At 42.9% G+C, this 144,179-nt stretch overlaps 2 long non-coding RNA genes and 1 pseudogene across 2 annotated transcripts; 2 read left to right on the top strand and 1 right to left on the bottom strand.

Annotated features, from left to right (window-relative positions):
- The first annotated feature begins 35,915 nt into the window (after positions 1-35,915).
- Positions 35,916-36,063, top strand: LOC148006885 (putative ribosomal protein eL39-like 5; annotated as a pseudogene).
- Positions 36,064-36,832: 769 nt separating this feature from the next.
- Positions 36,833-50,215, bottom strand: LOC108349469 (uncharacterized). The gene is made up of 4 exons (XR_015644854.1): positions 49,437-50,215; positions 48,888-48,981; positions 43,431-43,538; positions 36,833-38,723 (listed from the first exon to the last, which is right to left on the bottom strand). It is a non-coding gene; the product is annotated as an uncharacterized LOC108349469 (long non-coding RNA).
- On the top strand, positions 44,800-90,246 carry 1700020N01Rikl (RIKEN cDNA 1700020N01 gene like). Its single transcript, XR_015644855.1, has 3 exons — positions 44,800-44,922; positions 66,993-67,134; positions 88,046-90,246. It is a non-coding gene; the product is annotated as an RIKEN cDNA 1700020N01 gene like (long non-coding RNA).
- The last annotated feature ends 53,933 nt before the right edge of the window (positions 90,247-144,179 follow it).

The raw sequence follows: 144,179 nt of genomic DNA, 5'->3' as shown, positions 1-144,179 counted from the left end.
TATCTTTTTTTTTTTGGATCCAGTATTTCTAAACAAGCCATTTTCTATTTCTTTCTCTCCTAGATCAGAACCATTCAGATCATTGAATGAAAACTTGTTGAATGAATAACTAAAAATTTAATAAGAGACCTGAGATCACATCAAAAGTCATTTCCAGATTACAACTTTACCCCATAGCTATGCATAATTATAATTTGTGAATCAAAAATGAATTTGTAAATATGTACAAACATAGTCAACCTGACTGCTAGTCTTTCTTGAGAATATGTCCATAATCTTCCATAATCTTTTGTTTCCCAAAAGTCTTGAACTTCATTTCTGTGGCAAAGATTGTACAAGCCTGACCTCAGAACCATCTCACAGCTTTGCCCTTCCCTATCCTTGGCCTGAAATATGGAAAAGAGTTGAACCAACTACAGCTTTCCTCTGGAAAGTTGGACTAAGAAATGAGGAGTAAATTAACAAGAAGCAGTTTTACTGGAATTTTCAAATTGCCACAGGCATAAGTAAGCCAGAGGCGTGCAAAAGCTTACAAGCTGTTACAGAGAGGAAAGGCCAGATTGGTCAGGAGCAATGTCCTTGAGGGAGACTGCCCTAGAGGCCACACAAGACACATAAAGTAGACCAAGAAAGAAAAAAGACAAGGGGCTAAAACTGAGAAAGACCAAGGGCCTTATGACTCCCTGATCCATTTGGGTTTGTGTGACTAGTTTCAGATAATACTTCCTCACTTTCCAAAAGTAGAGTTGGTCTCTATTCCCTAGAGCTCACATGACTTTATCTAGAACAGCTTCCATAAGTCTCTGCCTACTCAGCCTCCTAAGCTTTTCAGATTCTGTGTGCTTTGCAAAAGAAACATTTTAAGTGTGGTGAGACTCTCAAATTTTTATTTTTCTGTTTCTCACAAGGTCTGTTTAGATGCAGCATAGAGAGGGTGGACCAGCTGGATGCCAGCATGGGCTAGTGTAGACAGGCGTCTGTCCCAGCTTCACCATGCTCATGAGGCATCGGTGATACTACAGCCTTCTTAAGAAATAAGAAACAAGTCCGTTTATGACTATGCAGAAACATTATCTGAGAATGTGAAAAACATAGTGCTAGATGGTGCTGTGTCATCGGCTGGGAGAGAACAGCTGACAATGTACTATCCAACTTTGAATCCTGTGAGCTACAGTGATGACCAGCCTGCCAAAACCTGCCTTTCAGTGCCATAGTAGAGTGAATGCTATGGAGGAATCAGCCACTTTCTGGTTAGACTTGAGGCCAAACCCCAGAGGACAGAACTCATGCCTGACACTCTAAACCTAGCCAAGAGAACCTACTTCTACTTTACTGAATAGGCACAGCCTCAAATTTCCTGCTAAATACCTGTCTGTGTACCATAGACTACGGCAGCCCTCAACCCTCATTAGAAAAAGCTCCCGTTTTCGCAGTAGATGGCACTTAATAAATAATCAAGAGACAGATTAATATAGCTAGACAGAGTGCTGAGAATGAGTGACTATGGAAAACTCAGCCCCAAATAGCGTGCGCGCGCACACACACACACACACACACACACACACACACACACACTCACACACACACACACACACAAATGCATGCACTCACACCCCAGAGCTCAGGGAACACTGGGGAAGAGGAAGCAGCAAGACTGTTAGAGCCAGAGGTTGGGAGGACCACAACAGTGTCATCTGGTCGTGAGAGCTGTCAAACTCCGGAACTCACAGCAGCTGCCACTCTTGTCAAACTTATGGGACTATGTAAAACCTACACAAGTTCAAGATGGTTAAAATCCAAGCATAGAATTTTAGGGGAGCAGCTCATAAAGCTCACCCCTCGCTGAGGAATTTCTAGCAGTTGAAAGCAGGAGAATGGAGAGAGTCAGTTTTCTTCAGTGATGTGGCCTCTGGTAGGTTGCCCATGCTCCAGTGGCCAGCATTATATCCCATGATTCAGTGCTTCCATGAACTGGATGGACTCACTAGGGCATAAAAAGAAAACTTGGAGTTGAGAGAAGAACAAGGCCAGGGGCTCTAGGAGGAGCCAGAGGGGGGGGGGGGGTAGTCAGGGGGAGGAACCAAACCATGCCTGAGGTAGAAAGTTCTACATAGCAGCAGAGTAATAAAACATTAATTAAATGCTGTTAGCTATTCAGACCATCAACCAAAACCATAAATATTTCAGTAATTATGCTTCCCTTGAATATAGTCTCTACTTCTCTTACATAGTAATTTGTTCCTTTCCAAGTACATTTATTGAAGCTTTCTTGAATTTAACTTTCTAATTTGAGAAATGTTTAAAAATAAGCTTATGTTTTTAAAAACATTAATTATATAGAATCTTCAATGAATTCTCTAAATAACTTCTTTTATTTTTATAGCATTTTTATTTTATGATTAGAAATAATACAGTTCTATACAGTAAATTAACAATGAATAAGTAGTCATGACAATGTAAAAACCTCACCTGGCAGGATTCTTGTCAGCATAATGACTGTGTAGATGGATATAGTTGGTTGGTCTCAGTGATCCCTCACCAACCTCAGGATATACTTTATTTTAAAAAAATCTGCTTCAGTCAGAGAAGACAGCAGCCAACCTTCCCCCGGGTGCTTTCCCATTTATGCCGTGTTACTTGCCTTTGAGAAGTATAATAAATGTTGATTGAGTTCCTGAGCTTTCGAATGTTTATTCTGCTATAAATAAAGTTTCCAGTTCATTCTGGGTAAAGAAAAACCTCAACTGTACCAAGAATGACCTGCGACTAATAAAACAGTATTCTCATATTATAAACAAACTGATTAAAATATTAGAAACTTAGAGTCTTAAAGCAAAACCAAAACATTTTAAAAGATTTCTATTTTTGTTTGATAATTTTTAAATCATTTATATTTATTAGTCTCTCTCTCTTCTCTCTCTCTCTCTCTCTCTCGTGTGTGTGTGTGTGTGTGTGTCTGTGTCTGTGTCTGTGTCTGTGTCTGTGTGTCTGTATGTCTGTGTTAAGAGCTAACATACCATGGCACACACATGGAGGTCAGACTAACATTTAGGAGTGATTTTTTTTTTCCTTCTACTGTGGATTTCTGGGTTCCAATTCTGCTCATCGGTCCTTCATGGCAAGCTGTCTTACTGCCGAGCCATCTCCTCTGCATGGTATTTGATTTTGTATTTTTAAAAGACAGGCCCCCTATGTGGCCCAGGCTGTCTTGTGACCTTTCCATCCAAACCTTCCAAATGTTAGAATAGGCCTGAGTTAACCCATGAGTTACCGGTGTTTTGTTTTGTTTGTTTGTTTGTTTAATTAAAAACATTTGATTTTGCTTGTTGATTTGTCTGATTCTGACAATTTCTGAAGATTTTATTAGGTCATATTTCTGAGGCCAATGAAATGTCAGCAAATATTGGCTAAATTTGGTCAACACGGAAATACATTTTTCAGGCCTAGCATGGGGGTGCATGTGTATAATCTTAGAATTTGAAAGGTGAAGACAGGAAGTCTAAAGCCATTCTGGACCGCAGGGTGATTCTTTGTCTCATAAATACACACTCACACACTCCCGACACGTACTTACCTACAGGAAAAGTAAAAGGATTTGTATTGCCTTTTGCTTTCTGAAGAAAACCTGATCAAAGACAAGACTATGATATAAAACGTAGTGAGAAAAGAGCAAAGACAGCGGATTGGACTGAATGTTTCATGTTGGGAAGTGAGATTTCACTAACATTTGGGACCAATTTAACATTTAACTGGAAATCTCAGCACACTGCTCTCCTCTCCCTAGGACAGCAGAGTATTGCATGTTTTCCCAGGATGACCTGTGTGCCCTGCACTGCTGAGAGGAGTTCTCACTGGACACTGAACGCAAGAGCACAGGATCAGACAAGTGGGACAGAACTGGGTGTGAACATTCGTCTAACATCAGAACCAATGGCCATGATGTATTTAATGCTTTCCCTATGTATTTAATGGTTCCTGATTGAGTGACCATGAAAACAAGCTGAGTTCTATTCCTGTGCTCCAGGAACAGGACCCACTTACAGCCTTAATGGCACTGATCCAGAGTGCCTCTGTCTATTCTTGCATTCAAACATAAAATTGGTAGATACTGCATTTTCGGGGTGAGCTAAGAATTGATTAGAGCTGCACCAGCTGTTGGGCACTGAAGCTCAAAGTGAATAGGTTCAATCCCTGGAGTTCCTCTCTTACAATATGTAATCATATTACCAAATTAGAACTGCTCTCAGCTGCTATATACACTTAACCTCTGTATTTCTAAGCATTATAATTTCTGAAACGTTTCACCCGTACTGTCTCCCTAGAAGCTGCTAGTGGGTTTGGAGCAAGTGTTCTTTCTTTGTTTCTTGGAAGCTGCTCACAGAGCAATATGAGATGTTTGCCCACGAAAATGGTTCAGCAAATACTGGCCCTCAGGAGAAACAATTGTGAGAGTCTAAGAATAACTACTTTCCTCCTTCTTTCCTCTCTCCTTCATTCACTCTCTTCCTCTCTGTCCCCATGTCTTTCCTTCCTTCTTCCTCAAATCAAGAGGTGATTTTCCCCCTCTTCCTGCTCTTTGTAAAATGCATTGTTAATGGCTCTTGAATTAAGAGCTGTTTTTCTTTTTTCAATGCTTAATTCTTCTAGCCTTCCTTCTGATCCCCCGAGTCTTAGGAAACTTTATTCTTCACACAGACATTGAACATTCCCTTCTGTCTTAGACTCTCCCATCAGAGCATATCCAAGCTACAGAAGAGAGTCATGAACACAAACCCAGAACCCCAGACGCAGCCTACAGCATAAAGCTACTCGTTAGTAAGCTGGTTCTTGGGTCTCTCCTGACTTCAACTTTGTTCTCCTGATTCCTGCCTTGTACCAATAGATGTTCACAGCTGCTCTAGCTTCCTGAATCTGCTACAGAAGCACATATGCTCCCCAGAGACACACTTTGTACCTCCAGCACCCTACAGGATTCCCTTAAGAAGCACGCTTTGGTTTGACAAGTGAGAGCTGGAAATACCCAAAGATATCAGTTATGTTAGAGAAAAGGTTACTCCACTATGACCAAAAACATTAATTGTATGTGATTTAATTATAAAAACAGAATTATCAAGTTCATGACATCCTGTAATCAAAGTCTATGGCTGAGACAAAAATGACTCATTTTCATATGTTTCACTTAAAAGTTTATTTTAGAATAAAATGAGTTGACGATATCATTGAAAATGACAGCCTGACCAAGGGTAGTCTCTGAGGCCAGGCTTTAAGCTTCCATTACCACTTATCAGCCATGTGGCCAGCCTATAATACTACATACTTCATAGGAGTAGCTATCGACTGATTAAGTAGTAAACATAATACCTACCACATACAATAAAATCAGTAGTCTTGACATTTACATATGTAAACAGAATTGAGATTGACTTATTAAGGAGTAGCATCCAGGCAGGGATAGCTTCTGAAGGTAGAATGTAGGTCCTGCCCATAACGGAGAAGTACAGAGCTGGCCTATTACTTTCTTTCTCTCCCTCCATCAAACTGTGACAACAGTTCACAGCTTGTTACTGTTCCTAACTCTCTGTCCCCAAAGATAAGCCACGAGGCCCTTGGAAAGAGTCCATCCATCATGACATCACTTGCTATAATTACCCTTTAGAAACTCACTGTGAGGCGGAAGTGTGCAGGGCCGGACCGTCAGGAAACAGCTGAGCAGGCTCTGTCTTTGTGGTGCTGTCCTGTCTCCACATCTTATTGTTTCAGGACATGTATGGATTTTTGGTTGCTGTCTGTTCCTGCATTCAGACTGGGAAACTTTAACCTTTCAAAAAGGTGATGATGATGATGATGATGATGATGATGATGATGATGATGGCTGTTGACCATGACCTCGGAGACAACCTCTCAGTGGAACCAGTACTGCCCCCATTCCCTCGATCGTATTATTTCCTAGTGACAAACTGTGTGGATATTATTCATTGTGTGAATAACCTGGTAACCAGGCGTTAAGAGCTCCTGTTTATTCTGTTCACAACAAGCCTACTTTTCAGCTGAACCTGTTCCCAATGGAGCCTGTGATACTGACTCAGAATGTAAAAGGCCTCCTTGGTTGCAGGAACGTGTAAGAGACATAGGTTTCATAAACAAAAGTAACTGTGGGGATTGTACACGGGAAAGAACAATAAGAACAAAGCTCTCAGGAATGTTTATATCAGGGAGCTCTAAAGAGAAAGCAGAAGTGTGGACATTTGGAATTCAGAGAGTCCGTTGTGCACAAGAGTGGGATTCCTGTCTGAGCAGATCATGGAAGTAATCTTCCAGCCCCTGGCTGGTCACCTACCTGACACCCGGGCACTGTTAAGTCACAGAGCCTTCTCTGGAAGCCCCTGGAACTCTTGCTCCCTTTCCAGTGGGCCCATGTGATAGAAGCATGATCTACAAAGAGAATGAATAGACGGTGGCCGGACAGTCCATCCATGGCCAGTGTGCCGTCTCTCCGCAAATGGTCTACGCTTGCTGGCATTGTCAACCATATGAGTTAATTCACAGCGTCAGCTGCTAGGCTTCTATTGTCCCAAGGTAAGGGACACTGGGGACAGTGAGAGACAAGGAGCTGTTGAAAGTAGCATTTCCTATGAGCACTTACAGAATGAAAGCAGCTGTTTCAAGCGAGGGTTTGGGGGCCAATAACCCTGAAGGGACTGTGGCAGCCCTCTCTTTAAATCCTAACTCATTATTTAGTGTGTGAGATTCTTCTGTCTGCTTCCATTCTTAGATTTATCCAGAGAAAATGAGGAGCTTCAAGCACCTATTGTTGGCTACTTGTCAAGAACCCATCATTTACTAGGTTGACAGGCTAGACTTCAAATCATCGCATTAGATTAGACCAGAAGCTTTACTAGATTAAGGCTTTCCTTCATATTTTAACCAGGGTGAACAATATCATTTCACTCACCAAAATATACTTAATGAGTGTAGCCAATAAAAATGAATTTCAACAGTATATATTATACAGAGTGTGATTTATAAGTATGCAGACTGCTGTGATTAGTGACATCAAATTATACATTTTAAATAATTGTAAACCTATTCAAAGTTAGTTAAAAAGGAAACATTTTAATTTGTTTTCCCTGGGAATTATCTTTAAATTTTCTAATTTTAATATTTATATTTTTAAAAATTCTCTCATATTTTACATCTTGACTGTAGTCTCCCCTCCCCCCAGATCCACTCGCCTTCCACTTCCTATCAGAAAAGGGATGGACTCTACAGGATATCAACTAAATACATCAAGTTGCAGTAAAATTAAGCACATCTCTAAGAAAATAGACCCAGTCATTAAAAGTCTCCCAACCAAAATAAGCCTAGGGGCAGACAGTTTTAGTGTAGAATTCTATAAGACTTTCAAAGAGCTAATAACAATACTCCTGAAATTATTCCATCAAATAGAAACATAAGGATCATAGGCAAATCCATTTTATGAGGCCATAGTCACCCTTATACCCAAACCACAAACATTTAACAAAGAGAATTACAAACCATTTCCAATGCGAGCCAATAGCCAACACCAAATTGAATGGAGAGAAACTCAAAGCAATTCCACTAAAATCAGGGACAAGTCTATCTATTCTCTCCATATCTATTCAATATAGTACTTGAAGCTCGAACTAGAGCAACAAGACAACTAAAGGAGATCAAGTGAAAGGAAAAAGTCAAAATATCAGTATTTGTAGATGATATGATAGTGTACATAAGTGACCTCCAAAACTCTACCGGAGAAGTACTTTAACTGATAAGCATCTTCAGCAAAGTGGCTGACTACAAGATTAACAACAACAACAAAATCAGTAGCCCTCCTCTATATAAGTAACAAACAGGCTGAGAAGGAAATCAGGAAAACAACACCCTGGCAGTAGCCACAAATAATAAAAATATCTTGGGGTGAATCTAACCAAGCAAGGGAAATGCATGTATGACAATAACTCAAGAAGATAACAGAAGATGGAAAGATCTCCCCTGCTCATGGATCGGTGGGATTAACCTAGTAAAAAGAGCCATCTTACCAAAAGCAATCCACAGATTAAACACAATCCCCATCAAAATCCCAGCACAATTCTTCACAGACATGGAAATAGCAATTCTCAATTTCATATGGGAAGACAAAAAATCCAGGATGACCAAAACAGTTCTGCACAATGAAAGAACTTCCGAAGATATCACTGTCCCTTATTTCAAGCTGTGTATACAGAGCCATAGGAATAAAAATTGCATGGTGTTGGTATACAAACTGACAGGTTGATCAATGGAATCAATTCAAAAACCCGACATAAATTCAAAACACCTATGGACTTTTTTTTATTAAAAAGCCAGAAATAACCAATGGAAAATTATATATATTCTTTGAGAATTTGTATGACATGGTTTAATCACATTCACCGCCCTCCCCTAACTCTTCCCAGATCCACTCTCCCTTGGGTATCTATCCAGATTTGTTTAATTTTTAACTTATCAAGACCAATATTTATGTGTGTGTGGTCGGCCAGTGGAATGTGGTTAACTTACCAGGGGCTGCACTCTCAGAGGAAACTGATTCTCTATCTTCCAGTAGTTTACCGATAGCTCTACAGCCACTGGTGGGATTTCCTGCCAGACCCCCATGTTCCCTGTGGGATTTGGTCTGGCTTGTCACAACCACTGTGAGTTTATATGCGTAGCCACCACACTGTGTTTAGAAGACACTGTTTCCTTAGACTCAACCACTGCCCCTGGCTTACAGTCTGCCAAAATGATCCCAGGGCCTTGGGGAGGACAGGTGTGTGTGTGTGTGTGTGTGTGTGTGTGTGTGTGTGTGTGTGTGTGTGTGTGTGCAGCGCCATGTTCCCTACAAGTCTCTTATTCTGTGCACCTTGCGAAGTTATGAGTCTCTGTGTCAACCATCATCAGTTGCAAACAGAACCCTCTCAGGTAAAGGTTGAGAGTGTGTTGATCTGAAAAAGGGGTTACTGGGTAGGATAAGAAATGCAGGTATGGGGCCTGTGTTCCTCAGGCAGGTAGTAGAGACAAGGATATGTTTTTAATTAGCTTCAGCCAACAAACCATTTATCATGAATTAGAACTCATTTATCTAACATCCTCTTTTCGTTATTTTATTGAGCACCAGCACCTTTAGCATAACTTTATAGCAAGCGGCGCTAAAGTAAAACTCAGATTAGCAGTTTGTCGTATTAGCTGTTTGCTTCAGAAAGTCTGTTATCAGCAGAAGAGTGCCTGGCTGGCTGATGTGGCTGTTATCTGAATTATCTGAACTAGATCCAGCACTGCTAGCCATGGGACCCACACTCACTTGTGATTGTCAAGGCAAATGTCATCACTCCTAAAAGTTTCAGGCTCTACTTAAAACCAAACAAACAAACAAAAGGTTTTCTCTCCTTGGTAAATCTACCTAACTCCTTTGCCTCCATCACGATCAGAATACAGATCACTCAAAATCCTCCAACCCTCCCACCTTCTGTGTCACTCGGGCCACTGGAGCTCCCTTAAGACGTCTCAGATTGACCAGAATCCAGCTCAGCAGGCTTTTTCTACTCCTTTCTCTGTCCTAACCCACCCCAGTGTTCTCACTTCAGGAAATACCCCAACTGTCAAACACACACACATACACCCCTTTATCATGTACAAGCCCTTATATCAACGAACAAACAAGCTGACTGGAATTTATTATTTTATTTATTTTATTATATTAAAATTAATTTTATTTCCATTGCCAATTGGTGACCCCCACAGGAGTAAGATCTTTTTTCTTCATAATGGCAGTCATTGCTTAACATTCACAAATAAAATACATTCCACAAAACAATATTTGTATATCTTCTGTCGCTTGTAATTCTTTTCTTCAATTTTTAGCAATTTTTAAAAAAAACCAGTACACTTGAAAATACTAGGAGCACACTCAGTGATAATTTTGGAAAGATATTCCATCAGAACACACAAAAAGTTATTTTGTGTGATAATTTTGGAAAGATATTCCATCAGAACACACAAAAGGTTATGTTTTATCAATAATATTATTGTGATGTTCATTTAAAAGTACTGCTTTCTCTGCATCTTTTTATACTAAGAAATGTGAAGCCCAGCAATGGCGGCACTCAGGAGGCAGAGGCGGGACAATGTCTGGGTCCTTTTTAGACCAGTCTGCTCTACAGATCGAGTTCCAAGACAGCCAAGGTTGCACAGAGAAACCCTGCCTTGAAAAACAAAAACAAACCCAGAGGCAATGTGGTACTCTTGGTAAAAACAAATAAATATGAGGCCCTGAGTCCCACCCTAGAACCCCTATTAAAAATCACAGTGGTGGGGCCTGGAGAGATGGCTCAACTAAGAACACTGACTGCTCTTTCAGAGGTCCTGAGTTCAAATCCCAGCAACCACGTGGAGACTCACAACCATCTATAATGGGACCTGGTGCCTTTTTCTGGTGTGTCTGAAGACAGCGACAGTGTACTCATAGACATAAAATAAAATAACTAAGTCTTAAAAAACAATCGGAATGGTGCATGCTTACATATGCTTATAGTCCCCATGCTAGAGAGATGGGGCTGAGCAGATTTCTGGGGTTCCATGACCCCCATGAGCTGCTTGGTAAACTGCAGTCTAGCGAGTGCCCTGTTTTTCAAATCCAGTGTGTATTCTAATCCCTTTCTTCCTGTTATAAGCTCTTCTTCCATTTGTTCTGGTATCTGTGATTCTGTTCTCATGATTCTGAGTTTTGCCCACATGAGTGACACTCACAAGCAGTCTCGCACCATTTGCACGATCCATCACTCCATATAGTAACAGCCTACGAACACAGGCTCCGGCCATCAGAGTGCGATCCATGAGTTCAGTCCCCTATCTGCAACTCACGAGTGTGACGTGATTCCGTCTTCTAATCTGTCATCTGCAGGGAGCATAATACCAATGCAGCAGAAGAGCGAGGTCCAGATGTGTCTACAGTGTTCTGCACTTTGCCACACTATGGATGGTTGGCACTTCATTATGATCCCACAGAACTTAATGTCCCCAGCCTTCCCTAGGTCCCCTGCATCACCATGATACAGGTTTAAAGTGCATGTTGACAGCCTCGTGGAGCAGAATAGCTGAGGACCAGACCCAGGAACTGCATTCCAGCAAACGTCCCACGATCTCCAATAGAATACAGAGCTGTACCCACTTTTCTAAACTTGCATCTATTCTGTGTGTCCTCTGTCTAGACTGACACTCAGGGACCTACAGCCAAACACTCCAGATTTGTGTGAATATGTCTGTTCACAACACTTTCCTTCTTAGTCACCATCACCACCACCACCACCACCATCATCCCCATGGCTCCTGAGGATGTCATTGCTTCTGACATAGTAAATCCCACATTGTATTTTGTGCTTTCCATATTTTCTGAAGACAGCCTCCTTCTTTCTAATCCTGCTGGTGTGAATCATGCCCATGTGTTCACCAGTTAGTAAGCCTCCACTCCTGGTGATGGCTGGTGGGCCTTGGTCTCTGCTGAACTCTCGGTTTACACTCCAGGGAGGGTAGAGAGGGGAGGAAGTAGAGACGCTGTAGTCAGAGTTTGATTTCTCACTAGAACTGTGTGGCCTGAAATAGAAAAGATCTTTAAAATGCTGGGATTTAACGTTTTAGGTAGTTTAAAGAGGCTAGACATTGTGGTGCACAACTATAATGACGACATTCAAGAGGCTGAGATGGGAGGATTATGAGTGTGTATGGGTATGTAAAGAAACTGGGTCTCAAATTTAAAAGAAAAAAGAAAACTAAAGAAAAGTGGATTCCTCTTTTCAGGGAACAGTGAGCTATGGCCCTTAAGGTTTCAAATACATATTTTAAATTTAGTCTCAGCTCTATCAGACGAAGGCTTCTTTGAAAGTGACTCTGCCTTTCCATTGAAAAACAAAAAGCATAAACTAATGGGAACCACCTCACAGACGACTGGCAAAGTGTAAACGAGCCAGCAAAAGCAGAGGTGATGGCTGATGGCCTTGGTCTCTGTATGCGGGCTGATGTGGGAGTCAGCTCTCACTGGCTGCTGGTGTCTTGGTAATAGGACAGGGTAAGGAGACACAAAGAGTAGACTGATGACCTGCACTCAATATAACCAACTCGGGGTTGGCAGACTGTTTTCACCATTCTTCAAATAGATAGATAGATAGATAGATAGATAGATAGATAGATAGATAGATAGATAGATGGATGGATGGATGGATGGACGGACGGACGGACGGACAGACAGACAGACAGACAGACAGACAGACAGACAGACAGATGGATGCTGGGGATTTGAACTTGGGTTTTCAGACTTGCACAACCAGTGTTTTCATCTACTATGAAACCTCTTCAGCCCCTTGACCATACTTGGCGACCACTAGACATAATACAGGACTGTCACCAATGCCAGTCCTCCCCCACCTGCCTTTCTCTGAATTCTTTACTTGAGAGGACAGGCAGGAGGTAACTGTCAAGCAAAGGAGCTTTCTTAGTGAGACTGGTAACTACGTTCTGCAGGCCAAATGTTAATATGATTTTAAACCACAAGAAAAATACCCTTCTAGATTCGTATAGCAAAGCCTAGATTTGGTCTTTGAGACAAAAGGTTAGTGTTCCAGTCTACCTTGTGTGGTAAGGAGTATCCTGAAACCAAGATGTGCTGATAGAAGTCTTATCACTTAAAATAGAAAGTAGAAATAGACAGATTGGGGGGGGGGGGGTGGCTCATAAGAAAGCTAATAGTCATTTATATGGTGTGGTAGGCTCTACACCTAGAAAAGCCCAGAAATAAAATTGTCCGCTACAGAGGAATTTCGATTCTGATAGGAGGGGTAGCCAAGGCTAGGGTTGGGGTGGGGCACTTGGATATTTCACTTATGTCACTTTAAAATGCCTGTGGCTTGAGCATCACCAACTATGTCCTTGTAGTGTTCTTTCTGTGAAGGAAAATGTAACAGCCAGCACACTGACAGCCTGAGCAGGAAGGGAACGAACAGGTTATTCAGTAATTATTTTGTGAATCTTTTGGGTTTTGCCCAATTAAATCAAGCACTAGATCTCAACAGAAAATAAATTTCTTTTCATGAATTGTAGTCAAAAAGAGGCGATAGCCACCATCAATCAGGAACCAGACACACCCGTCATGCATCTCACTCACAAAGCCTTCTGTGGTTAAGCCTCCATGTGTATTATAGTTTTAAATCTATGCTCAACCCTTCTCACTTAAACATTAGAGGAATAATTTCTGCTTTTTCTACTGTTTCAGAATTACTTAGCATTTTCTGTTTTTGTTTGTAGCCTTTCTTTAGGTGTGTGTGTGTGTGTAGTTTTACTCCCACGTCAACACTGACATGTATAGCTACAAGCAGCCCTGATAAAATAAATCAGTAAGACAGCATCTTTGGGAACAGCTTGCAGAAGCAAGAAGGATAGGAAAGCCTGTGTGCTCAGCTGCTAAGACAATGACATGATTCATCCTCTCATCCAGATGTAGTTCTGTTGCATTCAACGGTGGCTTCGGAGGGTCAGGAAGCCTCTCCCTTTCCCTTCAATGGCTTTTTTTTTTTTTTGCAACTGTTCATTTTGGCTGTTGGTGTCTCCCCAGCTGGGACTGGACACTCGTGTTAGCCGAGAACTGAATGTCTCAGCCCCCCTGCATGAGCCCCATTGTGAGATGTGAGTTGCTGGGTAGGGTGCTGTACCATTGGTGTTTATGGCTGTTTGGGTAACAGGAAGAAACCTGGTACTTTTGTTCTGTTCAAACACTCATCCTATTCATGGGCACTGTTTATATCAGAGGAAAATGTTCTTGCAGAGAGACCAATAATTTAGAAAGTACTTGAACAGGAGTTTGAATGGCTTCTGTTGGTGTCTTTATTTGTACTCTACTGCAAAGTACAATGCAAGTCTGTCTTAAAGTGTTCTCTCTCGCGGGCTTGCTTTATTGTGAGCCAAACCTTGTTCCCTGTGCACAGAATAAAGCCACTATCATGAACAAAAAGGCTGAAACATATAATTCTCAGTCTCGACTTCTGGAATCATAGAAAGAACGACCGTAACAAAAAGCACATGTGTGCCCACCTGCAGCTTTCATTTTCAAAACAAGTTAAATAAAATCAAGTAAACCATGAGATGTCGTTACAAATGTATTACGGAGCACTGTAGCTCATTAGCCCCAAACACATGGAAAGTTTTCCAACTGAGAGTGGGGAGTTAAGACTTGGAATGCAGAAGCCTCCGCATGGCTGAAGGTCTGTGCCGTTCCTAGACCCTCCCTCTACTCCGTTATGATTAAACCACTACTACTAAAGAGGAGTCAACTCTTTGAGATGTTACTTTGGGCAGACAGTGGGCTAAGCCCACGAAGCATTCTTTGTGGAGAAGCGGCAGCTTACATATCTAGCAATTGATTTTTACGTCCTTTCTCAGCCTTGTTGTCCTAAGTTGGGTGTGGAATTTCCCCAGCCAGAACTTGGAGAGCAACAGTGGCATCTCGGTCTGAAAGTCATCTTTGGACATCTGCACTCCCTGAATCCTGCTGGCTTTTCAGTGTCAGCACTAAAGACATGTTGAAGTCTGCCAGATTTTCCTCATGGTCCCAGCCTTAGTGGTGATCTAGTCACATTCTCAACACAATGCGTTCAGCAAACAGATACGGCCAAGGCCCTCTAGGGGGCACAGCGGTCATGCAACTACTTCTGGTTGGTCTGTACCAACCATGTGATGCCACCCAAGGCAGCTCCCTTTAAGATCGCACTCAAGCACAAGGGAGATGTATTGCTTTCTGGTAAGGGGAAGTGGATGATGCAGATCTCTAAGCTGGCAGCACTGTGCCCTTCCCAGACTCAGTTGTTCCATCCAAACCCAAGCTAAGAAGTCCTAGGCCTTCTCTTCTGCACAGAGCAGGTATCTATCCACCATTCCTGGGTGGAAACAAAGGAAGGCCAGGCCCCTCCGTTCTCAGGTACACAGACCTAAAGAGGTCTGGCTATCACCCTTCCCCGGGGTTTTGCCTTTATTGCGAGACAAGCCCCAGAATGTGTCGTTTGCAGCCATCCGTGTCTTGAGTCCCCTGAGTTCTCCTCCTTCCCTCTGTCAAAAGTCCTCAGTGGAATCCTGGGGATTGCAAGAAACACCCACCCCACCCCCATTAAACACCCCACCCCCACCCCAGATACTCCGCCCGACGTTGGAAAGCGAAAAGCCAAAGAAATATCTTACTCTGTACTTCATGCTTTGGTATCAAATCCTGGAGGAATAATCTGAGAAAAGGAACTCAATGGGGGAATCATGGAAACAGGAGGGGTGGGGAGAAGCAGATGACCAGCTTAGTCTTAACGTGGTTTCAAAATGTTTTGTGTTGTTTGGAGTTTCAGTACCATCAGAGGACCCATAGGGTCCTGGAAACTCTAAGAGTACCAGGACTGTAAGGCTCTCTTCCATGGGAGAAACTGCACACCAGCCTTTACCGGGTATGCTATTTCTATGTTTATTTTTATGCTGCTGAGGAAGAAACTGAGGGTCTTGTTCACTTTAGGAGCCTCTGCACTGGAGATGGGGCCTTGCTGTTAGCAGTGGTAGGGTTTCACCTCACAGTGTAATGCAGGCTGACCTCAAACTCGGAGTTCACTATCCTCCTGGCTCAGCCTTTTCCAGACTGGGCTTATTGGGATTTGGTTTGGTTTGGTTTGGTTTGGTTATGGGGGTTGGTTTGGTTTTTTGGTTCTGGTTTTTTCTACACAGGGTTTCTCTACTTGGGTTTTCTCTGTGTAACTCTGGTTTTCCTGGAACCTGCTCTGAAAACCAAAACCAGGCTGGCTTCTGCCTCTGGACTGCTGAGATTAAAGACATGTACCACCAGCAACCAGTGAATGCTGGAATTGTTAGCACAGCACACCCCACCAATGTCCATAGTCTGGCTGTTACCGTTCCTCCAGTACTGGGGTTAAGCCTAGGGCCTTACAAAAACTAGACAAGTGACCTACTACAGCTGGAGTTGCTTCATTGTGGGTTTTTCTTTTTCCTATCCTTTATCCGCCCCCATGTGTCACTCCGATGGAGAGAAAGGATAGGAGAGAGGGAGAGAGATCCCAGAATCTAATTTCTTTCCTTTTGTTTCTTCTTAGATCACAGTTACAAACAAACTACAACCAGCCTCTCTAGAAGACAACCAACCACCAACACCAGGGGCGGGGTGATGAGGGTGGTGGTGGTGGTGGTTGTGGTGGTGGTGGTGGTTGCATCTATATAACCTCTGAAAATTTCGCAGAATTCCAAAGTCACATAATTGCAAAACTACCTGCAGCTGGCAAAACCACACATCTGCTAGAACGCAAGACAAATCATAGTCAGCTGCCGCAGTCAGAAGCAGCCCCACATCCCTACATCTGGGATTAAAACCAAAGCACGTTCTTATATTTCTCTGGTTTTTAAAGAAACCAGAATTCCAGAGTTATCACTACAACCTGCCAATAAACTACATCCACAGTCCATATGAAAGTACTTCAAAACATCTCAGGCAAATCATCCTTATAATTTTGTATATATTCACTTTCTAATAGAAGCACCAAGGCCTATAATCCTAAATGTAATTGTAGTTGACTGGAAATTATAATTATTTTCTATGACCTCCAAAATCAAGGGTGCCATCCCTAACTTCTTAATGTATCTCTAACTTGTTCAGGAATCTATTATTTTATTTTAAAATCTGTTTATATGTCACATTGATCTATTTTCAAGGATAATGCATTCTAAAGCCTTACTAAATAAAGTATAAATTTCTCTCAACCTGACTAAAAAACATGACTTTGATATTTCCTTAGGAATTTAGGAGACTAGTCCTTGTTTATGATATCTGTAGAAAGCACTCATCATCTGAGCTACATTGTGATATGTGTGGATATATGTGTACATCACATATACATGTCTGGGTAAGGTCATGTGTGTGATGTGTATGCACACAGGTCAGAGAATGGCCTTGGTTGCCTGTCCTTACCTTTCAACTATCTGGGACAAGGTCTCACTTTGTTGTTCACTGCCGAGTAATGCCGCAATGACCCATGGGCTTCTGGGTATCCTAATGTCTGACCTCCCATCCTGTCCTAAGAGCAATGGCATTACTGTTGTGTGCTACTGTGCCTGGCTTCTCTGTGGGTTGGGGATTTGATCTTCCATCCTCACACTTTCATGGCGAGTACTTTACCAGACTGAGCCTGTCTTCCTACCTATAATTGTATTTCTTATAACTGTTCTGTCTTCTTAAAGTATAGGGATGGCAGGGAATGAATTCCACAATCAATGTGAATTCACAAAGATGTTTTTATAATTTTCTTTTTCCTTGTTATGTTTTATTTTTGATAGTTTCATAATACATACAATGTATTGTGATTTTTCTCAGACATAAACAAACAAACCAATGACTGATTGTTGGCTCTTGGGTTTGAAGGAGAGAAGTACCGTATGTTACATGAAATGAAAGACTAGTGGTTACTAATATGATGTTGAAGACACTGACTTCCTTTACATTTGTTAGCAAGAAAAAGCGCAATCCACTCATCTCTAGCTTAAGTGGGATTCTCTTAATGCCGAGGAATCAAGTAGGAAGTAAGATCATCCACAGGTATGGGGTCGTGGACCCGTTGCAGGCAAAGTTCAGCCCGGGTACTTTGGAAGATGTCCAGGAGAATCAGGCAATATAACTACATGTATTAGAGTTTAAAGGCTATGCTAAACACTTGGCACATTATAAACCTTAGACAAATCACTTCTGCTTTTTAGTTTTTTCAAAATTACTTTCTCTCTATGCTTCAATTAACTCAGTCGTTCACTTTACATGCACACTCATCAAACAATTAGTGAGCATTTTCTGAATACTGAGCCTTGAGGCAAAAAGCCTGACTATGAAGCAATTCTTGTCTTCAGAGTCTGGTGGGAGATGAAAAGAAATATAAACCTAAAGAGATAATTCTGAAAACTGCTGTCTGAGTTAGGGTTTTACTGCTGTGAACAGGCACCATGACCAAGGCAACTCTTATAAGGGACAACATTTAATTGGGGCTGGCTTACAGGTTCAGAGGCTCAGTCCATTATCATCAAGGCAGGAGCATGGCAGCACCCAGGCAGGCATGGTGCAGGAGGAGCTGAGAGATCTACGTCTCCATCTGAAGGCTGCTAGGAGAACACTGACCTCCAGGCAGCTAGGATGAGGGTCTTAAAGCCCACAGTGACCTCCTACCCCAACAAGGCCACACCTCCTAACAGTGCCCCCCCAAGCGTATGCAAATCATTACAACTAAGTTCCTCCATAGTAGTGTATCCCAGGAACAAAACAAACAAACAAACAAACAAAAATCAAGTGCAAAGGGGGAGGATTCTGCCTGGAGCAGTAAAAGAAGTTTTTCAGGAACAAATAAAAAGAGGTCTGTGTGGAACAGCAGAGAGGAGGGGTGGTGAGAACTGAGCACACTGTGTTTGGTGAAATACACGAGTCATCTCTCTACAATAGTGCCGTCTGTAAACGATGAAGCTCTTTTCCATCCCAGGCCTCTCTGGGTCTCCTTCTCTAGTCTTCCTTCTATTCTGCTTTCAGAGAGCATCACTGAGGTGTTGATTGGCAGGCGGCCCAGTATATTTAAAGAAAGAATACGTCAATAACTATAATTCAGTTTTGAGTGAATCAATTGGTTTTTACTGAGGTCCCTCTCCATTCCTCCTGGTGAGGGTTTTTATATGGTGACTACCTACGACTGGGTAAATGTCCTCTGAAGTAGTTTGCCTCTCTAATGTCTATAGAGAACTGAACTAATTTAAAAAGCAGTGTTCTCATCCAGAGAATGAGAGAGAGAGAGAGAGAGAGAGAGAGAGAGAGAGAGAGAGAGAGAGAATGAACTGCAGACATAGATTTCACCTCATACCACTGAACAGTTAATGGCTACTTCAAGATTAAAGGACTTTGGGCTGGTATTTAAAGTTTCCTGCCCCCCCTTTCCTAATATTCTTTGAAATACAATCTACATAAGCAAGTCTCATAACTGTTGACATTCTCAGATTCTATGTAAAGAACAGGTTATAAAAGGCATATCAGGAATCAAATAAAAACTGTGGAATTCATGAGTGTATCTTAATGAGAATTTTCATTCAGTTCTCATCGCTTTATATATTCTGAGCTGTAGTAAGCAGAGATTTATCTCCCAAATGCCACAAAGGCATCTATTTCTTAAGATTATAAAAGAAGAGGAAGAAAACAAGGCAGACATATTCAGCAGCAGATGAGCCACACAGGAAGTTAATGACTCAACACTTTTAACACGCGCAGTTGACTTGCTCTTAGTTCCTGGCATGGGCAAAGGTTTAGTTGGATCTTAGTCTCTCCAAAACAATCCCCCACTGTCTTTGGTTACATCGTGACGGCACTCCCACTACTGTGCCCCAAATACCCAACACTCTGCCAAAGTTCTATTAAAGAACACAGACTGCCAGCAAACATATTCGATACCCCCAAACGTCATGTGCGGATTTCTTCACTGGAGTTGCTTACTTTAGTTCTTGACATTTTCTCTTCTTCAAAGGTTCTTTGGCCCATATGGGGCTCAGCTTGAACAAAGCCACACCTCTTTGTTGCCAGGTCTTTGTAGGGAAGGCATCTTTAAAAAACCAGCATGTTCCGTTTGCTGACCGTCTGACTCACAGCAGATCGAAACAGCTGCAGAGGCCATGCAAAGCCCTCACAAGGGTTATTTCTTAGGAAGCATAGCAAGCCTCATCTTTAGACTGAAATTCTTAAAATGTGCAGTCCAAAACTTGCTTCTCCATTAACCTGACACATAAGGATAAAAGTAGCTTCTTATTGCCCGCAAGCCTGAAGGAGTTCTGCAGATTAAACACCTTTAGGTCCAGCAGGCTGTAGTGCTAATAGATGTGAAGCTACCCTACTGCTCTTCTTCCCACAAGAGACTTGCAAGACTTCATTATCACACTGATTCATTCCCATGACCCCAAACCTCTGCGCTTGTTTTTGCCTTGAAATATTTTTTATGATTTAAATTTTTGAATCAAAGTTTCATACCTGTATATATGACGATAAGGTTCACCCTTTTGCTCTGTTAGTATTTCCACAGTTGACCTACTTTTTTCAAACTAGCCCCCTCTTACCTTCGTGTCTTTTTGTGTGTGCGGGTCTTGGGAAGGCAGAGAGCAGCAGTTGTGTTACTGTGGCCAGGTCATGCAGATGACAGCCTTTCACAACACTGTTCCTGGACCCTGGCAATTTTTCTGCTCCATCTGTAATGTTTCCTGGGCCTTGGCAGAGGTGCACTCGCTGCTACACTCAGGGATGAACACTCAACAGACACCTGCTCTCTGCATCTGACTGGCTATGAAGCCTCTGCATCAACCCTGGCTCACTACAAAACAAGCTTCTACCACAGACAGACAGTAGCACCATTCTAAGTTAATAAATACTTAGAAGGTATGGCAGTGTGGCCATTTAACCTAATACAAACAGCAAATTCCCCCTTGGACCTGTGACTACCCTAGCCATAGGTTTTTGATTAAGTTTATAGTATGAGGTGTGAATTCTTCCAGTTAGAATAGGCCACAAATCCAGTTAGGAAGAACCAAAGTCAACCTGCAAGCCACACCCACCGGAGAACAAGGTAACTTCCTGAAATGCTGGGAGTTGTAGTTCTTTTACACTAGACTGCCACATAGGAAATATGGTAGCCTTATGGGTTTGCCCTTAAAAAACCCCTACAACATGTGACTCATTGCCACTCTGGAATTCCAGACAGGTAATCTGACCAATGTCCATCCTGGTGGGTATTTAATTGACGATTACTTCAAATCTGACTCAAAATTGTGGAACTGTTTTTTTCTCTCATGAATCTCAGGATTAACATTGGTTACCTCTAAAACAGTAACACTACTGTTACACCAGTGGACACATCTTGCCAGAAAGGTCAGTATTGACACACTAGCTTAGCTTAATTTTTTTCCATGTGTATATGGTAAATTTGCCCCTTGTTAAACCATTGCACTAGTCTTAATTTCATCCTTAATAATGTCTGAAAAGACACCTCATTTCACTTCTGCTCCCAAGTTCTCTACTTGACATGGATCATCCATTCACAAGAAGAATTAGACTTTTTTCCTTCACATAGCAATAACCAACTCAAACAAACCACGCATTTGTAGTCCTTTTTTTCAGAGATAGCTTACTTACTCAAAGGTTTTTTACAAGTGGCTAACTCCAAAAGCTTCCACGGCTGAGCTAATGTAGAGTTGTGAATGTGTAGAGGACCGAAACCAAGGGCACAGAAAAGAAGGGGCCTACTTGGGACCAGAAGCTTAGAACACAATGTTCTACAATAAGTTGTTCCCAGTGAATTCTAATCAGGGCAAGACTGAAGACCTAATGAAGATCATAAAGGGTTCAGAGTAGCAGAAAGGCATTCCACACTTTTGAACTATTCCCGACTACTACACGGAGCAACGAGTCCAATAAAGACAACACGAGCCATATAGTTCTATCAGTGACAATTATAGCTACTTTCTGTGTGTGGTTGTGGAAGGCCAAGTGCAAGACTACTATTTTCTACCCATTTGTGTCAAAAGGCCAACCGAGGTTTTTCTCGTTGCTGTGGATAAGTTTGTGGTATAAGCTTGGTCAACCACATGACAATGTTCTGTTCTAAATAACCATCCCAGAGACTGCTGCACTACAGAAATACAATGTGCTACATCATGCAGCAAGACTGTCAAAGTCTACAGCTGCTCTACAAGCAACAGCTCCTACCAGGCTGCAAATGACCAATAGCCACACGGCTTCCGCTCATACTGGGTCAGAGTCTTGATGACGGTCGCACAGGTGCCAGTGAAAATCAACTAGTTTTTGCTATGTACAGTAAGTAGGAGTTAGGACACAGTGGTGGGCGTAAGGACACAGAGAAGGGAGCCTTCCTCAATAACGCAAGTTACACAGGTGAGAAACTTATCTAAGAAATGTTCCGATCTTGGTTTCAAGCAGTCTTTGACTTTGAACTTTCTAGCTTCCAGAAAATATATTTTCTGTGGACTGCCTACCTGTAGTCACAGTGACAAACTCCACCAATCTGGGAGAGTGGATGGAGTCCTGAGTAAATGTGTTCTGTTCACAGGAGTACAGCTGTGTTAAAGACCCCAGCGCCTTCCCCTAGTCAGCATATGTATATTGGCCATATTTATAGAAACTACTGACCACAGCTTCCTCCTCCCAGAAGACACACATCTAAGGCCTTCCCCCTACAGAGACTCCCTACAGAGATTAGCTGACCCACCTCCTCATTCAGGTATGTAGAATAAATGTGCAGAATTTCCAGTCACTAGTCGCTATCCATCAAAGTGCACAGCGCTGCATCTGACCTGAGCTTTTCTCTACATGTGTCTGTCATTCCTAGCCCTCAGCCAAGTCAGTCTCAACACTGTGCTGGTCAAGGCAATCAATTATATCACCTTTCTTCCGAAGTTGTTAAAATTGTATTCAGAGGAATAATTCTGGAATAGTTTGTGTCTACCAAAAATCTACAATGCCAATGAGTCTTCAAAGCAGTATTGAAATTACTCTCTTTTCATGAAGAACAAAGGGGAGGCTAGTGTTGTAGTTGAGTAGTTCTAAGACAGAACTCTTCCTATTAAAACTGTCCATGAAGATACTGCATAGAAAATTCTACAATGTATTACTCAAGGCATCTGTGAAAGATATATCTTAATCATGGCCTCAACCTCTATCACGTTATTTGTATGTGCATATAATAGACTAGCATAATGATTTGAGATAAATGCATAGAGTAAAATAGAAAGCAAGTGACACAAGTCTCCAATAAAAGAAAACGGATTGAATGTTTTAACTTGGTTTTCCCTCTGGCCCCGAGAACACTGGGGTTGGGGAATGCGTACCATTAATCAGAGATGTTAAGTGGAAAAGTTGAGGCACCACAGTGCGCTATCCTTTCCCAGTACATAAGAAGCAAAGTGGGTGGAATAATCCGACAAACACCGAGAGCTTTGAAATTCAATTTCCTATCAAATCCAGCGAGACTCTTTCCATATTACCTAGATGAAAGCTTGGAAAATGAGTCAGTTCTTTGAAATGATTCAGCTGCTAGATACCAAATAACTGAGCGGAGTGTAGATAGAAATCCTGCCATGTACCCACCAGAGAGGTGAGTCAGACGCCCCTCCTTGGCCTACTGGAGTGTACACCTTATTTCTAGATGACTGAAGGCGGATGCCTGCACTCACACTGCTTACAGATCCTATTGAAGAGACAGAACTATAAACAATCAGCTTTATCTGTCCTAGCTATCACTGCTCACCCAGCCAACTGCTGTCAAGACACAAGGAAACTTTCCTGCCAGTAGGATCTGAAATAAGAGACTATCCATACAGATGGTAGAACACTGTGAAGGAGAGATTTGTCAAAAGAACATTCCAGTAAAATCAAGGACAAAGGAGTAGCATGAGTGGGCCTCCAATCAACCACTCTGGAAACATGAAGACTAGTTAATAGAGTTGGATGTCTATAATATTTTTTACCTGTTTCTGTTTAAACCATGCCTCATTGTTCTAGAAGCAAATATCTTGCAAAATCTAAGCTATGCTTAAAAATGACTTTCCATTCCTGTGGTCTCCTGCTGTGCTGGCCTTCATGGTCTTCACATTGAGAGTTACTGTATCCGTGGTCTTGCTTTTCACTTGAGAGCTATGGGGAAAATACCCAGAGTCCCTTGCCTACAGCTAAGAAAGACAAGACTCTACACGTTTTCTAGAAGCAAAGTCCCACAGCAAATGGCGGCTGGCCCAATGGTGGGACATAATTTTAGAATACTATAAATTTTAACTTATTTAAATGTGTGTGTGTATATATATATATGACCAAGGCAACGTAGAGAAGAGAGGCTTTACTACGGGCTCAGAGCTCTAGAGGAGAAGGAGCCCACCACCATCACAGAGGGCAAATGGAAGCTTCTCAGCGTGCACCACACTTGGCAACTTCGTGTCTTGTAAAATTGGAGGTTCTCATGAAGCTTGGACTGGGATCATCTGACTTCTCTCAACTGAGGTTTCAAAACTTCACACAGATGAATTCTTAAAACGGATCACCAATTAGATTTGTTCCTTGAATTAGTCCCCAGATAATCCAGATTCTTTGAGAGAGAGGGGGAGAGACAGAGAGACAGAGAAAGAGAACACTAGGCACTGGAGAAGAGTGAGTGTTCAGAGGACAGAGCTCAAAGATGATTTTCTTCATTAATTGCTCCCCACTATTTATTGAGAAAGAGTCTCTGGCATCCTGTTGGGATTATAGGCACGTGCTGCTATGGTGGGTTCTTAAATACATACTGTCAATCAAAGTAATGTTCTCAAATTTGTGTGGTGAAAACCTTACTGACTGGGGCATTTCCTTAGGACTTCTTAAGTGAAATTGTAGAAGAAACAGTGGATTGCGATAAGTGTATAGGAACTTGTCAGAGTCCCTTTATGCTTTTAATTTAGGAAAGGATTTTGTTTTACCATTGTGCTTGGTTTTATATTTTGTCCTAAAAATCCATCTGATTCTTGTCCCTCTTTCCATCTCTGCCAGTCATTGTTTTCTCCTGGAGGGTCTGCTAATTCATATATAATTTCAGAGTTGATGATTAATTAATCATTTCAGAAAGCATGCTTACTTCCTGTTGGTGAGAGTCCGGAGCAATGACGACACTAAAGAAATCAGTGTGGAGACCTCTCAAAAAAACCAAACACAACTGCACCATGCTTTATACCACTGGGTCATATATGAATTAGTATATACTCAATAACAGACTCGACATTCTATCACACGGAATTGGACATTCATATTTATTGTTATTGCTTTCACAGTAGCAAGGAAATAGAATTAGGCTATGGACACATCAATGGATGGCTAATGAAAACATACACAGGTACATGTACATATATATATGAATGTAGACATACACACATATGCAGTGTCCCCTCTGTCGCTCTGCAAGCCTCCAGTCAGCATCGCCTTACAGAAGCTGTTTAAAACGCTTCGTGGCTAAGAAGTTATGCCTGTGTGTTGCTGAACAAAATTGCTGCAAAGTTAAATGTGGTAGAGATGGAAGGCAATAGGCTTTACTTCAGTGCAGCGTGATTTTTTAGAGAGAGAAAGAGAGAGAGAGAGAGAGAGAGAGAGAGAGAGAGAGAGAGAGAGAGAGAGAGATGATTTTTATACTATTTAGTGCATCCTGAGCTAACTGGGCAAAGAAAGCTGAGGTGATTTCTGTTTGGAAACCCTGACATAGACTAACTCTTCCAACCCTGGCTGCAAACTCCTCAGATGAAGACAGACACACCACCCCTATTGCCTGGTTTCTCTGCACGTCATTTAACCCTTTGCATCCTTGCTGCATGGAACTTACTTCTCTCTCTCTCTCTCTCTCTCTCTCTCTCTCTCTCTCTCTCTCTCTCTTGCTCTAAAGAAAATGAAATCCTGAAAGCTGCAGGAAAATTGAAATGGAATATATTATAATATATTATGCTGGTTAGTTTTATATCAACCTGACACACTGACACACACTAAAGTCATCTGAGAGGAGGGAACTCACTTCAACTAAGAAAATGCCTCCATAAGACGAGGCTGTGAGCAAACCTGTAAGCATTTTCTTTTTTTTTTTTTTTCTTTTCTTTTTTTCGGAGCTGGGGACCGAACCCAGGGCCTTGCGATTGCTAGGCAAGCGCTCTACCACTGAGCTAAATCCCCAACCCCAGCATTTTCTTAATTAATTAGTGATTGATGGGAAGGTACTATCCCTGTGCATTGTGGGTGGTGCTATCCCTGGGCTGGTAGTCCTGGAGCCTATAAGAAAGCAGGCTGAGCAAGCCATGAGGAGCAGGGCAGTAAGAAACACCCTCCATGGCCTCTGCATCAGCTTCTGCCTCAAGGTCCCTGCCCTGCTTGAGTTCCTGCCCTGACTTCCTTCACTAATGAACAGCCATGTGGACGCGTAAAGCAAATAAACCTTTTCGTTCCGAATACGTGTATTTGGTCGTGGTGTTTCATCACAGCAAGAGAAGCCCTAACTTAGATAGTAGCCAGGCTCAGAAAGAAAAACACTGCTTCTTCTTTCTCCTGTATGGATTGTAGCCTCTGGCTGCTGAATATGTGTATTGAGTAAGTGTGGGTAGAGGCCAGGAAACTAGAAAGGGGCTCACAAGACAGAGTTAAAAGAAGCTGTTGTGTTGAAGACAGCTACACTGTACTCATATAAATAAAATAAATAAATCTCAAAAAAAGAAGGAATGGAAGCCACATGTGGTGGTGGGCTCCTTAAAACCCAGCCCTCAGGAGGCAGAGGCAGGGGGATATCTGTGAGTTTGAGGCCAGCCTGATCTACATAGAGAGGAGACAGAGCAACATAACAGAAAGACCGTGATAGGGGTGGTGGGGGTGGGGGAGGGGTGGGTAGGGGGTTGGGAAGAGGAGTAGGGGGAGGTAGGAAGAGTAGGAAATGGGTGAACAATTGAACAGGTGCCATTTGAAAGTGGAAGGGAAATAAACCAACAGAAAAAGAAGTTTCTCTATTCTAATGAACTTTCTAGAATGCAAATGTATTTGTCTCCAGATTTTCTTCAGATGGACTTCCTGCTACAGTTGGTAATCCCAACCTAACATTTCTTCCTGGTCTCTCTGGAAATCCTTCAAAAATGACGAAAAGAGAGTCTGAAAGCTGTGTGTTCATGAGTGCTCAAGCACGTGTGTGTGTGTGTGTGTGTGTGTGTGTGTGTGTGTGTGTGTGTTTGCTCAATGTTGGTGACAGAGTCCACAGCCTCCTATATATATGGCAAGTTTTAGGTCAACTCCTAAAACTAAACTCCTAAAACCCTTTATATTTTAAAATACGAATGTGTTCACTACCGTTGTAATGCAAGATTCAGGAAGATCCTTCTTATCCTAAAGATTCATTTATTATCTTATTTTATCCATGTGAATGTTTGCCTGCATGTATGTACGCACATTACATGTATGCCTCGTGTCCTCAGAGACCAGGAGAAGGCATCAGATTCCACGGAATCGGACGGCTGTGAGCTGCCATATGGTGGTAGCAGCTGAATTTGGAGCAGTTAGAGCTCTGACACCCCAGCCATTTCTACATTCCCCCTTTATAGCTTTTACTTGATTTACTTTATTAAAAATAATATACTCAACTAAACTGACATCGATACCACTCATGAAACATTTCAGACCCATCCATTTTGTTACATTCTATTTCCTGTGTGCATGTGCCTTATTGTATATATACATGCCATATATATTTTTGTGAAGCAGCCTCTCGTCTAGCCTACCTCGAGCATGTTATATAGCAGAGGATAACCTTGAACTCCTGATCCTCCTCTTCCGTCTTCCCACTGTTGAGATAGTAGACATGTTCAGATATTGATACATCTGATTAATTTTTAATTTCAAATTTCTGTTTTTACTTCCTATAGAATTCTTAGTTTGACCTAAGAAGGAAATACCGGGATAAAGGAGCCAAGTTCTGAACTACTATAAAGACCGTTCCTCTGGCTTTACATTAGTTCGTGGGTGGGAGGCAAACAAACAAACATCCTGATTTTGCCAAGAAAATGATGGCTTTCCGTGTATCTGACACACACATAAACACATGTCAGTTTTTTCCTGTTTTAGGAATCACAGTTGAAACGCCCGGCTCCAGGGAGACGGCGCTGACTGGCGCTGACTGGCGTGCGCATGAAACGGACTTCTGCACAGGAAGAAGCCGCGGCTGGTCCTGACCCTGCCTCGTTTTCTTTTCTGAAACAAATGCTGTCCAGTAGATTCCTCTTCATTTCCTCCTCTGTAGGCGGAGGAGGAGCAAGCGCGTATTCCTGTCTGCCCTCTGTGCAGAAGGTGAAGCAGAGGTGAGCGTATTTTCCTTTTCCCGTGGTGGCCACATTAGTTTCCACAAATGGTGTTTTAGTGAGTGGAAAATACAGTTCAAAATCCTGTAAAAAAATTTTTTAAACTCAACACACGGCAAAATTCTAGCCAGCTATGCCCTTTCTCACAGCCCTCTCCACATGCTTCAACCTTTATCTCTATCTCACTGTATATTTTATTCTGGTAATCCTTGGTCTAAGGTAGAATGGATGAAAAGAAAAGTCCAGTTCGGATTTCAGAATCAGAATGCCAAATTAAACAAGAAAAAGTCAGAAAACTGAATAATCAAGCCCCTTAGCTCAAGTTTAACCCACGCCAAATGTCAGTGAGGGGAAGGCCACAAGTTGGACCTATTCGTGTTGCTAAGAACCACACTGTGCTTTGTTTTATTCTCTTATCCTGATGTGAGTGGACGACTGCTGCCGGTAAGTGAATTCTATATTCTGAAGGACGTCAGAGCGCTCCCCAGCCCCGAGAACAATAAACCGCGGACGGGAAACGAAATATGAAGCCAAGCCAAAACCCTCACTGCACCTTTGTTTTAGTAAGCTCTGTGCTCATGAGATATTGTCAGCCGCGATGAAATGTGACTTTTCTAAACGTTATCATTTAATGACACAGAGGATGCAAAAATAAAACAAGCCACGTCCACACGCTGATGGCAGAACAAGCAGAAGTTGGCATTAAAGCCACGTTCACGTGGTAACATTTCCATATGCAGTCCTGAAAGTTGCCCAGCTCTCGAGGTTCCTTTTAGAGATTGCCAAGGCCAGCTCCTTTGACCACAGAAGTAGATCACATATCTGTCTGTAGGTGAAACTGTCATCCAATACCAATCTAAAACTTCATCTGAATACACTGATTTAATTCTCATTATCTTTAACTGAAATCAGTATGAGGCTATTAAACATTAAGGCAGATAGAATTAAGAGTCCTAAAGGAGCTCAGGGAGTCGGTAACAGTGTAGCAATGAAAATGAAAGCTCTCTGTGAAAGGACAAGGCCTTTCACTTCCAGAATACAGCACTCTGTCTACACAGAGGCTCCAAGCAGGAAAAGCACTGAAATCGCCCACTTGATCATCTTCCAAACCGCCGCCTAGAACCTGATGTGGTCCATTTATGTGAGAGAGGCGGCAGTACCTAACCCACTTCTGCACTCCACCTTAAGAATTTCTTCTTTCCTTTCTTCTCATCCAAACAACAGCAAACAAAATAAAACAAAGTGTCACAAAATGTTTGCATGTTGCTAAATGTTTCTGCTTTAAGAAATATTCATCACACCAAAACCCATGAGATGTAATGTGTGTGTCTTTCTTTCCTTTGTCTTGTGGTTGAGCAGAAAAATATCATCTAAAATAAAACTTTGACTTAAGTATCTTCTGACCTGAGAGAGGGAGTCCCGGGACTGTGTAATCTCGTTTATAGTTCGGCTAAATAAGTTCCTGAGTTTGCTATGACGTATGATGGTGAGAGTTTGGCCAGTAACTGTGTAATCTGGGGCTAAAGATTGACCTCAGGCTTTATAAAGCAGAGAACGATTATTCCCAATAATCCATACGTTAAAACTTTAGTTGTGGGCTGGATTAGAGATTTGTTTATTTCTTTATTATAGAGCAGATTAGTAACTAGAACAGGAATGAGAACGGAGAAAGGAAAGTGCAGATACTGTTGTCTTCTTACTATTGGAAGGATCCAGTCTCAGCTAGAGTAGTGAGGAGGTAATTACGGTAAATTATTCTCCCGTGTATAACACACAGATTACCACTGGGGGTAGAATAGGCACTCGGCACTTCTAAACCAGTAAAGCTTCGGTGGCATTTCGATTGTACCATCGATGAGAAGAAAATGTGCCCCACCCTCGCCTTGCCTGCCATCATCCCTTGGGAGTGTGTTAAAGCCTTGGTGATCAGTCAAGACACATTTTAGGACCATGTGCTAATTGGGCAACATTCTGGGTTTGAGCTACAAATTAAAGGTTACAAAATAACTGCCCATCTTCCTTCCAATAAGTCACAGAATACAAATGTATTAGGGCCCAAGACACGTGAGAAATGTGTCGTTCTTGACATGAGCCCTAAATTAACTGTGAAAGCAGAACTGCGTTCCAAGGAGATCTCTTGTCCTAAAGCCTCTGTCAAATTAAACTCCTAAGACAAAGGCTGCACTCCGCTTGCTCTTTACAGATCTTTCAAAATCTTTCCTTCTAAAAGGACTGACAGTTGGCCGCTTGGCTACATATCATGACTGAGAAATTCTAAAGCGGTGCTATTTATTTATTTATTGGATTTATTTATTTATTTTAGACAATTGCTCTTTGCTAATTTTGAGGGAATTGCATTTTTCATAAGGGATGTGGCTTGGAATTTAAAATGTTCATAATGGATTCATCAAGTTATTAGGCTTCTGCGCTCAGTGGTGCAGTCTGTATTGAGGTTGTGTGGTGTGGTCACGTAGGGTGGAAGTCACGCTTCTGTAATCCTTTATTCTTTTGTTATCTCTTCTTTGTTTATGGCCACCCAACAATTCCCTGCCCTAGCCTTTGACCTTTGATCCTAAAAGTCAGCAGATCACATAAAAAGACACTAAGAGCAGGGTTATAAATCACTCTTTGTTTGTCTTGTTGAGTTTTTAAGAGAATCATGGCAATTAAAAACAACAGTTTGAAATGAAATTTTGTCAATGATGCTTGATTTTTAAATAGTCTATTCTCTCCCTTTATCACCAATTGTCAAGAATTGGCTAAAAATAATTCTCCAGATGCAGAGTTAACACTGCCAATCAGCCACGGCACTGTCTTTTACGAGTTCCTGGATGAGCCCCCACCTCCTTCTGCTGGGTACTTCAATATTATCTCCATTTTGCCAGAACATTCTAACTTTACATGTGCAAAGTCACGTATGCCAGTTGGCCTGGACGAGAATTTACGAGAGGCCAATATTGTCTCTACAAAATGTCTTCAATGTGCATCATATTGCTAAGATCATTCTCCCAGATGGCGGTACTATAATGCAAAGGGAGACAAAAGAAGCAATTCCTATGTATTTCCGGGCTCTCAGGAAAATGTCTGAAATGACCTGATGCTTTATGCCACTTGGGCTGTAGCTGCATGTAGAATATTAAGTTAGTTAAAATCATAATAGTAATCAGTTGCTTCTTTGCCTGTGGGCTGAGGTCAACTGTAATAGTAGCCAATATATCGGCTCCAATAACCATAGACCTTCTATCTAATAAAACACTTTGGCTTAGACTGCTGAATCATTTCTTTGGTTATATTTCCCTGTGATTGGTTAATCTCACTACCTAATCTGTATGAGGCTGGTTTATAAATTGTGCCAGTGGGGATGTTACTAGTTCAAAAGATCTCTTCCTCCCTTCCTCCCTTCCTCTATCCTTCCCTCTCTCCCTTCTTCCCCCCTCCTCTCCCTCCTCTTTTTCCTTCTTTTATCATGATTGTTGTTGGGGGTGGTTATATACATGCCATGGTGTGTGTGAAGGAGAGAAAGGATAACATCGTGGAATTAGTTCTCCCCTTCCACCTTAACATGGGCTCTAGGGATTGAACTGCTATCCTCATGGATTTGTGAAGTGTGTGCTCAAGAGAGGCTACTGGCCTGATGTCCTATTACTGCAGTGTTAACATCCTTATTACTTGACCTTTGAACTACTATTTTGTGAGCTGGGTGGATATTGTATGTACTGAGGATCTATACACACTCGGCAGGGTTGCTTTAAATTATCACCTCATTCGTCTACCGCCCATGAGCACAGCACTCCAGCGGACCTGCACTGCATGGGAGCTCATTGAGACTGACATGGAGAATATGCTGTGTCTATTCTGGAGTGAGTAGGATAAAGGCGTGTATCAGGCACTTGTCTTGTTGCTTTGGTAAAACAGCCTGGCAAAAGCTACTTAAGAAAGGAAAGATGCATTCTGTCTCAGAGCACCGATGTGCAGCCCATGTCAAAGAGGTGACAGCTCTCAGAGCACGAGGCATCGGAAGTTGCATCTGTTGCCAGGGAGCTGATAGATGCAACATCCTGCTCAGCTCATGTGCTCCTCTTTAATCTGTCTACTTTGATACCCTACCCCACACTCGGAGTGGGCCTCCCCACTTCATTAGCCTAATCTAAATAATAGCTCATGGATATGGTCAAGGATTTGATTATACGATGATTCAAAATCCCAGCAAATTGATAATCAGGATGAACCATGGTAATGGAGGATGACTGGAACTGCCAAGAGGCAATGCTTTCTTATGAACATGGACTTGCTTTAGATATGAGCAATAACAGTAAGATGTGAACAAGAGATGGACTCCGTCGGATCTGTCTCAGCTATGCTGTTTTTCTGCATTTGTTAACAGTACATGCTAGAATCACAGCCTGAGGAAATGATTAGGTATGCCACAGTTAATTTCTCTTCTATTCTTCCTGACATATGGATGACAGTGTTGATGGGCTGTTGTGGATGGGGTGTTGTGGGTGGGTTTTTTTTGGTGGGGTATTGATAATAGGGTGCTATAAATGGGGTGTCGTGGGTGGGGTGCTTTTGGTGGGGTGTTGGTGGTGGGGTGTTGGTAGTAGGGTATTGTAAATGGGGTGTTATGGGTAGGGTGTTGTGGATGGGGTGTTGTGGGTGGGGTGTTCTTGGTGGGGTGTTGATAGTAGGATATTGTAAGTGGGGTGTTATGGGTAGGGTGTTGTGGGTGGGATGTTGTGGGTGGAGTGTTGGTGGTGGAGTACAGGTGTAGTGAAAAATCAAATTAAAACATCTATGTTCAACTGTTCAGCATTTATATCATTTTAATCAGAACAAAATGTATATGTGAGAACAAAAAAAGTTTTTTATGATCCTGAATGAGAGTAAAGGTAGCATTTTTTTGTTCCTTTGTTTTTGCATTTAAGACAGACATCAAATAATGTAAAGGTGAGTGCTGAGATTCATGCTAATATTTCAATATTTTCAATTTTCAAAGACTTTATAAGTGAAAGCATTGACAGAGAATGACTCAGAAAGAAAAGAAAATGCTTTAAACGTTAGTTCCTGAAGCAGCACATTCCTTTCCGCTATTTGCATACTGGGCTCTGCCAGTTCACTTTGTTCTGAGCCCTAACCAGTCCTGAGCTGTCTGCTCCCTGACCTGGCTAAGCCATTAGTGAGTTCGGTTCAGGAAGACTGAAGAGGAGGTGAGACACTGAGGGGGTGACTCAAGTCTCTTCTCTCTGAGGGCCCACCCAGGCTCCTCTTTATTATTTAATTATTAACTGATTCATCATTACTGCTGATTTTTAAAAATTATAGCAATATAGGTCATTTCTGTTAGATTTTTCACCAGAAAAATGTCCCAATATTTGTCCTTGCTTCTCATTTCTGTAAATGTTAACTGCTCTTCATTAAGTAGAAGCCTCTTTTCTACAGAGCAAGTTCAAGGGGCAGGGTTCATGTGTGTCCCTTCAAAACTAGGTCTTCCAACCTTCTATTTTTAAACTCTTAGCTTGAGATGGCTAAAAAAAAGTTTTACTTGTATCCTGAAGGATTTGTATCGTTCTCTCTTTTCTCTTGTGTCTTGAATTCTTTCTCCGTTATTCTAGGGATATACAATTGCAGTCAGGACTGAGCAAGGCCTCTGCAGATGTCCTGTGGTTTGTATTTTCAGGAAGAAAGAATTGAATCACATTACAAGAACTCTTCAGGTTCTCCTAAGTGTTCACATAAATCCTTCAAGAACTCAATAGCTCTCTACCTCTCTCCTCCGACTTGAACCGTTGTGACGTCATCTTATGTCGCCATGGCATCATCTTACATCTTTTGATCGGAGAGGAGGCTCTGCCTTGCTTGACTTTTCCATTTCTTGGATTCCTTGCCTTACACTGTCAAGTCCCCAAAGTCTCAGTATCAGGAAGTGATGAAGACTAACCTGGTTTCTTGTATCTGTGGTCTCAAGGGCCTTTCCTACTACAGGATGGTCTTCACCGCTGGGCCGTAGGCACATGATTTGTCCCACTGTCCTTCCTCATTGTTAACTTCATGGGCAGATGCTGCCTCTAACCCTCAGCTGTGCATTTGTATTTCGGGCCCATGTATCTCTCCCCACGTTAATTTCTCCGTGCAGAATCATCTTGTGAAAGCCTTTCATGCCCTCTGCCCCCATAAATCAGGGGCCCATGCTGCAGGCATAGAAATCTTACTGCAGTCCTAAGAGTGTCTTCAGGTGGCACTTCTGTGCCATCCTTGAGGACAAGGATGTAACTATTTGCTGCAAGTAGTAATACAGTTGTCACTCAACATGTATCATTTTTAGCTGAATTAAAATAAATTGAATTATGTTCTCTAAGAGTATAAACAGTCTGCCTTCTAGACATTTAGGTGGAACACAGGGAGAGAGAGGGAAAGGGAGGGAGGGAGAAAAAGAGGGAAGGAGGGAGGGAAGAAGGGAGGGAGGGAAGGAGGGAGGGAAGGAGGGAGGGAGGGAGGGAGGGAGTTACATTCAGGAATTCGAAATTTAAGTCAAGAAAGACGGCTCTATCAAAGTTTGGGTAATCCTTTCACAGAGAATCTTCTACAAAGATTCAACAAAATTTTCCCAGAATTAAAGAGTTTTGTCAGTAGCTCAGATGAAAATTAGCCATTTCAAGAAACACTTACGTTCGTTTCATAAATTGTAACTGGAACTTTGACTTCTTAGTACTTCTTTATTTCCTTCTTGGAAAGTTAACTACCTGGGTTGTGGTTTCTGTCAGTGTCCTGCGTCAGTCCTAAGAGTGACGCTTGTTCTTTTAGGCTAGAACAAGTACACTGGATTCTAAGAAATGTCTTCCAGGTTTTTCAAGTGTCACTGTCCAAAGATAGCCCCTGATGTGGATGAAGCCTGGTCCCTACCCTCAGCATAGAGATTACCCATTGTACACATTTGTCTTCTGTTGTTTCAAACTCACTATGTAGACCTGACTGCCCTTGAACTCACAGAGATCTTCCTGCTTCTACTTTCGAATGCTAAGATTAAATGTGCACGTCACCATTTCTGGCCTGTCCTCATGTTTTAGATATTAGACTGCGTGTTTATTTGTTTGTTTGCTTGCTTGCTTTTTTGTCTTTGTCAACTTGATATAAGCTCAGGCCATCAGGGATGAAGGAACCTCAATTGAGAAAATGCCTCCATCACACTGGCCTATGGGCAAGTCTGTAAGATGCTTTCTCATTTAAACCACTGACGAGGATGGGCTCAACTCACCGTGAGCATCCCACCTCTGGACAGGGGGGCCTGGAGTGTCTAAGAAAGCAAACTGAGCAAGCCATGGGGAACAATCGAGCAAGTGGCACTCCTGTGTGTCCTCAGCTTCAGTTCCTGACCCTGGGTTCCTCTTGAGTTTCTGCCTTGACTTCCCCTCATGGCAGACTGTAAGCTATAAAACTAAATAAGCCCTTTCCTGCCCAACCTACTTTTAGCAATAATAGAAATCAAATTAGAGCAGGCACCCCACCTGAAAACACAGACTGGATTGGAAAGCTGATCCTAAGTTCTGCTAACAGCTCTAATTTGGGGTTCAAGACCCCTAACCTTGCTTTCACTACCAACCCCCCTCTACTGCTGAAACAAACACACCTACCTCACTTCTCCATTTACTTTGAGATCTGAGTGGGGAAATAAGGGCAGGGTAGGTAGATGGATGGCTCAGAGGTTAAGAGCTGCTCTTCCAGAGAAACAGGTATTGATTTCTAGCACCTGCATAGCAGCTCACAGTCATTTTTAACCTCAGTTCCAGGGGATCAACTGCCCTGTTTTTGCATCTACAGGCCCTTCACTCGCACGGTGCACAGGCACAGATATAAGCAAAAATGCTCATGTATGTACAATAAAAAGTGTGCTTAGCCTCTCTCTCGTTCCACCATCCTGCACCCTACACCTGATTCAGCTCCTTGCCATGTCTTCTCACAAGACTTTCAGAATCGAGCAATTCTTGGCCACAAAAGACAAAAGCAAAATCGTCCTATTCCTCAATGGATTTAAGGAAAACTGGTAACAAGATCAAGAAGAACTCCAGGAGACGGCATGGAGGAGGAGGAAGCTGAATCTGAAAGGATTCGCACAGAGGCAAGACTAGGGGTTTAAATGACTCCTGGTCATCGATCAGTCCCAAAAGACAGAGCTCCACATGCTTAACCTGGAGACTTGCTCATGTCTAAATTAGGGTTGTGGCTTGTCCAGTAATAAAATATAGAACCTTTCAAAACTATTTTTTGTATATACATATTACAGAGTTAAAAAGTGTCGTGGATATGAAAGGCAATATTTATTCTGCCCGCACGGGACATGGGTCGTTCCTCTTGCCTTGTCTTATAAGCTAGAGGGCTCAGGTGAATTTGGCCAGAAAGGAAGGAAATAGAAGATGAAGAAAGAGGGTTTAGCAAAAAAGAATAGAAGTACCACATAGTGTTACTCACTTCCCTGTGTGCTAACTTGGAACAGTTCTTAATAAAAGAGAATCATTTTGTACCCAGAATGATTTTCCTCCAGCATGAGAAGGTGGTTGAACCCTGAGGCCTACATGGAGTGGCTTCTCACTTACTCTTGACACTGGTTCTCTCTTCCTGCTGTGTCCCCTCAGTGGCTCACGGGGTCCATCCTGCTTTGGGAAAGTTCTAGAAAGCAAATGCTAAGGATACTATTCAGTTCTGCCACTGTGGCCAGTGGCGTTGTGCCCAAGGTTGCAACTTGAGCAATGAATGATTTCCTGCTCCTAAGGTCATGCAGCAAGCTGTGCAACCCCAGGAGTTACCAGGGAGGCGTCCTGTTCCCCTGCTCCATCCATGAGCCGGAATGTTGAAGGACTCAATTGTTTTTTTTTTATTTTATTTTATTTTTATTGCACCTTCTAGGCTCCAGACTCACTGGAGACATCCTGACACATAATGCCTTATCCAGCACAATGGGATGCCCTTTACCTAGTCTTATGAAGGTGCTGCCTTCCCTCCAGAACAAACAACGGAAATGCATCAAGAGGGCTCAGCTGCAGACAGAATGCACCTCGAAGCAGAAGCCACTTGGGGATTCCTCAGATGAAAGCAGATTTCAATGAACATTGTGTTTCGAAGCTTGCTTCCTCTCGCCCTGCAAGGCCCATAGAAGGAACATCCCACTTGTGGCTGCTGACACAAAGGAATGCTGGGGCTGGGAGATCTTATCCGACCTTCCTGTACAACAGCAACAGAGCTCCGGTTGTGTCTTGTAAGAATGGCTCATTGTTTCTTGGGGACCACTGGCTCCTTTGGGTGGGATCTGATGGCATCTCTGGAGTTGGAGGTGGTGGGTGGTACTGGGAAGTCAGCCAGCTACAGGCCCCGCCTTGTCGGCTCCATGGAAGTCCAGAGGAGGGGACGCTTGGCATGGCTTTCCCCAGTGGTGAACGACGCATCACTTAAAATCTGAACACGAGCTGTTTACTTACTAGTATCTTCAATTATACAAGCCAGGGAGAAGGAGAGAGGAGTGATACCCAGAGTAACTTTGTGGGCAGAAAGTGTTCTTTTTCCTTAGCACGCCCCCACCCACACAGCTGTTTACTTTGCTGTTGATTATTGACAAAACTGCGAAGCCTCAGAAAGTGTTTTGAAAATAGAAGTGTAAGGATTGAAACCTGTAACTGAGGGGTTTACATGCATATTTGTGAGTATGTTTAGCTTGCGTGACATAATCTCAGGAATGCCTATTTGTCCAACAAGGACGAACCTCCAGTTTTAAAACACCGCAATTATAATGAAAAAAATGTAAATTCATAACATTGGGCTAGTTAAAGCGGGCCAATCTTAGGTAATGTCTCCTTTTTTCCAGAAAGTTTATGGTTGTCTTTCAGTAAAGAAGCCATGATGGTTACGTGGTTGGCTGTGTAGAGAACAGGGTTTTGTTCTCTCCCTTTCCTTCTCCCTGCTCCTCAAGGCCTGCTGGCACTTGTGACACACAAGAATCCCATAACTGTCAGTACTAATGCATGACAGGGAGTAAGGGTGACCATGACTTCCCCACTTGTCTACCCGTAACTTGGTCCAGGGTTCACAGGATAACAATATCATCCAACACCTTCTTTGTTCTGAACATACTGAAATTTCCACATATCGCCATTAGTTACGAATATATTTACCTCCCCTTAGTGAGCTACGGGCAATTCCAGCAGGAGGATTCGATTTCGACTCATCTTTCTCTTTCCAGTGTCAGGAACTATCTTGTCATATGACTGATGATTGGATGAGAGAGTGGGTGCTGGTGTTGTAGCATCTAACATGATAACCAATGGAGGTTCATGTGCTAGTGACTGGGTGGGTGCTCGGATGGCTGTGCCTAACATAGGAACCCAGGCACTGTATGTCCTTCTCGGCATAACTGCGCATGCTAATTATTGGTGCTTTTATTGGTCTACCCTTAGATGCACAGAATCCAGAGATTTTCAATATCACATTGATCAGCTCCTTTAGTTACAGATGAGATAAGATACAACAAGAATCACATTTATCTATAGTCACGTATCTAATGTGCCACAGAGCTTTGTTAAAAATTTAGATTGTTGATGGGCAATCAAATGCCCCCTGCATTATGTTGCTTTCTATGAGTCTCACTGTTGGAGACCCTGTAGAATAACCTCTCACTACTGGCTATTCTGGGCAACATGCAATCAGTCCAGGCCTAAGAGAAGCCAGTGAAAGGACAGACTGGGGACTTTAGCATTCACATACTTGTCCTGTAAAGGAAATGAACAAGAATGTTATTCAGGCTGGTGCCATTCAGTGTCTCCCTCAGATATCCCACTCAGAACTTACTGGAGAAGGCTGGGTCCTGGGTTGCCTAGGTAACCCCTGGAGACAGTGCTGCCTAGCTCTACTCCACTGGAGATAGTTCCTGTTTGATGTGGAGGAATCAGACCTTCAGAAGACCTTTCCAGAGAAGCATACTCCTCTCCACAGTGAGGCTGATCTAACAATTGTATTTCTAGATCTTCCTGCTACAAGGAAATGTTCCGAACATATCCCTTCTGATAATCTGGTTGCTTCTTAGAAATCAGTTTACATCAACATTTGAATGGTATGACCCAAGTAAATACTGTTTATACTATATAGCTCATACTTCCACAAGGCTTTGCTCTACAAAGACTCTTTCAGGACTGAAGAGATTGCTTAGTGGGGAAGAACACTGGCAGCTCTTCCAGAGAACCCAGCACTCATATGGCGCCTTACAACTATGTTACTCTAGTCCAGACACATGTATGGTAATAGGCACACAAGCAGAAAAAGACCTCAAGCACATAAAATCATTATGCATATACAAAGGACAATAATAATAAAAAAATAATGAATTTAGGAAAGAATTGGGGGAGGCATGAGAGTTGACAGGAAAGAATGTGGTAAGGGTTAGAGAGAAGAAAGGGAAGAAATGATGTAAAAGGATATAATATTTTAAAGTTAAAAACTATCATGTTTTAATAAAGGAAGCAAAAAATGGTAGACATGTGCGTGTGTATTTGTGTGTGTGTGTGTGTGTGTGTGTGTGTATGTGTGTGTGTGCATGCCTATCATGTAGGTGAAGGATTTAACCTTCCAAAATTATGGGGTGTAGTAAACCACCTCTGTGAGGCTATTGTCTTCACATCTGCTGATTGAGATTGAAGTCTATGGGCATATTTTGTGTAAAAGAAAACGAATATAAAGAAGGAAAGACTGGATGAACATAGGATACATTTGGAACTCATAAAGACAAAAATCTGTCATTTCCTCTTAATGATTTTTATATTGACTATTTGGTGTTCTACAGGAGCAGTGCCCTACACACACACACACACACACACACACACACACACACACACACACACTCAGACCTGGCTGGAAAGTTCTAGAAGCTTCCAGAGGATCATCCAGAGGATGGCAGGTCTAGCTGCTGCTTCATACAAGAGATGAGCAAGCAACGAAAGACAGCATTCTGAGCTCTAAAGTAACTGCCGCTTGGTTCTGCCTCCAGTTCTTGTCCAGGATTCACACCATGGCCCACCTACCCAGAAAAACACAGGAAAGGGGATTCTGGGAGACAGAATTCAGCCTAGTCATGTTTGCCCACTAAATAGCCGCACCTTGCCAGTCTGAACTCTATCTCTCCTTGTGTAGCATTCAATTCCATGTTAAGGTCGTGCAGCTGTCCCCACCCACCATGATATGTCTCCCAAATACAACCAAAAATCACACACAACTTTCCTCCAGAAGGGACTCTAGGGCTCTTTTTCTTGACTCTGGAAGATGTTACCCTATCACCGGCTGATGTGCACTTCCCCTTTAGTAGCCATTCTATCCTATACAAATTAAGCTATTACACATCACATGACAAGGAGATGAGTGAGAAGACGTACAAAGATAATAGAGGGGACATGCATACTCGCTTAATTACATATACATAGACAACCATAACAAAATGAAAAGACCCATAATTATTATTTATGTCTGCATAATCACATGACCACAGATGAACTGTTATAGTCTCCCTTATTCATTTCCCTCCCAGTGAACACTTGAGTTGGTGGTGAATCCCTATGTAATGATGTGAACCAAATCTTTTTTCTCAGACAGTCTGGGTCATTAGCAGTTCTGCTAATTGAGTAATGGTCTCCTATTGCCTTTAATTGCAGTTAAGAGAGGACTGGGGGCAACCTCTAAGATCTCCAGTTCCTTAGCACAGGCTTGCCTTTACTTTCTCATGTAGATTCGGTTTCCTTAAAACCGCTCCCCTTTTGTCTGTGGATTTGATGTCATGAATCAAGAAACCCTGGGACACCCTAGCTCAATCAACTCATGTTTTGGACTGAAGCCTTCCTCTTTCTAAAACTAATACCCCTAGTCCATGAGAGCCTGATGCCTCGGGAATGCTAATACTGAGTTGCGCTCAGTAGATCACTAGTTGTAGTAGTGAGATATGATTTCCTGACTCCTAAATCCTACTACAGGAGAAAGAGAACTATGAATTACATGCTGACCTAGGTCAAACTTCGCATCTCAAAGAACAGTAAGTGGGCCTTCAAAAGAACATTCTGTCAATCTATCAAGCTAATGAAGACCACAGTAAGATCAACAGTTGGCATAAACCCATTTCTGTACCTCATTTGCCATGAAAGAAGTCCAGGTCACAAGTGATACTGTAGGAAAACCATTGTGTATTTGGGCCTGAAGGTGCAGTTAGCAGAAATACTGTGCGTAGGGGAGTCAAGTATGTATTCACAGTGAGTCTCTGTTCTAGTAAGAGAAAACATGTGCCACTACCATGAGGAAAATGATCTGGCGTAAATTAATCTGCTAATAGATGTCTAGCTAGGAGCTTGATATGGTGCCATAACAGGGGCTTGTTGTTGGCTCTTTGAAGACTAGGCAATGGCAGAAAGTAAGGCTAGATAGGTCATAGCATGTAGAGGTCCACGTTGCTGTGACCAGGTGTAAGTAACGTCCATCTTTTCCACGACCATCATTGTCATGATTGACAGCAGTTGCTGGGGAAAAGCTGACTGAGACAAGCAATGGGTAAACGGATCCATTTGACAGTTAAAACCCTCCTTCATGGGGAATTTTCACAAAACATGAATATTTAAGCCAATTCCAGCTGTTGCGGAACACAAGTACACAAATAGCTGTCTCTCTGTCAGATTTCCTTTTCTATAGTTTTAAAATCATGTTCCTTCTAATCCCTGGGACATGAGTTGCTATATATTTATGCTTCTATGCACTAGCATGTTCCTTTCTTGCAAAAGGAATAATCAATATTGAATTTAAAGTCTCCCACACTGGGAAGGTTTGCCCTAACCACTGACATCCAGGCCCAACAGAGAGTGGGCTCTAGCATGTATTTTAGTTTTAGCTGTCTGGTTTAGAGTGATGTCTGTAACCTGGTGTTGGATTTCTTGGATTTCTCATTCCTCTTTCATTTAAGCTCCCCCATGAGGCTCACTGGCATAGGCTGAGGGAAAGATCAAATCAATACAAGTAGGACCTGGGTATATAAGCTCCTTGTTCGTGCAGCATATACTGCCTTCCCACACGCTCAAGGCCAAGCCTGCTTGCACTTAACCTCTCAGCGCTACAATGAGGACTGAACTCTAAAGACAGAAAACACTAGTCGGGTTAGCTGAGGTCACACTGTGACTCGGTGATCCTTTCCTAAGGACTCAGTCTCAACTGTGGCCCAGTAGCAAGACAAAAAGGTATCTCACAAAAGAGTCATCATCGTCAAGCTGCTCCAAAACTGGCAGCGTAAGAGCCTCTGCATCTTCTCGATCATACGCTCTACTGCCTGTGTCGTACTCTGGACTTGGAATCCCTGGGTCCCAGTCATGATGCAGGTTGCACATCAAGCCTCAGGTACAAGCCCCTTGCCAAACACTTAGATATCTCTGCGATTAGCTTCCCGCCCTTTGTCATACAAATCTCTTACCAGCTTTTTCTTTCCACAGCAAAGGTTACTGTGTACTCATCAGGGAAGGAACCAAGAAGAAGAAGGAGAAGCTAAGGAGACAAATAGCTATCTCTCTGTCAGATTTCCTTCAAGTCAGGGACCTGCCTCACAGTGGAGAGCCCAGCCAGCAGAAAATCCTGAGGGAGCTAAAAACTAGTGTTTCGTGGCTCCCTCACTGTCCCTCATTAAAGCCTTTCTTGATAGTTCACTCTACTCAGAGACATACAGGAATTGTCAGAAACGTAGTTCAGCCTAAGCACACCACACACACACACACACACACACACACACACACACACACACACACACACACACACACACACACCTCTTTGGGTAGATTATTGGAGGATATAAACCTGTTTGAGATAAAGCAAAGCAGCTGGCATTCTCAGCCATTTTCCTCAAGAACCTGTCGGAGAAATTTTTTTCCTCTTACCTACAAAGCATTCATTCTAGTGTGTGTGTGTGTGTGTGTGTGTGTGTGTGTATACAGGAGCGCATACTTCCCATACTGGGGAGATTATCAAAAGAGATGTATTCAGAAACATATTACTTCTTAATAAATAAATATTTAACAGTATGAAAATATATTCGCAGTAGGAGTGTATTATTTATCAACCACTTTCCTAGTGAGACTAAATTTTGTTTAGCATTAAGATTTTTTTTCTTTCTTTCTCTTTTTTATAATCTTCAAAGAATTTGAATTTGCTTTTAAGTGTAAAAATGTGCTGGAGGCAGAAGGCAGTAGAAGTGCTCTTGCATGATAATGAAAAAAAACCTCAAAACTTGATCTCCAGCTTGCCTGAGACGCCACTTTGAGACAGAGCTTTCAAAGTCCTGGGACTGCAGGCTAGCCCTTTCCTACACAAAGCAGCCTCCTTCTTCATGCAGTCTGAAGCATTTTCCTTTCATTTCTGGTCCATCCTCTCAGAGAAGACTGACAACCACTGATAACCTCTTTACTCACCAATTTCCTTAGAAAATGGTAAGATCCGAGGTTCTGTCTAAGAAGTCGCACGCAAGGCTATGTGCCAAGCTCAAGCGGGATCAGAAGAGAGTTCACTGTGGAGGACAGCTACCGGGAAAGCAGATATGCGTGAGACTGATGAGAGGGTGGTGCTCAGATCAGCCCTTCCTATCTCAGACCAACACATGATTTCCCGATGAAGACATTTATCCACCCTGCCGTGCTGGTAGTTCTAACAATTCCTACCACAGAATAACAGCTGTCAGCACCTGCCTCAGATGTAGAAGCCGGGAGAGACTGCAAGCGGGAAGAGACTTCAATACAAAACAACTCTGCCTTCTTAAGAACAAACTTGTTCCTATTCTTTGGTTTGCTGACTGTGAATCATCTTTGACAAGGACGTTGTGTTAACTATGTAACATTTAATGAATACAACCACTTAATTAAGGACGCAAGGAGTCATGTGGCTCGGGTTCTATGCCAAAAGGATTCTGGCTTTTCTTTATGATTAGGGTGTTGGAAGTTTAAATTTTCAAATGGTGCATGTTAGGGTCACAATAGACAAAGACCTGAATGACTGGACAAAGGAGGGAGGAGCATAGGAGAACGGAAAATGTTCGGGAACTTTTCCACCCATGGGCAGCATACACCCTCATGCAAACAAAGCCTTTGAGCTGAAGACTGTATTTTAATTTTTTAAAAGTGATAAAAGATTTGCTAAGGCCTGGGAGGGGGTGAACAATGGTTCTTTTTTTTTATAATCCTCCAAAATTCAGTCCTACATGCTAGCAATTGGAGGGGAAAGCTTTTGGTTTCTGTCTGTTTCCAAAATGTGAGTTTCCTTCCTGGAGCCCGGAAAGTTTGAACTGCGTCAGAAGCCAGACTCTGCCTCACCACCCGCCCTTGTACTGACAGAGTCCCTCTTATTGTCAACCAGCAGGCTCTGGCAGGAGACACTTGGCTCAGCTTGTCAGAAAGAAGCCATCAGGCAGGTTCTGGAACTTCTGTAGTTTGCCCGGGTGTCACTCAGCAGCAGGCTCCAGTGAGCCCAGTGGGGATGACAAGGACCCCTGACCACAGTCTTTGCCACAAGTGCCTCCCTCCCTTCTTCCTCCACTGATTGTTATAGCCACTTAAAAGCAAAAGACCAAAATTCCTTGGTATCATTAGATGCTTGAGCTCACCATGCTCAGATGCCATTGCTAACCTCTGTTGTATAAAATTTAGCATTTAAAAAAGAGAAGTCTGCAAGTAGATTTGTTGTGTTGTATTGTGTTGTTTTTAATTCAGACTGAGGATAATAGAACAGGTTGCCTTTTTAATGCTATACTCCTCCTCCTCCTTTCTCTATCTGACTTTCCAACTGCAGGCCTGGGAACAGCACGGCGCTCACTGCGGTCATATGCTATACTGTACTTTGGTGCTTAACAACCTTCATCGAGCTGTCACAGAAGGATGATTTCATCGGGTCCTCGGATAACCCTGGATGTGGGTAGGGTTGCTGGATTCTTTATCGCCGGTTCCCATATGAAGAAGGTCACTAGGTTGCAGTGGTGTAATTGGATCCCAACAAAAGTGTTCAACTTCCAGACTGGCCCCCTGGTTTGTTTACTTTTTCACCTTTGTGGGTGCCAATCCACCCCTGTTCAGGAGGGTTCCATGCCTCGTTTGAATTCACCATTTCTCATGGTAAAGGTTAGCAAGATTGTAGTCACAGTTCTCTAGTCTCAGTACCTACAGACATTTCTGAGGTGACACATTTTTCTGTTTCTGTATTCTGTTTTCATACTGGTTTATTATTGTCTTTCCTAGAAGGTATTTTCTATTTAAAAGTCATAATGGGAGCAATTTCTTCTACCTCGTTATTTTCTCCCTCTTTTCACACACCTCCTATCTGCTTCCCTTTTCTCTATGCCTTTCTCTTCTCCAGCTTCGTTCGTTTGTGTGTGTGTGTGTGTGTGTGTGTGTGTGTGTGTAAGAGAGAGAGAGAAGGAGAGAGACAGAGAAAGAGGGAGAGAGGGAGAGAGAGAGAATCTCGGTGTGATTATGTATACATGTGTGTGTGAGTATATGAGTATGAGTGTGTTGTGAGTATATGTGTGTCAGTGTGTGTCTATATGAGTATGTGTGTGTGTCTATGTGACTGTGTGTGATTATGAGTGTGCATGTGAGTTGTATGTGTGAGTGTGAGTGTTGTGTGTGTGAGTGTGTGTGTAAGTATGTGAGTGTCTGTGAGTGAGTATGTGAGTGTGTATGTATGTGTGTCTGCTGCTGATTGCATAATATAATTTCTGGTTAAGGCCTAACAGTTGAGACCATATGATTTCACAGGCTCTCTGTTATTTTGTCAGTGAAATTTTTAATAATAATTTTCTTCATGAGTGAAGCATAGAGAATATTTACACTAATCAAAGAACATATATGGTTAAAAAATTGAAGAGAACGTAATTTGTAGATTTCTTCTATGGGCAATGCCACTTATTCCTTGTCTTCTCAAATGAAAGAATTCCATGGAGGGACACAGGCAGTTTAAGCACAGGTTGATTTAGCAAAGCAAAGAGGGATGGAGTGGGCTGTCCCAGTGGGGCTTGGAAACCTGGTAGATTCCGTATTGCTGATTTAAGAGGGGTTTGTGAATATTTATGGATGGACGGCATATTCATGAAGGTGAGGCGACCCTTTTTCTCTCTCCCAAGTTAGGGTAGACTAGATACATTTTCTAGGTTATTTCTTTCATAATTCTCTTTGAATCTCTATGGGAGGTGGTGGGTGTGGGCTGGTGTTTCAAAGGCATGTGGAGGTGATCTCATTATACAGTCCATCACGGAATGTCTCATAATGATGGTGTTTGCCGATAAGTCATATATGGCTGGTTGTTGATTTTCCCATTCCCCCAAAAACAACAATAATAAGGCAAAGAAGAGATAAGGGGTCATTGCAATGTTATTTCTCTTTTTATGCTTGTCAAGTTGAGCGCCAGAGGTGAAGGGGGTGGGGAGACACTGGCTGCCTTTACTAACATCTCTCTGCACCCTAAAAGCCAAGGGTCATGTGATCTGAGTGCAGCTGCATAATCCAATCATTTCTACTTCTGTACTTTCATTGTCAACAAAATTACAGCAACCTATGTTTTCAATAAACTTTAACTGCAGGCTTCATTTCACATTTTTAAAATCATTATTAAAGCATCAGTCTGCTGAAATGATTACGCAAGCCTAAAGTGGTGCTTCTGGAAGGAGAAATAACCCTTCCCTCTAGGAGCAAACAGGTTTTTCAAAGGAAGAATGGAAGGAAAAAGGCATCTGGGTTTCTTCCCCTCTAATATGGAAATGAGTATTCCTGGAGCTTGCATTCACTACCTATTAGAAAATGCCTGACAACATGCATAATCTATGGAGCTGATTGCTTTAAAGAGATTCTTTTTAAAAATGAGACATTGGTTTTTTGCAACTCAGGGTTTTTTAAGGTTGGTTTGTTGGTTTTGGTTTGGTTTGGTTTTTGGTTTGTTTGTTCTTGTTGGGTTTTTTTTTCTTTTTTTCTTTTTCACCCCAGGTTGTTCTTGAGGGAAGGCAAGTTCTGGTTATAATTCAGAACTGAGCGTGAAATAACACCAGAAAGGAAACACCCGAGAAGCGAATTCTCCTCCACTCTGAGTGTCTTTCCCTTTTTGGCAGTAATGGATGGAATGGCTGTCAATACTCCTGAAAATTATCTTTGCTTAAAGGACTTTAAACATTACGTTTCTCCCTTAAGGCTGAGGACCAAAGTGCCACTGTGTTATATCAGAGTCTTCAAGCCTTCCTGAATGGATAAGCAAATGCGTTGAGCAGCAGGAACTGAGAAATGTCCTCTAGGGTCACTTCGATGACAATTTTATTTATGAAGTTGGTCATTTAGTGCCCCCAAATACCAAAGATAACAGCGATGGAACAGAATTAGCACTGTCAAGCTCATGTCCAGAAGGGCTGGGTTAAATAAAGCAAGGAGTGCTATCCGGAGCTTGAGCTGTGCACCGAAGTCCTGTGAAGGCTCTTGCTCAACTGTCCTGAAAAGGAACCTGGGGCCATCAGAGGTGCCCTTGAGGGTTTTAGCTAGTAGACTCCAGGTGAGGAACAGTTTGCATCTAGGTAACTGGAACTCTCTGCTCAGGAGGCAGAACTGGTGGTTTGTAAACACAAGCTTCTGAAAAGAGTGCAGGCGATGTCATGGCAAGTCCAACTGAACTTGACATGATAAACTGAACCCTATACTCCTATGAGAACAAGGAGTTCCAAGGTAAGACGTGCCAGGTTTTGAAAAGCCCACAAACAGGGAGCAGGGCATTTGTAACCGACATTGCTTATTCTGAATTGCTCATCTGTTTCAGTGTTTACTTGAATGTGTCTTCTTTGAAACAGAGAAATTATCTCTAAGCTAGAAGAAAGGAAGAGTGACCATCAAGACCACAAATGTATTGTACCTAGGGGGCTGCTCTAAACAGAAACTTGGATGGGTCTCAAAACAGCTTAGAGCACAAACTTAGGTCACAGACAAATAGCATAGGTATGGTTTTACCTGTATAATGAAAGCAGGTGTGGTAAAAAGGCCATCTTGAGGACCCCATGCACAGGGTATAGCCACAAGGAAAACAATCTACCATGAAGATAGAAAACCAGGCTTGCTCTCCTCTAGCAAGCTTGAGTAGAGGAAGATGGGAAAGTGTGGTTCTGCAATGTCAGAGGACATCGCAAAGACCGACAGTCGTAGCTACTCTGGTAGAAAGTGTACAAGCATGCACTCCTTTACATGTATGGTTTTAAAGCAATTTCAATTGTTTTAAAAGAAAAGAACCAAGTTCTCTTTTTCTTTTCATTTCTCGAGATTTGAACAAAACTCTCATGGGGATAGGCTTTTACCAGAGACACATACGAAGACACTAAAGGGGGAGATTTGCAGGCAAGACCACTACATCAGGGAAAGTAAAGATGGGGGGAAAGCTCTTGGTTGAACGACTTCTTTAAAGTTGGCATCTGCATGTGCAGCCATCTGAACCCAATTCTCCTGCTCTGCACATCTGGCGGATCTTTCCCCACGAGGCCCTTTCCTTATCAACCATGACTCCCCCGTGACCTCGTATTTCCTACCTTTGTGCTGTGGTTATCTCCTTCCTCTAACCTGTACTTCCCAAGCCCTCTCTGATCAACCACCACAGCTCGACCTCTTCTGAGAAGCCACCACGATAACCTCAATCCTGAGGCCCTTTCCTGAACTCAGCAACAGCCCGATTCTGGAAGCAGTTAACCTCTGCCCCTGGGAATACCCTCATCTTTGCCACCAAAATCTCCTTCCTCCTAGGCGCAAAGCCTGACAACATGTCTTGTCTGGGCAGGTAAATGATTTCGGTATCCCCAGCAGAGGCACATGATTCCTCAAAGCCTGGGTCCCCCTCCACCCCGCCCCACCACCATGCACTCTTACTTCTCTCGTCTGTAGTTAGCTTGCCAAGGGCCTGGTTCCAAAGCCTTCGGAGAATGCAGTGATATCAAGGGTCAGCAGGCTTTCCTGTAAAAGGCTAGGTAAAAAAAATTTTTTTTTAGAATTTATCTACTAACTATAAACATCTTTCTCTTTCTCCTCCCTTTTTCTTCCTGTTAAAAGCTTTTTTAAAAATAAGTATAATTAAAAAAAAAATTTTAAGTCTTAGTTCCCAGAATCTGGCTGTATCTAGCCTGTGCTCTGTATGGCTTGGCTGCCCCCTACCATGGGAGAAAATACCTTGACTCTCAAAATGGTGTGAAGAACAGGGTCTCCCCCATTCCCCGCTTTCCCCCAACATTTCCATTCCTGACATCCTTGGCTGGGTTACAGAGAATTAGACTTCTCCCCATGGGTTTTCTCCGACCTACAGTTGTGAGACTTTCTATGTTCAATAACAGTAAAACCATAAGTAAGTACAGTGACCTATAAAACTGGAGGAGACTCGTGTACCCCAGTTAGCCCTCTTCTCTCCCGGCTTGGTTATATTACCTAATTATCCTGCTACTCTACTTTGCCTGGTCCCCAGCTGGAGAGCATCACGCTCCGACCAATCGTCCCAACCAGAGCAGTCTGATTTAGGGTCATAACTTCAGAAGCCAACAGAAGACTTCCAAGGGGGAGGGGGAACCAAGGGGGCAACCTTGGAAGGGTGAAAGGGGACGTGTTTTGTTGAATCTGCAAGACTTGGGGCCACTTCCGGAGCCTCTGACGTGTGGATTAAGCAACGCGTTGCTTAGCTTCCTCAGTCTTGCGGTTTACCTTCTGAAGTTTTAAGGAGACAAAAAACAAACAACAAAACAAACAAACAAAACCAGAAAACCAAAGCATTCCACACCAGTTAGGCTGCTCCCTCATTCCTGGCCCCTCGGGAAGAAGCACGTCACCACGGCTAACTCCGCATCTCTCCCGAGGACAGTGTGCTGCCCTCTGAGGAAGGGAGCTCGGTTTCATCTACACCTGCCAGTCCTTTCCCTTTAAAACCACAGATTGCATTTGTTTTGGTGACTTTCCCTTCCTAAAATGATTGAAGTTTGTTTTGTTCCTTGAAACTGCAGACTTCCTCAAGATCAAGCTGTTTTCATTTCTGAAGCACACTCTGTCTTCAGTTACTTTACTCACCTATGAGGCTTGAGATTTGAGAGGTACAAAATGAACACCAACCTGGAGAGAACAGCGTCCTTCTTGAGAATTAGCGTCCAACCTAATCTTAAAAGACACTTCCAGAATCGAAGCACAAGGTCACTTTTATGAAGGGCAGCATTCCACAGGTTACAGCTTACGCTAGACTTTATAAATAATGAGTGAAGGGAAACTCAGATTCCCAACTTCTATCCACATTGCCAATGATAAATATTTAGATACAGAAATACTAATCACGCTGATCTGTTTTATTAAACTATGTACATGCATCAGGCTATCACGATATGTTCTATAGATGCATGAATCTTTTTTCTTTCTCTTCTCTGTGTCTGTGTGTGTCTGAGTCTGTGTCTCTGTGTGTGTGATATGCATGTGTGTATGTATGTGGGTAGGTGCTTGTGTGTATGCAGATGCATTTGTATGTGTACACGTGTGTGTAGAGGTCCAAGGTTCTCATCAAGAATCTTTCTCCCAGTCCTTCTACCTTATTCTTTGTGACAGGGTACTCAATCAAACCCAGAGCTCACCTATTATACTAATCTTAGTGGCCAGCTTGCACTGAGGATCCAGGCTCGACATAGCCAGGCAGGAATATGACTTGCCCTGCCAATCTAGCATTACATGGATTCTGGAGACCCATCATTCTGGGGTCTAAATCCAGGCCCTCTTGCTTATGTGACAAGTGCTTTTTCCATAGCTGGCTGAGAAAAGGCCCTGCTTTGTGTTTTAGATGGGTGCCTTTTCCCAAAAACACTATTCATTCTACGTTTTGATGAAAAAGCCTTAGATTACATCTTAATTCTTGGCGACTACAGACTACATTGTGAATTTGTTTGTATGTGAGCTTTGACTCTACCAGCTTTGACTATTTAGTAAGCTAACGTCAATAGCATACTCAGAGCTTCTGTATTAACTTACCCAGTCACTCAGTCCTCTGAGAAACTGTCCTTGTGGACCCTTAAGAAACAACAAGTTTACACCTGCATAAAAGCCAATGTTTCTGGGTGTCGTGAGGTGCTGTCTTCAGTGGCTGCAGACTTCATGGTATTGTCCTCTGGGGTAAGTCACTTAGTTTTTCTCACCTGAATCTGTAGGCTTTCAAGACCCGCAGATGGGAGTTGGAGGCAGGGAAAATGTGAGTCTCATAGAATCCATTCCACAAATAACCACCTCTGTCGTTTGCCCAAGGTTAGGACAGACTGACCTCAGGAGATTGATTAGAGCTGGTTGTGTGCCTAATCTTCTACCATTCATTTAATTCAATTACTTGAAATATAATTTAATAGACAGGTCTAGCTCTTCCCTAAGTTTCCTGATGCGTTTATTTCAGAGAAAGGTTTCTGTTTATCAAAATGATTGATCAGGATGTGTAGCCTGACACTGCGCACTTCCCTCCCCAACAGAAGAGTACTTCAGGCTTTGAATATCTCAAGAAAGACCTGGGTTCTCGCTCACTTTCGAGAGAATTCACAGGCAGCTCCTGCAGAGAAACCATCCACTTCGAAAGCTGCCCATTCGAGCCTCAGTTGGGTCCGTCCCAGGCCATTCTAGGAGCTGTGTGCGTCTGTTCTTTTTCTGAATCCCAGGTTCTGACACATTATTTTGCAAGTTCTTGATCTGTTGTTCTTTTTTCCTAAAGACTGACAGACATTTGGAAAAGTTAACAATCCTGTGAGAATGAATAGGCTTATGTCTGAAAACGGGGAATTTTTTTTAAGGTGTCCTATTTTTAAGATGACTCTTCCAGGAGCATTAAAACTGCAGATCTGAGCTTCATGTTCAAAACGTACAAGGGTTTTGGCCTTGAGACTTTTGTGGGTTTTCATTTTGTCACCAGTGCTTGGGTTTCATGGAGAGAATCATTTAGAGGATGCCATCTTGTAACATAAGGTCCAGAGAATTTAATAAGGGAAAGGCTCTTTGGTAATTATAGCTTCTATGATATCCAACCAAATTTCATTCACTGTCTATTTCCCCATCACTTATGATCCATTTTAAAGACAAATTGAAGGGCGATTGTCTTGTAAATGATCTTTGTGTCCTTCCTGACCTCATATGATATAGGTAGTCATGGGCAGGACTTCTCCCATGTTTTCTGTTTTCTGTGTTTCTTTCAGGGATAACTCGTTTTATATTCAAGTGCCTGTCAGACTATCAACATTGCCTCATGATCTGTAAAACAACGTTTTATGGCACAATGGAAGCAAAATAAATGGAAGCAAAACTGAATATTTATTTTATAACATGAAGACTTCATGTCTTGGCATGTTTTCTCATATATCTATAACTTCGTGGAAGGTAACCGGGCAGAAGCTGGACATTTCTTTATAAAGCCATATGCAGATGCAATAGAGAGACAGAAACGTGTTTGCTACATGGATGTGGTGACAAACACCTGTAGCCCAAGCACTCAAAGAGCATAAGGATAATAAGTTTGACATCTGCCTGGACCACTCTCATCCATCCCTATATCACATCTTGGGATCTCAATATCAAAGCCACCCTAGAATGACCTTTCAGGGTACCCAAAGGCATCCCCTCTTAAGTAATTCTACATGCAGCACTCTCAGTATGTGATGATCCCGGCCTTGGGTTGTTTAGAAACACTCTTTGCATTGGGAAAGTGTAAACTGTCTCCAATCTGTGTGACAATTCAGCACTGTGTTTCCAGCAACTCAGTTTCCATTGCTTCTGGGCCATGGAGAATTCGGAATGAATAAACCTGAGAAAATGAGGCATCCCCCAAGAATCTACTCCCCCCAACTGGGCCCCAGCTAAGTTTCTGCCTCTCTAATAATCATAAACCTATCAGCTGATCAGTGGATAAGGTCAGAGCCCTCATAATCCAGTCAGGGGCCTTTTGGATATATTTCTAAGCTAAACCAGAAAGTGTGCTCCACTAAAATGAGAGACCAGAAGACACAGGACTGAAATATATTCAGTGGTAAAATTTATTTCTAGTGGTTGCTTTGTCCCCCGAAATGGCATCCCCTGGAAAAATCATATAAAGCTGTATGTGTACGTGTATGTGTGTCTGAGTGTGTCTGTGTGTACGTGTGTGTCTGTGTGCGACGTGACAGCAGCTTTTTCCTGGATCCTTTGTAAAGCTGCTATAGTAAGATCAGTTTATACTAAGGGTCTTCTCATAAAATAGTTTACGTGCATTTTCATGGTTCCTGGATAACGTGACAGAAACTTGTGCTGAGTCGTATTGTCCCGTAGCTGTAGCTTCCTCCCTGTCTGATCTGTGCACCGTCCATAGAATAAACAGAGAGAAGCAAATGGATGTGCCAAAGAAAGACCAAGCATTGTGGGGAGTCCTATGCAGGGGTAGACCATTTCCTGTCTCACAGAGAGGAAGACTTCACATCATGGCCTGTCATCTATGCTGTCTGGCTCAATGTCTCCTAACTTCCTGGAACAAAACCAAGCTAAACAAAGCAAAAATGACAATTTCTCTGTGTTTTGGAATTCTAAACTCCTATTACGGGAACACTAAATCTTTCGACCTACCGAATACTGCGCCTTCCAAGATGAACAGTGGTGTTTATGGTTTGTTTTTAAAACCTAATGTTTCCAATATGCAGCTCACATATTGTAATAACGGATTTTAATGTCATTCCCCAATTCTGCTAGGCCTTGCCTCAAGAGAAAAATGTTGGCTCATGAAAATTAACCTTTGCATTTCGTGTTTTGAAGATGGCTCAAACAAAATTCATTCTCCCTTAAAGATCAACTGAGCATTAGGATGTGAGCAAATAACAGAAGAGTTGGGTAAAACAGAAACAAATGTCACTTTACACTGTGAATTTGTCAGGCTTTTCCAAGTGTACTGGTTGGGCAATTGACTTCTATATCAGATACTCAGTGTCATTTGCCTTTGAAGGAAAATGTCTCAAATAAAGGAGGGATTGTATTTTCCCAGCTCTGACACTGGTAGACATGTTGCCAACCTCACTGTTCAATCTGTAGGAAATTCAGTATTAGCTGTCAATCAGACTAGATAACAGGTGTGTCTGGCTCACCACTGGGAAAGGGATGACCTTGGTTCTGGGTAGATTGGGGGATTCGAGTCAGGTCAGATTCAATGGTGGTCTCCTGAGGGTGTAGTAGGGATGAGTGAGGTGTTCCCAGAGCAAAGGCAAAAAGAGAACTCACGGGGCAGCACGTATAAGGAAGATCCAGCTGGTTGACTCTTTAACATGTACATTTTAAATATTTCTTTAAAACCATATTATTGGAAGTTTTCCACAAAGTTTTGCTACAATAATTGAATTTATTTTCCATTTGCCTCAAGTATCCAAGATGCATAGAGAATAGAAAATTCATCAACCTAGGGGAAGCTGAAGAAGAGTTATCAAATCCAGGGAGTGCACCCTGCCAGCAAAAGTGAAGGCAGCTGTCCAGGTCACTGGTGGCCGTGTGGCCTGCATAATTTTGTGTGTTTATTTTGTTTCTGCAGTGCCAAGATGGAATTGAGGGCCTTATGTATGTTAAGTAAGCACTCCACCACTGAGCTACACCCCCAGCCAGGCTGCAGCTCCAATTCACAGCGCTTTGAAGGGAAAAAAATGTGCAGAGTTCATTTCTATTCAGTCCCCTTCGTGGACAGATTGAGTGACCGTTGCCAGGAATCCTCACTGTTGTAGCAGAAAGAACTACAGACCTCCTTTAAATTCTTTGATTCCCGTTTTCCTCATTATAAAATAAGTTATAAATGAAACTTCCTTTGTGACAAGGTTAAATAGGTGAGTCCTTGAACAGTCTTAATAGTGCTTTGTATATCAAATTTGGCACTGTGAAGAGTATTTGTTTGGTTAAGCTGCTATATTCGGGAAGGGTGGGGACCTTACCGTTCAGGTAGATTCTATGCTCGCTTTACAGATAAGGGGGAAAAAATAGAAATTAGGAAGTTCAATAATTTGACAGTAAGTTGCAAAGCTGTAAGAAGATGATAACTGTTCGAGGCCCCGAATCAGGCTGTGCCCCCTAGACCTATACTAAACTAGGCATGGAGCAAGAAAGAACGTGCTAGAATGGTCTCTGTGCCCCAGCTCAGATTCCAAAGGGCCTTGGCGTTTTCTTAGCTCTTCTAACACCCTGCTAGGCACGCGACAGGGTCCCTCCCAGGTGACAGAACCTAATGAGAAGACAGAAGTGCCTGTGTAGACATCAGAGTAGGCGCACATCTGGAGTGCAGCTATAGTTCCCTCAAGTGAATTCTCCATGAGTTTTGAAGGGCAGAAGCTGGGCCCTTGCTGACTCACCCCGTACACAGCACGGAACTCTGAGGGAGACTATCTCATCTCCAGTCCTACAACCTTGAGCAAGTCCTTGACCTCCTGAAGGCTGAATTAAGTGAGAACTCAGGCCACACCCTATACCAACTTAACTCTGATTGCACAGAAGGAAACTATGGACTAGTTGTTTGTTAACATTCCATTGATATAAACCATACATCAGGGGGAAGTGACAATCTTCTAAGTGTAAAATTTAAAGGCGAACAGTTTCGGATTAATACAGCAATCCCACTCTGAAAACATCTTGGGTCTTATCCTAGGAACAGTCACTCTCCCAGGAGAAGCACTATGTTCTAAATATTAGTTTCATGGCACACCCTTGTCTATTTCTGAAAGGTAGATCAAGGAATCATACAGTATATATTCTTCTGTATCTAGTTTCTCTCCCAAGAAGTATGTTTGTGACATCTAGCCATGTTACTTTATGTAGTTATATAGTATATATATATATATATATATATATGTGTGTGTGTGTGTGTGTACATATGTGTGTGTAGATACATATACACATACATATATGTACACACATATATAGGCTGAAGCTTTTGTTCTGTACAGTTTTAGTGCAAACATTGTCAGCGTAGTTCATTTTAATATTGTCAATAGCAGCTTTGTGGTCTGATGGCAGATCATTTGTTACTGAGACCGTGCAGACGGTAGAATTGCTATCGCTTACAGGAGTTGGTTAAACCTCTGCTCCGTGGTGTCTTCTCTTCTGAGCACGCTGAAGTGTCTCTCTTTACTCATCCTCTTTGTGCTGACCATTCGGATCCTTTCCAGTCTTGGCATTATTTCAAACACTGCCACTGTGAGCGTTCCTGGACGTGTCTTTTGAAGGCGTGACTGCTTAGGGTATGGAATCCCTACCACTCGAGTCTTCATCGGATTCTAATATATGGCCATGCTTGGGAACTTCTGCTTTAAAGGTATAGGCTAGTCCAGAGTGTTTAAAACATCTTGCCCAAGGTCATGTAGAAAAGAAGGAACACATGAGAAACAGAAACTGAACTTGGTGGGTTATACATTACACACACACACACACACACACACATATATATATATTATACATACATACATGTGCACACAAAATCGGGGGGATTTGGGGGTGGGGTAGATCTGGAGATGTTAAGAGAAGGATAATAATGACACATTGTATGAAAAGGACAAAGAATTAAATATATTCCAGTTTAAAGGGAATTTTCTCCAGACATAAGATTGATAATGAAACCCCATTTATTAGAACAAGTCTGTTTTGACTGTTTTGATCACCTCACCTTGTGAATACCAAGTTAGAAAGAATCTTTACTTATTCTAGGTTTTTTACAACAACAGCTTTTTCCTTAGTGCCTAGTTTCCTATTTCAAAGAACAGGAAATCTACTGTTTTGAGAGTATTGGGAGAACGAGGCACTTACGCCCTTCATAGTATAAACCGAGGTCTCAAGATACTTATTGTTGGCCCTAACTAGGCATCTTTAACTGTAATTGCCATCGCCCACTTCAAACTGATTTCTAAAGCGGTGCCATAGCTGTCAATTACATACAGAGTGACGCCTACCCACAGGGATTACTGTAGTGCTACAAAATGACTTGAGTGAACCCAGGGTTTGTTCTCCTTCACGGCCTTTGTTCCTAGAGAGAAGCAAACGTCTCCTGACAGTTCTCCTTTAATCATCCGCACACCAAATACACAGAAGCTCATGGGGCTGGGTTAAGTGCACAGCTCATGAGCGAGAGATTTAAACTCATTTAGATGTAATTGGTGCTTGTTTGAGACTCCATCTCATTAGTTACATGCAGAGTCTGGCTTCATTCATTTGGAAACATACGTTTCTCATATGAAGTGTTTATACGGAGCTGGGAAATTGACTGGGAGTATGAGGAACCTTAGTAACCATGACCAAGCTGACACATCTTGTCTAGGTGTTATCCACTGGTCCCAAACACATCAGCCTCTGTTGTAAGCGATGGGAGATGGTCTCAGAGCTTCTGTGTCATGCTTGGGCTATGCCAATGCTGGCCTCATTGCCCAAGGCGGTGCATGATGCCACCCACCACAGCGCCACCCGCGGGCTTCCCGAGACTTCACTCAGATTTGAGGTCCAACTTTCCTTAGATGTTTAGAAGCCACCAAGCTAACTGGGCTTTCCCACTTCCTCAGAATGTGCTAGTGGCTATTGGCACCAGGCTCCTCATCCCAGGCTCATTTCCCACACTGGAAGCTTTCCTTGAAATGCATTCTTGTCTCCTCTCAAGCTGCACACATCTCCCCTCACCTTTGACAGGCATCTTCGTGCAGGTGTTTTACATCGTACTGTGAGTTCTGTCCTGTAGTTGTCCTCAACTGAGATTATAGGAACAGTGATAGATATTTTTACATTTTGAAGAGAGCTAGATTATTTTGGGGCTAAAGCTAATTTTGAGCGATCTCTAGGGCTATTAAAGATCTCTAGAGGGACTACCGCCCCCAAGTTTCATCACAACAAGGGGTAGACTCATATCATTCTGGTAGAGTAGCGGCCCCTCCCTCCAAGTGACCCAACTTTTGTTTTTCTGATCACAGTATCATCAGCAAACATCTCTTATGTTTTCAGGTCCTTGCATTCCTGTGTTGTGAGGTGCCCCGACACATCTGTCATTTTCTAATTAATTTAAAAGTGCCTATACTGTATCAGGGACACTAGGTCATTATCCTGTATGTTCTAAAGATTTTCTCCTAGAAAATCATTTGTCCTCCATGCTAAACTCAAATTATACAGTTTCATTTAACCAACTTCTACCCCTCCCCAATTTTGCTTCATGTGCTACATACATCACACTCAAGACTATGAGGAATTTTTGTGAAATGCATTCAAAACTTTATCTTAAATTTTATATCCTGCCAACGAAAGCTTTCCCTCATCCAATATTTACACAAGTGTCTTCAAACACCTCCACAGTTTTTCTTGTTTCTGTTTAGTTCCTTAATATTTCTGGACTTTCCTTTTGGGAATCCCCTGAGATAAAGGTTATCTTCTTGTACACACATGGCCAATTATCCCAAGCTGAGTGCTGGTATATTTTATATTGTATACATAACAATGAACATCATATATTCTTTCGCAGCAGCCTCTCTTTCAATGTCTGAGAAGTCATTAAAATGGCACCCTTCAAATCTTGTCAAATAATAGAATCAATGAGTTGCACTTATACTAGATTAGAATCTGACTGGCCTTGTCTAGGCTGAGGACATGGCTCAGTGGGTAAGGTCCTTGCTATGAAGGTGTGAGGACTGCAACTTTGAGCTAGACACAGTAGTATGTGTCTATAATCCTAACTCTCCTATGGCAAGATGGGCAGTAGAAACAGGAGAGTGTCCAGGAGTCTGGGGACCACCTAGCCAGCCATATGCCACTGGGAGACCCTATGTCTGTCAATGTGGAAAGCAAGGCCACCAATACCTAAGTGGTCTACTGACCTCCACATGCTTACTGTAACATGTCTATCCCTATGTTCACACACACACACACACACACACACACACACACACACACACACACGTTAACTGATTTTTCTCCTCAACCCCATGATTATTTAGATATTAGGCCTTTTGACTATGTTATCTTTATTTACAAATGCAGCCCTCCAGGCTTAAAAGATAAAATACCAGTGTTGAATTAATTAAAACAGGACCACGTAGCATATTACTCCATTTATAAGCTGGAATTGGCATAAAATGGCTCATACACTCTGTTACCTATTATTGGATATAGCTGGTAGAAAATTCTACCTTAGTAAGCCCTACAGTGGGCTTTTACCCTTCTTTCCTTTGTGTCTATTCTGGGTAGTGTTTGGAAGAAGACTCTATTTTGGTTAGGGACACTGTTCTTGTCCTGGGGAGGAAGTGAGCACACTGGGCCTTGTCTCCAGCCCTTGAGCAGCTAGACAGGGCAGACAGACAGCTCTGTCAGCCAGGCTCCAGGAAGGGCTCTCCTGCCTCATGGAACAGCCAAACAATTGTTACTATTTACAATAGCCCATATGCACAAGTATTCTTAGAACAATGAGGAAAGGGAAAGTCGGCCACCAGGCAGGAAAGAAGGCTTTCAAGCCACAGCAAGCTCAGAGAATGTGAATGCCCTTTAAATGTAAACAGCTGGCTGCTGCCCTTATCCAAATAACAATGTACGGAGTGCTTGCCATGTGCCGGACACTTGACATACCCCATTGTCCCTGATCCCATAACCATTTCACCAGACCAGCATGATCCCAATCTAATCTGTGAAGAAACCCAGGCGCAGAGAGATGCTAACGATGAAACACGTTTCCAAGGGCGCCAAATGTTGTGGTGCAGTCCCAACTCATCTAAATCAGAGCCTATATATTCTTAGCTACCACTCTTAAAAATTAAAAATAAAGTTTACAAGTCTATGAAAATGAATCCATAATCTCGCTTCTAAAAGCACAAGGCAGTACAAAGAGCACCAATAACAGTGTGAAATATGCTCTTTTTGGGTCCCTCTGAATTTCACAGAGGCAATGGGAACTTGAGGAGAGCGTGCCAAATGCTGTCTGTGAGAGCCTAACAGCTTTCCTTGTGGTATACATAACGGACACCCTGGATAGCTCTTCAACTATGCAAATGACCCAGAACAATCTCTTGGTCTATGTATAGTAACTTTAAACCTTGAAGAAATGTGTGCAAAGACTCCAATTAACAATATCCAAAATAGTAATTTGCTGGCCAACTTTGGTTGTTTGCTTTACAAGTGAAATGGGGCTTTGATGTTTGACTGAACGTTTCTGATAGCTGATCTGGAAAGGAGATTTTTTTAACCTTAAAATAGGTTAAAAGAGAAGATAATAGAAAAGGTGAAATGCCCATTGTATTGTTTGAGGGTCGTTCACACAAATACACATCAGTCGCTGTTATGAGTTCTCATTAACCATGGGACCCCACTAGTTTTCTGGTTGTTTCCAGCTATATTGGTAAGTAATACTTAGCCTTTTGATTTTCTTAGCTTCCCTACGACTCACCCTGTACATACTCTGTACTTTAATAAACTCAGAGGCTATTTACATGAGAATATTTAAAGCTACCCATCACATTCTCAGCACACCAGTCACTTGAGATTTTCTGGTTCTTGAGTCGTGCTATAGTTGCAGGAATATCTACAATGTGAACTTAGCCGACCTCCATCTTAGGCTTCCAAACTACCTTACAGCAAAAACAAACTAGGCTTATTCCTACTCATGAGTAAACCTCTGTTGCTCAAAGAGTAGGATGTACCTCACCTGTAGCCTTAACTACAAGTATCTCTGTGTTGTCTGCTTCAGGAATGGCAACCATACCTTTATTTCCAAAGGTTGTTATGACCACCTGTTGTTATGACTACCTTAAGAGCACCTTGCAATCACGTCTTTGTTTCAAAGAGTTGTAATGACCATCTTGCAACCCTGTCTTTGTTTCAAAAGGTTATTATGACAACTTTGTTATGACCACTTTTTTCGTCCTGCTTCTCTAACTCCACCTATTTTCCCTGCAAAATCTCCATTTGGAAACCACCTACCCTTGAAGTATAAAAATCTTGTCTTCCTCATGTCTAAGGATGACCTCTCAAATACCACCTTGGGGGGAGGCAACTTGTGTACACAGATAAAAAGGCTTGTTTTAATTAATTACTTGCTTTAATTAATTTGGCCATGATGGTTGGGTTTGTAGTCTTTCTCCTTGAACCTTTGGGCTTGACATTCCACTAGTTCCATTTGTTCCTACCATAGAGCACAGAATTCTGAGCAAATAAAAGAGATGGAAGAGAAAGATGCCTTGACATGAAATGAGATGGTCAGAGTGTGCAGTGGACCTCAGGAGGAAGAGACATTAGAATAGGGAAAGAACGGTGCAGACCAAGTTGAGTCTCCCCTTCCCTACAACACACAAAATAGGTGTGGGCTCCATCACTGACAATATGCTTGTTTTGAGATGGACTCTGGAAAGGTATTTAGGTTTAGATGAATGAGGTCATGAAGTAGAGCCTTCATGATGATGAATGAGAGACAACAAAACTCTCGTTTCTCACTGTCTGCTATGTGAAGACAGAGAATGCAGCCATCTTCATGCAAGCAGAGAGTCTTCATTACGGAACTGAATAACATCAGACAGCACCATGACCTTGGATTTCCCAGACTCCAGAACCTGAAAAAAAGAAATCCTATGCTTTAAGCACCTACCTTGTGGGATTTTAGTTTCACAGTCTAAGTATACTAATAGAAGGGAGGTGAGTAATACATTAAAAAAGAAATGGTTCTTCAAAGAAGAAGTAAAGGATTTTGTCTTTGTTTTTTGACTAAGGTCCACCATTATATTAAAGCATATATTTATAGTGTTCACCACACCTAGCATGTTAGCCATGCCTCGTGGTCTCTTCAGAAACCCACAGGTACTTGGGAAGTCACCCTTAGAAGTTTCATAGGTATGGGTAGCAAAATCTTGCTCTAAAGTGCTGAGCTAACTATAGCTAATTGGACTTGGTGCACTCCTCGCCCAAACGTGGATGACGATGTCTGGCCACAGCCTGAGAAGAGATCTGACACAAAGAGCAGGGTCCTCTGGGAATGATGGTGCTGAGTTGGGCCAATCCTGTCCTCTCTTCTGAGACTTTGCACTAAAATATCTACAGAAAATCAGCTAGATAGTAGGAAAAGATTACAGGGTCCAAGAAAGAGGCAGAGACAAAAGCAATATTCCAAAGGTCTGCCCAGGTAGTGGGTAAGGCCATGTGGAATCCTGAATCCTTTCTCTGTACTGCAGTCATCATGGGCAGCTATGGTCTTGTGATTTTCCAATGTCAAGCTTCTCTGTGCTCTGGTTAAAATCTAATTTGTAAAGGAGGAAGTTATGCAAGAGTCTTAATATTTTTATTTCTGTATCATCCCTGGGTCATGAGACTCTGGCCTCATCTCTTGAGGTATTAAATATTTTTTTCCTTCCAACAAAGAAAGTGCACAAACTATTGTATCATCTGTTTTTTTGTTGTTTTTTTTTTCTTTAATCTTCTGGAGAAGGTTTCAGTCTACATTAAATGGGACTTTTCTGGTGACCTTGGAATTTTCTCCTTAAGCCCCAATGATGAGAATACACAGAGACTAAGAACCTCTGTGTTCTAAGGATATGTGTTGCAAAAAATAAAAAGGTATTCAGAGAAATCTGGAGTGAATTAGCAACCACCTTTGGATTAAAACTCGAGGACCAGTAGGAGGTAACAGCATCTCACATCTAGAGGCTCCCAAGTCAGGTCCCAGGGAACCATCAACATAATAGTCGAACTAGCTGGTGTTCTCCTAAGAAGCAGAACAACTGGAGGATTTGTCTGTTTGCTACTCCTCATTACAACTGTTAGGTTTCAGACCCAGGACAAGCAGCTGAGGTCCATATTTAACATACCAAAAGAGATCTGGACTCCAGGCTGTCCCAGCATCCCTCAGTCCCTACCTGTGACAGCACACGGCTCAAATCCCCCACCCTCCCCCCTGAACTTTCCAGCCCAGGAACTGAGCTTCCCCTGCCGTAGAAACTCTTCCCATATAATCATTATATATATAGCAATATAATTATATAATCCCATATAATATAATTAATTTGACTTGAGTTGGCCTGTTTCATGAGTAGAGAATAACTTATCTATAATGATTTGGTTCATTAAGTATGGAGGCTGGAAAATCTAAATCTGGAATATGGGCTTAAGACCCAAAAGAACTATCTAATAAAGTCCTTCTTGTTTCCGTTTTTATTTTATTTTATTAGTTGATCAGATAAGACCCACTCGCACTACTTACAGAGAATGAAGAGTGTTCTGACTTTAATGTGAATCCTACCAAACCAACAAATGTTCCAAGTTAACACAGGGACTGAACACCACGATAGCCCACAAGGATTTCAGGGGACTATATAGGGAGATAAGCATCTCCATACCTGGCTGGAATTTGTCCATTAGATGCTTTCATTAACAATGGTGCAGAGAGGAGAATAATCCACCAAAGAGTTAAACAGGTTGTAGTCTGTTTAATGTGTAGTTTGATGTGTAAGACCAGAGATCAACATAGCTCTTCTGTCCAAAGGATTTTGAGAGCTGGTTACTACAATACAACTTGACTGGGAATGAATGTGTTCAGAAAAACTGAGATTGGGCAGGATGTGAACCCTCTGGTGGAGTGGTACCTACTACTAACACAAGACAGACCTCGGGGTTTTGATTAGGTATATCTTGGAGGTGGGGTTGGCTAGTCTGTAGGAGTCCTCTGTAAGGCGAGCAGTCTCAGCTGCAGTTTCTAGTTTCTGTTCCCACTGGGTTTCTCTCTCTCTCTCTCTCTCTCTCTCTCTCTCTCTCTCTCTCTCTCTCTCTCTCTCCCTCTCGGCTTGCAGAGGAAAGCTTTCCAGATTGCCATTCCTATAGGGCTGAGACATTAGAATCCTTGGCATGGCTGTGCCCGTGTCAACAATACACATCCACTCAGCGTGTCACATACTTGGGGTTTCCTCTGCTCCCTACAGAGAGCTGTTGAAGGGAAGCAGCAAACTATTCCTCTCCTGAAAGTCTGACCTAGTCGAGGTTATTTATGGGTCATGACACTCTGGTTTTATCTCTTGAGATAATAAATCTTTTCCTTTCCAACAAAGAAGCCACACAAACTGTTACATCATCCACATTGATATCCACAAAAAAGCCATAAAATTATTTTCGTTGCTACTTCATAACTGTAATTCTGCTCCTGCTGTTAGCTGTAATGTGTTAATATCTATGTTTTCCTATGGTCTTAGCCAACTCCTGTCAAAGCACTGTTTGAGTTTCCCCAAAGAGGCTGTGACCCACGGATGAAAAACCACAGAACTTTTCCATGGTATCCTGAGGCTAAGCTGTCTATTTTCTTGTGTTAGTTTTACTAATTATTAGAACTCCTTTGTCTACAGGAGTTCGCTTACCATCTTCTCCCTTCTAGATTGTAGATTCATTGAAGTCACAGAACTCCAGCTTAGATTTGTGTCCACAACCCAAGATCAGAAGCATGACAAGTGACCAGTTAATGTCCTTGCAAAAATGGATTAATGAATTAATGAAACAAAGACATTTCAAGAGTTTGTAGAGCAATTTGCCAAGAAAAGAATTTTTAAAGTTGGCAGTATTTCTACATTTTCTATTTTAGGTATCTTCCTCTTCTTATTTAAAGCTTCCTCCCCTGTGTCAAATAGCAGTTGTCACACTCAAGTCTAGCAAACCACAGAAATCTCCAAGATCCTCTGAGAAGGCTGTGCGATCACAACATCTTTCATGACTTCCTGTTCTCATTGTATGACATTTGCACTGATGCTGGTGAGAAGCTGGAGCACCTTGGCCTGTCGCAAGAGATCATGCAGTGGCACTAGAAGGTGCCACCATTACGCCGCCCCTTCCCTGCAGTGTGAAGGAAAGAGAACTTCACCCAAAACCTTCCTAAGGAAGTCAGTGTTAATTTCAGACGTCTCAGCCTTTGAAGGCAGTGCTCTGATCTGAATGGCACAGTAAGGTGTCCAGAAGGTTCCTCTGCAACCTACTGAAGCTTCGTGACTGGTTTTCTCAAAGACACCTGTGTGAGATGGACTCTGAAGGTGTACTTGGCATTCCTCCATGGAATGCTGTTAGCATCGGAAACATCAACTGACAAGCTATGGTTCTTCAGAGTTGGACATTGATTTACTTTTCCTATTATTTATTTATTTCCTTATTTATTTGAGACAGGGTCTCTCTTCTTTCTACTTAGCACTGGCTGTTCTGTAAGTCGCCAGATAGAGCAGACTGATTTTGAAATCACAGAGCTCCACCCGCCTTTGCCTCCCTACTGCTGGAACTAAAGGAGCTGGTGACATTTTTCTTAAAAGTGAACAAAGTGGGTTTTAAAAAGAATTACCTTGTTGACATTCGTCTTTTCATGATAAAATCGCTGTGATATCTTATCTGGAACATATCACTGGATCAGTGATTGACTATACTTAACGGGGACAATATGCCAAAATGAATGTAGAAATGATACAATCTAGGGGTCTTGAAATGACACGGTCTAGGAGTCTTATCATGATACCATCTAGGGGTCTTGATTGGGTTAATTTTCCCCGCTGGTTAAACAAATAAAAAGCAGGAAATATCTTAAGTACAACAGGTAGCAGCAGAGAAAATGCAAGCATCGGCATTGCAGACAGTTGAAGAGAGGTATTTATCAAGGATGAGGAAGTAAAGACATGTGCAGACACAACAGAGAAAAAAGACCTCCGACCTGGGAGTGTCCAAAGCCCGGGAAAAGTATTTCTACTTTCTGATTGGTCAGTTTGAAGACAGACAGGATGGCTGATTGGTCCACAACTGTGGAAAGGGGGTGAACTTGTTGAGTCAGTCCATCAGAAGAGGGCCTGCCAGTGGGAGGAAACAGCCTAGAGCTTTAGTTTAAGCCGGAAGAGGCTTTTATTACAAGCGAGGAGAGTGAGGAAGAAGTCAGCCATCTTGGAAATAGGCCTCCTTTATTAGCCCATTGTGGGTGGTGCTTTCCTAGGAATAGTGTCCCTGAACATGCCACAGGGAGCAATCCAGTAAGCAGCATCCCTCCGTGGCCTCCTCATCAGCTCCTGCCTCCAGGTTCCTGCCCTGTTTGAATTCCTGTCCTAATTTCCTCCAATCATGGATCATGATCTGTAAGTGTAAGCTAAATGAATCCTTTCCTCCTCAATTTGCTTTTTGGTCATGGTGTTTCATTACAGCAGTAGAAACCCTAAGCCACCAAGCTTATCCAAACACTTTCTGGCACACTGATCTCATTTTAGCCAGTAGTCCAGCATGCTATGTGAGCAGAGTCAGTTAACAGATTATTATATTTGTGTGGGGCTAATAATTGCATAGACTGGCTTAATCACTAAATGTGCAAAATAATTCATCTAATTTGCATCAAGTGAGAGACGATTCATATTTCAAACTATATTTACTCTTTAATACAACCAGACTTCGCTATAAAAGGAATAGGAACCAAATAGAGACTTTATTTGCATTCGCATTTTTCTTGTTCAACATCCAGAATTTTAGGTTATATAACAATAAAGTATACACCAAAATAAACGACTCTCTTCAGAATTTATGATAGCTATATGGGAGACTTGATCTTAGTGAAGGTTCGGCCTTAAATTTCAGTCAAATTCCATCAGTTACTAGAACTTCATTCTCTCAAATAATGCCTGAAATGAGCCTTTTTAACTCCAAGTGAAAATATCCTCATTGTTAAGAGTTTCGTATACCTACTCACTTCATTCGGTATCTAAAACAGGACCTTTGAGATCTTTTTGATACCGTTCCCTCCACTTATGTGTTGTTTTTTTAAAAAGCAAAAACAAAACAAACAAAACCCCCACCGACTCTCAAAGCCCTCCCTCATTGGCACGATGGTCCCCACCCCCCCAGTTATAGCTATACGAGTCAAAACTAAGTTTACAAACTACATAAGCCAACTTGACATGCAAGTAAAGTGGAATAGTCGGGGTGTGACCAGTGGTTTGGCTCCCAGATGTAAAAGCACTATTAGTAAGCAGCGTACATCTCCGTCTATCTCCACAGACCCCCTTCCAGCCATCTGATGGAAATCGCTACATTCCCTTGCATATTTTAACCACACTGCAGTCAGATCTTCTCATCTTTGGGATACAGTGATGATAGTGGACAGGTGGAAACCTCGTCCTCCAGGCCATGATATTAAGAGGTGAGTAGACTGGAGGGAAGAAGTGTAGCTCTGCCCTCCGACCTGGTGCTCTTGCTCCTTTCAAAGATGTCCATAGGAGACCCTCTGATCTTTCAATCATGAGGGGCAGGGAGGGAAAGAATGGGGAGATGTGTAGAGACATGTGTTTGTTGCCGTGGTGTGCACGAAGTCAGAAGACAGGCTGAGATGTCAGTCCTTGCCTCTATGTGTTTGAGGCAAGGTTTCTTTGTTGCTTACTGCTGCACGGCTATGCCAGGCCAGCTGATTGAGAGCTTCCGGGGATTCTCCTGTCTCCAAGTCCACTTCCTCTAGAAGAAGCACTGAGATTAGAGGCAAGCACTACAGTGTCAGGCTTTAAGTATGACGAGGGTTTAGGGGGCTCAAACTCAGGTCCTCGGCGTCTACATCAAATACTTCACCCCCGAGTTATGTCTGCAACCCAGGAATCTTTCTCCTAATGAGCCAGGAAACATCTTCTCATCAGACACCAAGTCTGTCTTGTTCTTGGACTTCCCAGCCTCCTCTGCTATAAGGAATAAAACCTGCTGGTGTGAGCAGCCCAATCAGACCAATACCCAGAGATCTTAAACTTAGAGAACATTCAACGGCAATCACCCGGATGATCCTGAATTTAATCACAAAAATCATCTGTATTATCTTCAGAAAGGACAAAGAAAAAAGAAAAAAGGAAAACCACAACAATAACAACAAAATTTAAACATTTAAGCAGCCATGCCAGTTACAGTAGTGGATCTGCTGATCCAGCACTCAGGCAACAGAGGTGTGGTCTTGAGTTGGAGACCAGCCTGAGCTATAGAAAGATAACCTAACCAGAGCTTCCAGGGACTAAGCCACTACCCAGAGACTATACATGGACTGACCCTGGGCTCCTACCTCATAGGTAGCAATGAATAGCCTAGTAAGAGCACCAGTGGAAAGGGAAGCCCTTGGTCCTGCCAAGACTGAACCCCCAGTGAACCAGTGAACGGGATTGTTGAGGGGAGGGTGGTAATGGGGGGAGGATTGGGAGGGGAACACCCATAAAGAAGGGGAGAGGGAGGAGTTAGGGGGATGTTGGCCTGGAAACAGGGAAAGGGAATTAACAATTGAAATGTAAATAAGAAATACCCAATTTAATAAAGATGGAGGGGGGAAAAAAAGATAGCCTGTCTGAGAGGATCTTAAAGGTGATTTTATGCCTGAACCTAGAAATATGAAGCTTTCCAAAACTTTCCTTTTTAAGTGATCACAAGACAGAGAAGCTTAAAAAGAAGGTCATTTATCTTGCACCAATACACATTAATTCGCACTTTTTGAGAGGGAACAGTTTATATTTCCCCATTAACATATATTAACCTTCTACATAAAGGATACTTTCTTGCAAACACAAATAAAATTCCCAGTGGGTGAATCCTGGCAACATCTGTCCTATTCTATAGTCTTAACATAGAAGTCATCAACGTCTACCACTGGGGGTCAAACAGCTCCTTGCTGCGTTGTTCAGGTGTGAGCTGAAAATGTTCTGGACATTCTTAGCATGAAGCAGAGGCCACCTTTGCTTTACAACTTGTAGACTAGTTCCTAAGCAGCCTTTTATGGAGGAGGACTGCTGTTCCCTACTAGAAAGAATGGCAACAAAAGAACAGTGTCTGTTTTATCTGAGAAACAAGTGGATAATGTTCACACTCTCTGTGTCCTCTTTGTCGCCACTATCTTTATCCTGTGTTGAACCTCTTCTAGCTACTAAAGACTTCCTTTATATGTCCTATGCTTAAGTAACTTCCAGTATCCCAGCTTTTTTTTTTAAAGCAAGTGAGACATTAGTTTACTTGTTTTCTAAGAAAAAGATTCCAGTCTTTAAAATTCATTTTCCTTTGGGTCAGATATTCTTTTTTCCTGAAGATAAAGATGATGATACAGTCAGTTGGTCATGGAGGCAGAGCACCCTTGAAAATGAGGTCCCGAATGCTCAAGACAGGCTCTTGCCTCCCAGATGAAATGCACAGTTTCTGGACCCAGAAACGGAACCGAGTCCAAAAGAACAGCAAAACATTAACCTTATTTTCCGAATCTCTTTACCCAGGAATTAAAGTGTGGGTGATATTTGCTTGGTAAAACGAAAATGTCTCAAGGCTCTCTAAGCCTGCAAAAAAATTCATTTTCAGAGTTGCTAAATGGCTTATAAGCTTCATTAGTAGTCAGTTGTAAGTATTATTAATGCTTAGAAAACTGTTAAGTGACCAATAATCACTCGTGCCGATTAATTATTACCCTGCCCTTTACCTGACTCAGAGGATGCATTTAAATAGCCTGGGGGTGGGGGATGGGATGCTGGGTATCTGGGCTCCTCCTAATTATCACTGGACTATTTAAGAAAGGACATTTGCAACTCCTTGGGGACCAGGCTGTTGCTGAGGAAACATGAGGACACAGATTTCTGACAACAGGACTTGGTTTTGAGAACTCAGGCTACAAGACTGAAACGAATAATGTGTTCTTCTCTGGAGGCAGATGGGTAGTTATCAAGAACTTCCTCCAACAAGAAAGTTTCGGATCCCTGCCACATCCTCCACCCCCTCACAGTGCCGGTTTCCTCCTTCTGGAATTCTCCACTGTAAGCAGGGACCTGTCAGCAGAAGGGGGAGCGAGCTTGTTGTTGAGTCTCTTCCTTCCTTCCTTCCTTTCTTCCTTTCTTTCTTTCTTTCTTCCTTTCTTTCTTCCTTTCTTTCTTCCTTTCTTTCTTCCTTTCTTTCTTCCTTTCTTTCTCTCTTTCTTTCTTCCTTTTTTTCTTTCTTTCTTTCTTTCTTTGGTGGTGGTGGAGGCAGGGGTGGGGATGGGCGTGAAAACCTGATTGATCCCAGTGGGTCAGTTCTCTACATCTAGGCCTAGGTGGTGATCCATCTTAACTAGTGCCTGCTGTGCTAAGGAATGCTGGTCTAGAACTTGACCCAAGAAACCACGGTGGTCATTAGGGCTATACCCAGCATGCCCCAGCAACTACTTGCTGCTCTCTTCTGGCACTGCTGCGCCCAGCAAACAGCTATCTAAGGATTTTGGAAGAGATAGTGTCCTTAAAGTCTCTGAGAATGGAGAGGGCATTGCTGTCAGACAGAATCTTGCCTTATTTCCCTTCAGACTAGAGACATGAGTAATTAGCCATCCCACCCGCAGGCTCCTGACTTGCCTCTCTGGAGTGAGGACTTTCCACTTGCCTCTGGCACCCAGCATTTCTGAGCATTGCCCTGACCTTCCCCTTTATGATCTCCTTCCCAAATTGTGACAGCCAGCTTGGACTTGACCCCAAATTGCCCAGGCTCTTCTTCTAAGTGAATACCAGGGAAGCAGCGGTGACTGAATCATGCAGGGCCTCCCCTTGCACACATCCCCCATTCATCTTCAGACTTTGAGTTCTGGGGACTCTGAGCAGACAGACAGTCACCTTGAAGTCTGAGCTTTGGACCACATTCAAGAATGTAGCTATGTCTTTTGCTGGGGTGAGGAAGGGGTGAGCGGTAGTGTTATTACATTTGCAGTATTGACTTTATCCTCCAGCTCTGAGCAATGGGTTTACTTGAGCCTGGTTACTGTCTTGACCACACAGCCAAACCAGCAAACCCTCTGAGGCCTGGCTGTGGGTGCCTGCTCTGCAAGTTTTTCTGTGGCCGTGTGTATGTAGCACTTTCCAAGAAGTCCCAGAGCAAAGTTAAAACTAAGAAGGAGTGGTGTAGACCAAGCATTCAGCAAAGCCCCTTGTGGAGTCTGGGAAGGATGCTGAACAGAATTCCTGAAATTACCCTGCACAAGAAGGGAAGCCTTAATAGTAAAGTGCAGTCGATGCTGTCTGACAGAAGGGGTGTGTCATCATCTCTGAAAATGGAACGATCCGGAATTAACTGTTGATCCTTTTATTGGCTCTTTTTATAGATAAGGATCAACGGCTTAGCCAACATAACTCTTATGAAATCTCAGCAAAATTAGAACCAGAGCCTTCCTCCCTTCTGGCTACACTGTTTTCATTCAGTAAGTGCCCAGTGCCCGTTTAAACTCACGGCATTGTAATTTAACAATGTAGGAGTGTATAACTGGTGTCAGGAAAGATATAAAAGATATATTTCAATAGATAGCAAAGCACCAATCTGGTTTAAGAAACACACTAAATATATATCTCTTTCTGCTGCTTTGAAGCAATAGGATATCAATAGGAAACACCTTTATTTCGGCTCACAGTTCCAGGTTGCAGTTTGTGATCTTGGAGAAGTCACAGTAACAGAAGCTGAAAGGAACTGGTCACATTGTATCCACAGTCAGGAAGCAGAGTAGTGCGAACACTCTGGCTACTCTCACTCTCTTCTCACTTTTAAACAGCCCGGGATGGGAATGACTCCACCCCCGTGCCTTCCCATCTCAACCAATCTAAGCAAAACACCCCCACAGGTATGCCCAGTTAGTTGTCTGCCTTCTGGGGGAGTCCAGTTCTCACCAAACAGACGACTGAGGTCAACTATCACAGTGAGTATTAACTCTTTAAATAATTCAAAGTAATCTGTGCTTACGTGGTAGTAGGAGTTTATGTAGGACCATAAAAATACAGGTTAAGGAACCCAACACAAATTCTTAAAACCCTAATCCTCCAAAACTCAGAAATCTCTCGAGCGCTGGCATAATGCCACAGTTGTGTGAAAAAATGTTGTATAAACCAGGACAGACAGGCAGACAGACAGACAGAGAGACAGACAGATAGTGCATATGAAACAAGTTAATATGCTTCAACTTGGTCTTGTCCCCATAATATCTCATTATATATGTGCAAATATTTCAAAATAAAAAACAAATCTAAAATCTGAATCATTTCTGGTACCACAAACTCCAGATAAGAGATATTTATCCTGATATAGTTTGTAAGTCTGGCTCAAGTCAAGACCCCGTGTTGAATATTATGGAAAGTAAACTGAACGACTGCACACATATTTTAAAGAAATTAAACCACGGCTACTTATTGCTGAAATGCTTCTAAGATCCAGTTATCATTCTTGAAAGGAAATGTCTTAATGTTGATTGCATTCATATCCAGTCTAGTTACATGGACTGTAGACACAAGTTTACAGTTATCCTCAAGGAGTCAGACTTTCCTGCCCGGAGGCAAAGCTCTGGGCTATAATGTTGACTTTGTTTATTTAAATAATCCCTTTGAACAAAGCCCAAAAGCTTAAAAGGTATCCAAATATACTACCAGATCACGGTTTCGGCAGCCATCTGATACTAAAAATATAAAAAGATCATGATTTCCAATGACCTTGATTTATATAAATGTATACACACATCCTTATGGACTTATAGGAGCTATAAAAAATTAAGCAATATTGCTCTTAAGAATGGAGTGCATGCTAGAAGCAAAAAAAAAAAAAAAAGGTTTTTATGGAGTCAGAAAGATGGCTCAGTGACTAAGAGCATGTACTGCTCTGGCAGAGGACCTGAGTCTGGTTTTCAGTACCTGCAGAGAGTGTGTGTGTGAGTGTGAGTGTGTGTGTGTATGTGTGTGTGTGTCTGTGTGTCTGTGTGTCTGCATCTGTGGGTATCTCCATCTGTGTGTGTGTTTGTGTGCATTCATGTGTAAATGTACACACACCCAGACACACACAGTATATAGACATGTGCACAACTGTCTATAACTCCAGCTCCAAGATCTGATGCCCTTTTCTAGCCTCTGGGAGCTCTCTCCTGCATCCACATGGTACACATAAACTCACACATGCACACGCGCATACACACACACACACACACACACACACACACACCAATAAAAAATAAATAAAATTTAAAATAGTTGCATTTAATAAAAGAATGAAACCATATTTCAAAGGAGGACAGATTTTCAGATCTTTGTGTACTCAGTCGAACTGAGGCCTAATACCATTGTGTCTACTGCAAAGTCCATCTCACCAGAGAGAAAAGAAGGTAGACATTTGTGGTATTTTCATATAAGAAACCAAAACTGTGTACAACTTTCTGCTCTGACTGCATTGCCAGCCATCGATGTGACACTCGTTTCCCAAGAGTAGAGTGGAAAATAACCGTGTAGTAAGTGGTAATATCCTCTCTCAAGATTGACAATGCTCCCTATTCATGGAGTTTTACAGACCGCAGAAGTTTTTGCAAAAACATTTTTCACCACAGATTAATTTTTCTTATATCATGCTTTTTGAAACATTCGTGTATCAAATATCCTTTGAAACATATCCACTAATGTTATCGCTGCAAATTCCCCGAAGCGCTCATGATTTTCTAACTAGTCTTGCTAAATTGATTGGTCAGATGGTTGAAGACTAATGAAGAAAGTAATTTTGAATTCTCAAAGCAAGCCAATAAAAACTAATAATTTGAATGTGTGGCTGGTTGCTAGTACATTGTTCTCTCCAGCAACCTATGCTGATTACAGCAAAACAGTCATTAAAAATCCTCCAAAGGATTACACTCAAACTGCTACATTGTTTCAAGTAATGTATTTCATTTTAGTCAAAGTCAGAGATCTCCATCCCTGCTCAGTCAACCTTGATCCTCCACTGGCTTGACTTGGCACCTAAAGCACTCTCTTAGCAGTAGAAACAGGTACCCTGTTTTCCCCTGTGTCCATTCCCCCTCACCCTCTGTCCTTTCTTGCCCGAATGCTGCCATGTCTAATGAGCTTACAATTACTTCTAAACTTCTTTCCATGAGGAGATCTGCATGCCAACTGGGAAGACAATGTAATCAACCCACCCCACAGAAGTCGAGGTGTGTCATGTGACAAGCGGGAGGCGGTGAAAGGGGTATTCGATGGAACTCTCCTCGAGGCTGCTAAGCTCAGTATCATGTCGGTCTCCCTCCATGTCTGAGAGCTCCCAGTGCTCACAGGATACAATCGTGGAGTCAGCTCAGGCAGAAGGCGAGTTTCTCCTGGATCAATAACGGGGTGGAGGAGGAAGACAAAGGGGAGGGGAGAAGAGGGGGCAGGCAAGCAAACTGGAGAAATGGAGGAAGGGAAGGGGAGAAAAGAAAAAGACAAAGAACTAAGGAAGGAAAGAGCGGGAGGATACACACTTATCTGTTTTTGTTCTTTGACAACAGTGGCTTCCACGTGGCCAATAAAGATGACTTTCGTTAAAGGGTGACATATCATCCAGCCAATGTCATAGTTTCTGCAGCTGTGCATCAGCAGTTACTAATCTGGCAACCACTGTGTAGTCAAAGAGCTACCTGAAAAGCCACTCTTGTCGAAGAACAACACAATCACATGTGTGCTCATGATTGGACGCCTGCCGATCGCCATCTAGTTTTGTTGTTAGGTAAAGTTGGCGTGACTGTAAGGCATGGCGAGGCCGTGGATGGACATCCACCTGCCGTTCTGCCACTTTCAACTCAGGAAACACCGGCAGCAGCCAGTTAGGTCTAAGTCTGAAGGCCTCGGGGTACCACTCCTTTTCCTTATGCCAATAAAGTGGACTAAGAGAAAGAAATCCCTTTCTGGCTGATGGAAATGATCCAGGGATGCCAGCCCAGTCCTCCTCCTCCCCTCCTCTGGGTGAGACGTTCTGCTTCTCAGTCCTCTGTTATAGCAACAGAGGCTTAGCGCTCTCTTCCTCCATAATCCTGCTTGTGTGATCTTTCCAAAACACTGGCACACCAAAGTCCGTTCACTAAGGAGCTTATGCACTCTGCGTGCCTTGCCTTTGACAGAGGAGAAAATTTAAGCCCCTTAAGCAAGCACCAAGGACATTTGTGACTTGTGGCATCTTTAATTCTGCAGTCACTAATTCTCACTAGAGCTTCACCGACTCGTTGTATGAAATGGCCGCCAATCCTGAACATGACCACGACCTTTCCTGGGGCCATGTCTGCAGTTAGGCTGATTCATCAGCTTGCTTCTCTTTTTGTTTTCTAACCAGCTGACTGGCATCAGCTCACCCAGGACAACGTCTTACTGCTCCCACCTGACCCTATAGGCTTCCTGTGCCCACACTCTGAGACGCTGCTTCGATGGCTGCTCTCCTCTTACAATGTTACTTCCTGCATAGAGATAACTGTCGGAATCTGCTGATTTCTGTCTTCACACTACATTTTGAACTCCTTCGGGTGGGTGCATGCAGAACAATAGAGTGACTTAATTAAATATACTTTTGTCAAATATTAATGAATTAATAATATCACTAAGAGCCAACATGGTAAGGGGCAGGGAGGAGAATAGGGAGGAAGAAGAGATTTAAGAACAATGGTGATGATGGTGGAGTTATTTCTCTATACTGTTAACTAAGTGGTTAAAGTAATAAGAAACCAGAGCAGGCTCCTAAGGCACAATTGACTTGCTTTTGGGCAAAACAGTTCGCCTGTTTCAGTGTCAGCTAACTTCATAGCTGTTCACAAAAGCAAATGAAATATTATAAGGTATCTACAATATTTTATAAGATATATTAAGATCCTAATGATTAAGGATATTACAATGAAGAATCTGGTAAATGGGAACCACAGCCATTGGAATTTGACTATTTTCTGTCTTGGCAATCTACCATAGCAAAGAGCTTAGCCTAGGGGTTTAAGACAGAGAGTTAAGCAGAGAAGCCACTCTGATGCAGGAGATGTGAGGAAATAGAAAGGAAGGAGGGGACATCAGTCCCATCAGGGAGAGGCCCTCACCACAGTCCAAGCCTTCCCTTCTTTCCATGCTCTATGTCCTCTTGCTATACAGCATAGAGAGATAATGAGGGACCAGGTCACACTCTGTGCCATGGTGGCCTGGACTAGGTCAAGGGCTTCAGAGTGGTTTCTTGTGACTGTGTGGGGCAATCTCCCCCCAGACAACAATTTGAGTTACCTCAGCACCAGCTAACCATTTAGATGCATGAAGCACTCACTTGTCCTCAGGCTACTACGTTAGTCTGTGAGGTTCTCCATCTGTTGTGTGAGTATTTTTCTCCTCTTCCATCACTAGGTGTTTTCTCCTTAGTTTTGCAGCTATGACTGTCAGAACTATTCTTATTTATTTATTTATTTATTTATTTATTTATTTATTTATTATGCAGTATTCTGCCTGCATGTATGCTTACAAGCCAGAAGAGGGCATCAGATCTCATTACAGATGGTTGTGAGCCACCATGTGGTTGCTGGGAATTGAACTCAGGACGTCTGGAAGAGCAGTCAGTGCTCTTAACCTCTGACCCATCTCTCCAGCCCCAGAACTATGCATATATTAACTTTTATAAAAAAAAAACCACAGTTCTCTTTCTTTCTCTTTCATGTGACTGTTGCAGATTTTTTTGTATTATCTTTTAAGTCTACGATGAGTTTATCAGATTTTAGGTCAATAAAACCTACTGGTACTTTGGCTGGGATTAGATTTCGTCTTAGATCAATATGAGAATAATTGGAATTTTACTATTCAAAATGTCAGCTCATGAATATTTATCTGTTCAGCCTCCCTGTTATTCACTTGGTCCCCAGTTGCTGATACCGTTTTGGGAGGTTGATGGACCCTTGAGGACATGGGCCTCACCACAGAAGTGGTCACTGGGTGCAGGCCTTACGGGTTATAGCCAATCCCATTACCAGTGCAAGTTCCCTCTGCCTCATGGCAGCCACAGGTTTGTAGCCACAGGCTTTTATTTTCATGGTCACGATTGTGTCATTGCGTGCTATTTCTGTTGCCAGTGTCTTCCCAACTACAATGGACCAGATCCCCTCATGCCGTGAGCCCAAATAAATGTGATCTCCCCCAAGTTGTGTCTTTAGGCTGTTTCATCACCAAGGTGACAACAGTGGTGTAGTGTAGCTCACACCTCTGCGACTTTATGTTTATCCAGACCAGCTTGTGATTCTTTCAATGGCATCTCAAAGCTTTTACTACAAAGCTTTGGGCTCTGAAAACCTCGGCTCTTCATAGTTTACAGATTTTGATACTGGAGTAGTTCAAATTGCTTTTTAAATTTCACTTTCCCTCTGTTTCTCGTAAGTCCATCCTATATTTTATGTATTGATTTTGTAGCCTGTGGACTTGGGAACTTTACTCCTTGGTTCTTGTTTTCTTCCTGAATCAAGCTTTCCAGGGAGGACATGCTTTCTCAGCTGTAGGCTCTCCATTTGTCCCTAAATGTTTAATAAAACTTACCATCAGCTGGTGATCATGGAAAAGAATTAACTATAAACTTAGTTTTCTCTTAAAAGGGATATTTTAAGTGCTAGAGCGATGGCTCAGTGGTTAAGGGCATTGGTTGCTTTTCAGGGGACCTGCTCTTTGATTCCCAACACCCTCATGGTAGCCTAGAACCGTCTGTAACTCCAGTTCCCGGGGATGATCAGGGACCCTTTTCAAACTTCTTTGGGCACCAAGCATGTACATAACACACACACACACAGACAGACACACACACACACATATATACACATATACATGCAAGAAAAGCATTCATATACATTAAATTAAATAAGTAAGTCTAAAAAATGTCAAGGGCTATTGTCCCATTTAGTAGGAATAGTTCACCACTGCATATATGACCCACATATAAAGACCCACAAGGCCTTTATGAAAGTCTGATATTGTAGTTTGAACATTTCTACTACTTTAATTATATTTTTATGAAAATACATTGAATTTTATCAAAAACATTTTTGAACTGATTAAAAAGATTGTTTTATTCTACTAATAATTTCAATATACTAAAGAGTAATTGATTCTTGAGATTTCTTTTTGTGGCAAACTACATAAAACATAAACTTTGTTCCTATATTTTTAAACGTATAGTTCAAAGGTGTTAATTGCATTCATACTCAGAATCTGTATATATACCTCATCTATAGAAATATATCTATACATTCCACCTATAGAACTCTTCATTTTGCAAAACCGAAACTTTGCGAGTATAAAATAATGTCCCATCCCTATCTCTCTATTCCTAGAGCCACCATTCATGTTGTTTCTATTATTTTTTTTTTTTGGTTCTTTTTTTTTCGGAGCTGGGGACCGAACCCAGGGCCTTGCGCTTCCTAGGTAAGCGCTCTACCACTGAGCTAAATCCCCAGCCCCTTGTTTCTATTATTTTGACAGAGCTACATCCACAGGCCCAGAAATAATTGCTTCACGAATATTGAACCAACCCTGCATTCTGATTATATATATATATTTCTCTACTAAAGATCAGTTGCACTATTAATAAAACCAACCTGATTCAAGTAATAATACCTAGAATAAACACTTGAAACATCTCAGTACTGACAAATGGTATAAGGCTGGTTTCACTGTTTTCCCTAACCCATGGGCCTAGGTTCAAACCAATGGCCCAAGAACCCTCTTTGTGTGTAAGCCAACTTTCTTAAATAAGTGAAGCCACCACCCTTCAAAAACAAAACCACAAACAAACAGAATGACCCAAGCTCTCTTTACAACAAACAGACCAACACAGAAAACCACACGTGGACACACTGCATATACCAATCGCTCAAGGGGAGCCCAGCCCCAAGGCACATCACAGTTCCAGCACCTATGGCTCAGGGAACATTGCAGAAGAGAGGGCAGAAAGAATGTAAGAACCAGAACACCAGGAAGTTGTCTGTGAAGCAGCCTTTTCTAGAACTGGGTGCGTCTACAAGATGGAAAAAAATAGCAACATCAGTAGGCATGTCCGATATCAATAGGCATGTTCAACATCAATAGGCATGTTCAACATCAATAGGCATGTTCAACATCAATAGGCATGTTTGACATCAATAGGCGTATTTGACATCAATGGGCATGTTCAACATCAATAGGCATGTTCGATAGCAACATCAATAGGCATGTTCGACATCAATAGGCATGTTCAATAGCAACATTAATAGGCATGTTCGACATCAACAGGCGTGTTTGACATCAATAGGCGTATTTGACATCAATGGGCATGTTCAACATCAATAGGCATGTTCGATAGCAACATCAATAGGCATGTTCGACATCAATAGGCATGTTCAATAACAATAGGCATGCTTATGTAGAAGGGAACGTTTCACAGGGCTATTAACTAAGAGTGGGGATATATAGGATGTTGAGGGGAACTGGGAGGAGCTGTATAGAGGAAAGACAGGAGAAAGTGATGTATCTGCCTCAGTTAAAACTAAATTCTGGGAGAAATAATCTAGGACTACATGGATTCCAACACTGCACTAGTGGACAGAGTAGAACCTGTTAAGAGGCAAAGGTGGAATTTGAAATGTGTCAAGACAACACTCCAGTTGACTTTTGGAAATGTCATAGTCAATGAATCAAGGGAGGTGCTGGCTACAACTTGTGTCATATCACAGGGTAAATATCTAGGAAATAAAGCTTTAAATGTGAAACCAAGTAAAAGCTTTAGGGGTATATAGGTAAGATGTATTGAAAACCATAATGGGATCCAGGTGTGCACCGGTAGCCCCAGCCTTTAAGGGGGTGGGGCAACACCACCAACTTGAGGCACACTTGAGTGAGGCTGTTAGAAAACTACAAGACTGTAGTAGGAAAGATCTGTCTGTCTCTGAGTCACATTCTAAAATCTAGAGAGAAAATAACAATAAAATCAAATGCATCCATTAAAAAAAGAAAAACCTAAAGCATTGGCTGAGAATTACCACAAGCAAAATCTAAAGATCGAAATCTGGCTTTAAAAATGCTAACTATAATATTCAATACCACAGTAGGTCTCAGAATTCTAGAGAAAAGCAACCAGTAATGGCTTTGCTATGGGAGAAGAACACAGACGAACTTAAAACTGGCCCTTCAAGATTTGTGCCTTTGACAAGAAACCAAGTCCTTAAACTACAGTAAGGTTACATTTGTCATTTATCATGTTGGCAAAAGTATAGCACATACTCTTCTGGTAAGACAATGGAAATAAACGATTAGTCTCATAGATGACTAGAAAGAGACAGAGTGCCCCAAACCCCATGGAAGACCCTGGGAGAGCAGCCACATCTAGCAACATTGTGTCAACATCACCTCTACTCTTGTGTTTTGGTTATAAGCTTTGCTTTCAAAGGCTGAGCTGTCTCTCCGGCCCCACATTTAGTCTTTAAGCCAGCTATAGTTTGTCTCTGAATCTAGCCATTACTTATCCCTGAACATGTGCAAAACAGACTATCAGCAGGGTGTTTCATACACGACAATTTGCAGCAGAAGATACTGGAAATTACAGAAGACTTCAGCAAATAGATTCCACTTGAGTAGAATCTAATACACTCCTATGGTTAAATACTCCATCGCTGTCAAGAAAAATGAGAACACATTTATGTCCTCCTAGAGAAAGCTCTGTATTAGATGAGGAAAGCAAGATGCTTAATAGAAGACTAAAGACGGGCATACAATTTATATTTGCCTAACAAAAGAATGTAAGGCAAACAGAGAATAAAAGTGTACAGGGGGTGATGAAGGAAGGTAGTAAATTGGACAAAGAAAAGGGAAAATTTTAGTGTGGGCAATAGCTTTCTGTCACTATAACAAAATACCTGAATCTGAGTGGGTACTTTATAAAGAAAAGAGATTGGTTTAGTTCAAGTTTTGGATGTTGTGCTAGCATAGTTTTGCTGGCATTTAGTCCACTCCAGTGAGACTCTCATCATGGTGGGGCCCCACGCAAGAAGAGATCATAATGCAATTTAAGAAGTCACAGGAAAAATGGGGCAGTAATAACCCCCTACTGGGCTCAACCTCTTAAAAGATCACACCATGCCTTAGCATTACTACTCTGGAGACTAAGAACTTAACATGCTGACCTCTGGGGAACAAACCCCATCCAAATCACCACAGTGTGATGACTTTCTTTCATTTTAATTTGGGGCTTTATTTAAAGGAAGCTTTCTGGAAAAAAAAAATAAACTCATTTCCCTGGGAAGTAAAATGTTGCAACTTAGTAAAATGAAGAAAGCTTTGGTCCTAGTGAACGCGGTCCTGTGAGACACTGCATGAAGAAATTTCACCTTCATGGGAAGGTGGGGTGGGAGAGAGTAGACAGAAGAGAGGAGAGAGGTGGGGCTTCAATAGGGAAGGTGGCGCTCTCCAGGGTGCTCACAGGGGCGGTGCCCAGGCACCAAGTCAAGGAAAACAGCCAGGACATCAGCCCAGTTTATCCTGGCAGGAGCATGGCTGCATTCCACTCATTGTCTTGGTTCCCTCTGGTAGCTCGTCAGCCAGGGAACTGAGGCCTTGCAGCTTCCCCCACGTGAAGGCCTCCAGACCCATTAGCAATACCTTCCACTGCTTTCCTTGAAACACTCTTCTATAATTACTTTTCTTTCTCAGGAAGACTGGCCCACTGGCCCTGACCTAAATTTGGGTTTCCTGATTCCATTCCCTTCTTATGGAAAGAGTTTAGAGTCTTCATCAAGCCCCACCTCTGTTGATTTCCAAAGAGACAAAGGCTCTTTTTCGATTAATTAACTTTAAAATCTTGTATGTGAGCATACCCTTTCTCTATTCTCCCCGTGTCCCCCTAGGCAATTGCAGTTCCTTCGTTTTATACATACACAAGCTTTATGGGTCTATATAAAACTTGAGGAACTACAGATGAGAGAAAGCATACAATATTTGTCTTTCTGAGGCTGGCTTAGTTTAATCTTCAGCTGTGCCCATTTCCTGCAAACATTACTTGGTTCTCCATCATGGCTGACAAGTATTCTTCTGTGTGCATACATAATGAATGCAAACATGAAGATCAGTTAGCCTCTGGCCTGAGTTTCTTTGAGGCCAAACCCATAATGTCATGTCTTCTTTCTGCGTTCCTCTGTTGCTGGGTGTCTGGGTTAGTTCCAGAACCTAGCTACAGTGAACAATCTCAACAGTAGTATCACTGTAGTATACTCCATCTCTGTGGTAAGTTGACTGAAAGCCCGTCGGAACTAGACCTCGTGAAGGCTTTGGTTTGTTGAGAAACTGTTTTGCCCTTTTGAGACAGAGGATCATGTGTCCCAAGGAAACCCAAGCAGGTGGTGATTCTGAAGTAACTTGTCACCCCAGAGCTCATGCCAGCCATGGGTACAAATCTTCAAGTGTCCCCCTTGAAGCTGGGAAGCTGGGTCAGCGAGGCTACTCACATACTGATCTTTGCAGGCATCAAGACACGAAGATCGCCACTTCTGGCCTTCTCCTTCAGCTCTGACCCCAGGATTATCCTTCAGTAAACTGTATCCTCTACTACACACAGCAGAGAACAGTGATGTTGGTGTCGACAAAACATACATCTGTTTCAGGGCCAGGACATATTCCCCCAGGGCCCCATACAATGATGCTTGCCTTGTTGCAGATTCTGTAGCAGAGAGGATAAGGGGACATTAAAGGACAGTTATCCTCAAATGCTATCCACACAGGAGCATGCAGAGAAAAATACTAAAAATAAGCATGCCAGCTAAGTGTGGAAGGCCACACTGCTTTGCAGCTGGCAAGGCTTACTCCTCAAAGGGCTGTGGACAAGCAGTGTCAGCATGACCAGCAAGTTTCCAAAAAGTGCAGAGTCCCAGGTCCTAGCCCACACTGGCAAACCCAGATTCTGTATTTTAACAAGATCCCTGTTGATTGATATGTACACTCAAATTCACCAAATGCCAGCAGATATAAGTGAGATGCTACCACACTCTTGCCTGCACCAGCCCTTAGATGTTTCCTGGTGTTGTTGGGTCTTAATCCACACTAGTGTGTACACCATGGCTGGTCCTCCCTGGGAGCCATTGAAAGGAGAGTGTGGGATGAATCTCTCTTCTTAATCAACTTGACTGTTGAGTTTGCATGAAGCAAAAGTCTAGTGAGCAATTCAAAACAGAGAGCCTTAGCTTTAAAACCCCAACCACAGTTAGAGACACTTCCTAAAAGAGAAGAGGGAGGCTCAACTCTCACCTCTTAAACTCAAGATTTAGTCCTTATAGTCCCATCTACTCCCCAAAACATGGGAGTGGGGCACCCCCATTCAAAGAAGGAATTCACCCAGACTTTCTTCCTTGTAGCCAATTCTATATTTTCACCCTGAAGCTATGGGTTCAGCTGGACTAGTTCAGCTCCTGGGGTCTGTAGGCCTTTGTAGTGGTGACAAAGACAGCACTTCCTGATATATGAGTTCTCCACTTTTGCACTGATGTGAGCCAAAAACAGGTAAGTTGCTCTAGAAGACTCATTAGTTAGTGAGTTCGAGGCCAACCTGAGCTGTATGGTAAGAGTCAAGGGTCCAAGAGTTGAGAATATAGCTCAGAGTGTGGGCACCCTGATCTTCAGAACTGACAGAGACTTGCTTGTCTTGGAAAGACAACTCTGTACATATGATCCAAGCGGTGTGGAGCTAGACTCCCTGGGTTCGAATCCTACTTAACGTAGATCAGAAACCAGGATGCACTGGCTGTAAGTACTTAGCATCATTATGTAGGATGAAATAATTTCTAGAAACCCATCAGAATGCCAGCACCTTGGCGTTAAAGAGTATTTTGAACTGATTATCTGGGAACTTGAGACAGGCCGACTGCAGAGAAAGCCATTCGTATGCTTGAAGCACACCAAGAGCATTTGCCGTGGGCATGAAAAGGGCAAGCCAAGACTTCCTGTTGCTGCTTCTTCAGCCTTCAGCTCTTGGTTCCCTGTGTAGGGGCATCCGTTGTCCCCATGCAGGCGCACGCATTGCTCTCACGGAGGTGCATGCTTCGCGTGTGGGGGTATGGCTCCGCCTTGTTGCCATTCCCCTTTGCTTCTACCCACTCTTTTAGGTGAATGCCATCTAGTTCTTTTTCTATTGCAGAGCAAGCTGCCTTCATCAAACTCTTTCCTTGCAGTGAGGATGGACTGCAGGAGTCAGCATGAAATGATTTCCGTACAATTGAAGAGCTTCAGGATATAAGCAAGAAATCAAAGAGCCATATGCAAGTGGAGAATTTTAGCACTGACATCTCTCTTTTTAAAGATATGCTAATTGTAATAAGGTCTTTTTTTAAATCAAAGGGTACTTAAAATAGCTCCCAGCAAATCTGAGGGTTTGCGAACAATACTCTTGGTATTCTATCTGGTGAGTCAGCTCCTGGGTGACACTCTGCGCTGGGTGTCATCAGGCGTGACTCTGGGGATTAGTGCCAAGAGGGTTAATGTGGTTCAAGTGCTAAGAAGACAGGTCCCCTATTTTACAGAGTGCTAAAGCATTTATGTGGGGATTTAGAATACTTTCAGGTGTTCTATGAAACTCACAAAGTTATTTTTAATTCTTCTTAAAGTAGTAGAGATTCTTAACAAAAGTTTATCTTAGAGAAGTAAAGAAAGAGCTGTTCACGTTATATAGTTATGAGAACACTGAGAAAGACCACTTATTCATTATTTATATGATACTAACAGCTAACTTTAAAAGCCTTGATTTTCTTCCATCAATAACATTGTGCATAAAAACCCATATTTTGCTGGTAAGGTTAAATGAGATAACATATATGGGACACTTAACAGCATGCCTTCATTGCTATTACAAATGCCATAAAGCACATAGTCAATAACTGTTCAATAAAGCTTAGCATACTCAAGCGATCCAACTTTTGAGTCTATGAGCCTTCTCCCTGCCTACACTGAGCGTCCATCACCAGGAGTATGTTTACATTCAGAGCACCTAGGGCATGATAAGAGCTCAATAAAGTATAAGAGTCTTTGTTATTTCTACCAGATGAACATGCTAATTCATTCATCAAATATTTTGAAAGCATTTAGGCATCTCAGTGATTTGAGGGAAACTAAGGTAGATTGTCAAAGTTTAGTTATTTCGGATAGGAGGAACATGGCCTTGAATCAAGGCAGCTGTGTTCACAAGACGTTCCCAAGGTCTAGCCTATTAACTCCCCAGTAGTAGAGGTAGGGAGACTCATGAACCATATAAGGCTCCCAGAGACAGAGCTCACAGACCCTCCTGGGATCCACACAAGACCCTTCCCATTTCTGAAGTTATATAAGATTTAAACAGTTGACTAGGTTAGAATGCTTTAGTACAATAGCTAATGGAAGGGTCCAAGAATTACTGAAAACCCTAGACTCAAATAATAGGCAAAGACAAAGAAAGTTTATTCTTCAGAAACAGACAGCATGCAGGGGTCAACCTCGAGGGAAGCCCACAGGCCCCTTTTAAAACCACTTAGGGATTCTATAGTTGTGGTTGGGCTTGTGGTGATATTTGTACACTTCTGATTGGTTCATACCTCGAGGGAGAGAGGACTACCTTAGAGGGACTTTTCCTATATCTGGTGTAAGCTCCTGGCCAGATGTCAGGGCAGCTGTTGATTGGTTGCCCTTTTTCTGCAGTTCTTCCAAGAAGCCTGGACTGTCCTTCTGGGAAATTGATGCTTAAGTCCTAACATGGCTCTCTGTTCTAAAATGAAGTGAGTTAGGTCCTCTTGCTAACTAAGTCACCTGGGGGATTTTTTTTCAGTGGTCCTGAAGCATTGTGTTCTAGGTAGGACTCTTTAGCATATGCAAGTTCCCCAGAAGACTTCCAAGAATATAGCTGCATTCGAATTCCCCGTGTTTCTAAGACCAACTCATTTCTTCATCAAGTTGGACTTGAATAGAATCCTGTCTTTGATCTGGCAGTGTACTTTGTGTTTAGGATGAATAAGCATTTCTTTATGACTCTTTAGCCACACAACAAAGATGTAGTCACTTATTGATGTATAGATTCAATTGGTTTGAGGTGAGCTGAAAGTGAGCAGAGAGATAGGCTAAGAGTTTGAATTTCAATAAGAGGTAGATCATGGTACTAGGACAGTCCAGGGGTGTTAAAATTTAGAAATAGACAACAAATCAGGGATTGTAGTTTTCAGAACTTAGAGATATTTATCAGATATCCAAGTAGCAGGTCATAGAGGCAGAGGCAGTTAACATATAAAATATTTACATGAGTGTACATAGAGCTTGACAAATAAGTGATGAATAAATACTGAATGAAAAAATGTATAGAAAAAACAAGCAAGACCTGCCTTGAGAGCTTAGGGGCTTCAACTCTCAGAACTTGGAGAACCACAAGTGGTCAAGTAAAAGTCCCAGACATCTTATTTTGAACCTATGGCTTTGTAATTTCACAATATGCATGTCTTAAGCGTGACCCTCAGCCAGTCTGATCCTTTAAGTAGCAAGCTGCCTGCTTGTTTTCTAGGGCACATCTCTCCTTTGACTTAAAGACAAGCACAGTTATCTGAAAGGTGGCTCAGAAGCAAATGTCAGCCACATCCTGACTCTTGTCTTGTCTAGACAGCACCTACATGTGGGGACCATGAACAAGCACAGAGGGACGCTGAGAACGAGGAAGAGAGGTCAATGCATGGGGTTCATGTCCACTGGTGTGATCTGAAGCATGGTTGTGGTTGCCACCATCAAAGTGCTGTGTGAAGGATGGAAATGGGCATTAGACAACATAATATCACCAGGAGAGTGTAACTTAAAATCTGTTGTGTGTCACGCACTGTCTTTAAAACTCTGGTGTGGGAGGGCCCCTTTGGTGGAGGAAAAGCAGCTGTAGACTGCAATAGACCCCATCAAATTTCCCCTTGAGTTTGTGACTCTGCTTCATCTTTGCTTGGTAAGAATATATTTTTAATGTATTTATTATTTATTTCTTTACTCACCAGCCTTGTAATCAAAGCTGACTGCAACACCCATCTTTGGGTATAACCACAAATGTTTAGAAGGTAGTATGATGGGGACAGCATGTCTACTTGGTAATAACAAGAGTAATAGCTTCCCCCTGAGAACCATGACCTGCCAAACAATGAGACTTTGACCAAGTTCTCAGCACCAGGCATGAATCCCTCCTGTGAGTCAGGTCTCAAGTGTAATCAGAAAGTAATTGGTTGCTTGCCCAGTAGTCACGCTACTGTTGCAGAAATGGGTACATCTTGCCTGGCAGGTCAATAACATAGTATACAGGTGTTGCGTGAAGTTTTAAGCTCTGGACCCAGCCATGCTACCAGCCCCCACCCAGTGTACTAATTGTTCTGTGCATCTTTAACTCTAGGAGGTGAGCGCACTACCAGCAGTCCTCCCAGCTTCCCTTGAATCCTCCAATAAAAGACACACACAGTTTGTTCTTTTACAGTTTGCCTTCTTGGGACAACTGTTGGGCGTTACTATCGCCTGCCTGGAAAAGTATATATACCCTTGCCAATTTATTATCTCTGTCTCTCCACCTGCCCTAAACTTCAGTGGCAAGTCCCACCTAGCCCCTATAGTAGAGGCCAGATACCCCAGTTTCCCCCACAAAACCTCACATAATTGCTGAGTTCTTCCTCCACAGCATGGCAGAAACCTTCCTCCCTCTCCTTCCTTGTGTCTACCATTTCCTTTTGGGACCTGTAAGTGCTGACTGTACGTTCCACCCAGCAATTGGCCCCAGGCTTTCTTTACTGACAAATCAAGAACCAATTGGGGAGCAGGACCTTAACACTAGAACCACTCCCATCATACAGGAGTCATAGTTCTGCAAGATTTTTTTTTATTACATTTCTCCTCCAGAGCAGGCTGAATAGCAACTTTCTGGACTATGGAAGCAGGGGCTGGGGGGTTGGAGGTGAGGGTGGGCTACAGATCAATGGGAAGGATCTGAAGTGAAGATTAGAAATTTCTGATCAACCAGCCACTTCAGGTAGAGCCAGCATTGCACATTTTATAGTGCTCCCAGGATGATTGCAATGGATAACCAGATGGGGAGAGCCACGGATAGAAAGTTCCAGATATAAACACTAGGTTGTGGCTACATGGACCACATCTCTCTAGTCTCCCCATCTGGATAACATTAAATATCCAGTGACCATCTGGTTAGATCATCCCTGGACTTATACCATTCTTTAGATGGCTCAGATCTCAATGTCTAATGTCATTGCAGCCTCTGATCCTAATCATCCTTCTGATGTTGGTTTGCCTTGCCACCCTTTTCTTCCCCTTCAGTAACAGCTTTGGAAGATACACCTTGAGATGCCCCACTACAGGCGAAAGGATCCTGCACCACTGGATCGTGGATGGAGTGGAGTTCCAGACACATATCAGCACTCCCCGGACAAGAAATAAGTGAAATATTTCACTGAGTGACAAAGACTCTAGGATTGATTTTCCCTCCACTATTACATAACCTAACCTACCCAAAGCCATGCAGAAACAGTTTTCTAGTAAAGAGTTGTCAGAAGAATGGAGGCCAAGACCATACATAGCCCAGTGTCCTCTCTCCTTTCTAAATAGCAGATGGCATCCATTACAGACAGGGAATGTATTACAGGTCCCTCGTTGCTTGCCCCAAATTCAGGATAACACCTAAGCACCCAATAGTTTGTAGTCCCACAGTTTGTAGTCCCATGGTTTGTAGACCCATGGTTTGTAGTCCCACGGTTGGGTTGGGGATTTAGCTCAGCGGTAGAGCGCTTGCCTAGCAGGCGCAAGGCCCTGGGTTCAATCCCCAGCTCCGAAAAAAAAAGAAAGAAAGAAAGAAAGAAAGAAAGAAAGAAAGAAAGAAAGAAAGAAAGAATGTTGTAGTCCCACGGTTTGAGCCCTAGTCCCTCCTGGGATCATTAGGTAAAGCAAGCACGACCACGAGCCCTGTGGTACTGTGATGCTGGCCTCATAAAACAGACAGTAAAGTGGCTAATGAACAGAGAGTGCATACAATCATCGTGCTGGACGGTGGGGTGATGCATGCTTTAGTGGGGCAGTACTGTATTCAGAACAGTGTGTGTTGAAGTGGGTAGACAGAAAACAGGGGTCTACGACAGAGCCTTGAATGCCTCTCTTCTCTGAGTCCTTGCGAGGTCTTAAGATATTATTATCCTTTATTCTTAGACAAATGCAAAAGCGCTTGATCCCCTAAAAGAAACAGCACACCGGGAAGAGAACCAACTCCAATTAGAGGACAGCAGCTTCTGTCAGCCGGCCACCAGCAGCTGCAGCTCAAAGTTGGAAAAACGCTGAAATTATACATCCAAGAATAATGTCTGGCACTTTATCATGTGTAACAATATACTATGCGGCCCCCTTTTAAACTGTAGAGTAGTAGCTAATGGGAAGAACTTGAAGTATGATTAAAACTCCAGGTGATTACAGTGCGATACAATTCTGCAACTGTTTTAGTTAGGATGAAGACCCACAGGAGAGTTTCTATATGTACTCGCCACAGTGGGCACCCCAGGGTGTTGATATTGGGGCAACTCTGAATGAAAGGGCATGTACTGTTTTGTTAATCATCTGGGGGGAACGTTGTTTTAAAAATTCATCTTTAGGAGAAAAGAATCAACACGGAGATCTATTACCTGGGAGGTTTCTGACACTCTTCTAGACACAATGTCTACTATTGTGCTTGTGTTCCGTACCTAGCCACCAGTTCCTCAATTAAACAAAATCAGCCTTGAGCTTATCTGAGCTTGTCTTATCTGAGTCCTTGTGAGGTCTTAAGATATTATCCTTGATTCTTAGACAGCAGGCTGAACATTCTCAGTCTGCTGCTCATAACTGTGTTAGAGAACAGAAAAGACTCCGGTTTAGGGACATAGCCGTGCAGGAAGCAAGTTGTAGCAGACAATGGAAACTATCTTGTAATCTCAGCTGTGAAAAGAACTCGAGTAATTAAGAAAACGTTTTGTTCCCCAAGGTCTGGCTCCCCTGTTTGTTCGCTGGAATGACTTGGCGTTTCTGGAGTTCACAACAGGCCAGAGACTGGTTCGTTAGCACTAATCTGATTAAGACTTGTGTTTCTTTGTTCTGTGTGTCCTCAGGTGGCAATTTTGGCTGAACATCTCACATTTTTGCCTTGTGCCTAGGTACAGAAACATAGCTTCGCCTGTGCGTTACGTAAGAAGGTCACAGATCTCAGGCCTCGGTCTGCAGTGCTGAGCGCTTTTCTTTCCAAACTACCTTCACATGTGAATTTTACTGACCCTCAGGCCATAGCACTGCAGAGCACTTAGGTACAAGCAGAGGCCGGCATTGTCCCAGAGAAACTGACAGGGGGACAAACCATTCCTTTTAAACTCCATAGAAAAGTTTTCCCAAGTGTATGTACAAAATTAGTGTATAAATTTAAATACTGCAAATTGAAATAATGTATTAAGATATGTGTATACAGTTAAATAGCTAGAAATAAATTTATGAAAACTTTCTCTAAATCTCTCTAGTAAATTGGTAAATAAAATTTCCTTCATCTATTTAGATATTTAGCAAGTTGTCTGAATAAATTAAGATTAATTTGTGACCTGGAGTCTGCTGTCAAGACAGATAGAAGCATGTTAGAAGGGCCACTTGTCAGAAAAAAGGAACTGCAATGTAAGCCACTAGTGTTAGAGAAATCACAGAACCATCTGGAAGAGGGTTTAAGTTAGATGTGAAATACAGGTAGGGCCCAGGAAAATGTTATATATTGAAAAGCAAGAGCTTTGTTCACAAATAGGTAGGAAAGATTGTTGGTGGGAAATGTCAGTGGGTACCATGACAACAGTCCCACTGAAGCATCCTATAGTAATAGATATATAAACATATGCCATGTACTATACCATAAACGTGTGCCATATAATAACATAAACGTACACCGTGTAATAACATAAACATATACTCTGTAATAACATAAACACATAATGTGCAATAAATCCACATAGACTTTCATATTCATTGAATCAAGTAGGAAGAAAAGCTATTTCTGCTATTACAATAATTAGAAAATTTGTTATTTCAAAAAATTAAACTGTCCTTTTTTGTATTCGTGTCATTCAGGTCACTGGGGAGTGAAAATGAAGTCAGGTGTTAGGGTGGTTCCGGATGGGACAGAAGTCCCGAGAGAGGTCAGGCTGCGGTTCTGGGTAGTTCCGTGTGCTCTTGGGTCTCAGCGGAGGTAGAGAGTCTCACTTTTCTCCCAGCCTGTCATCATCTGAACATGAAGTTCTTGGCTCCTGGAGCAGCAGACCGATTAACAGAAACTCATGTGACCCACGGGGGATTTTTAATTACAGTTGGTTTGGTAACATTTACACAGCTGAAGGTGTCTGGTTCGTTACGAACCCCCGAAGAACCTGAAGGTGTGCCAGACTCGCCTTCGGCCTGTGAAAGATAGGCAGGTCATCTGATCAAAATAGACATGATGACAAGCCCTCAGATCTATTTCATCTGGGGACAGTCTCCTCAGGTTCCGCAATGACACCAAAATAAACTGCTCTCAGTTGAGAGGAACCAATACATCCATCGTGTAAAAATCTACAGAAACATAGCTGCACAGCCTCCACTGTACCCGGACTCCGGTTTGCAACAGGGTGAAACAGAAAATCCTTCCTGATCTTAAGTCTCAAACCACCACAGACTGGGAGTGAGGATAAAAATCAACCCTTCCTAACGAGCAGGTTTCAGTCTGTGGTACTTAGCAGGCAACCCTAACGTTAACAAGCTTAGTTCCAGGAAGGGCCTTCTGGACCAAGAGATAAGACTGCTCTTCCCCCGCAAATCGCATTTTCTCAAATATTTCTTTTTCCAAAGCCGAGGTGTAAGCCTTCTAATAGAATTATGCAAATTCTGTCCTAAACTCTGAATGTTTTAAGAAGGAAAGATCACTTTGAAGCGTCACGAATATGCAGGCCTCACATTGCAAAAGGAAACTGGGGACTGCAGTCGGTGATGGAGACCGGGATGATAGCCCGGGCAGGACTTCCTGCATCTCTGAGGTTATTTTTGCACAAAAGTCAAGCACCTCCTGCCTCTGAAGGTCAGTCTGAATAGAAACGCTGACTGGCCATTAGGGGATTATCTGCTTGGCAGAGCAGAGCCCAGCTCCAATGCTTCTTGCCCCTGATTTGAACTGGCTGCTGGAACGCCAACGTCCCGGCACAAGACCGGATGGTGGACCTGGACAGCCAAGCAGAACTTGTAGCCTAAAAACAGATATGGCTGCTTGGGAAATCATAGTCTGCGTTCCGGTTTTCCTTTCAAACGATGAGAGGCATTTTCTTTTAAGTGATCGGGAAAGATGGCGACAAAGACCGCGCCCAGTCTAATAAGTGCTCAGCATTGCAAACTGGGTTAAGATGCCTTTGAAAAATGTCCACACATGGAAGATAGGTCAGATATACTATGGAAAAGCACACAAATTGTTCTCACGCTTTGATTCTTGACCCTTTCACACGTGCATCAACAAAAGCATTCATTTTAAATAGTGTGTGCCGCAAAGCACTGTCAGATTGTGAACTCGCACCTAAGTGGTCAATGAAAGCTGTGATCTTATTGGACGAAGACTGGATAGCAACACCAATCAGAACATAGTTTCCTGCCAGAGCGTTCTTGAACTTGACAGACAGAACTAAAGCAGAGGTGTTCCCGGGTGTCCTATGAGCTGGGTTTCTTGTTGGTTTGTTTGCTTCTGTTTTGTTATGGTTTTTGCCTTTCTGGGTGAACAGTGTCTCTTTCTAAAGACAGTGGTTGTACAAAGTAGACTGGTCAGGGGGAGATGGGGTATGATGGGGCAGAGATGCTTGTCAAAGCTTTGTATCCCAGTTGACCTTGACAGTCACTAACTAAGCCTGACTTTTATTGCTGGCATTCTGTCCCTGAAAGACTTCAGGGAAAATACTCCTGTATATTAAATCTATCTCTCCCCCCACCCCCCACCAGAAACCTCCCTGAAAGGCCCAGGTTCCTCCCTCTCAGCCTGTGCCCTCTCTCTCTTGGCACTGCCCTGTCATGTACCTTGGAAGCAGCCACTTGACCAGCAGCTGTGAGGAGTGCAGCTAGCCCTAAACTTGTTTGCTCCCATCCACCAATGCTATGTGCACGCTCAGCTAACACGGCTGCCAAGAAGCTCAAGTTGGGAACACTAGCTGTCTCAAATATGTGATTCGGATTTCAAAACCGAGTCCTGTGCTCCTGGCACCCACAAGGTTCCCAGAAATTAGGGGCTTTACTGTCATTGTCTTTGCTGCAGGACAGTCTTTTGCAAGTTGCTTGTTACTTACCTGGCCTTAAAATCTGACATCTGGAGGTCATCAGAAAGGGTAGAGTTACTTTCCTGATTTATCTGTTTTTATTATTGGTCAGTTCCGATCAGAAGACACCTCTCCACAGCCTTGTACCACTTTTGCTCCTGGGAGTTGTCCAGTGTTATTCAGAGGGAGTAACATTGACACAACCAAAAATGGAACCCATTTCTACACTGATTGGGCATGGATGGTACTCTTGTATCAAATATTGCCCCGGTCATAGTTGGTAAGTAATTAACTGGCCTAGGTAAAGTTCAAACATAGCAAGTATCTTTTATTATTATTATTACTATTATTATTATTATTATTGGATTTTTTTATTTATACTTCAAATGTTATTCCCTTTCCCAGTTTCCGTCCATAAGCCACCTATCCCATCCTCCCTCCCCCTTCTTCTATGAGGGTGTTCCCCCTCCCCAACCAGCCCCCTCTTCCCGCTGCCCCACCCTGATATTCCCCTACTCGGGGTGTGGGGGAGATCCAGCCTTGGCAGGAACAAAGGCTTCTCCTCTCGTTGGTGCCCAACACGGCCATCCTCTGTTACATATGCAGCTGGAGCCATGGGTCTGTCCATGTGTAGTCTTTGGATGGTGGTTTAGTCCCTGGAAGCTCTGGTTGGCTGGTATTGCTGTTCTTATGGGGTCGCAAGTCCCTTCAGCTCCTTCAATCCTTTCTCTAACCCCTCCAATGAGGACCCCGTTCTCAGTTCATTGGTTGGCTACGAGCATTCACCTCTGCATTTGCCATACTCTGGCTGAGCCTCTCCGGAGACAGGAAGGAGATAGCAAGTATCTTACTTTAAGGAAGTATTTTACATGAAATTACAGAAAAAGGAATATGAAAAATCTAAACCAAACCCAGGACACACCTGGCAGATTAATTCTGTCCACAGTGGTAACATACTCTTCACTGACAATAGATTTCTAGGCAGGAAAAAAAGAGTAGTTCTCTGTGAAATAATGGCAAGCTACAAAAGGAAAATAAATATTAAACAAATAGATATTAAAAACAGATCCCCCCATTTTAATCTTTGCTGTTGTTTTCTCCTTGTTTTCTTAAAACAACAAAGTAACAAAGAAACAAAGACTCCCATCAGCATACACACACTGTATGTTCTTCCAAAGACAAAGGAAAATTATTGCCACAGAGTTTCCTCCTAGCATTATATTACAATTCTAAAAACGAATAGCACCACAAGGGAAAAAAAGAGGATGTCACTTTGGCTAGTACACACAGGTATCAGTTTGCAGTCTTGCAAGCTAACTGAGTATCCATTAACCCTGGGTAGACTCCAGAGAAGGGATGTGTAATACCCCATCCAGTTCAAACTGCTTTCACTGTCTGATAGAACACTTAACAGGGAACAGAAAACAAACCTCCTGATTGGCTGCTTTTTCTCAGCATCATTTACAGACGGCAAGACTGTGAAATAAGGTCAAATACCACTCTGGGACAGGACTGTGCCTGGGAGGGGGGAGGAGGGGGGAAATCAATTATAACTATAGATGGGAACTACCATGGGAACGCAGCCATAGGTGGCCACGACTAAGTGGATTTCAGTTCCCAGGGCTATGAAACTCAGTATGGTATATTTAGAGTAGCCATAGTAATTATTCTTTGCAACTTGGAATATGCCAGTCTATAGGCTAGAAATATCAAAATGAGCTCCTTCTTTATGAATCCTTCCCAGATTTAATGTAATGCTTTGTTTGTTCCAGACTCCGCTAGTCCTAGACCAGAGCCAAGCTTAGTACCACAGATGGATGTCTACTTAGTCCATTTCGATTCTGTATCCCTAGGAAACCGGCCGATAGCATGCTATAGCTTCTGAAATTATACCTTGCTATTTTATACTCTTTGGACACCAGAGGCGAAATATTTATCTTTTCTTTCAGCAGATAACACGGACCACTAATACCTTGAGGTTTTAGTGGAACTGCTTAAAAGGAGGGGAAACCATCTTCTGTTTCCAAGAGTGACTGGTCAGCGATCAGTTTAACAGCTTATAAGATTATTTTCTTAAGCAGAGGCCAGAACAACTCTGGGATGGAATACATTTTCTGAAACCCCTTTGTGAATGTTCCATCCAATTAAAGAAAACTGGGAAAATATTACTTCAAAGTGCTCAAACATGAAAAGGCAGCTGTTACATACCGGCGAGGGCTGCTTTGTTTCACATAACCCCTCATGCCTGATTCTAATAAGCAATTGATAGAGAAATCTTGTTATTACGGGGAGGAAATGAGGAACACATGGCTGCTTACAAATTGAGATTTTTTTTTTCAAACACTAAGTTCCGGGTTCCTGCATTAGTGGCATATCTGTATTAGACCATGACTCTGTACCAAAAGCAGATTCCTGGGTCCAAACCTGGAGCTTCGGGGTCAGTGGTAAAATCTGTGGTGTGGGAGTCAGAAATGTACAGCTGTGTGTCTGCAGCTTTGGCTATAAAAAAAAAATACTAAACATTGGTGATGCAAACATTCATGAGACCCTAGATTCAACCCCTGATCAATTCGTTAAATTCAATTAATTTGATTAAATAAAATTAAAATAAAACCATATGTGTGAAGATCATATAGGATATTGGTTATCTCTTGACCTCAGCTGCCAGTCCACTGAGACTTGGGTACACAGTTGCCAAATGGAAACCTCTGTGTTTCGATGACGATAAAAGAGACCATTACAATGAGCTCTTAGGAGAAAAAACCATGTCTCTCGTTAGTCGATGGAGTCTTATGCTGAAGTTGAGGTCAGAAATGTTAGAGAAGGTGAACTGCAGAAAAAATTAAGAATATTTATTTTGCATTTGGCAGCTGGACAAGACTTTCTCACTCGTTGTCTAATTGGATCCTTACATTAAGTCCCTGGGAGTTGGATGTGTGGGTTAGGCTAGGCAGATCTGGAAATGGAGGTCTACCATCGTCTGTGCTTATCCAAGGTCAGAGGGAAGGAACAATGGCCCTGCAGCCCACCTTTCTGGAGTCTGCTCCCCATCTACAGATAGCCTCAGGTTTCTTATTTAACATTGATCACCTCTAATGACGTAATCACCAATCACTGGCACAAAGGAACTTCGGGAGAGAGGAGGAAGGATGGATGTTGGACATCACTGCTGTGCCCGGGATAAATTGTGGTTGTATTATGCAAACGTGCTTTGTAAGTTACACAACTGTCTGTGCACGTACTTACTGTGTTCCTGTATTCATGTATTTAACTGTGTTTATGCATTGTGGTCTTTTTCCTGGGCTTAAAGATTTCATAAGGGAAACTTGAAATTTACACAGGGTATCCGGAGAAACGATGGCTAAATATTTAGTTGTGGCTCATAAAATGGATGGAGAAGGAAATCTAAGTAAAAGTAAATTTAAATTTTCGAGAAACCTTGAACTTGATGCAGTTGAATCCCAGGCACAGAGCAGTGACTTGTATTTATGATTATAATGCCTTAGCTTCTCTTCTCACACTTTCTGGTAACTGAACTCACGTGTTCTTGAGATTTTAGGCACCCCAGAGGAACCCCGTGGGTTGACACTGTGTGACGTCTGTGCTGAGCTGACCAGATCTGAAAAGCTTTCATACCCAGAAGCCACCACGGAGGAGGCTCAGGCTCAGGTTCATTTGCCTGGTTCTCGGAGCCTAAACTGGGAACACAGTGCAGCCTGCCTCACCCCTTGCTCAGTCTGTGTCTCCCGGTATTTTCTTCTCTGTGTGCTTAATTTCAAGTTGCTAGCTGTAATCAGATCCCGCCTTGGAAATGTCAGACGTGAGCTGGATGAGGGCAGCCATTGCAACAGCTGTCACAGCAGGTTCTGCTGCTGAGGTGTTAGACACACAGTCGAATTACCAGAGTCCACTCCAGCACACAAACAGGGCCTCAGACACACAGAGATAAAGCTGTGAGTGTTCGATGTAGTCGGCTGCTCCGAATAAAAATTAGGTAGCCTGTAATTTTTTTCTGAAAGGTCTCGAAAGGAGAAAATAAACAAAAGAATGCATGTGGTTACCGACACATCAGAAGTCTATCCATTTGTGCCCCCAGCCCGCCCCCACGCCCAGAATGCAACACTACACTGATTCACATTCTGCTTTCTCTTGCCTGTTGGTCATGTGGACATCATCAAACATAAGGGAGCATGTGGACTGCTTCTCATGAGTCTCGTCACATGGAAGCTTCCAGTCCTAACTGAGCCTGACCTAGAGGTCATAGGTCAAGTAGCCCCATTTCTATATGGTGCGTGGGAATTTAAACATTGCTTGGGAATGGCTGCTCTCATGTCTTCCTGTGCTTTCTAGGGTATTTGAAGACACAGAGCTTTCTTTCCTTTAAACCCTTCTAGTATATAAGTGAAGACATACCTTAAAGATTCTCAAATAACCCCAAAGACTTGGTCGCCCAGGTACACTAATCATTTTTCTTCTTTTATTGGATATTTTTTATTTACATTTCAAATGTTAGCCCCTTTCCCCATTTCCCCTCCAGAACCCCACTATTCCCCCCCCTTGATTCTATGAGGGTGCTCCCCCACCCTCCCATCCACTCCTCCCGTCTCCCTGCACTGACATTCCCCTACACTGGGGCATTGAGCCTTCACAGGACCAAGGGCCTCTACTCCCACTGGTGCCCGACAAGGCCATCCTCTGCTATATATCAGCTGGAGCCATGGGTCCCTCCATGTGTACTCTTTGGGTGGTGGTTTAGTCCCTGGGAGCCCTGAGGGGTCTGGTTGGTTGATATTGTTGTTGTTCTTATTATGGGGTTGCAAACCCCTTCACAAAGCTCCTTCAGTCCTTTCTCTAACTCCTCCATTGGGGACCCCCATTCTCAGTCCAATGGTTGGCTGCTAGCATCTGCTTCTGTATTTGTCAGGCTCTGGCAGAGCCTCTCAGGAGCTATATCAGGCTCCTGTCAGCATGCACTTCTTGGCATCAGCAATAGTGTCTGGGTTTGGTGACTGTATGTGGGATGGATGCCCACGTGGGGCAGTCACTGGATCGTCTTTCCTTCAGTCTCTGCTCCACACTTTGTCTCCATTTTTCCCCCTATGAATATTTTTGTTCCCCATTCTAAGAAGGACGGAAGCATTCACACTTTAGTTATCCTTCTTCTTGAGATTCAAATGGTCTGTGAGTTGTATCTTGGATATTCTGAGCTTTTGGGTTAATATCCTCTTATTAGTGAGTTCATTTTGTGATTGGGTTACCTCACTCAAGATGATATTTTCTAGTTCCATCCATTTGCCTCAGAATTTCATGAAGTCATTATTTTTAATAGTTGAATAGTACTCCATTGTGTAGATGTACCACATTTTCTGCATCCATTCCTCTGTTGAAGGACATCTTTCCAGCTTCTGGCTATTATAAATAAGACTGCTATAAACATAGTGAAGCATGTGTTCTTATTATATGTTGGAGCATCTTTTGGATGCATGCCCAGGAGTGGTATACCTGGGTCCTCATGTAGTACTATGTCCAATTTTCCGAGGATCCATTACACTGATTTCCAGAGTGCTAATCTGTATTTTAAGTGAGGAATTGATCATGTCACCTAGATATGATCGTCTATTCCTGTAGACCCATTAACTTTGCAGGTGGGCATAGGAAGATGTAAGATTCAAACTTTAAAGACAAAGGCCTCCTTAGGGAAACACCAGGGGGCTGGAACTTTAATACCCTATCCAAAGAATTTAGGATAACACCCTGATCCAGGAAATGAGCTAACCGTGAAGAGGGAAGGGCCCTTAGCTGTCCCCCATCCACATGCCAAAGATATCTCACCATTGATGAATGTAAGGGCCAATGTTCCTCATCATGGACTAACTCATGCTGCTGCCAAAGGCTGTCCTCCACAAGTGTATAAAAGGTGTGTGCTTTTGTTACTAGGGGTTGCCTCTGTCCCAATTACAGGGCCACCCCAGTGCACTGGATCATTAAACCTCTTGCTTCTTGCATCGCTCTCCGTTTCCGTGTTTTCTTGAGTGGAACTTCCCGGACATAGGGCCGATCTGGTCCTACAATGACTGCTGTGATTTCAAGACCACCCCTGTCGACATAGTGAGTTCTAGGCCAGTCTGGGGTACAGATAAATAATTAAAAATATAAAATAAAATAAAAATATTTTAAGTTCTTTATAGACACATAGAATGTCATCAAACTGAAGCACATTTTTCATCTTCTTTTTCTACTCCATTTCTTTACTGCCACATCTGAACAATTTTAGAAGAATTAGCATGGAACCCTCTTTACTACCTACTATGTGCTGCACCTGACCCCCAGGACCTCTGTCATTCCCTCTTACGGAATTTTCAGCTCCTTAGAAATAGCCATCTTTCATCCATAGCATTCAGATCTGAAAAGGCAGGAAATTCATCTGGGACAACAAAACACGGGCAGAAAAAATAAATTTGGCTCTGTCTATTTCCAAGACGCACTGTATATGTGTGTTACATGAGCTCATTTGTGATTTGTCTTAAAGTTACTAAACTTTACTTGTTCTGGAATCTATTTCTTAGTGATTCAACCATACATAAACCAGTGAATTTTATAAAAGGCCAGTCTATAATTGAAAAATAAGTTCAAGGCCACCTTGACTTGTCCATATTGCTAATCCCAACACAGACAAGGTTACACAAAGAAACCCTGCGGATAGATTATTTCTCTGCCACCAGTAAAACAAGCCAATTCCATGCATATTTGATTATATTAAAAGCAGGTTTATTGGGAAATTGCTCACAGGCAGGCAAGTTCACTGGCCCAAGGAACATGGAACTCTACATGGGGAAAGGTGGGCGTGTGTGTATGTCTCTGTGTGTGTGTGTGTGTGTGTGTGTGTGTGTGTGTGTGTGTCTGTGTGTCTGTGTGTGTGTGTGTCTGTGGGGGGGTAGGTGACAGGGCGGGGGGAGAGAGAGAGAGAGAGAGAGAGAGAGAGAAAGAGAGAGAGAGAGAGGATACAGGTGTACAGAGAGTAAAGAGAAGAAGGAGGTGGAGAAGGAAGGGGAGGAAGAAGAGAAGAAAAAACACAAAATGTCCGGATAATATAGGGAGGAGTCTCTGGGGAAGGGGAGCCCAGCACCAGGCCTGGATAGTTCAGGATTGGGGGTCAGGGTATGCTAGGTAAGGATTGAGGGATGCCTGGAGGAGCTGGAGGCCAGGTCTGCTTTGATATGTAAAATACCCACCTCAGCCCCTTGTCCTGGGTCTGGAAAAAAACAAACAAACAAACAAACAAAAATGGAAACAATATCAACAAAAAGCTGTATAGTGCTGACTCTGACTCCTGCCCTTAATTCCAGCACCCAGAAGGCAGAGGCAGGCAGAACTCTGATTTTGAGGCCAGCCTTGTCTTCAAAGTGAGCCAGAGCTACAGGACAGCCAGAGCTACACAGTGCAACCCTGTCTTGAAAAACAAACAAACCAACAAAGGAACAAAATATGGGAATGACAGACAATTCGAGCTCCTTGGCTTCGTTGGATAAATGAAGAATAGAAAGAAGAGACAATAAACTTTCAAATCAAAGGTGCACACACATAAGGGATGCTCATAATGGGAGCATTCAGGATGGTTGTCATTCCTAAGAAAGAAACCCATGTCTCTGTCAGATGAAAGCTGTCGCAAGGTAGGAGGAATCCAGAAAACGCAAGCAAATCCCCAGTAATCAGGACTCAGTGCCCACCTGCCTGGCTGTTCTCTTCCTTGGAACTCTGTCACCATGACCCTCCCAGGACCAGGGGGCCTCTGGGAATGTCATTACAGTCAGCACCCAAGAAGAAAGGTCAAAACAAGAACTTGTCTCCCGGTTGGGGATTTAGCTCAGTGGTAGAGCGCTTGCTAGGCAAGCGCAAGGTCCTGGGTTCGATCCTCAGCTCCGGAAAAAAAAAAAAAAAAGAAGAACTTGTCTCCCAAGTCCCTTCTCGGATGCTTCCTACTCTAATCCTATGTGCAGCAGAGGTAAGACACTGCCTGTGAAGATACCCAAAGCACGCTCTCTCCTGCTGGGCGCTAATCGGGCTCTAAATGCACTGTGTAATTTCCTTCCTAAGAACATAAACTGTGCTTTCTAAGAGAGGATGCACACCAGGCCTTACTGTCTTTTCACGGATCGCAGTAACGAAACACAGAACAGCTTTAGAAATCAAAGTGCCCCGTCTACTGTGTGAAAGATTGCATTTCATAGCTGCATCTTCTTCTACTTCCGTTTCCGTTGCTATGATAAAACACTGCCCCGCTCAGAACAACTTAGGGGAGGAAAGGGTTTGCTCTGTTTACAGTTCTGTGCTGTAACCTGTCATGGAAGGAACTCAAGGCAAGAAATTGAGGACAGGCCTGCTTGCAAGTCACACTTTGTTTCCTCTAACCCTGGATGGAACTCATCTCATGGCCTAAAAAGAGGAACCATGGAGGGCGCCCCTTGCTAGCTGCCCTAAAAGCCAGCTTATATGCCAATAGTTTTATATACCTGCCAGAAACACCTGTCTAGGAACCGTGTTACCCACAGTAGGCTGGACCCTCCTCCATCAGTTAACAACTGAAACCTGCCCCACAGAGGCCCACAGGCAAATCTCATCTACGAAATTCCTCAAATCTCAGAGTCTCTTGTAGAGCGTTCGGCTATGTCAAGTTGGCAGTTAAAGCTCACCACGATGCAGTTCCGAGTCTACCCCCAACCTGGCTCTTTGGGGCATAAGACAAATCTATGTTAAGCAAAAACTTGACTTAACTGGCCAATGGAAAGAAGGCAAAAAGATCCTGAAAACTAATTTGACACTTTATAAGCATAACCCAAGCTTCTTCTAACCCATAGTTCTTTCTAATACACTAGAGTACTGTAAACTAAAACCTGGCATTTGGAAAACTGGAAGCAGGGAGGTGACAGTGGTAGCTGTGTCCCCTCACATATTAGACAGCAGCAGCCAGGACAAAATGCATGCCCCTGACTGGTGACTCAGGTACAAGCCAAAGCCGGTGACTGAAACCTGGACTTGAAGGTGACTTGTTATGGTGGAATTCAGCCCCTCCCCCATTTCGAGATGTATGTGTTAAATAAAAATTGCTGGAGAGCATTATTTTGCTTTATTTTGTTTTATCAAGCTCCTGCACCAGGTCCTAGCAGAAAAACTGAAACCCAAATGGAGTCACCCACGCCACAGTTCCAGACTACCACTCTGTCCCTATCTGACCTTCCTCAGAATGGGAGAAACCTGGACTTCCACAAAGGCCACTTGCCATAAACACTCTGTCCCCTCTGCACTCTTTAATTCCTTACACTCTTTAATTCTCACAGGAAAAGCACCTGAAGGAATTAGGTGTTTCTCTATTATCCCGTCTCCGCCTTCTCTGAGGAGCCATTTTGAGGAAACCAGCCCCCTTTCTATTCTTTGTTTCTGCTTTCTCCAGCTCTTCTCTGTCGTGAAGACGCCTTTCCTGCTCAGCCCACCAAAACATTCCTTCTGCTTTAGGGAATGATGTGCTGTCTGACTCGAGAATTAAAACAAAAAACAAAAACCCTGTTAAAATTTTGTCTTTGTGTGGACCAGGCTGTCCTGGAACTCATGTAAATCCACCTGTCTATGCCACCTCAACCCTGGATTTTAAAGCATACAATATTACGTCCAGTTCACACATTATTTTTAAAGTAAAATGTACACATTGTAGTATAGAGCTGAACATTGTTCATATAACCAACGTTTATATATGTACATATATAATATATTTATACACATACATAATTTATATAATAAAATACAGCATGAGTGTGCTGACTAGTTGGGGGTTATGGAGTTGGGGCAAGTTAAGGGAAAGAGTTAGCATGAATATGGTCAAAATACATTGAATGAAATTCTGAAAGAATACACAAAAGTATTTTAAGTATAAAATGGTTTATATTTATTTTCGGGGTTGTTCTGAGACTATCAAAGGGCAGTGGGTTTGCTACGTATCTGGGTGTCATTGGGACAGTGTGGATACAGGGCAAGAATGTGTAGTGTGGTGGGTAGATGAAGGGAGCTGGATAGGGAGGGACCAGCCTATGAGATCCTTGAAGACTACCACAGGGCTGGGCCTTACCCAGAAGTCATTGCTGCCTGCCAGACCATGCTGAGGGGTGGTGTCCTCTGAACCAGGTTACAGAAGATCATTCTAGTAACTGTAAGAGGCTATGGAGGCCAAGAACAAATGTGCAAGGACCAGACCTGCTGATATTGAAGGGAATTTAGAGAGCAAAGTTGAGGCTAAGCCTGAACAACTGGCAAACCAAGTCTCTAAAGGTTGGCGTGAGGAAGCAAGCAGGAGGAGCTTGGCGAACAGGGAAGTTGGGACACTGGGTAACTTAGGCAGCACAAAAATGGGACAGTGTCAGGACTTCAGCCAGAGATCTAGGGAGCCAGGCTGGAGGATTCTCACCTCCTCAGGGCTGTCCTAGGGAGCGCCCATGGCCTCTTCTTCTGCCATGGCTGTAGCTACCAGGCAAAGAAAGCTCGGCCCAAATCCAGACACTGGAGACCAGATACTGGAACCTCAAACCATCTGCCAAAGACTCCAGTATCACTGTCCTCCTCAGCAGGAAAAATAAATAGACAGATAAATAAATAAGCAAACAAACAAATAAACAAATAAAGGAACCCACTGGGCTCTGCATTCTTGCTCGCATCCTCCAGTGTGACTGAGGGACAGGCAGGCTGGCTTCTGCCTACTGGGGAACCTGGAGAACGTGCAAGAGGCCCCAGTATGCTTGCCGTTCAAGGGACCTCAGTCACAGCAAAGAGGGCAAGGCTTCAGGAAGAGTCCTGGAATTTCTGTTTTCCTTGTTCCTAAACAATTAACAAACAAGTCACTGTCTCCGTGTTTGTGGTTTCTAAAGGATTTCATTTTTCCAGGTCCCAGCTCTATACTAGGTTTCCTGTGTGTGCGTCCACCTTTATCACAGACGGGGCAAACGCCTGAAATGAGGTGAGGTGATGAAAACTACTTCCTTGTTTGAGAAATAGTTCTTGGGGAGAATGACAACATGTTTGGAATCTGCCAAGCCATTTAGCCACATACCTTGGAGGTGGAGGCAGGAGGATCAAGAGTTCAAGGCGAGCTGGGCTACATGATAAACTGATAAACTCTACTGATAAACAAACCCAATTCTAAAAGAATCAACAATTGCCTTCAAACATAGGGAATAATAGCCAAGTCGCGTGTGGCTTTGGACTTGCACTGAGTTAAGGTGTCAAGGAAAAGAAGAAAGAACAGGCATGCAGACACCATGCCCAGAAAAGCTGGGATCACATGGGCTATGTTCACTCTAATGGAGCCTCACCAAGTATTCAACAGCAAACAGGAACCTTGGCACTTTTACCACATACAGCACAGAGGGAAAGGGTGAGCCCTGCTCAGTAGGCATCTGTGGGAGAGCAGAGTCAGGCTATAGACATCCAGGGGCTAGATCTTGCATACACTTGTCAATCATTTGCAAACCTTTGTACAGACTGTCAACAGTTATACTTGGACCAGAGGAAGGCTTTGCCACCCCTTTGAGCCTCGTCCCAGGGAAGACTGGCACTCCCAGGGTCTGAAGCATTAGGGTTCGTGTCACAGCTGTGCTCAAGTCAAACAATACACATTCAGTGTTTACACGTTCATCCAGGGCTTCCTCTGCTCCTCACAAAAATATACACCTGTGAAGAGTAAATGAGTAGCTAAATTTACTTATGTCAATGTTTTAAGAAGATGAACATTTAGAAAGTGATGGTTTATTGTTCCTTAAGAATAAACATTATTACTAGATAACATTAGTAGGAAATCCCTGTCTACTTGCCAGAGAGCTACTACAGAGGCCATCAGCTGCAACAGAATGACTATCCAAGCTCCCTCCCAAAGTGTGCATGGTCAAACCCTGAGGTGATGTTAGGAGACATCTTGGCAGAGGATTGGGTCAGGATAATGGAACCCTGTGAGCTGATATCAGTGTCCAGGTGACCACAGAAACCTGACATCTTTAGCTTCATCAGGGCACAATAAAAAAGATATCAACCCTGCGAGAAAGGAACCACCAAACCCAAGTCTGCCAGCCAGTACCTTGGTCTTGGACCTACCAGCCTCGAGAACTTCAAAACCAGATGCTTATCACTTCCTAAGTCAGTAGGTTTGGGTATTTTGTCCTGGAATGCCAATGAAGTGAAAAGCCAGTGTTAAATGCCATTGTCTTGATTCTGAGGCAGACAGGACTAGACTGGAGAATCAAAATAGTCTAGTCACAGTTGTATTCCAGTGTCGTGAACTCTTAGCTACCAAAGCCCTACATCCCACCTTAATCCCTGATAAGACATAACTTGCTAGCTGAAGAGATGGCTCATTCATTGAGATCATTTGCTACTCTTGCACAGGACCCAGGTTCAGGCTACGGCACTGATACCAGCTTACAACTGCCTGTAACTCAACTTCCAGGGATCCACTGGCCCTTATTTGGCCTCCGTGGGCACCTGCACACATGAGGTACACATGTATACACTCAGGCACACATACATACACATATTTAAAAAGTCAATAAAAATATGTCTTCTTTTAAAAAGACATACTAAGGACATAAGGAAGGAGAGAGAGGGCTTTGTAATCCACAACTAATCTCACTAAAAGTGTACTCTAATTTTGTTCTTTGACATGCTAAATGATCTGCTAGGTCTTCGCTGATAACAACTCATTCTTCCTTATGTGCAAAAATCACACAAAGGTGGATTATTCAATATCTTCTTAAGAAGAAAAAAACTGGAAATCAAATGCTATCAATCAGAAGTTGACCAATACATCATGACATATTGGTCTAATAGAATACCATCTGTCCTTTAAATATACAGAAGTATCTTCAAGAAAGATTTTTTTTATTGACTTATTCACTTTACATCACAGCTCTCTCCCTCCTCTTCTCCCAGTCTCACTCTTACAAATCCCTCCCCCCACACCACCTCCTTCCTTTCTCCTCAGAGAAGGGGAGAGCCCCCCTTGGGTATCACCCCCACCTTAGGACACTCAGTCCCAGCAGGATTAAGCACATCCTCTCCCACTGAGGCCCAATCTGGCAGTTCAGAGAGGGAAGGGGATCCAGTGGCAGGCAACAAAGTCAGAGATAGCCCCTGCCCCGATTGTTGGGGACCCACATGAAGACCAAGCTGCACATCTGTTCTAAATGTGTAGGGGGTCTAGGTCCAGCCCCTATGTGCTCTTTGGTTAGTGGTTCAGTCTCTATGAGCACCCATGAACCCAGGTTGGTTGACTCTGTGGGTCTTCTTGTATCCTTGACCTCTTCAGCTTGTTCAATCAAGACAGGTTTTTTTTAAAGATGAGATCTAAACATGGCGGCCAGGTACTAGCCCAGGCCATTAATACCAGCACTCCACTCAGGAGACTAAAACAGAAGGGTTACAAGTTTGAGGCTAGCCAAACACAAACTAAAAAGTAGATGAAAAAGGGTGGCTGTAGTGATTCCATTTGCAAGCACACATTTCTGTATTTAAACATCATACCTGTTGCTGTTTAATCTCAGTTTGCATCTGGACAGAAAACACCAAGCCAACACAGTTCCACGCGGAGAGGTCTAATGAGAGAAGAGGAGAGGAGAGGAGAGGCCAGCCATGAGCACGTGGATGGAAGTGGTGTGGGGGTGGGGACAGAAGGGAAGAGAGCAGAGAAGCGAAGAATAAAGAGCTAGGGGAGGAGGAGAGGGTAAGCAGCCCCCTTTATAGTCAGGCATAGCTGGCTGTTGCCAGGCAACTGTGGGGCGGAGCATACCTGGCTGTTGCCAGATACCTGTGGAGGTGGAACTTAGACAGAATACCAACAATACCTGTTAAGGATTTTAGAAGGCTGGAGAAAGGAGACTGGCTGATTGAAGTTCCCCTTTTCAGTTTGTGTCTTTCTGTATTGTTTCAGTTTTCCATGCTGCATACAGGTAACTTTTAGGTCTATATACGTATAATGGAGGCTTTACCCCAGTCTGTGTTTGTGAGGTATCGTTGCACTTTCTGGTGGTTTTACTGGAGGCCTTTCTACAGTTCACTTTTAAATTGTGAGGCTGTGCAGAACTTTTCTGTTTTCAGTACTGGATATTCTCAATAGCCACGTACTTTTAGTGTTTGATGCCGAACTGTAGAGGGTTAAAGGTCCAGACACTTGGAAACAATCACAGTGTTTATTGAATTAAGAAGCCTACAGAGCTGGAGCCCCACTGTATAACTTGTTGGATGGAAATTTAATCTCATAGATGTGACAGATTTGATGCCTCCTCAGTGCCAATCTCCATGAAAAGCCATCAAGAAAGTGTGTGTGTGTGTGTGTGTGTGTGTGTGTGTGTGTGTGTTTTGTGTCCTCCAACCCCTGCCCCTACCTCAACCAAGTCACTGAAGTTCTCTAACCTTGGTGCATGCCGTGTACTCCATGGGAGAAAAGATTTGCCCAAGGGCATGCAGCTGGCCAGAAGTGGCAGCCGAGGACACATCTGTTAAACATTATTCTTCACACACACTCTCTCACAAAAGCTCGACTGCTGGAGGTATTACAGTGATGACTCCAAAATGATTTAGCTCGCAGAGACATTTGCGGCTTAAGAACTGTTAGCCCACCACAGTGGTGCATGCCTGTAACCCCAACCTTCAAGAAGCTGAAGGACGGGGATCGCTGTGAGTTTGAGGTGAGCCTGGGCTACCACGGTGTGACCTCGGCATTAAATAACAACAGTAACAAAATGCCTAAAAAGTATCTAGTATTTGAAACACATGCTTGTAACCCCAACACACTTGGCAGTGGAAGCAGGGACTATATCAAGGTTGGCACTGGCCTGGATTTCCTGAGTTTCTGTCTTTTAAAAAAAAAAAAACAGAAAAAGAAAAAGAAAAACAGGAAATGATGAATGTGAGGATTTTAAGGCTGTACAGCAGCCCCCTTGTTGTGGAAGTTGCACTGTAAACCAACCTCCTCGAACAATGCAGTTAGCACCCACCCTACCCGTCTTTGCTCCCCGAAATATTTTTGAAAGATATACTAGTAGACTAGTAAGGGAAACTCCTTTTGATATAAGGATATGTTTTGGTTTTCTTGAGGCAGAGACTTGCTGTGTTGCAAAGCCCAGCCTGCAATCCCACGACTTGAGCCATCTTCTTGCCTCAGCCTCCCCGTGTAGCCACAGACACTCACCGCCACACCAAGCCAAGCTTGATAACAGAATGTCTTATGGGAACGTTAAGGTTGATAATACCTACCTGAAATGCCCTTCGTGGTTTACATCTAACCTGTTGCATGCTGGAAATGTGCTCTTTTAAATCTAACTCATCAGTATGGGTCTGTTTTAGACGACTCCCCACCCCTGCTTTCTAAAACATGAAAGTCTCAGGGCAGCTCTAGCCAATGACACTCAGTTAGCAAGATCTGTGGCATGCTGATGGTTTAATCAATTCTGCAAACGCCTGCTTGGTGAACAGTTGCTTTGTGCAAGCTGAGGAAAGGCATTGCACCCAAAGAAGGTGCCGAGCCTCTGTAAAATGCATGCACCCCAGCCCTCCTCCCTCTGCCGTCCAGGTGCTCCCCTGAAAGCATGAGTCTGGGTCTCCCCAAACCCCTCTTTATTATCATTCACTAGAGAGGCCCGGAGCAGGCTGGGAGAAAGAAGGACCCAATCAAGGAGACTCATCAGGTAGCTTGCCTAGAGATGAAGCATCTAGCCTCAGCTTTCCTGAGAGACAAGCCTTCAGTCTGAATGTTAATTCTTTTCACTACAGTGACTTCCTCACATCAGTGGATGTTCCTGGCACCTGAAGACAAGGTATTCTGGCACCTGAAGCAGGACAATTTATGACCGCTCTTTAACAAGCAGACTTCTCAACCTAAGGCCTTTCCTTACCCAGTCAGGGGATCATTGGTACAGTTGCAGGCTGTGTAAGTCTCCTTATTACCCCTGGACAAAATAACTGTTGAAATATGTCCCCTTATCCTACATGTGTGACATCCTGGACAAAATTCATACGTAACGTAGATGGAAGGCGTGCATTCAGATTATAAAATTGATGAGAAGATTGGTCCCCCATCTCCTAATACTAGATTCTGAGCTACTAATCAAGGGAATGGAGCCACTCTCTCTAAGTGCCTAGTAGACCCGAATCCTCCGCTCACAGGATGAGTAAATGGAGCCTGAATGATAATAATATAGGCGGGATGATCTGCACGTGGAGAGACAGCAGGGTGACCAGAGCCTGCATTGTAAACAGGCAAAATTGACATAATCAGGTCCTGGGATTGCTTTATTCATGCAATGTGCCTGAATCATTTGGTGATTTGAGATGTGGGTTGCCAAATGCTCACCTCTCTGCCCTGCTGGGTGTTATTAACCAGCCTGTTGGACAGGAATGCTTTACTGTTTTGCCCTTGGTGCGATTTGCTTTCTGAGTTTGCTGAATAAACACGATGTTGAGGCACCGTGCTAAGAACCTTGCTGGTGGTCTCAGGAGAAGGACGAGCTCTCTTCCAAGAAATGATTATTGTGTTTGCAGTATCTGATGAGAAGAGAGTCTTTGATATCCACTTGTTCCAAAGCCACGGGAAGGCTGGAAGCAGCCCTTCCCTCTCTTGTGAATGTGAAACAGGGATTGTAACCCTTTGAGCCAGTTTCTCCTGAACATCTCTGCTGAACACCTCCTAGTTGCTCACCACCTTGAAGTGCCTCTTCTCAGCAGGGTGGAGGTGATATAAGAATCACAAGGGTAATCATTGTTCAATGTGAAGATACCTGTTAAACGGAAGTGTGTCTGTCCACCCTTCCACACACACCCAAAGCCACATGTGTATTAAAGATTCTGCAAGGCAGATGGCCTGATCTGAGATGCCATTGGGATGTTGGAATGTTGCAGCTCAAGAACCAAATCTTCTTGGGATCTCTTTACCCACCCATCAGCCACTCAACATGTCTGACCTAACATCCCTTTGAATGTAAAAGTTTTAGAATGTATTAGCAGACTACTAGCTTCCACCAAGCTGAAGGCCATGGATACCATCAGAGTGTATCAGACAGTCTGCTGTCCACACTTCTACAGCCAGCTCATCTGAAGCTCATTTGATTCCTTTATTTATAACTTCCTTTGCCTCTACGATGATAAAAGTTCATTTAATTGCTCTTATGGTGAAACATGTTATTCAGGACAATCTAAAGCCAGGTTCCCAGGCCATGGTCACTCAGAGTAAATGAATTCTTACTCCCTCTGGGTTGAGAGGCTCTGGATTGTTGTGTTTGTGGGGGGAGAAATGAAGAATCACGGTTGTCTTGTGGGAAAACATCAGCCTTGTCACACCTCGAAACAAATCCCAGCTCTCTGGTCATCAGCTCCATGACCCCAGACTCTCTCGGTGTCACCACCTTGAATTCTCAAAGACCATTGTGAAATACACTAGCTTACAAAGACTCCTAGAGTAATGTTGACGTTATATGGTCCCTGACGCACAGTTGGCCCAGGACCGGCAGGGCCAGCATCTTCCAGAAACTTGTTAGATATGCAGATCACAACCCCATCACAGACCCCCGAGAATCTGGATGTAGAGAGGAGGAGGCAGAAGATGACAAATTATCTTGTGATGCACAGAAGGAAACAAGGACCACTTCTCAGATGCATGACAATCTCAGTAATGACACCTGCTACATCCTATTAGCAGAAAAGTGTATACTCTAGGAATTCACTTTACCCTCCAAATACCATTCATTCTACTCATGTTTGAAGCCTCTTTGGCCTAGTAACTCCAGTGTGCAGAATTTAATCAGATATATCTAGAAAGATGTATTTGAAGTTTTGCTTGTGCCCACAAAGACCTTGAGGGGGCACAGAGAGAAATATTATAAACCACAGGGAGAGTCTAGCTCTTTGAAGAACTGATTTTTTGACTGGCTTTCTTTTGGAAAGGAGTTAATTTTATTAATAGAAGAAATAGTTTTGCTTTTGGAAGCACCAGGTTGCACTTTGTTCCAGAGAGAGAGAGAGAGAGAGAGAGAGAGAGAGAGAGAGAGAGAGAGAGAGAATCACAGTGTGAATGCTTTTTAATGCAAAGTACACTACGGGCATGTTTATAAAAATCAATTACATTTCACAACAATTTCTAAATTATCCCCACAGAATTAAAAACTATTTTAGGTTTTTAATGAATAAAAACTCATTTCATTGCTCAATAAAAATGAAACTAAAATCCATTAAGTTCCTGAATCCTGCTGAGTGTTTTGGTGAGAGCCTGTGGGAGCTTCGAAATGACTCAGTGTGGAAGAAGGGGAGGGGAGAGCGTGTGCTGGAAGGGGCCTTTTCAGGGTCTGACTCTCAGCCATGTTTGTGTCATTCTCACTGACTTGCTTGCCCATAGGAGAGAATCAGTCAGGGTCCTCTGGTGTACTTGCCTACGCTCCAGAAAGCTGTGAGGTGTGTGCCCTATGTTGCAGAGAAAGGGGTGTGGAATTGGGAAGGCTTGAGACACAGTTCTACTTCCTGTCAACTGAGACCTACCTCCATGGCTGGGCCTGCCTGAAAGACTGGTAGCCCAAGGTCTCCACACAGTCCGGCCCACAGACACAGGCAAATGGTGCTTGAGACTAAGTTCTGTGCTTTAGTTTAAAGGGAGAAAATTGCATGAAGCTAAAAGGACCTCCCAGCTGGAACCTTCTGTCTCAGGTTTTGCATGCCCAGAACTGTGAAACCCATTTTCCACATCTTAGTCTCCTTCAGAATCCACATCCGCTACCCTTCTAGGCCAAACAAGCTTGCTTGCTGTGTTTGCTTTCCTAGACTGAGGGGCCTGACAGAGAGCACTTTGAAAGCCTTGTGTTAGTCATGATGCCTACAAGCATAAGCATGTGCATGGGGTCTTTACATTGTGGGATGGTGCAGTTGTCGTTGCTGTTGTTGCTGTTACTGCTGCTATTTAAAGAAGAAGGGGAGGAGAAGGAGGAGGAAGAAGATGATCAGGAAAGAATTGAATAGGGGGTGCTCTCACTCCTGTCTGTAAATGTCAGAACTGGATTGGCCCCCAGAAAATCTGGTGCTCAAGACCTGAATAGCCTCCTAGGTAGAAAGCATTCTAAAGGAAGAAGTACGAGAGAGAAGGCTGACAGAGCAAAGGACCTTTATTTTCTAAGTAGAGGAACATTTGTGAGAATTGCATAGGCTTTAAACTTATCCAACAGCAAGTTGGCTTGGACAAGGCCAAGAACCTGAGCTTGGTTACAAGTACCCACATGGGGAGCAATCTTCTAAGCCATGTGTGCATACTAAATCTGTAAATGTGTATGTGTGTGAGTGTGTGTGTGTGTGTGTGTGTGTGTGTGAGAGAGAGAGAGAGAGAGAGAGACAGAGACAGAGACAGAGACAGAGACAGAAAGAGCAGAGAAGTTATAAAAGTATAATTAAAATTTTATTGAGAGCTTGAGGTATAAAACAGTGGCAGGGTGTTTGCCTAGCTTATGTGAGGTCCTGGGTTTAATTTCTAGGACCAAAAATGTTTCAGCACTGAGGAGGCAGAGACAGATAAATCTCTGTGTATTTAGGGCTAGCCTGCTCTATATAGCAAATTCTGGAACAGTCAGGACCACATAGTGAGAACCTGTTTCAAATACATACATACGTGTGTGTGTGTGTGTGTGTGTGTGTGTGTGTGTGTGTGCCTATTATCACTTATTGAGATGAGAAAGACGGTTCAGCAGTTAATCACCACTGGATGCTCTTCCAGAGGATCTGGTTTGGTTGCACACAGCAACCCACAACTCCAGTTCCAGGGGATCTTGTACCCTCTTCTGCCTCCCCAGGTCCGCAGACACCCATGGTGCACATGCATACATGCAGGCACATGTTCAGATACATAAATAAAAATGCATCTTAAATCATTACCATCTTCAATGCTAAACCAAGTGGAATGGTGTTTTATTTGACAAAGGAAATGTCCACAGAAGTTTCTTGAACCTTTACATATAATCAACTTCCTGGAGCTAGCTTGTGGTGGGACAAGGGCTGTCCAGCCTTGTAACCATGTAAGATGGGAAACGGAGGCTGCTGGATGGACTGGAAGCAATGCCAAGACTAAGAATGTGTCTGTCTTTGTCCCTTTGAACTGGCATTGATAAGCTCTCTAGACGTGGATCTGCTGTCTGACAGAAGTTCTTTCCTTCATGCCTGAGGCCTCGTCTTGCAGGCCCAGGGGGTCATTCTTCTGATACAGTTGATGGCAGCTGAAACAGGAGAGGGTCTATCTCTGTCTTTCCTTAGGCTGAGAGCAGAGTCAGTCTCAGGCGCAGAGGGATGTGGAGAGCCCTGGGTTTCTGCAGGACCTCAAACTGAAGTCCAAAACAGCCCAGAAGGGAGACAGAAGGAGCTCACACAGCGACTCCCTCTGTAGCTATGTCCTCCGTAGACCCTGGGAAACTATGTGCAGTGTCTTGCTTTACTTCTGAGTTTTTGAGACAGGGTTTCACTGTATAATCTAGGCGAGCCTGGGATTCACTAGGTACCCAGGATAGCCTCAAACTCTCAGTTCTCCTGCTCAGCCTCCTGCTGCAGGCTGTATAGGTTTGTACCCGCTCTGCCATGTTTGTTTTCATGAGACAAGGCGTCGTGTAGCTCAGGATGGCCTTGAACCTCTGATCTGGTCATCCTGCCTCTACACTCTCCACTCGGCCCTACACTGTTAGAGTCACAGGTGCATACTCCCATATCCAGGTGCACTTGATCTTTTAAAATGATTTTACTTTATCTGTGGTGTCTGCCTACGTATACATCTGCTGCCCTCACAGGCCAGAGGATGCCCGATTCTCTGGAACTACAAACGGTTTTGGGGCTGCTGCATGGGTGCTGCGAATCAGATCCTGACCATCTGAAAGAGCAGCCAGTGCTCCTAACACTGAGCCATGTCTCTCACCCCTCTTTCACTATTTAGAAAAAGAATTCTTAAGTGCAAAAGTCATGTTCAGAGGTGTGTGCAAGCTCATAGGTTAAGCTTATCCACAGAATTGTGTAACCACTATTAACAATATCTGATTCTGAGACATGTATCATCTCATAACAGAACCCTATGATCTCTTTGCCTTCCCTGCCCATCCCCCATATCCTCTCAGCCACGAGGGGAGGGGGGCATGTTTCTATTTTCTGTCTCTATGCATTTATCAGATTGGGATCTTACGTAAGTGGCATCATACAGCACGCAGCCTTCTGGCCGTTGTGTGTCGAGCACTGTGGGGTACACTGGCTTTTCTGCCTCTATCGTGCTCCATGACCTTCCAATCACAGGGCGCACCTGGTTTCCCTAAACTCAGCAACAGATGGGCATTTGGATTGCGACCATGTTTTCACTGTTATGATTATCTATGGATATTCTTACAGGGTTTTGTGGGAACCTGTTTTCAATTATCCTGGTTCTATGCCTACCACTGGTATTTCTCAGTATGTATGTATGTGTATATATATATATATATATATATATATATATATATATACAGGCCAGCCTGACTTTGAATCCACTGTGGAGATAAACCTAGTATTGCCGTTCTGCTATCCAGACATGGCAAAACCATGTATCTGTATCTCTCTCTCTCTCTCTCTCTCCCTCCCTCCCTCGCTCCCTCCCTCCCCACCTTGTTTTTTTGAGATGGGGTTTCCCTGTGTCGCCTGTAGACCAGACTGGCTTTGAACTCAGGAGCGCTCCCTGAGCCACCACAGCCAGTGATCCAAGCCGCTCTCAGGTAGAGCCAGAGAAGCCTCCTCCTCACAGGGTCACAATGCAGAGCCTCAGCCAAGTAGAAAAGGGTAGAAAAACCAAACCATGGGAGCTGGAGGATGGGGAAGAGTCCTGTCAAACACAGTCCTCCAGAGTCATGACTGCTGTCTGCACTGACTCACTGCAGCAGTGCTCACCTGCACAAGACCTGAACGGGGCCCCTCAAGCTCCGTCAGTGCTCTAGAAGGGAGAACTGACTGGATTGTCTGCATGGGGAAAGAGAACATGAAGACTGGAGGCAATGTGTTATAGGACTATCCAAGAGGAGTTGGAGGCAGGCGTTAGGGGTGTTATCAAGACACAGTGTACAGATGTATGAAATCATCAAAGAACAAGGAAAAGTAACCTATTTTTAAAAGATGACCTTTCAACCTTTCTGAATGGAGAGCAGGAATAAGGAAATAAACCGAGTGTGGTAGTGCACACCTTTAATCCCAGGATTTAGGAAGCAGAGGCAGGAGGATTACCACAAAGCCAAACTAGCCTACCTGGCAAGTTCTGAGTTCAGTGGAATTCTGTATCAAAAGGAAACCCAAATGGCAAATAGTAGATTAATAAATTAATAAATAAGCAAACAAACGAGTAGAAGACATTAAACTACATACTGTTTTTTTAAACATATATTTTTATCCATGAAAACAGCTGACCTGAGTATATCAAGTAGCTGGACGTAAAGAGTTAAGTAATTTAGCATTCGGCCAGTTCAAGAACAGAACGCAGTACTGTGTGGGTAGCGTTTTCTACGCTCAGACTCACACTGCTTAGAGATGTGGCCACCCTCTGAAGACCAGAACGTTTCCTTCACACTGTGGCACACTAATACATTATGCCACAAAGACAGAAGTGGACCACATTTTGTGTGTGTGTGTTTTTATTACTTCAATCTGACCGTGGTAACTGGCGTTTCTCCCTTTCCCTCAGCGTCCCTGTAGCTTTTGCTCCGTTTTCCTGTTCTCTCTCCCCAAGCCTTCCTCACTTCTGCGTTCTTGACCCCATTCTTCCTGAATCGCCATCTCACCATTTGTGCTTGTTTTCAAACTAGTGCGTCTCGCCCATACATCTCAGGACTCCATCCCTCAGGAGCAGTCCACAAAATGCCAGTAAAAATCGTCTAATTTGTTAATGCGTGTCTAAAAAGGATAGCTAGTGTCAGAGGAGTATAAAAATAACTTGGAGCAGAAGGCTGAAGAGCAGGGAGGGGAGAAAATACACATAATAACCCGCTCGTTGGTTCGTTGCCTCAAAGAACAGCCCACGTGTTGCTGCCCGTGATGGCTCTGCTGGAGCTTGTATACAACACCCACCAGAGGCGGTCCAGGCCACTGACTCCCACGTCTCGTGCCTGTCTTACCTCCCGTGTGTTCCTTTCCTGGCAACTGTGACGGGAATATCATAGCTTTTTCCCCCCCTAATCATAAGTTTCCTTGGGAAAATGTCTTGGATACTATATAAATGACTCCGATGCAATTCTTGAAGTGTTCACTAAAACCCATGAGGCCCACAATTATGATTTTCATGTGTGACCCTGGTGATTTGTCTGACTATCGGGCATTCAAAGACACAGAAAGGGTTCGCTACATCTAACGGGAAGGACGCTGTGCAGCATTTGGGCGGCGGGGAACATTTGGACTGCGCAGACCACACTGCACATGCGGCTCATCAGAGTTAAGAATAGTGGCGCAGTCTATGGTTTTCTCAGTTCAATTTAGCAGATATTGCCAGAATAGCACTGTTCTGGATTTGGGGGAGGCGCAAGACAAACTCGTCTTGAGGAGCAGGGATAAGCTATGGAAAAAACGGGCCTACCGAGTTCTGGTTATACAGAGGCAAGTGCGGCGATCGATGTAACCTGTAACCCGGCAAGACTTCACCCGGACTTTAACACTGGGCAGACCATGAGGGGGCGGAGGGAACGGTCCAGCAAAGTGGAAACGACTCACCTTTGAGCTGTGGAGGAATGGTGGCAAAAGAATAGAAAGTTAAAAGGATAGTCAGTTATGTGACTTATGCCGGCTAACAGATCAGCAGAGGGCAACTGGGCACGAGGTACAAGAGCATTGCTCGCAGGGCGAGCTGTGACTTTCCCAATTCAAGGGAAAAGCTGGAAGCAGGCAAAGTGCTGCTCCCTCACCTCAGGGCTCTCTTCTCACTTAACAGGAAGTGAGCATATTGCTAACCGATACTCTTAGGTCGTGAACTCTTCATCATTGCCTCCTAAGAAACACAGTCCACAGATTCACATCGTATTAGATATTGTTAAGTAACCTAGAGATCCTTTAAAGAATCCGGGAGTATATGCTTAAGTAATATGCAAATTCTATACTATCTTAGACAGGGATGTGAGCACCCCCAGATTTGGGCCCTGGAACTAGTCCCTCACAGATGCCCAGGGATGGCTGTATTTGGTAAGACATTTTTTTTTAAATAAAAATTCACAAGATCGTAGAATTGTTTCATAAGAAAGTGATTTATAGCTTGCAAATTTATTCACTTGAAGAAAAATACTTAAATAACTTTCATAATTTGCAGCTAAGAGTACACTTCTTGAACTTCAGCCACAGTTGACTATGGCTATCTTGGACCCTCACACCCATCTCTCTCTCTGCACGGCCACAGATTTAGGTCCAGCTGATCGTTCAAGGGACATACACATTCACGGTGTCATTGCTTTTCCTATAGCCTCTTTTCCAATCCTCTGGCGTAATCAATCTTTGCTAGTATTCTTTTTTTGTATTGGCAAGATGGTTGTACCCACTCCAAAAAGCTAAGCTTTCGGAGTACCTTCTGTGTGCCATGGAATAAAGATAACTAAAAATCCATCGCCCCCAACCCCTCGAGAACTGCTTTTCTGCCAGCTTTAGCAACTGACAGTAGGGTAATTGGGAAAGGCTAAATATAGCTTATCATCTCCTTTCTGAGCAGGGTCTCTGTGTAACCCGGACTGGCCTTGAACTCAAATTTATCCTGCATTAGCGCACAAGTGCTGGGATTCTGGGCATGCCATACCAGGCCAGCTAGGATAGCTTGCTCTGAAGAATGCTAACTTTGCTCCAACAACCACAGATATGAAGACAATAAGTCCCATCACTGCTTGGTCCTTAAATCCTTTTGGGGGCTTCTCAAACACTGACTAATAAGACGTCTAAGATCCAGCCTCAGGAATCGTCACCTACTGGCTAGAAAGATGACTCCTCTGTTAAGGGCACTGGCTTCTCTTCCACAGGACTGGACTCAGTGCCCAGAACCCACATGGCAGCTTGTAATCATCTATAACTCCAGTCCATAAGGGGGAATCTCATGCCCTCTTCCAGTTTCTGTAGCATGAGGCTCATGCATGGCATGAAGATATATATATGAAGGCAAAATACTAATACACATAAAATAATAAATGGATAGATAGTAGATAGATGGACAGATGATAGTTAGATGGATAGATAGATAGATAGATAGATAGATAGATAGATAGATATGGATGGATAGAAAGATGAATAAATGGATGATAGATGGATGGATGGATAGATAGATGAATAGATAGATAGATAGATAGATAGATAGATAGATAGATAGATAGATAGATAGATATGGATGGATAGAAAGATGAATAAATGGATGATAGATGGATGGATGGATAGATAGATGAATAGATAGATAGATAGATAGATAGATAGATAGATAGATAGATAGATATGGATGGATAGAAAGAGATGAATAAATGGATGGATGGATGGATAGATAGATAGATAGATAGATAGATAGATAGATAGATAGATAGATAGATAGATAAAGAAATCCTGGCCCAGTGAAATATGAAGAAAAAAAGGGCCGAGATTTCCTATTTTTAAATCTTCCCGAATGTCATACATTTTCATATTTGGTAATCACTAAACTCGTCTAATGTTTCTCCAACTGTGCACACAGCTAGGAACCATGTTAAAATTCAGATCCTGTCTCAGTAGATCTGGCCCAAGACCATGCTTCTTTAACGAGCTCCCAGGAGAGTCGCATGTTGGCAGTGCCTGAACCACATTCTTAGAGATAAAGTCCTAAGTTATTTCCCAGCACCATGTCGTTGTACCACAGAAAAGAAAACTGACGCTGAGAAGTTAGATCAGCTGTCCAGCTCACCGCGGTGCCCAGAGAGGACACTGTGAGCAGCATCCGGGTGCTCTGATGCCACACGGTGCTGTTGTGATGTCTGCCCCCTTGCCTTGCCGGCTTTGTTTGACCTGCTGGTAAGGAGAACCGGGGAGGAGGAGGTTCCTGTACTCGCTGTGTGCAACAGAACAAGGATTGATTCTCAGTCTCTCTACACCTTCTCTTTCCCTGTCCTATCTGACCAGTACTGCTCTGGTAGACGCTCGATCCCTGCTCACTGAAGAAAAAACATCCTGCTTTGTATCGGTTGCCTTCTGCGGAGTGCATAGTCCTGCTGGGACCCATTTCCAGCGACTGATGCCATGGCTTGGTTTGGTTTGCTTTGTTTGATTTTTTTTTTTCTTTTTGAAACAGGGCCCTGCCCCTCAGCCTCCCCAGGCTGTGACTCTGTGACTACCACTAGGCTAGGCACAACCTACTTGTGGGGGAGGGGGCAGGACCTGCTCTCATGAGCTGGAGGAAGCCAGATTTCCCCACTGCTATGCCCAGGTATCTTCTGACCCTGATGAAACTGAAGCCTCAGATCAGGGCAGTCACCATGATGCTTTCTAGGCTATAAGACACCGTGTCCATTTTGAAGAAATAGCATTTGCATTTTAAGTGAGCTGATCCCCTGTGTAACAGGGTAAGAAGTGTGGGTTGCAGGTGTCTTAGGAAAGTTAACAGGAAGGAGGAGGAAAGGACACAGACAAAGTTTCTGATAGAACATTTAGAAACTGAAAGCACACATATAAAATCAACAGATTAATCCCAAAATAAGCAAGGGTATATGCATTGATGTAGCCAATAGATAACCAAAAGCGTTGGATCAATTTGCTGATTTGGACAGCAGTATCGAGTGGATCTCCTGAGCTAGGCCTCAGCAGATACATAGCTTTTGTTGTCCTCTCTTTCTCTCACTCTGTCTGTCTGTCTCTCTGTCTGTCTCTCATTCCTTCTCTCTGTCTCTCTCTGCTTCTCTCTATCTCTCTGGGTGTGTGTGTCTGTCTGTCTGTGTAAGTCTTTATCTGTGTTTTTGTTTGTGTATATGTATGCCTGTGTCTGTATCTCTGCGTGTGTATCTATCTCTCTTTCTCCCTGTGTATATGTATGTCTGTGCATGTGCGCGAGTGTGCGTGCGTGCGTGTGTGTGTGTGTGTGTGTGTGTGCGCGCGCGTGTGTGTGTGTGTGTGCGTGTGTCCATGTGTGTGTGTGTGGTTTCCTTCTTTTTCTACATTTCTCAGGGAGGGGGTGATGAGGAGACCAGATGAGCTGGTACACTGTGCCAGTGTAGATATAATTGCTTTTCATTTCGGACAAGCCACTGACCTTATTTTTTGAAGCAAAGGTTCACAGTTTTAAAAGAGTCACTATTTTGAGAAGCTGATGTAGTTTTAGAGACAGACTTCCCCCAGGCTCACAGAGCAGATATTGTTCAACTGAGCAAGAGCCACTGGATAGATAGCAGAGAATGCACTCCGTGCAGACACGGCAAACAAAATAGTGAAAACGCAGGACTTGTCTCCATTAAAAAATAGTTTAAATGGCACAGCAGTGTTATTTCCTCATATAATTTGAGAAACAATGAAAATAAGATTCAAGGGAGATAAATGATAGACATCACTATGTCCAATTTGAAGAAATAACACTATAAATTACATTTTAAGCAAGCCAATTCTGGTGTAACTAGGTAAGGGGGTACAGGTCCTGATAAATGTGAATTCTAACACAGAAAAAGATGAGGTTTTATTCTTCACTCCTGACAAAAATTTTGTTTGCAATGATACGTGTGCTGGAAAATGTCATAAAGAAATTATCTTTCTGAAATTCATATTCTCACTTGGCTTCTCACCCTAATAAAAATTCCTTTTACTAACAAACCTATTTTCTTGGCCGCACTCCTAAACACCGTCACCACCCACTAACTGTCCTGCAGACAAAGTGAAATCCGCCTCTACCATTGTGCTCAGCGCGTGCCACCCGCAGTCAGAAGTGCAGCGATGGGATGGATTGCTTTCTTTCATGAAAAACCCCTGCGCGGGGTCATACGCCAAAAGGGTAAATGTAAATCCAAAGGAAGACTCTGCTTAAACTACGGTGGGCAAAACTAAGCCACAAGGTTTAGAAGCCAAAGACCATTCCAGAATAACTTCAGCTCCATAGCACACAGACAGGACCAAACACCAGTGAGTCCACGTCTCTTCACCTGAGACAGGCTGGACAGCAAGTGGCTTGAAGGTTGGTCTCCGGTTTTGAGCCTGGTTCCTGCACAGAGGACAGAACGTCTTTGTCAGTCCGGGACTTACTCTGCTGATTTATGTCTACTGTTTTTGTCTCCTTTTTTTAAAGCTATGTTAATTTTATTTATTTGTGTGCCGCAAAGCCAATGTGGTCAGAGGACAACCTCAGAAGTTGTTTCTTTCCTTCCGTCATGGGAGTTTGGGGGATGAAGCTCACAGTTTCAGCCTCAGTGGTAAATAAACACCCTTACCTCCTGAGCCATCTCGTGGTTCGTGTGCCAGGTTTATTATAGAGAGCAGAGTGAATGAGCACGTGGAGGACCTCTGCCCTCCGAGCATCACGTCAGCACAAAGTGGTGCAGCTATCATCCTTCACGGGGCCTTCAAATGTGGCTTGGTTTGGTTTTGGAGAGAAGGTCTCCCTACATAGCCAAGGTTGGGTTTCTACGATAAAGATATCCTCAGAGTCAATGTCTGAGGTGCTGTGAGGTTCTCAGAGACTAGAAATGTGTATTTCTCCTCCAGGAAACATCGACATTGGTCGACATGTGACATTTTAATTTTCCCACTGTTAATCTGAATGAGGAATGATTTCACTTCGTGGTACAGGTTATAATTTACCCTTTTTTCCTAGCGTCCTTTTGCTTCGCCTTGCTTCCTGTTTCTCTCTGTTCCGATGTCTGGGTGTGTTTTTACTGCTGTAAATGCAGATTCTTCCAACCACGGAAAACCATCATTACCATTGCTTCATACCAGAAAGGGACTGAATCTTGATTCCATCCAGTCATCTCTTCCTGCTCAAATTATTACAGTCCAAGTGAGAAAGTTACAGGCCACCAGGCACACAAGGCCAAATGAGGGTGACCTAGAGCAGCTCTGCACCCTCAAAGCTCGAAGAATATAAATGCAAACTCTGCAACACCCGGAATGACATTGTCAAGTGCGGGTCAGGGAAACATGGTGACATTTGTTTTGGCCAAAGACAGTCCTTGTTTTGGTTGTGTCTAGACCATGGTCATGGTCATGGCACATCTCAAGTGTGTTGCTAAAGTGGATGTTACTGCTTAGGGGTTTAGGAAGTTGACAAAGTACCCAAGCACACACAAATGGAGTCATGGAGTCAGGCTAAGATCAGGACAAGATGGAACTACCTTTACAAAAGAGCCTGATGCCACATCCAGCCCTGAAGTATGTAAAGGAAATAAAATCATCCTCTCAAAGAGACTTTTCTTATCCTTTTTAATTTTTTAACTTTATTTATTTTTCTTTTATTGGATATTTTTATTGACATTTCAAATGTTATTTCCTTTCCTGGTTTCCCAGCTATAAGTCGCCTATCCCATCCCCCTCCCCTTCTTCTACAAGGGTGTTGCCCTCCCCATCCACCCCTCCCTTCCCGCCCCCCAACAATCCCCTACACTGGGGGTCCAACCTTTGCAGGACCAAGGGCTTCTCCTTCCATTGCTGCCCAACAAAACCATCCTCTGCTACATATGCAGCTGGAGCCATGGATCTGCCCATGTATAGTCTTTGGGTAGTGGTTTAGTCCCTGGGAGCTCTGGAGCTCTGGTTGGTTGGCATTGTTGTTCTTATGGGGTTGCAAGCTCCTTCAGCTCTTTCAATCCTTCCTCTAATTCCTCACATGGGGGTCCCATTCTCAGTTCAGTGGTTTGCTGCTAGCATTCGCCTTTGTAATTTGACTTGCTCTGGCTGTGTCTCTCAGGAGACACTTATATCCAGTTCTTGTCAACATGCACTTCTTAGCTTCATCAATCTTATCTAGTTTTGGTGGCTGTGTGTGTGTTTGTGTGTGTGTGTGTGTGTGTGTGTGTGTATGTGTGTGTGTGTATGTGTGTATGTGTGTGTGTGTATGTGTCTGTGTGTGTATGGGGCACATGGGGGAAGGCTCTGAATGGCCTTTCCTTCAGTCTCTGCTCCAAACTTTGCCTCCATATTCCTTCCTATGAATATTTTTGTTCCCCCTTTTAAGAAGGAGTGAAGCATCCACACTTTGGTCATCCTTCTTCTTGAGCTTCATGTGGTCTGTGAACTGCATCTTGGGTAATTCAAATTTTTCAGCTAATATCCACTTATCAGTGAGTACATACCATGTGTGTTTTTCTGTGATTGGGTTACCTCACTCAGGATGATATCAAAGAGACATCTTAACAACCAAGTTATTGCTGTCTGGTTTATAGTAGTCAAATATGAAACCATTATAATTGCCCACATATGGATAAATATGTAAAGAAAGTAAGGCTCTTTTGCTTTTCTCTTCTCTGCTCTCGTGCCCTCTTCCCTTTCATCCCTTCTCTCCCCATTCCCCTCTCACCCCCTTCCCTCCATGTGCCCATGACCGGCCTCCTTTGTTCCTCCCCTCTCCTACTCATCTCCTCCCATTAAACCTCGCCACATAGAAAAAAAGGAAGGAAAATAAGATATACATTTGGTCATTAAAAGAACAATATCTTGATATTTATGACAACATAGATTACTCTGGTGTTCATTGTCACAAATCAATGAAGGACAGAAAGACAATCACATGGACCTATTCATATGAAGAGCCTAAGATGTTTATCTTACACAAGTGTAAGTTGGTAACAGAGGGGAGGCCATCGAAGGCAAGTGATGAATAGGGAAATGTAGACAAAAGTTACACAAAGTTGTAGGACAAGAGAGACAGTTCATGCGGTACAAGCACCAACCACTAAGCCAATGAACGACATGAATTTGATCCCAGGGTAGAAGGAGGAAACTAAGTTGTCCTCTGACCTTCATGTGGGCCATGGCATGAATGTCTGTACACAAGCGCATGCACGAAGACACACACACACACACACACACACACACACACACACACAAATACACAGCACATACCCATACACTCACACACACACAAATATATATATACACAAACATACACATCACACACATATACCTGTATACCCTTGCACACAAACATACACACATGTACACATACACACACAAACACACATATACATTGATACACACTCATATACACACCACACCCACATAGCCGTATACTCATCCACATATACGTACCACACACAAATACCCACATACCCATGTAACACACACACACACAGCACAAACCCATATACCCAAACACTCATACACCAGATAGATAGATAGATAGATAGATAGATAGATAGATAGATAGATAGATAGATGTAAAAAAAATTAACATTTTCAGTGGGTACAAAATTAGTTAAATAAGAGGAACAAGGTCCGGAAATCTATCGTACAACATGTTAACTGCAGTTAATTACAATAAGCTCAAACAAATAAAAGCCCTGAGGTCCATAATTGCCAATGTCCATTAGAGACAGGGTAAAAGATAAAGCAAGAGCTCAGATTCCTAAGGCCTTAGAACTGATTTCTCTGGAGCCTTTGGCCTGAAATAAAAGAAATGGCAAGTTTTCAGTTCAGGGAAGACAAGTACATTAATACAAGATGAAAATAATATGAATTATGCACATATAATTAATTATAATTTAGAACGACCTCATAGTGAGAGGCACATGAATAATGTTCCTGCACAAACTTTAACCATATACATTGTTTTGTATAAACAATATAATGGCAGGAACATATTATGTATTCATTTGGCTAAAAAGCCAAATACAATTGATCTATATCCATGGATTCTGTATTCGTGGGTTTAACTAGTTGTAAATGGAAATTCCATCTCTATTGTACTTATACACACATTTTCTTATCATTATCCTCTTTGAAAATATGACAACTTTTTACAAAGCTTTATACTGTGTCAAGCATTGCAAGTAACAGAAAGATAATTTAAAGTATATGCAAGAAAGCTGGACAGTCTGAGGCATGTCTATGATCCCAGCTCTTTGAAGGCTGAGACAGGAAGATGGCAAGTCCCTGGCCAGCCTGGGCTACCTACCAAGACCCTGTCTCAAAACAATGGCAGTGATAACAACAGTATGTGGAAGTATGTGAGTCTGTTACGCCAAACACTTCACCATTTTACAAGAGAGAATTGAGCATCTTCAGATCTTGATATTCTTGGAAAGGCATGGAATCAATCCTCCATGAAAACTAAGAAAAGTAACCACTGCATTTCTCTCTGACACTAAATATCGCATCATCTAAGGTTCTCCACACTCAAAACACGAAGACCCCCCTATACTCACCAAGCAATTAGTAATTTGAGGTATTAAAATTTTCAATTACAAAGTCTACTCTTGATTCTCTTCTGCAGTTCTTTTTGACAAAAATTTCAATCTTGTCCATTAATTCTTTAAGAAATAAACGTATAACATTTCAAAATAAATGTTCGACTGTTGCATTATCCAGATCCACGGAGGTTTGTCCTTAGGGAATGTCATTTAATTGGTTGCTTGGGCCCTCTTGTCTAACTTCTGGTTTTGATTAGATGCTGAGCACTGTATATGAAGAGCACTGTATTTTAAACTTTTGAATGGTATTCCCTTTCTCCAAGTGTGATGGCATCTTGCTTCGAGGCTTGAGGTACTAGCCTTCCAATGTCCCCTAAAGGCAATGACAGACATGGTGTCCAGAGTGTTTGTTCTCCCTATGACCTTTGTATGGTTGGAAATGGCAGTCATCTCGGGCCTGATTCATTGACTGTCCTTTGGGCTTTGTTACCACAGTAACTTGCCACAATGACGTTGCTCCAGAGTAGAACCAAAATACTTTTTGAAAACCTTCTGGAGGCCCATAATTTTGTGTGTAGTCATGCATTACTGAATGATGAGGTTATATTCTGAGAAAGGCACCATTAGGTGAGTTTATTACTGTGTGTTAGAGACTGTGTCACCAGGAGATTTCATCATGTAAGTATACTTTCACAAGCTAAGGCAGCTACGACTCTACTCTATAATCTTATGGGCCTATTGCCATGCACGTGGCCTGTCATTGACTAAAACATCATTATGTGGCCCATGACTATACTTAAATATTAGTACCATATGCCTAAACATACATGACCTTTGACTTGGGAGCAATTTAAGGTGACGATTCTCTGAACCATCACCCAAAAGGTTCGCTTTCAAAAGGTGTAAGTTTTCTTTTCTTTCTTTTTTTTTTTTTTTTACTGTTTTCAACAATTTTGCATCTAAGACTTTTTGAGGTAACCTGGTCCACAGGAGACTTCCTAAGCTCTGTTCACTTGCTAGCCTGACTCTCACTCTCCACTGCCCACCATGTCCTCCTCTCTTGGCCACCTCCTAGTAGCAGTTACAGAAAATCTAACCTGAGTGTTTTAGGATAAAATAACTATGTCCTTATATGGGCTCTCCATGGACACATGCAGAAAATCCATTCTAAAATGTAACAGCATCTTATGCTTCAGTATGGACTTTCTATTGGAAGGTCAAAGAGCAAAGCCTAAAGTACAAACCAGAAGGTGGATAACCTGTTTCTACTCCTAGGAAAATAACAACACTGAAGTAACAATTAACAACCTCTCACCACACTGGTGTCAGAATTGGTGGTGCAAGATAGGGGGCCCCATTTTCCTTCTAGAACTGGTAAGTCAAAAGCAGTTTTTTTGTATCTGTTTTAAGAGAAACAGACAGGAAGTTGGTTGACTATGCAACCTCTCTTTTTCCAATTCCCCTTCCGCTCTTTGAGCCAGCTACTCTGGGAAAAGTGACCTGTCCTATTCTTGTAATCGTGCACAGAAACAATGCATACTTTCATTTTATGCCTTGCTAGAAAGTATCCGAATGAGGCCAAAGGCAGAAGGTCAGCTTTTCTCTCCATCCCGGTGCCTTCCAAGAGAGCCTAGCAAAAGTCTTAGCAACATGGGAAGAATGCACATTCCCTCCTAAGTAGATGGTGGACCTCCTTGGTTGTAGTTCATAATATAACCATTTCAAGGAGACTCCAGAACTCATTTTGAAAGGGAATCATTGTTGTCTATAGTATTTTTTATATGTTTCTTTGTAACAAAATGTGTGTGTGTGTGTGTTCTCTAGTATTCTTTGCCCTTTCCCTCATCTCTCCCTTTCAATCTATCCGTGCTTTATTCAAATTATAATGTACCTCATATAGTTGAAACCATTATAGGAAAGGTAATATTTTGCTCAACATATTCCCTTCATTCTGGAATATGCAGGGATGGGGTGGGGTTTTATTCCGTCTGACAAACACTATACATGTGTCTATAGGAGAAAAACAAAGGCAACAGGTAACACATACAGAGAAGGACCCGTGAGGCTGAAGATTTCCAGTGTTCACTTTGCCCACAGCAGGGTAGAATTTGGAGGGCACTCAGTGCCTGGCACATCTCATCAGTAATTGGCCTGTGGGTTCTGAAGTCACCTCTCTCATAGATAAAAAGCACAAGGTGACTCATGTGTGTCTTTCTACTGCTGCAAATGAAGCATTGCGGGTGGGGAGATGAAAAGGTACTTGGAGAAGGAGCTCCTCTGTCCCAACTGCAGAGGGTTTCTCATAAGCAGGACAGGGATGTGGATTTACTTTACAGCAAGGACAGACACCCAAAATTACAGCATGTGCAAACCTTAAGGACCTTAAATGGTTAAATGAAGCTCATGATTTCACAGTGACGCCATCCTTCAGAGATAGACAGACAGACAGACAGACAGACAGACAGACAGACAGATAGATAGATAGATATGCTTCCATTACAGAACCTAGGAATCTATTTCAGCTCCCCAAAGTACTTAAAATCTTGCACGGCTTTGCACTAGTTTTGTTTGTTTGTTTTTTAACCTGAAATCAACATGCAATGCTGGCTAGCAATAGATATTAAAGTTGTAAATGTTAACATTTTGCCGTCCTTAATTTCATTAAATCAATTGCAAATGTTGTCACGTTGACACTTTTTCTCAGACCGTGTATTATATAACGTTTGATTAAAAAGAGAGAAAACTATGGAAAAGGAATATGTAATCTAGTTGCCATCTGTTACATATATTCGATCCTGTAGGTATTGTGTGACAATTATTTTTGCTCTGGGTGGCTTGGGTGGTGAGGATGGATTTGCTTTGTATCTGTTATTTATAACTGAAGCATAATGTGGGTTTCTAGGGAATTGCCTAGAATTTCAGGCTCCTGTTTACAACTAACAAATGTCACACAACAGAAGGATAAAAAAATATTTCAAAGGCAAGATTGTTATTTGAGGATGGATGGAGCCTCTTGAAAAGAGGTATCAGTTGGATGCTTGCCCTGGGAAATGCTGTGGGGAGGGTTGGTGCCCAGAGTTACTTAGGCAGGCAGAGCAGGATGCAGACACACTGTCCCAGAACATCACGTGGAAAATGGCTAGGCAGAGCGATGCACTGCTGTCTTTAAAGCATTTTTGTGCTCTCGGAACTTTCCTAAACACAAGACTGAGCACAGTTTTCATGGACGGTTGTGGGCAAGCCTGTGTTGCCTTTTAAATCTACTATTGGCACCGGTTTCTGAGCAATGTGGAAATTACTGTAAAGGTCCACGTTTAGTCATTAGGTTACCCCTCTCTGAATGTGCTTTCCAGGGGTGTGTCTACATGAGGTTTCGCTGAGTCACTGCAGCCCCGCGCTGAGCAATCTGCTTTGTGGCGCTGCTCATGGACAAGTAAACATTGAGACCTTGTTTTAGTTACAAATAGAAAAGAAACTGTCTCCATTTCTTCTTCTTGAAGGTGTGCGAGAGAGGTTGATTCCTTGCCCCTAGCCTGGTAAAGACTCACACACCTGAGAAGGCGCCATAGCGCTGCCCTCTTCAGAGCTAGGAAGGGAAATTAGCAGTTGCTAGACAACGTTCATTGCCAAGGAAACATAAAGGTAGAGCATGTGAAAATCTGCTTCTGCTAATGACTTTGTATGACTCTCAATGTGCTCACTCCAATCAAAGGATGGCCATTAACCTTGTGACCCTCATCAGTGATTTCGTGTAATTTTCTGTGATGCAGAGATGTGAATGATATCCTCCAAAATAGATTTCCAGAACCTGGGTGGGATTCTCTGTATGGAGAGTTACACCTCCTTCTCCCAGGTCATCCCGTCACACGTCAGTTATGTCAGCCAGTATGAGCATGTGGATGCTAACGATTGCTTATGATCCATTACAGTATTAATTGCTTTCTTTCTCAGGCCTGCTATCCAAAGCATTTTCAATTCCCTCCTGGGTCCCCTTGGCATCTTCCCCTCAGATACTAGCATTGCTCTTTGGTTAGGCAGCTGCTGTGAGTGCCTCTGCACCCTGGAAGATGCTACAGAATCGTCCTATCTGTTTCTTGTCTTGGTTCTAAAATCGATCATTTCTTTAAATAGTTTTGGGTCCACTTACTGGACGATGATATTAGAAATCAAGGAACTCCATCTCACGGGCACATGCGCTGATACACTGATAGCACTGCATGCATTCATTTGAATCTGTTTTAAGCCAAACATATAATGATGTCTCTGACTCTAACTCTAATGATGTCATTGGCATCAATATATCATTGCCTTTTTGTGTTCTATAGCCTTCTACTCCAGTAGTGACAAACCTGGATACAAACATCCACCCTCTATTTAACTACTTAGTTCTGATATGCTTGTACAATGACCTATATCTAATCACACATCCAAGGGATCTAATTACATCAACAAGGCCACAGTGCTTCCTTGTCCTTTTAACACTGTATTTTGCATATGTACCAGGGTTATTAGGTTATTTCCTTTCCCCTACCGAGTCCCATAAAATTCTGTAACACATTTTGAGAATATTCCATAGCCTAGGTTCCATTCTGAGACGCTCAAATTCTTTTTAATGATCAATCAGTGAATCAATAAAACAATCTATGTACATTAAGGTTTACAAAATTGTGTGCGCATGTATGTGTGTGCTCACGTACACGTGCATGGCTGCTATAAAGTTCTACACCTTGCTCAAGGAGCTGTAGGGAAACTTCTTTTGGAATGTACAGCACACTTGGACTTCCTTCCAAAGAGAACAGTGTGAAAGGGTTAGGGAGAAGAGTAGAAAACCCAAGCTAACTGATGGTAGCGTCAGTCATGTTTGGATACACACACAAACACACACACACACACACACACACACACACACACACACACACACACACAAGTGCATATAGGCAAACTGCCTCTTCCAGGAGGTTAAAGGTTAGCATCGAAAGCCAAGTTATCCTAATGACAAGGAACTTGCTATAGTGACCCTCTGGTCTCTGAAACCCATAACCCAGAATAATCCGAAAAAAAATCACTCAAGAAATTGCCTTTCCCCACTTAGGGTCTTATTTTTAAGTGGAAAAATTGAGAAAAACCAACAAAAACAAACAAAAGATGCAAGGAAAGGCTGAACAAAGATGCCAATAAGTGGCTCCCTGGAGTGGGCTGGCCTAAGGCTGCATGGATTCTGATGTTAATATTGGGCCCCAGAGACTTGCCCTAGCAAGGAGAAAGACTCTGAGAGACCCCGCCCCCAAGATATTTCTGATTGGCTAATAAAGATGCCAACAGTCAATAGCTGGGCAGAAGAGATGTAGGCACAGGGGTGTTAGGTTTCCAGGGCTTGCGGGGAGAAGAAGGTGCAGGAGATGGAAGACAAATCTTCCATAGGTTAGGAGTCAGGAGATCATGGCCCTGAGGGCTGCTCAGTTGGAGCTAAGAACAGCCCAGGTGAAACCCAGTCAGTAATAACTCAGGGTTATCAATAGGAAATAGATTCTAATAGCAGAGAGGGTAGGTGTATATTCCCAACTATTGAGCTGTTTAAGGTTTATTGTAAATATAAAAGGTGTGTGTGTGTATGTTTATCTGGGAACTAAATGGTCAAAGGTAGGGTAGAAACCCAGGGTCAGGGTTAAATAATTTCTACAACAGCACCCTGAGTAAGACCCTGGATAGGAAAGGGACAAAGGTAAAATCTGTGTGCATCTGGTACAGGACAGACTTGTGTTATCACTGTGATCTGTTACACGGCAGAAATTAAAAAGAAAAAATTGGGTCTGTGACTCATGGGTGCTTCAATCTTTCTTACTTCCCTAGAATAGTTTATTTTAAAAGAACAAAATTGAAAAATTAGATTTGATGCTTTAAGGGGGGGTGGACCTTGCAAACTTGAGAAAAAGGAAGTAGGGGTTTTGCTTTACTTGAACTTTAGGGTGTATTTTTCCTCTTAGGAAACCTTGTATGAACTTTGACTCTTTTTTTCCTCCCATTCTATAAGTAGGGCACTTCTTATGCATCCAGCAAGAGGGGACAGCAGAGAACCCATCTCTGAATATGTGTGGAGTGACTTTTTACATCTCAGTGATGAGATGAGGACCCCAAAACCTTATTTTAAAGGCTAGTGGGTATTCATTTAGCTGCAAACTGTTACATTCTGGAATAGGTCTGGGTTTCATAATGAGTAAATAGAATATAAATCCACACCTATCTGTCTGTTTTCTTGTTTCTGTGGACTACATTAGCCATGGTTGAAGAAAAAAAAATAAAAGATCTGTGGACTGAGCTCAAAACCTCCTGAAATGATTTATTTATTATGATTATTTGTGCAATAGATAGATATTATACATATAAACATATCTAAAACATAAAAACATGTGTATATATTTATAAAATTTATAATTTGAACCATTTGCCGTGGCATTAAGCACATTTACAGTGAACAGCCATCCATGTAGAAATTACAGCCATTCACAGCTCCCTTATGTACTGACAGCTGAAGTATTGGTTCTACTTTTGATTACCCAACACACTAGGTTTCCACTGTGTAATTATTTTTATTATTGAAATCCCCTGGAGTATCATTCTTGAGTACAATTAGCCTCAGTGCCTGTCATTCAATGTCGAGTGATATGCAAGCATCTTAGAGAGATAAGTGAGTGAAGTAAGTGGCTCTGGAGGTTCCCAAGTCTCTCAGGGTGTTTCCAGAATGTCAGCTTCTCCCTGCCTCCCTCTGCCTGCCTTCACAGCCATAACAGAACCCTTGTCATTCCTGTGATAATTCCTGAGTTCTCATCTTCTTTCCGTTGTTGATATGCTACAGTGGGAACTATGAATCACAAACACATACCTGTGCAGACATTTTTGGAAGAGTACCTATGTTTTCATGTCATTCAGAGTCTGGCCTTCAGTGGTGGGACAGTCAACCACGACACTATCCATAATCTGCTCTTATAACTGACAGTGTAGCCCTGGCTTATTTGGAACTCACTATGTAAAATGGGCTAACTTTGAACCCACAAGAGGTCTATCTGCCTGTCTGCCTTGCCTTCCAAGTACTAAAATTAAAGGTGTGCACCACCACATCCAGCTTACTGCGTTTTTTGGCTGTTGTTGTTGTTTTGCTTTTTCTAGACAGGGTTGCTTTATATAACTGCCTTGACTGTCCTGGAACTCGCTCTGTAGACCAGACTGACGCCGAACTCACAGAGATCTACCTGCCTCTGCCTCCCTCCTGAGTGCTGAGATTAAAGGTATGTGCCACTAGGCCTGGCTTCAGCTCATAGCTTTTGAATACAATGGTCCCTCAGACCAAAAGTGGCCTCTTGACTCTCATCAGGTGCATATCCTGTGGTATTTTAAATCATCTCTAGATCATTTATGTAGTGCTACATGAATGCTATGCAAATAATGATATTGTATTGCTTAGAAAACCATGCTCATGCTAAACAGAATAAAATTATTGTTCCAAGCAGTTGCCATCTATGGCTTCATCCTAAGACACAGAAGTTGTTGATGTGGAAAGATGAATCTATTTAGGCATATGGTATATATATGGGTCTTACTTGTCTCTGGCCTATATACTAGGAGAAGGCTTTGTGGGTCTAGAGAAGATTGTGGCGTACAGCAACATCTTCCATAGTTACATAATATTCTTAATTTTGTAGATTATCTAGGTCTAGACATAATTACTTTTAATAAAAGTGAGGCAAATAGGAAAACTACAATTGAAAACTATCATTTTGTTAACATATAATATGACTTCACTAAATACCGGTGCCCAAGCCTACAGGGTACTGAGAGCCATAGGCCTGTGAGGTTTAAGAAAAAACACATACTCGGGTCATTCGTGTCACAAGAATGCCAAATCTTTTGCTTTATTCACAGAATATATACCCCAAGTCCACCAAGTGGAAAGGAAGCATAGTGGAAAAATCGGCTTAAGCCCTCCGGAACAAAGAAAAGAGGAACAAAAGACAGAACTGATTATTGCCCAGGTATACCACCCAGGCTTCAGGGCCATTGTTAGGAACAAAAGGCTTTTACAATGCAACAGCAGGGCTTCAGCAGGGGTCAAACACTGTAGAGGACCCAGGAGGGTTCAACAACTAAAATTGTTCAGACAAAAGTTTTCCCTTGTTCAAGCAAATTGGATTTAAAATTTTATTGTATTTCAGTTACAATTTGCAGTTTGCCTTTAATTTTGATAGGTTATTTTACATAGTTAAAGGCAAAAAGCATATTAAGGTGTAGACAAAATTTAACTCTCTTGGTTGTTTATATTTTTATCAAAAAATAAACATTTTTAACTTAAAGAAATCATACTTTGATTTAAAATTACATTTTGTTTTAGAATAAAAACTACTAAGATTAGGATAGAAATAGAAAATGCTGCAGTAGAAAGGGACATAAAAATGGAGAAATAGGAATCCTCCCAGTCTCCCCCTCAAGGTCGAAAAACCAGAAACGGTCACATTTTTTAACCAGATTTTTATTAAGTATGTCCTACATAAAATAAACTTTACAGGCTGTTAAATTAATGAGGGATTTAAATATTTATCAAAAAGTTAGATTACTGAGAAAAATCTTCTGATCTGTAGCTTGGGGTAATACAAGTGGAATCTCTGAATTCACATTCTCTTACGAAGTGAAGACTGAATTACTCCTGAGAACATCGAGACTCCTGGTCCCTGCTTGGACACTTGTGGCCTCACACTGCTTTTCCTCTTTCTCCAGTCAGAATGGTCAGTCTGAACCACAGGGTCTGGCCACCATATGGCACTGAGTTGTGTATGGTGGGAGGCGGTGTGAACCTGTGAAGATGTGGTTTAAACTGTGGGCGGTGCAGGCCCCCTTGGGGTTTTTTTTGGGAAAACTGTTATGTCAATGTGGTTTGTTGTGTTGCTTTGTTGTGTTGTGTTGTGTTTTGTTTTGCTCTGCCGGAAGCTTTCTGACTAGACAGGTCTCCTGAGTATTTCCACTGGTCAGCTCCTAGAATTAGCATTCTTCCTTCCCAGGCTGTCAGGCACTTAGAGTGTGGCTAGCCTCAACAGAGTGATACTCTAAGGATGAAGTGCAATGTATTTCCAAAAACAGTACAAAAAGAGGAAGGCGTCTATCATCATGGTTTTACACTAAATACATGTGAAAGTGAAGTTATTTTTAATAGTATAATTGAAGTAAAATATTTGTTTTACCTTTTCCCCTTTACTTTTACCTTCTCGATCCTTGTCCTCTCCCCCTTCTTCCTCATCCTCTTCCTCCCTCTACCCCATCTTCACCTCCCCCTTTTCTTCTTCTGGTCTTTTTGAGAGAGTCACTATGTAATCTGGTCTCAAGATCAAACTTGAAACCCTCCCGTCTCAGCCTCTTGAAGCCAGAGTTACAGATGAGTGCCATGTTTTCGCTAGCGATGAGGCTAGGATGAGACTGCTAGTAAATTTTAAATTCCCCCTGTGGTTTGCACTCCGTCTCTGCTGGCCAGACACAGCTGGAGCACAGTATGGGATGCAAGACCATCCCCACCTGGCATCCCCTGCCTGCCATCTCATCCAAAATCACCATGGAGATGAACTGCTGGGTGTTTCTGTATGGAATTTTCCAGATTGGGTTAAGTGGGGTAGGAAGAATCATCTGAGAAGTGAATGGTGCCGTTCTGTGAGATGGGGTCCCAGGCCGAATAAAAAGGAGAAAGAGAACTGAAAAAGAGAATTCATTACACTTTGCTTCTTGATTACAGATACCCCTATTCTGCCTCTGTATATCAAAAGTCCACCACTACAGGAAGACTGCGGGCTAATCCAGGCACGCCCATTGTTTGGCCAGACTAGGTGCCCTTCCTTCACACACCTGTAATTTCCCATGTACCCCTGTAACTTGAATCACAGCACGGTTTAACAAGCATAGGCTATCTACCTGTCTTCTGACATGTGTCTGACATGTGAACACCTTGAGGGCCTCTTCTTTGTATGAATACCACAACACCTGGCCCATTAGGTCCTTAATAAATGTCTTTTGGATGAGGGAGTGCTTTCATGATGCCAAAGCACCATGATGCCAGACTGAGCCATGGAGATAGAAGAGAGGCGCTCAGTAAGAAGAACCAATGTGCCGTGAAGGTCCTTAGGATGGGGGTGGGGAGGGGGGAGGAATCAAGGATGCTCCCAGATCCCAGTGTGTCAACATGTTTTCAATACATAGGTTATTTCCTTCACATCCTTTTCCATCGGAGCACACGCTCCTTATAGCTAAATAATTAATGTTTACTCTGAGCTACTGCACCGCTCAGAAAGAATCGTTTCATCTCTAGACTGTCTTACTTCTTACCACACGGCCTTTGCCAGCGCCGTAGAGGACAGGCTGGCTTTGTGCTTGAGCAGCTACTGGACAGACTGCAGGGAGCCTTGCTTCCTGACATGAAGTGACTATCCAGCAGGTGCCTCCTGCCCCTCACTTAACACAACAGCATCTGCCGGGACAATCATTTTGCCGTATTTGGAGACAGGAAAATGATGAGTCACCTTAAGTCAAAGAAAGTCCTCAGAAAAGAAGAGATTCACCGCCAAGTTCTCTGACTTCATAATCTATATTCCTTCCACCAGATGACGTTTGCCCCCCGAGGGACCAAACAAAGGAAAGCTGAACAAACAGATTGGCTTCTTCTACCCCCATCCCCACCCCCACTCCCACTCCCCACGCTCCACCTCCCCCACCTCCCCGCCCTGGGTTTTCTGCCTCTGCTTATCACTTTTATGACCCAGAGATGGTTGAGAAGAACAGAAGCAGTAAACAGCATGAGTAAGAGAGAGGATGACAGCACAGGTAGAAGGGAGTATTCATCAAATGACTACTGGAGAGGAGGCTGGGGCAGGGTGACATTAGTGTGCTTATGAAATCACTCACAGTGAGCACACCGTTGGATCTCTCCCCTCACATCACTTTGCCTATTTTCTTTTCTTCAAATTTATGCCTTTCACAGTATCATCCAAGATTATTCTGGTGCTCCAGAAGGTATTTTTATAGAGTAATAACACCATCCAATTTCTGCATCAGATTACCAACTCCTTTGACGCAAGGACCAAATTGATCCAATACTATATAGAGAAACATTGGTATGTAGTAGCCACTAAGTATTGGGTGAATTAATAATATCATCCTAAAGGCCAGACATCCAGAGGAAAGTTATTTTTATGTAGAATAGTATAGTTTCAAAGAAAAGCACATTTAATTGTATTCATTAACTTTGACTGTAGAAGTCTGTGCATAACTAATACTTCAAGGGTAATTTTGTCATTTACTTTTTTCTTACTGGTGATGCCAACATTCCTAACACCATAAAAGGCAACCTTGACAAGCTCTGAAATGTATGCAGCTAATTGTAGAGGGCTAAAAGGGAGGATTATTGTAGCTTAGACACTAGTAAGGATAAAGCCCCATTATACCTCACTCTCATAACAATAGTAAATGAATAACCTGAAGAACTCTTAAGATGTATGAGAACTCCTATTTTTTGAAGATTATCCTAGCCATTTGGGATAGCAAGATGATGGTTCAGCATGGAAAAGGAGCTTGCCACCAAACCTGACAACCTAAGCTCCTAAATTTAATCACTACAACCAACATGGTATAAGAGAACAGATTCCCACAAACTGCTGTCCGACCTCTCCATACATGTGCCTGTCTACACACACATGCACATGCACACACACACACACACACACACACACACACACACACTTGATTAATTAGTTAACTAATTAATTAAAATATTAACCATAAGTACATTTTTTTACCCCAATTCAAGATCACATTAGTCCAGTGGCAAACAAGACTATCTTTGTTTATGGACACTGACTGAGCCACTCGCCATCTTCCCGGTCTTTTATACATTTATGTATGTATTACCATGGAGTTGTTACCGAAGGGTGTGATTATTTTACACATGTCTTATCTCTCTCCCCACACCCCAGACCTAGAATCGACTGGTCTCCTGCAGTGAATTGGGCACATCTTGGAACTAGAACGGGACAAAACGTTGCCTTTCCTGCATCGGGCCTTGTTCAGCGATAAGATAAATGCTGTGAATAAATGAATAGACTCTGGTCTCCAGAGAGGCTCGTTAGAGACTTGCCCAGCATGAATTGGGAGCTGTCTGCATTCACACTGAGCAGGCAGTGCCTAATAAACAGTGTCTCTCAGCACACAGCTGCCTGCCCAGCCAGCAGTGCGCCCTTTCTGCTTCTTAGGAATTCCTCCATATACGGAGGTATCCACAAACGCACTCATGTGGTAGGGTCTCCAAATAAATATCTATCGTCAGGGTTGGGGATTTAGCTCAGTGGTAGAGTGCTTACCTAGCAAGTGCAAGGCCCTGGGTTCGGTCCCCAGCTCCGGAAAAAAAAAAGAAAAAGAAAAAGAAACAATCTATCTATCGTCTACAGCCATTATCAAGGTCTTTCCCTCCTTAATTTCTACTCTGTGGTTTAATAAAAATGGCCATGTCCTACCACGAAACTTGTCTTCTGAGACTATTTCCCTGGGGGGCATTAAATGTTTACCCTCCACGATGTCACACAGAGGAAGAACTGTTAAAGCCGGAACTGAGCGTGCAAGCCAGGCTGTTTCTTCCCCACCTCTCACCCACTCTCATCATCCCTGCGGTCTTGGCAGTAAACTTTAGTCACCTTTTCTCCGGCCCTTCTCCCTTCCGTCATCCTCCCGACCAGAATTGGTAAGCTCCACCAGAAAATGGTGGCCACATTCCAAACTAGTTTCCTGAGTTTGGTGCAGACCAGTGGGCAATTGCCTCATCAGGTGACTCACCTCGCAGAGTAGGTGGTAGCCCGCAAGTGTCATGCTCTAGTTTATAGACCACGGAACATTCTGTCCATTTGGTCAGAGATATGACTAATATGTTGGATGTTTTTCCCTGCAGTCTCCTTCATCCTGGAATGGAATGTGAAGCCTCGGTTTCGGAGAACTTTCGCCACTGAAGTGGACGGAGTTTATGCATCCGGCTAAAAAAAAAAAAAATGAGGCTGTGACAAAGTGTTTAGCAGTGGCTGCTTGTGTTTCTGTGTGGTGTTTACAGCACTTGAAGACAGTCGCCTTGGGATGGAACTGTATTGAATTCCAAGCATAATTGAGAAATGAGTTCAAAATCGTAGGTGAAGACCTGGTTTTGATTCAACCAGTAAAAACAATAAGGAGCAAAATGAAGAGGTGGAAAGTTATGGCAGGAAAAAAAAATAGATTTTCTGAAAAAAAAAAAAGAGTCACCCTTTTATTAACATGATAGGACACATTTATTAACCACTGTTAAATAAAATCAGATCTTAAAAACACATTTATAGTATACCGTTCTAACAATTTTGTTTTTTAAGATTTTATTGTCATTATTTTAGTTATGAATATATGTACGTCTTGAGCGTGGGTTATGCAATGCCCACAGAGGCCTGGCTGAATCTATTGGGTCTCTTCTCCGTTGTTATGAGATAGGAGAAATACACATCTGCATTGCCTCGTTTTCTTCTTTTCTGGATACTTCAGTTTGGGGGCAGTGTAGCTTGAAAGCACATAAGAGACTTGGGAGTATCATCACCACACGATATCTGTCTGTCAATCATCATGTGAGGTACTGTGAGGGCTGCGATGACCTGTGCCCACCAGGACTTGGAATTGCAATATCAGAGCAGCAAAATGCACAAAAACTAGTTATCGACAAATAAGTGCGTCCTAGACACATCCACACTTAAATGACAGGTAATGTAAGCAATACAGAGGCAAAGTCCCACCTCCTGCGCCCTGCGCCCCGTCCCGCCCCGCCCCCATTCTCAGATCCAAGTTGTTTCCTGTCTCCAGGGAGACAAACTGAGCTGTCCATGCAACTTACTAAAAGAGATCTGCGTCTGACTCTATAGAAGGTAGGAACCTCTTCTTGAGAAGTAAATCTTCCCTTCAGACATCTGTCAGTTTGCCCTACTGTAGATTAAAGGAAATTTTCAGGAAATGAGAGGCTCGAAGCCCCATGGAAACTTATTGGGAGACACCAGTAACAGCCACGTCACAACAGCGGCTTCGATGTGTTAGCCTGGGGGTACAGAGCATCATGGGAGTGCAACGTGGGTACAGGTTGACCCTTCTTAATCTAAAATGTGCCAGAAGCTAGGAGTTTTTGAGCACTGGAATGACTCTACACCTGACTTCACCTGACAGGCTGCAATCTAAACACAAGTGCACTGAAAATGGTAGTTAATATTACCTTCAGGCTATGTGTATGTAGAAGGCGTACACAGATACAGGACTACAGGTGAATTTCATGTCTAGAGGCATGTCCTATCGCCGAGAGATGTCGTGTACATTTGCAGATAAATATGAAACATTCATGGTATGATTTTGGATACCAGCTATTCAACCTGAATTACCGTGGAGGTCCCTTGCAAGCCTGGGAGAGACGTGTTATACCTACTTCATGGAGGAGAAGAGGAGGAGTAGAAGCATTAAACTATGCTTAAGAAGGATCTGAATCCAAGCCTATTCAACTACAAAGGCCATCACGTTTTATCACGTAACCATAAGTGAGCCGACTGTGTTGTTTCTTAAGGAGCTTTTATTTTATGCTCTTGATGAGCAGAGGAGGAAGGGAGGGGAGGGAATGTTTGTGAGGATTAGGAAAGGTTTTCCAGGACCTAGTCACCATTCCATTCATTCGTCAACACAAGCCTGTACTGAGTGCCAAACCCTCATGTTCCCTTGATACATGAGACACGAGGGGGAAGGATGCACCGCACTGCCCTCAGGAGCCCTCCGTCTCTTGGGAAAGACAGTCCAGTGTGACAAATAAGGAAGGAAACAGGAAGCCCAGACAGGCACGAAGGGAGCAGCGACCTATATGGAATACCACGGTTACTACTTAACCTTGTGGCTCTCTCAAGAAAGTGATCTGCAAGCCCAACATGAAAACAGAGAGAAGCCGACTGGACACGGAGCAGAGGGCAGAGCAGACTGAAGGAGGAAACCAACCAGACGCCTTGCTGGCCAAGGGCTGATGGCATCACTAACCAGCCAGACCAGAGGCCGCAGGCTAGGCAGCCTGGAACAGGCATCTTTAGACAACCCCGCCTCACTGATGCTTCTTAATTGGGAAAGGGGACCTGGTGCTACTTTTCAGGGGCTTCCTCCCTCCACCAGGAAGCAATTCTGTCTCCATAGTCAGTGTTCCTCCCTCTTCCATAAAAAAGGAGTGCTTACACAATGCCTTTGTCCTTCCTGAAGAACTTAGCCTGCATCTCTGTGTATTCGTTCAGCCATGCTCACACAAGTCTTTGCAATGCGGCCCCGCTGAGATGTAGACCTCAGTGTACTTACTGGCCGTGAGCGTGAGCCGGGGTGAGGCGCTAACTACTACTCTGTGCCTCAGGTGTTCCCTGCTCTCGGATTTCTGAAGAAATTCAGTCCACGTCGTGGGCGAGGGGAGAAAAAAGGGAAAGGGAAAAGAGAGAGAATGAGTCTAGAAAAACTGTATGTAGCAACTTACAATGTTCGTTATTAGCTGGATGTGGAATCGAGTGCTTATACTTCCCAGCACTGGGGGGGCGGGGGTGGGGGGAGCTCTAAGGGCAGCCTGGACTGCGCAGTGAAAGAACCAAAAGAACCAAAATCAACACCAATGAAAGGTCCATTACTGTTACCACGTTGTTATTGTTTCCACTTAGTGACCCTAGGCAGTGGCTTTTTAAGACAAATCAATATGCAGGTAAACAAGAGTAGACAGCAGCAGGAACTGCCCTACGGAGTGAGGACAAAGTTATACATCCAGGTAAATCAAACATGTCTCCAGCTACAGGCTGGTGGAGACGTGGGCTACTCCCCACTTGCTCCTAATCAGTGTGACAAATGCATAAAAAGGAAGAGACGGAGCTACACCGAGTCTCCTACAGAAGGAGGGGAGACAGAAGCAAAGAAAGCTGTGCAGGTACCGATGTGTACAGTGGGAGGTGAGAGGGCTGACGGAGTTAAAGCAAGCTTGGCTATGATAGAGGAGGAGGTAGGGCGGGGGTGGGGTGGGGGTGTCCAGGCACCAGGTATCCTAACCCAGGCACAGTCGGGATCACCCCCAAAAAGAAGGGAACTGAGGATATCTAAGCATAAGGAATGGGTGAGCATCTGAGCCTGGAGTAGCATCTACAGCAAGGGAGGAGTGGAACCGCACACAGGCTGGGCCTCAGACAGTGGCGGCTATTCAACATGACCTCAATCCAGCTGGCTGGCTCAGCCTGGGGAGGGCCTCTCTGTGCGCAACATTGTTTCTTTTAGGGAAAAGAATATTGCTTTAATTTCAAAAACGCTTCAGAGAAGAAAACGCTTGAGAAACCTGTTCCTCAAATGAATTTTTCCTACAGTATGTGAGGCTGTGTGAGCTTCTGGATTCTGAGGGTGGGAGGGGGGAGCGAAGGGGAACGGGGGAGGGGGGGAGACAACAGAAACCCAAACCCCGCCTCTAGAGGATTGTGAAGATGAAAAAGCAACTTCACTTCCTTCTGAAAAGATTGGAAGGTTAGTCAGAAAACTTGCCTCCAAATCTGCCCTATCAGGTTCGGTTCTGCACATTTTTCTCAAGTGGTGAGCGCTATCCACTCAGCACGTACTGGCAGCGCTCCTGTGCCAAGCACCGTGGAAGTTCCTTAAGCATGTTATTTGGTTTTGACAACCCTTCCAAGTAGACATCACAATCCTCATTCAGGTGAGGACACTGAAACACAGGAGGTAGGTGGATAGTCCATCTATCGGTGGCAAACAGCTGCCACTGACACACACACACAGACAGACAGAGAGAGAAAGAGAGAGAGAGAGAGAGAGAGAGAGAGAGAGAGAGAGAGCCCAGAATCAGGGGTGCTCCAAAAGCAGGTCACACAACCGTTTCCCTGGATGCCTGGATGGATCAATAGACACTTAAGCCACTTAGACTCTGTCTTCTGCCTTAAAAAACAAATCTCTTAATGGAGCAGCTGGCTCAGGTAGCAGGTGCTCTAAATCTGTGCTGTTTGTCCACACTCGTCCCTTCCCCTGCACACTAGCCTTGTTCAAGTAGTGGAACAGGACAATATTTTCTGCATGCTCCTCAAGTGTATCATTTTACATGGCTGAGGAATCGTAATACCACACAGCCATAAGTCAATATTTACACTCATGAGTTGGAGGCTGATAAACTGAGCTGGAAACAGCATGAATGGCCAGCTCTGGAACGGTGGGAGGCACCAGTCAAACAGCAGCAGAGCCCATAAAAGTTCCACAGAGCTGTGAGTCAACAGGAAGAAATTTCGTACATGCCGAGGGCGACTGGGATGGCTGCGACCTCGAGAGGCTTGCCTGACTTCAGATCTTCCTTCCCGGTTTGACTACATGAATCACAAGCACACAACTAGTCATATTTATGAGCCTTCGCCCCTTCCTGGGACTCCCTTGGAAACAAACAGCAGAACCACGAACAATGTGTTTTCTAAGTCAGAACACTACCCAATTAGTCTAAGCGAAGTTGCAGTTAAGGAATTCCATCCAGCCTGACTCAGGACTTCACCCTGGTGACACCGAAACAAACAAGAGACCCTGCAGAGAGCAAGGATGATGATGACCCTGGTGAGGGGCAGATCCTATACTTGGATATTTTTCTGAACCCCCCGATGCTGAGGTGTAAAGTTCAGTAGTCAGCCTTTTAGAAGGTCTAGGGAGGTAGAGGACTTATTTATGCATAACCATCACAAAGATGGATCATGAAAAGGTAAAAAGAAAGACTTGTACCATCCTGAACCACAGACATGGAAACTGGAAACGGCAGGGAATTCCATGCTCTGTGGCATTTTTTTTTTTATATCTGCTTTCAAAAACCTCAATATCCTTCTGCCGTATACCGTAAATAGTTCGAACTGACAACAGACTCATCTTATGTGTGCACAGTCAGATAGACATATACAATATACACGAGATAATTTGTAGATGTATATGTACAAACCAACACCACTCATCAGACGTTGCCTAAGTCCTATATACACGCTAGCATGCTGGTTAGGCCTTACAACTACACACTATGGTTTGAGGTCTTCAGTCCCAGGCTACACGAGAGGCAAATGGAGGTGAGTTGCTCCAGGGCAGGCAGGAAATAGCAGGCAGGGATAGAGTCTGACTCACTGAGGGCAGCCTCTGTGAAAAACACTGCTAAATTCTCTGGGCTATGAGGGATGTCTGGCCTGTGGTTTCAGCTGCCTTTATTGCCCACATTAGACCCTTCTCCATCCTATACAACAGCACATCCATGCGTAGCCTCATATGAAAGAATGCAGCATGACAGATGATTCCAGAAGCACACCTCTATCCTATGACCTTCAATATATATAACGTCCAAAGGCTACCATTCCGATCCTTATTCTGTCTCCAATCTTACCTTTTTACCTACTAATACCAGAGATGAAGTCTTAGGTAACTGATATCAAGCAAGAACTAAAGAAAGACCATGTGAAAAAAAATCACATATGTTTCCCAACCGTTTACACTGAGAAGAAAAAAAATGGCTGATGCCCAGGGAAAGCTGATCCCTTAGGGGCAGTAAGCATTTTCTTTGTTTGTTTCTGCTTCTGTGTCTACGGTTTCTGTCCTCTTCCGTCTTCAGAAAATCTCCCGAGCATCCAGAATCCCTAACCTTTCCACTCTTCCCCTTTTTGCAGGGTTCAAGTGGCCAAACGCTTCACAGGCCTTAAGAGAAGCCAACTG

This window comes from Rattus norvegicus, chromosome 1 (assembly GCF_021556685.1).
Source record: "Rattus norvegicus strain SHRSP/BbbUtx chromosome 1, alternate assembly SHRSP_T2T, whole genome shotgun sequence".
Classification (NCBI taxonomy): domain Eukaryota; kingdom Metazoa; phylum Chordata; class Mammalia; order Rodentia; family Muridae; genus Rattus; species Rattus norvegicus.
Note: the sequence above shows the minus strand (reverse complement) of the source record. Positions and strands in the feature narration are given on the sequence as shown.